Source organism: Cricetulus griseus, chromosome 4 (assembly GCF_003668045.3).
Source record: "Cricetulus griseus strain 17A/GY chromosome 4, alternate assembly CriGri-PICRH-1.0, whole genome shotgun sequence".
Classification (NCBI taxonomy): domain Eukaryota; kingdom Metazoa; phylum Chordata; class Mammalia; order Rodentia; family Cricetidae; genus Cricetulus; species Cricetulus griseus.
The window spans coordinates 151910126-152053514 of record NC_048597.1 but is presented as its reverse complement, the minus strand read 5'-3'; the positions used below and the strand labels follow the sequence as shown (position 1 = coordinate 152053514).

At 46.2% G+C, this 143389-nt stretch overlaps 1 protein-coding gene across 3 annotated transcripts; it reads left to right on the top strand.

The window, feature by feature from the left end:
* Positions 1–57102: 57102 nt before the first annotated feature.
* LOC100760809 (protein Aster-B) lies at positions 57103–135250 on the top strand. Of its 3 annotated transcripts, none has more exons than XM_035443589.1 (19): positions 57103–57132; positions 100376–100586; positions 106014–106034; positions 116341–116425; positions 116990–117093; positions 118028–118123; positions 118773–118853; positions 121535–121650; positions 123540–123696; positions 124775–124964; positions 125264–125407; positions 126376–126494; positions 126760–126902; positions 128160–128263; positions 128979–129182; positions 129916–130006; positions 133349–133456; positions 133736–133853; positions 135077–135250. In XM_035443589.1, the coding sequence occupies exons 2-19, from the start codon at positions 100473–100475 to the stop codon at positions 135164–135166; spliced, it is 2085 nt and encodes a 694-aa protein (XP_035299480.1). In that variant the 5' UTR covers positions 57103–57132; positions 100376–100472; the 3' UTR covers positions 135167–135250. The 3 variants fall into 3 exon arrangements, with proteins under 3 accessions (XP_035299480.1, XP_027267666.1, XP_027267667.1); XM_027411865.2 differs by lacking the exon at positions 57103–57132 and adding an exon at positions 57142–57676; XM_027411866.2 differs by lacking the exons at positions 57103–57132; positions 100376–100586; positions 106014–106034 and adding an exon at positions 112543–113461.
* Positions 135251–143389: the final 8139 nt, after the last annotated feature.

Sequence of the window (143389 nt, the reverse complement as noted above, 5' to 3'; positions counted from 1 at the left end):
AACATGGAGTATTTAGACAGTACTGCAGGATGGGCTTGAGTACCCATCCATGGTGCTATGGCCTACCTTAGGTGTGGAAAGACCTGAGCAGGAGATGCTGGATGGGGAAGATGGGGAATTTACATTCATCAAAGATCATTTGCATTAAGGAAGACTGGAATATCTGGTTATAGGATTCCTGGTACAAAGAAATCAAGGAGAAGAGAATAGAAGTTGAATTTGAATAAGAGAATTACTTTTCTCAAATAATGACTTTAAGCCCGGTGTGGTGGCACAAGCCTAGAATTTCAACACTTGAGGGGTGTAGCCAGGAGGACCAGGCTAAACAACATGAAACTTCATCTCAAAAACCAAAACAACAACAAAAGCAACCTACCTCCCTAACCCCTGACTTTTCAATAAAATTCTATAGGAAAAATTATTATGGGAGGCACTCAGTATATGTTACTTTCTCCTTCCTGTGGGACATGAGCTTTTTGTTTTTTTCATAGTTATCTTCTAGATTTGAATTCTCTTTTTGAAGATCATGGTTATTTTTCGAGACAGCATCTCACTTTGTAGCCTGGGCTAGCCTAATTACACAACAGTCCTTTCCTCTTCTCCTTCTGTGCTGACACTGCAAGTTTGAGCCACCATAGCCAATCTTGAATGTTCAGATTTAGATTCTGGAGGCAGACTCTTCAGACTGTGTAGAGGGCAGGGAAAGAGCAGCAATCACCGAACTTGTGGGCAGAGGCAGGGCAGGATTTGAAACCTAGTTTACCAAGTGGGTCCCAGGTTAGCCTGGGCTACAGTGAGAACAGTCTCAGAAATGCAAAGGAGGAGAAAGGGTTGGTTGGATGTGTGGTAGGAGTGTGTTGTTCTATATGTGTATGTTTCACTAAATTATTCAAACCCTAAATAAAAGATTTGTGGGTGATTCAACCTGTGTTTGCTTTGTTCCATGTTCCAAATTACTCAATACCTGCCACCTCCATGTTAGTAACATGGGTGATATAAATGGCTTATCAGAAAGTTGTCACAGTGGGGCCTTCAAGATAGATGCAGCATGAGCACACACCCTACACACACACACACACACACACACACACACACACACACATTAAAAATGTAGGTTTATTGAGAGGGAGGGAGGAGGGAGGGAGGAAGAGAGAGAGAGGGAGAGAAAGAGAGAGAGAGAGAGAGAGAGAGAGAGAGAGAGAGAGAGAGAGAGAGAGAGAGAGGAGAGAGAGAGGAGAGGAGAGGAGAGGAGAGGAGAGGAGAGGAGAGGAGAAGAGAGGAGAGGAGAGGAGAGGAGAGGAGAGGAAAGAGTTTTCAAAGTGACCCAAGCATGGTGTTGCCTTTGAGAGGTGGAGGCAAGAGGATTAGGAACTCAGAGACAGTATGATCTACATAGTAAGTTTAAGTCCAGCTTGTGGTACATATGGAGACCCTTTTTCAAGACAAAACAAAAAAGTAAGTAAAAACACAATAAAACAAAAGTTTCAAAATGCTTGACTAGAGCAGGATATGGTAGGGCAAGACTGTAGCCCCACACTGAGACTCTTAGACATGGAGCTCATTAGTTCTAGACCAGCCAAGGCTGAAAATTGAGACACTGTCTCAAAAACTACCACAGTTACCACCACAAAACTCCCAAATGCTCCACAGGGCATATATGCTATCAAGTCTGGTGTGGAAAGTGGCAAAGGGGACATGTCAGTCATGACTCTGTTCCTTCTGCCTTCAGGTCCAGTCCAGGGTGCTATTTCCTTCCATGCCTTCGAGGGCCCCATGTCAGTTAGAATATGATCAGCATTCTTGGTTAGGACCATTTTTTATTTCTTCCAATTGAAAACCAAGGTAAATATTTTCCTTATAAGCCAGCTTTGTTCTGGTGCAGAGGACAAACGCAGTTGGGCTGAGTCGGGAGAAGTGGTTCAGAAAGGGAAGCAGACAACCGAGGGTGAATATAGAAAAGCTTGCAAGCCATTTGTCCTTGAGGCCAGTGGTCCCTGGAACAATTAGTCTGTGTGGTGTCACCCTTCCACTTTCTTGTCCCCTAGGTCCCAAGAACTGATCCTTCTTTGTGGATGCATCAGCTGAGCCCTCTTTTGGTTTCCTCTGTGCTTGACTTTCTATGGCAGGGTTCAGAGCTTTAAAATCTTTCAGACCTTGTGACCTTTCATGATTTACATACATTCAGCTTTGGTGTGTGTGTGTATTGCATGTGCATGTATGTCTTCTGGTGTGCAAATGCTGGTGCACATGTATGTGTGTGTAGAGGCCACAGGCTAATGCTAGATATCTTCCTTGATGACATTTCATCTTTTTCCCCCTTCAGATAGTCTGTCATTGAATCTGAAACTCATTGATTAGACTAGACTGAGTAGCCAACAAGCCCTAGGGATCCTCATGACTCTGCCTCTTTGGTGCAGGGATTCCCCGGCTTTTCTGTGGGTGCTGGGGACCTGAACTTGGGTCCTCATGCTTGCCCTGCAAGCACTTGACTGACTGAATCATCTCCCCAGCCCCATATTGTCAACCTTTTCTGAAGTTAAACAAGAGCGACACCTGCAGTGGGTAACACCGCTAATGCTGAGAAGTAATAGCAACAAAGGTGAAAACATGTATTGTTAATAGAGGGTGTTCTGTTGAGAGTGTGCTGAAGGCTCGGTTTCAGCTAAAATGTTCTTGCAGTAGTTTAGTGTTGTTCCGGGGGAATCAGCTGCCAATCTACTTCAGGCTGGCTCCTAAATTGCTGGTGGTGAATGAAGTTGGCACTCGGCTGGGACTGTTTCCTATGCTTGTTTTTGTGAAGAGGTCAGCCAGCAGGGCACAAGAATTCTGCAGCTGGCCTGGCTCTTGGGAGTCATGCCTTCATGCCTCACTGGAATGATACTGGCCTCTGTGGTCTCCAGACTTCTTTTGGGGCTGTAGGCCAACCCTTCACTGGCCTCCTAGAAGCCACTGAAGCTCTGGATCTAGAGCAAGGAACTCCTGTTCTGCTTCCTGGCTCATTGTTCTTCCTTATTTGGTTTGTCTGTAGACTGTGTCCATCTGTCTCCAGCTGGTTGTCAAGATACATCTGTTCTTAAGTGTAAGTTTTTTTTTTTTCACCTGTCATCTAGTGACCTTAGTGGTAATGTCACATAGCAAACTGTCTCACAATGGTCACAGAGGTTCTTGTTACTTCTGTGTCAAGGCTTCTGCTGTTTTGGACTCCTAGACATTCTTGCTTCTGCTGTCTCAGCCAACACAGTGGAATGAATGTCCAAGCCCTTTGGAGCTCCCTGTCCTTAACCAGAGATCAGATCTGTGCCCAGCTTAATCAGTGAGGTCATTTCTGAGGTCCACTTCTTGAGGTTCCATGTGAATACTGAGGCCCAAAAAGGACAGAGAATTAAGGGGCAGAAGCCTCGGATTGAAACCCTTATTTCTAGCTCATTCATCTTTTAATCTTAGACATATTCTGCATCCCCCAAAGTCTTTTCTTTCCTTAAGATGATGTCAGCATATATATTTCCTTCTTTTTTAAAAATTAACGTTGGGCCAAGCTTGATAGCACATAGTTGTAACCCCAGCACTTGGGAGGCAGAGGTAGTGGGATCAAAAGTCTAAGGATACCCTTGGCTACATAGAACCTTTAAGGTATTGTGTCTCAAGAAACAAGGTAGGGAGGGAGTCTGGAGAGATTGCTTAGTGGTTAAGCACAATTACTGTTCTTGCAGAGGACCTGAGTTTAGTTCCCAGAACTTTCATTAGGGGGCTCCAAACTGCCTAGAACTCCAGTTTCAGGGGAATGCAATGCCTCCAGCTTCCAAGGGCCCCTGAACTCACATAAGCAGCTCCCCACAGCATACATATAATTAAAACTAAAACAAATCTACCCTCCCCAAAGAAAGACAGAAAAGGAAAAACACTACATATTGTTTTTAAAATATAACAAGTTTATACATATAAATATTTCCACACATGCAAGCAGTATGCATTAATCACACACCCACCTTTGGGCTGCTGAGTTGGCCTAGACACTTGCTGCCATGCTTGATGACCTGAGTTCTGTCCCTGAGGCTCACTCCTGCAAGTCAGTCCTCTGACCTCCACTTGTCTGACACATAAAAGTATTGTGTGACATATACAAACTAAATAAAAATATAATTTAAAAGATGATATGAGCTTGGAAAGAGAAATGTCTAAAATTGTCTTATTGTTTGATTGTTTGGGGGTTTTCTTTTGTTTTTCTGAGACAAAGAAGGTCTCACTATGTAGCGCTGGCTGTCCTGAAACTCATTATGCACACCAGGCTGGCCTCAAGCTCAGAGTCAAGATCTGCTTGACTGCCTCCCAAGCGCTAGGATTAAAGGCATGCACCACTATGCCTGGCTTGTTTGTTTTTAAAAGCTGCTTTGGAAGGCTATGGGAAATAGTCTGGGTATATTCATATTTTGTGGTGGGCTAATGTCAGTTAGCAAGAGCTGATTATGTTCGTCATCTCTCAATGCTGATTTCAGTGACTTAAGAAACCAACCACGGTGAAAGTGTTTACACCACAGACATTAGCAGATGATTCAAATCAGCAAATCCTGTCTGGTTTGCAAACATTTATCAGTAGACTTAAAGAGTTAATGGTCCATTTCAACAGAATGAGACTCGGTCATTTGCAAACCCAAGATTTGCAAAACCTTTCCCTGCAAAAAATCAAAACCAAACAGCCCTAACCAAAACAGCATAAAACACCCCAATTCAGGCTAACTTGGGATCCCATGGGTCAGAATTCAGGATAAGCAAGGAGATAGGAACCCATTTCTAAAAGTCTTGAAGTGATGCAGCCAGTGTGGCTAGTCCTTGGGCTGGAGTGTTAGGGATAGAGAAGAGAGGATGGGTGTGAAGATAGATAAGACGTAGGAGCAATTTAAAAGTGACAGATTTTCTGAGTTTCCTCATTTGGACCACTGAGCAGAGAGAAGATGATGAGGGTAACTGGCCTCAAGCAGGCAGCTATGAGCTGCTTGGGAGAAGTGAAGGTGAAGGCCATTCTTTTGTACATGTTGTTGGAGGAGCCAAGGAAAGCAGGTTTTGGTGATAAAAAACATCTGGATACCGGGAACCAGAGTTTGGGAAACAGGTTAGGGAGTGAGCTGTTGTATGTTTGGGAGGAAGGGTTAGACTGGATGTGTGATGTGGGAGGAGGAAGAGAATGGGAAGAACTCAGCTATTCACAAAGAGATCAAGCCAATAGCAATTTGTATATTGATTACGAAGTTGTTGGTTTCTGGAGTGGGGGAGGAGGGCTTTCCAGTCATCTTTATATTTCCAGAGCCTAACAGCAACCACACAAATGTTCTTGTTTGAAGAGATGTGTTCATTACTTTGGGTATCACAGCAAAGAAACATCTGTCAAAACTCAAGGGACTACCCTGGGATGGCTCAGTAGGCGAAGGTGCTTACCACACAAGACTGGAGACTTGAATTCGATTGTTGGAGCCCATGTAAAGAACAGAGGAGAATCAACTTCACACTTTGTCATTTGATCTGAACAAGGATGTCATGCATGCATGCCCTCACATATGTTGTACTGGTGCCAAGCATACACATTAAAATAAAATCTTTACAAATTAAAGATTTATTTAAAACCATGGTTCCAGAGGATTCAGTGACAGTAAATTGACTCTATATTTCTGACCCAGAGTGAGACGGAACACTTTGGCAGCAGGAGCGCATGGCGTACACTGTCCACATTATGGTAGATCTGCCACAGAGAAGACAATAGAAAGTGATCAGGAACATACAGCCTCTGGGTACTGTCTCTAGTAACCTGCTTCCTCTACCTAAGTCTCTTGTCCTAAAGAATCCAAAGCACCCCCCCATAGTACTAATGGCCTAGACCAAGTGTTCAAAACATGAGGAATATCTCATATGTTAACTACACACGTGACCACCCATGTTAGGTTTCTGTTCCAGGCTTTTTCTTTTGGCCACCAACCAGCTCCCAAATCATGACATGGAGACTTATTATTAGTTTTGAATGTTCAGCCTAGCTTAGGCTTGTTTCTGGCTAGCTCTTTTAAATTAACCTGTTTCTCTTTATCTACCTTTGCCTCTGAGCTTATTACCTTTCTTACTTTTTTTTTTCTTGATCTGCTGCTGTGAGCATTTCTTTCTTTTTTTTTTTTAATTACAAACAAGATTGAATTACATGACAATCCCAGTTCCATTCCCCCTCCCTTCCTCCCCTACCACCCCCACAACTAAAACCCTACCAATCACATATCCTTTCTTCTAATCTACACCTGACTCAAACTTTCTGCTCCCTCATGACCTCTGCATCCTTCCTTTTCTTCCCTTCTCATTCTCATAGCTCCCTTCCCCCTCTTCCCATGCTCTCAATTTGCTCAGGGGATGGTGACCCTTTCCCCTTCTCCAGGGGACCATGTATGTCTCTCTTAGGGTCCTCCTTGTTTCCTAGCTTCTCTGGCAGTGTGGATTGTAGGCTGGTAATCCCTTACTCTATGTCTAAAATCCACAGATGAGTGATCTTGCTTTCACTGCTTCTCTATTCCTGCTGGCTTGTGGCTGTCTAGCTTCTGTCCCCAGGCATCTATCTTGATCTTTCCTTCTTCTCTCATTCTTCCCTCCACCCCCACCCCAGCACTAGATTTCTCCTCCTATTTATTCTCTCTACCCACCAGCCTCACCGATCTTTCTCCTCCTAGCTATTGACCATTCAGCTCTTTATTAAACCAATCAGGTGCATTAGGCAGGCAAGGTGAAACAATGCAACACATCTTTACATAGTTAAACACACATCCTTACATCATTGAACAAATGCAGCAGAAACAAAATGTAACACATCTTTACATAGCTAAAATAATATTCGAACAGGTTTCTCTTGAGTGTTCTTAACCTATTGTGAGAAGGCATATTATTAGATACTGCCTTGAGATTCTGAATGGTAGTTAGGTATCTCTGACTAGAAACACATATGTAAAGTAATTAGAACCAAATAATATTTAGTTATGCTTGTCTTCCAGAACATAGCAGCTGGGGTTACAGTTTAAGGATTTGGGGGGGGGTTCAAAACAGGGTTTCTCTGTAGCTTTGTAGGCTGTCCTAGAACTATCTCTTGTAGACCAGACTGACCTTGAACTCACAGAGATCTGCCTGCCTCTGCCTCCCGAGTGCTGGGATTAAAGGCATGCGTCACCACCGCCCGGCTCAGTTTAAGGATTTTTGATGGGGAGAATGAAGGGTATTGCAAGAAACAGACACACAGTGCTTTCCTGTTTCGTCCTACTCTGGTGACAGGGAATGAATAGAAAAGTGACTGGAACTCCTTTTTTAGATTAGGGAGCCAGGCAATCAACGTGTCTGTCTCAAATGGAGATGGGGGGGGGGTGGCTGTGCATACCCTGGCTCCTGCTTGCTTTGGTTTTGAGCCATGCCTGCAGCTTTTCTGCACCATCTTTCTCCCCTGACAGGTCTGTCCAGGCTTAGGGGAGCAAGGGCTTCTCTGCAGCCAGGAAGGGAGCACAGGATGTTAAGAACAGGAAGGAGAGAGACATTTGTGGGGGCAAGGTTTATGAGGCCTGCTGTCCAGAGTCTTGACCAATCCTCACAGACTTCAAGTTCTGAGAAGCTGACCGCATTACTTCCTGAGTGAAAGATTTACCTCTGAGTGACCTGGTTAATTTGCATTTACTCTTTGGAGAGTTCATAAGACTTGCTTTGAAGCTAAGTAGTGATTGAGGCCAAAGCGGCAGCTAGGATGGTGCAAACAAGGGGAAAAACCATGTGATGTGCTACTTCAGCTAACAGCGGCTGAAGGGAGTTGGAGCTGAGACTAACTCACTTGCTCCTTTCTCAGAGCCCATTCCAGGAATGTAATGGGGTAAGTATAATTCTTTTAATTGTGCCAGGCCAGAGGTCTAGAATTTTATTGTGGCCGAGGAGTTCTTTACTCTTCCTTAAAAAATAACATAGAACGAGGCATTGGATAGACTATTTATTGTTTCCCCAGCCATGGTGTACTTGTGACGACCTAAGACTGGCATGGATATGTGAAATCCATAACACTCAGTAAGAGAAGCTAACAATAGGAGTCCCAGGCTACTGCCAACATTTTTGCTCATAGTATGGACGTGAAGAGCCTCAATCTTTCTTGCCTACCTTTTGATGAAAACTCTGTTAAGTATGTGACACCACTCCTGACCTTTAATGATCATATCTTTGGGATGTGGGTAGGATAGAAGAAGATTGGCATTAGGAGGTAGCCAGTGGTTTGCTATGTTGGCCTCTTTATTGGGGGGGGGGGCAATACAGCTATCTCATTCTATCTGGCATCTCCAGATCTCAGCATTAGAGCTTCCATTCTTGAAACAAAGGTCATGGATGACCCCTTCCACATCCTGGGATGTTGACTAGGGTCCTTCTAGCACTGGCATTTGGAAACTGTTGAGGACCAAGAAGGCAAGTACACAAACTGTGCTGATTTGAGGGCACTCCAAAAGGAGTCTTTTTGGACTGGCTAGTGGCATAAGTGACCTATATAAGTCCAAGAGAGAAAATTCACTCATTCACTTATTTGACATAGTTGTACACCTACTGTGTGTGAGGCACGTAGGATGGAAAGAAATTACAATGAAAATGGGGCCTTTGCTTTAAAATAATTTATAGTTACAGTAGAAGTTATAGTGAAGTGAACTTATTATTATTATTATATATTTTTGAGACAAGATCTTGCTATCCTCAAACTAGAGCTCCTACTGCCTTCCAAGTATTGGGATTACAGATATGCGACACCATGCTGGGCTGTGAATCAAATTGTTCATTAGAATCCATCTAAGTAGGACAAATACGAAAAAAAGGTCATTTCAGGCTGATGCATACTAGAGTGTGGATGGTGGCTATCAGAAAGACTTCCTTCCTGAAGATACTAATTTTGAAGAATAGTGGAGACATAATACCTCCATACACAGCATGTCTACTCAGTGCCAGCCTTTCTCATGAGTTGTAACTCCTATAACACCCCAATAATGCAGATGTTATTTTGTAATGTAGATGTCTTATAAGGGTTGGAATTGAGTGCTCTGAGTGGAAGAGTTAAGATCTGAATACCGGTTGCAATGGTGGCACAATCCTTTAATCTCAGTACTCAGGAGGCAAGGCAGATGGATCTCTGTGAGTTCAAGGCCAGCCTGGTCTACAGAGTGAGTTCTAAGACAGCCAGGGCTATGTAGAGAAACCTTGTCTTGAACCACACACACACCTCAAAAATATAGGCAGTAAAACACTAGAGCCTGAGTCTAAATCCTTAGGCCATTATTGCCTAAGGGCAGGGATTACTGGGTTTACTGGGTAAAGGAGAGAACTAGAAAGGATATGACAGCCCAGAGAAAGAGTAAATTCAAAGGCAGACAAGAAGCATGACTGGGGTGGAACTAACTGTAGGAGATGAGGAAGCTGGGAAGTGAGACAGCATCAGGCTAGGAGGCCTTTATTGTTAAGATAAGAGTGTGAACTTTGCTCCAAAATTATGGGAAATCCCAAGGATGCTTGCGTGTACATGTGTGTGTTTGTGTGTGTGTGTGTGTGCAAACATGCATGTGTGTGCACTCCCCCTGGGGTTCTTGGAATCAAATCCAGAGTCCTGAGCACACTAGGCAAGCTGTCTAACCTCTGAGCTATACCCCTGGGCTAGCCCCATGATTTTAAGCCAGGGAGTGATCCAAGCAATGGAATCACACTGTCGGGGAGATCCCTGTGTCATCTTGGAGAGTGGACTGGAGAGGGGCCAGGACTCGAAACAGGAAAGGCAGTTGGGAGCCCATTGAAGTAATCTGGGTGTCGAGTGATGAGAGAGGGATCTAAGTAGCTAGAGGAGTGAGGAGTGACGAGTGGGCAAGGGGGATTTGGGAGACAGGAAGTGGCATCTGCCAGCCTTGGTGTAGAGCAGTGGGAGTACTTCCAGTTTTTGTGAATCTCACAGGGAAGCACAAAGAGGTGGGAAAAGACACTGAAGTCAGAAATGGACTGCTCGCCTCGAGAGGCCTGTTGGATGTTGTTGAGAGAGCTCAGTACGCTATGATAATAAATACAAGGTTTGTGGCCATGTGTTGGATGTTTATTTACTGATTGCCAATCCTCTTGTTAGATGTTTATGTTCATCAGGGCACTCAGTCTTTGTAAGGAGTCTATTAACTTACATCTGAACAGACAGGGCGATGGGAATGTAGAGAGAACTTAGATTTGCTTCTCTGAGTTGATCAGTACGCAAGTGGCAGAGATAGAATTCCAGTCCTGGGTTTGATCTGGAAACTTCGTATACAAATACTGTCTAGTGAGGCTCCCTGGGAGAAGGCAAATGTTCTGGACTGCCCACTACAGAAGCCACTAGTCATGTGGATATTGAGTACCTAAAGTGCAGCCAAGGACTGTGTTTTCTAAGTAATTAAAAAATCGCACATCATATGTGCTTAGCAGCCACTGTGTGGGCTCACCCAGCTCTCTGCTCTTTGGGAGTTGTTTGTGTATCTATCATAAGTAGAGCCTTGGGGTGATGGTCACTCACCCCTGGAGATGGATTGTAGTTCATTTTTAACATTCACATTATATTCATTCATTTATTTATTTGGGTTTTATTTGTTTGTTTTTGGACAGGGTCTCACTTTTCAAAAAAAAAAAAGGCTTTATTTATTTTTATGTGTATGGGTGTTTTGCCTGCGCATAGACCTCTGCACCACATGGGTACCTCAAGCCTGTGGAGACCAGAAGAGGGTTTCAGATCCCCTAAAACTGGAGTTACAAGATGGTTGTGAGCACCCTGTGGATACTGGGAATCGAACCTTGGTCCCCTGGAAGAGCATCCAGTGCTCTTTACAGTATCTCTCCAGCCTGCTCAAGGCCTCACTATTTAGTCCAGGCTGACCTGGAACACACAGCAATTCTCCTGCCTTAGCTTCCTGGGACCAGGGATTACAAGTCTAATGGGAGTGGGGGTTGGGGGGTAGGGGTGTGTGTTACAAGTGTAAGTACCACAGCAGGCTCATTACAGATATTTGAACTTCTTACTAGTCACGGGCTTATATGAGAATCTGATGAGCATTATAACCTCTCTGGGGAATGTACACTGCTGTTGCACAAGTTAGTTGTAATGATGTCAGAGGTCCCTGAGGGGTAGGTTCCCTGGTTGGAAGCATGAAGAAGCAACCTGATAGTATGTTACCTCCTTGAGAACAGGGGTGTTGTGTTTACCATTTACACCAGTGTCTGGATTCAAGAATGATGTTTAGTACGTAGTTTATCTGTGATAGTTTATTGAAGGAGTGACTGAAAGAGTCCTGGATAATACTTCAAGATCAACCAGAAGAACTTAAGAAACACAAAAGAGCAGAAGTACAGCGGAGGGAAGGCCTGGGAGTCATAGAAGCCAGGAAGGAAGCCCTTCCAAACTCTGGATCACCCTCCATGCCATACTTGCTGGGGCAGTCCAAGAGGATTGGCTTCTCGTTTGCTTGGTTTGCTTTTTGAGATACGGTCTTTATAGCCTGGGCTGTAACTTGGTATATAGTCCAGCTGGCCTTGAACTCTTATGTCCCTCAGCCTCTCCAAGTGCTGGAACCACAGCAGTATGTCACCACTTCCAGTTTTGAAAGCAGGATTAACCATTGTCCCAGGGAACAAAACGAGAGTGGTGGGTGTGGGATCCAGACTCACAAATCCAGGGGTGGGTCCTCCATCCTGCCCCTCACTGTCAATGGGAACCTTTAAACAATACTCATCAGCTCAGCAGTAGAGTGCTTGCCTGGCATATGTGAGCTCTGGTTTGGATGCCTCAAAATGACTGCCTAGATCAACAGCTTCCCTTTGGCTTTGATGGGCTGCCTGATAAAATACTGGTTTATTATGGGTTGACAAAGATTTACCAGTCACTGGCCAGTGTGTTACTTCAATGGCCATAAAGAAAAGGAAAAACAACAGAGTTGGAGGAGACCTTCCCCCCACCCTTTAGAAATCAAACACGGAAGCCGAGCACAGAGGTGTTTATAATCTCAAACTACTCAGGATGCTGAGACTGAATGAGCAGGGGTTTGAGGCCACCCTGGGCTACACAGTGAGAATCTGTTCAAACAAAACAAGACACAGCTGTGTGGTGGTCCCCACCTGTAATCCCAGCATTGGAGAGGTGGAGACAAGAGGACCCCTGCAACTTTGAGGCCACCCTGGGCTACATAGTTAAATTCCAGACAGCCTAGATTATGGAACAACGCTGGGTCTCAAACAGAGCAAATCAAACCAAAACCAAAGGAAGCACAGACACAGGCATGTTTTCAAGGTGAAACTAAGTCTTCAACAGAAAAGAGTTTGTGGGTTTGGATAGGTGAAGGAAACACTGAGCTGCATTCTGAACCCCCAAATCTTTGTCCAGCTACTGCTCTTGATGTAGGTTCTCATGGGAGTCGTTAAGCAGAAGTGAGCCTCCAAACCCTGTAGGCAGATTGGCAGTTTTCTCCAGCCTGTGATTTTCTAAGTACTCTCTGAGACTATTAGGTATGTTGTGTAAGAGGTTGGCAGTCATTCACAGTGTCCCAATCACATCTGTGTACTTATTTCTATTATTAGACCTTCCCATACTTGCTTGCCAGGTGACAAACAGAAACCGGTTTTCTTTATTCACCACTTCTCTGCTACCTCTCTTCTCTTTCTGAATATGCCTTTCCTACTTAAACTGAAATTGTAAACACTAGAGTCCTTTTATCTTATTTTACTTTATTTTATCTTACCTTTTGGTTTTTTGAGACAGGGCTTCTCTGTGTAGCCCTGGCTGTCCTGGAACTCACTCTGTAGACCAGTGTGGCCTCAGACTCACAGAGATCTGCCTGCCTCTGCCTTCCGAGTGCTTGGACTAAGGGTACGCACCACCACCACTCAGATTAAAGTTATTTTATATGTGGAAATAATTCAGCATGGTAATGCAGTTTTCTCTTCCAGTTGTGATGATGTATCTATTTTCTAAGCCAGTGGCTCTTAACGTTTTTTTCTCATTGACCATTTCTCTTGGGGCCGAGTCAATGACTCGATGAGTAAATAAAGGTGCCTTCCACCAACCCCGAGGACCCGAGTTCAATCCTTGGGACCCACATGGTGGAAGGACGGAAGTGATTGCTGTAAGTTGTTCTCCGACTTCCATACATATGCCGTGACATGTATATGCCCTCCTTCTCATAAGAAAATCAAAAAGAATTTCCTCTGTGTGGATATTACAGCTCCACAATAGAGTGCTTGCCTAGCTTGCTGAGGCTCTCAAAGACACTGGCACATCAAAAACAAGAACAACAAAAGCCTTCAGAATCTCTTCTGTTACTACCCTGTGGTTCCATGGCAGTTTCAAAGTATCTATCAGGCAAGCTCCTGTGGCTATTCTGTGCAATTGGTATTCACCACCTGCCACGATTCTCTACCATTTCTAAACCTCATCAAACTCTTCTAGGCCATGTGTTGTTATGCACATCTGACCTTTCAAAAAAGTAAATCTCATCTCCTCCGCTAAGTGGTAGAGTCAAGACTAGAACTGGTGTCTCCGTGATTGGGGCATGATGATTGGATTCCTTGCAATTCAATCCCCGGCTCTATAAATTGAGGATTAAGTAGTGACTAAACACAGTAAGTCTCCATTTCTTGAGGAATTAGGCTAAGAGAGGATTAAGTGTGCCGGTCCCGGGGTTATAAGGCCAATAAGAAAGAAGCAAAGCCAGGGAAAAGCCAGTTCATCTGTTCCTACCACATCCACAGCCCTGGAGAATTTATTTCTCCTTGTTTATTAATCAAAGACAGCTGTAACTGTCACTTGCAGTGTTTTGAAACTCCCAATTAGCATGAGATAATTGTTGCCAATGCAGCAGTCGGCAGATTATTGCCAAAGGCAGAGAAATGGGCACTTTAGTCTCCACAGCTTGGTGTGGGTGGCTTCCCTCAAGCTTGGGAATACTGGATTTCATCTTGCAAGCCTCATGGCAGCTTGGGTCCACCTAAGTCTCCAAACTCCCTCCAGGCTTAGGAGAGCAGTGTATGGTTGCCTGGGAGAGGAAGAGCTGATTCTGCTCAGAAAACACCCTTTCAGAAAGGGGACTGGGCAGGATGTGATGGTACCCGCCTGGACTCTGAGCTACTGGGGAAACTGAAGCAGAAGGCTTGAAAGATCAAGCCTGGACTGCAGAGTGAGTTCAAGGTCAACCTGGCAAACAGTGAGACTGCCTCAAAATAAAAGCACGTTGATGTCTCCATGGTAGAGCATTTTTTTAAACACATGAAAAGCCCTGGACTATATCCCTAGTCCTGCAAAAATAAAATAAGATGCTAAACTAAATAAAATATCCTAAAGATGCCAGGTCCCATCTCCCCAGTTGTCAAGCTTTGCCTTCAGAGGCACAAGTGTATCTGCTTGTGGTTTGTGAGGTTAGCCTGTACTTTCTTTGGGGTGGGGAGGAGGACAGTCGTTCAGTGGAGCCAAGGAAATTTGTCCAGCATGCATTGTAAAGCTTCCCAAGTCGAGCCAGCCTTCTGGAGTATGCTTTGTGAATTTGCAGGGATTTCCCCTGGCCCTTCCCAGTTTTGAGAATATCAATGGGACCATTTGGGGTAAACTTCTGCAGTAGCAGGCATGTGGGGAACAAAACCAGGAGTCTGCTGGCTCCCTTAGGTGTATTCATGAATTCTCTCTCTCTCTCTCTCTCTCTCTCTCTCTCTCTCTTCTCTCTCTCTCTGTGTGTGTGTGTGTGTGTGTGTGTGTGTGTGTGTGTGTGTGTGTGTGTGTGGGTGGGTGGGTGTGGGTGTGTGGGTGTGTGTATAAGCCAGATGTCAACCTCAGGAGTCATTCCTCAGGTGCTGACTACTTTGCTTTTTGAAACAGTGTCTCTCACTGGCCAAGTCCTCCAGGCAAGCTGGCCGGTGAGCAGGAGAGATCTGCCTGGGTCTGCTTTCCCAGTACTGAGATCATGAGCATGAACCACCACAACTGGCTTTTTAAATGTGGATTCTGGGTATGGGACTCAGCTAGCTTTTAACTGTCCTGCCTCTATCCTGAGTGCTGGGGTGACAGGTATGTCCTGCCCTGCTTGTTCCCATCCGATTTTAAGTTTCAATGCAGAAAGCTTGTTGTTGAGACACTCTTCTTTAACGGACCCCAGAAAGAAGTGGCATTTTGTTTTCTGTTCTCGAAGCATCTCAGGCTTTGTGAGAGTCATCATTTTTTTTCTCTTGAAAACAGAGTCCATGTCTGATTCACACCTTCTACATTTGTGTTGTCCTCTATAAAACCATGCTATTCCCATGGTGTGCCACGTAGCATTACAAGCAGTTAATGTGTGCCAAACACTGGCATCTGCTCTTAACATGTATTTGTTCTCAAACCTTACAATTGCCTTATGAGGTATGACCTATCTATCAGTAATGTCTCTCTGGTAAAGGAGCAAAATGTTGTGAAATAAATCACTCAGTCATACAAGTAGGGAGTGGAGAAGTGTGAATTCAATCCATATCAGAGTATTACCACACCATAGACATATCTCCTTCCCACTACAGGGTCTTGCTGTGTGTCCTAGGCTTTGTGGTCTAGACTCAGCCATTACCTCAATGATGCTTCCTGTTGGCATATGTGCATATACGTACTTGTTGAGTGCGTGCAGGTTGGTTTTTTTTCTCTTCTTTTTAAAAAATATTTGTGTGTGTGTGTGTGTGTGTGTGTGTGTGTGTGTGTGTGAGAGAGAGAGAGAGAGAGAGAGAGAGAGAGAGAGAGAGAACTTTTGGTAGGTGGTTCTTTCCTTCCACAGTATAACTTATAGGGCTAGAACTTGGGTTGCAGGTCTCAGGGCCTGGAAGTAAGGGTCTTTGTCTACCGAACCATCATGTTGGCCTTCAGTTGGTATTTATTAGTTACGTGGAACCAATACACATTTTGAAGGTGACCAGTTGTCCTGTAAACTGAACTTTCCAAACATTGGGAAGACCAGAAGGGGGCGTCTAAAAATCAACTCATTCTAGTGACTGTGGCGCTGGTTTGGTTGCGATTTGGGAAACAACAGTGCCATCTAGTGGAATCTCTTGCTAATATCAGGTCAAAATTACTTTTCCTGAAACTGGTATATTGATTATCATTTTGGCATGGGTCTCTTTTAGTTAGCTTAATTTTAAGTTTTGGTTGCCAGAAGAAGGGTAGAGTGAGTGGGAAGTACCAACCTGATATGGCCAAACTAGATCAAAGGCAGCCTGTTTCTCAGAGAGGCCGTGATGTTCATCATGGTCTTTTGGGTTAGTTGAGCCCCTTGAGTATTATAAATGGTATAAACCCTGAACTTCAGACACCCCTCTTCCGCTTTTCCCGCCAAATGCTTTCCATGGGGTACACCAGTACACCTAATTTGAGGCTTGCCTCTGGAACTGTGCAACTTGGAATTTCTTCTCCAAATCCCATCCTGTGTGGTGCTTGGTAAGAATATGAAAATTGCATGGGCCAGCAACACCATAGCAAAATTCTATTAAAATAAGGCTTTTTTTTCAAGACAGGGTTTCTCTGTGTAGCTTTGGAGACTGTCCTGCATCTCTCTCTGTAGACCAGTCTGACCTCAAACTCACAAAGGTCTGCCTGCCTCTGCTTCCCAAGTGCTGGGATTGAAGGCGTGGACCACCACTCCCAACTTCAGAACTCTGCTTTTGAATTGAGCTCTGAATTCATTCAGACCACAGAATAGGAAGATCAGATATTTTGCCTTTTTCTTCCCTTACTGTCAGCCTTCCCTGGGGGCAGGGCAGTGAACCTAGTGGGTGGTGCAGAATCCTTCAAGTCCCTGCCTTCTGGCAATCTTCCTCTCAAAAACCTTACAAGCCCCTCCCTCTCCTATCTGCACCAGCTCCTTGGGGGCTTGGGCAGGTTGAGAAGAATGGATCACTATCCCATTACAGGGCTCAAACAACCAAGTTGGAAGCATTAGTGCTTGCCTACAGAGGCATACATACCTAAGGGCCTGGGTAGGAGTAGGTTAGACTCTTCCTTCTCCAGCCTGGGCAGCCGCAGAGATGCTTTGGATGTCATGGACATGACTTTCAGCTGCTTATTGTCTTCCCAGCTCAGCACCCCTGCTTCCACAGGAGCATTCTGCTTTTGCTTGATGTTGTAACCTGTGTAGCTGAGGTCTGGATGACCTCCATCAGGGTTGAGAAAGCAGAAGTTTTAACGGTTCACATCCTGTGTCTTCCCCAGCAGCCAGCAGAGCAGCCAACAGAGCAGCCATGATGATGATTCCAGCAGGTTCCTGAGTCCTCGAGTGCGCCAAGAAAGGTAAGTTCGAAGAAACCGGAGTGGTGTCGGGGGAGCGGAGAAAAATGGCTGAGAATAAGGTGAAGTGCCTATTACTTCCTCTGTGTGTGTGTGAGACAGCTCTGGGAAGTAGAGGGGTCAGCTGGCCTTTGTCCTTGGAGAATGATTGGAAAGACAAGCTGTTGCCCCAGAAACCAGAGGGTTCAACACTATTGAGGCTGCTGAAGGCAGGGGACTGCCTCTCCAAGGGAGGAAGCCAACTGCAGACCAAAGTCTCTGGGTAAATTTGGAGTTTAGGATTTGAGTCATGCTTTTTGCTTTGTTTTGTTCTGTATTGTGACAGAATTTCTCTGTATAGCAGCCCTGGCTGTCCAGAAACTCATTTTGTAGACCAGGCTGGTGCCTGAACTCAGAAATCCTCTTGCATCTGCCTTCCAAGTGTTGGGATTAAAGCCATGCGTACGCCACTATGTTGAGTGTAGGATTTGAGTGGGTTTAGAATTTGAGTCAAACTTCAAAGGTAGAGTATAGCCAGGCTCCTGTAAGGAAAAGGAATTTTTTTCGTTTTTGTTTGGGGTAAGGTTTTTGTACCTGAGAAATTTGTGTGGCCTGGAAAGGGCACCTGTGGTTACTGAAGGCTCCAATCTTTGGAGTGGTGAGGGTTATCGGAGAAGAGGTTGATCGAGGGGCCGCCAGGGAAATGAATGTGGTGGCTTCTAAATTTGGGATCTATAGGATTTGAGAGTCAGTTCAGTTTCTTCAAATCCTAGTATTGAAGTATGCCACTGCACTTGACTCAAGATACGTATTTCAACTGAGGAAATCAACTGTATACTTGGAAAGATTCATTTACTTAAAAGTTCAAAAATATATTATATTTTTCTCTCTCTCAGTGTGTGTGTGTGTGTGTGTGTGTGTGTGTGTGTGTGTGTGTGTGTGTGTGTGTGTGTGGCCACATATGGAGACCAGAGGATCATTTTCATGAGTCCCTTCTGCCTTTCTGTTGTGTGGGTTCTGGGGATTGTACTTGGGTTCTCAGGTTTGACGGCAAGCCCCTTTACCTGCTGAGCCGTCTTGCCTACTCAACATACATTTCTTTTGTACTTGGTAGTTTATGCCTATTACCCAGCACTTGATCCCTGAAAGCACAAAGATAGCCTGGTCTACATAACTGCAGGTTTGACTGGGTTACATATGGATCCTCTGTTTCAAAAAGACAACAAAACCAAAACTATTTGTAAGTCTACTATTGACTAACTTGAATGGATTTCCTATGAAAAAGAACACGGTGATTCTACTTTTCAGCTACGTAAAGGCCAAAACATAACACTGTCACGTGACTTTCCCATCTCTTGAGACACGATCTCCTGTGGCTCAGCCTGATCTTGAACTTCTGACCCTTCTGCCCGAATCTCAAGTGCCAAGAATACAGGACTGCCCCACCATACCCTTCTTCAGACAGTCTTTGAAAGGGTGTGCATAATTGATATCTGTATGAATTTGAGCAGGTCTAGTGTATTATCACCAGTCTCTTTCAAAGAGACTTTAGAATCAAGAGAATGGTTTTGAGCAGAAGTTGGGAGTGGTAGTAGAGAAAGGCACATCTCTGTGTTCAAGGCCAGCGTGGTCTACATAGTGAGGTCCAGGATAGCCATGGCTATACAAAGTAACCCTGTCTCAAAAACAAAAGCAAACAGAAAATAAGAGCTGGTTGACAGGAAGGAGGGAAAAGGAGAAAAGAGAGTGTCTAGAGTAGTATAATAGCACTCAGTTTTGAGGCAATGTCTTACTATAGCTCTGGCTGGCATTTGTGCTTCTGGATTGCTGGGTAAAGTCACTGCTGCCATTCCCAGTTTGACAGAACTCTTTATATACAAAATCTCACAAAATGGAATTAAATAGAATTGGAGGAAAGTAAATTAATTATAAATGAAAAGGGTTCGTTCAGTCAGGTTAGGAAGAACTTAGTCCGTTTTTTGGTTTTTTGAAACAGGGTTTCTCTGTGTAGACCTGGCTGTCCTAGAACTTGCTTTGTAAAGCAGACTGGCCTCAAACTCCACCTGCCACTGCCTCCCGGTGTTGGGATTAAAGGTGTGCACCACCACCCCTCAGTTTAGGATGAATTTTTGTATGGCAAAACAGGTTTCACAAAGTAATAAACTTCCTCCCTCCCAAGAGAAGTTAAGTAGTGTGTTAAAAGAGAGCCTGTCCTGGGCCTGAGTGGCAGGGTCTCTCTAAATGTTATGTTTGCTTTTTTATGAAGTCTTTTGAATTCTGTCCCATGACTCAGTTTTATCCCCAACACTAGCCTAACTGAATGATTCAATTCAATCTAGATGGAATCAGTATGCCCCCCAAAAGACTAATTAGTCAAAGCACTAAATCAGTTTTAATCTGAGGGTAACTCTTTTGGTCCTCAGAGTAGCCTACACATCTCTCTATGGATGCCCAGATTTTTAGCATGTATACCCTTTTTTTCTTTTTGAGACAGGGTTTCCCTGTGGCTTTGGAGGCTGTCCTGGAACTAGCTCTTGTAGACCAGGCTGGTCTCGAACTCACAGAGATCCACCTGCCTCTGCCTCCCAAGTGCTGGGATTAAAGGCGTGCACCACCACCGCCCGGCCGCAGGTATACCCTTAAAATAAATGGCAAAGAGGTCCCTGAGTCAGCTGACTTCTGAACCTGTGCACTGAGTATCTCAGAATGAATACTGTCTGGTTTTCATCGTGGTTCCTCAGCTGTGCTTCACCTTTTGGATCCTATTGCCAGCTCCTCTCTTCCCTCCATGTTATCTCTGTTGCTAGGCCATTCCAGGGGGGAGAGAATTAAGTACTGAATTACATGTAACCCCGACAACACCCTCCCCAGGATACTCTGTCTCTTGGATGCTGCTACCTAAACATGCTTTTGGCCCGCTGCTTAGGAATGGACACTGATAAAAACTACATTCAGCCTCCTTGTCTGACCATGTGTACCTCCATAAAGGCTTCTCTTCCAGACTTGTAGCTTCTAGAAAAACAACAACAACAACAACAACAACAACAACAACAACAAAAACCCAAAAAACAAAAAAACCTAAATTTCTTTCCTATCTGGAACCTGCTGTGGTGGTTTGAAAGAAAATGGTCCCCAAAGGGAGAGGCACTATCAGGAGGCATAGCCTTATTGGAGGAAGTATGTCGTTGTGGGAATGGGCTTTGAGGTCTCTTTTGCTCAAGCTTCCCTCAGTGTGACTGCAGTTGACTTCCTGTTGCCTGCAAGAGGTAGACCTCTCAGCTCCAGCACCATGTCTGCCTGCACACAGCCCTGCTCCCCCTCAGGATGATAATGGACTGAGCCTCTGACACTGTAATCGAGCCACCCCAATTAAATGTTTTCTTTATAAGAGTTGTTATGGTCATGGTTTCTCTTCACAGCAATAGAAAACCCTAACTAAGACACCTGCTCAGTTTTCTAAGCTCTTCATGGTGGTTGTGGACATCATTTGCCTATGCTGGCTTGGCATCTGTGGTATGGCATATGTCAGAAGTGTGCTCTGGGTGGCTATCCTGTGTGTACCCCAATCTGAGATGCCCAGAGCCACCCTGTGTTTGCCATGGTCACTCTCAGTGAAGTCTTCCCTTCTTGGGTTCCTTCTACGGGTGAGAACGATTTTCCAGGGTCACATCCTGTATGTGATTCTTCCTTTAATACATTTTCATCTGTTTTAGAGTCTTCTGCTTTGGGAACACTTGGCTGTGATGGACTTAGATTTGAATGTAAAAGGTTTTCGGTAGTGGTTCAGATGTAGCCCGTGTGCCTTACTCTGAGCTGTGTGTGTGTGTGTGTGTGTGTGTGTGTGTGTGTGTGTGTGTGTGTGTGTGTCTGTGTCTGTGTCTGTGTGTGTCTGTGTAGAGTGTGAGGTGGTACTGGTAGAGGTCAGAGGTCAATTTCTATTTCTTCAGGTGCTGTCCTGTCTCTGTCCCTTCCTCCCTCCCTCCCTTCTTTCTTTTTTCTTCCTTGGAAGTGGAGGAGAGGCAAGGCCTCTCATTGGCTTGAAACTCATTAATTAAACTAGGATTGAGCCCCAGGGATCTATTTGTCTTTGCCTCCCCCATGCTGGCTGTGATTATAAGCTCAGGGCTTCTGGAGATGGAACTCCTGCTTATGTCAGCAAGCATTATACTGGCTGAGCTGTGCTCCCAGCGCTTCACTCTGGGCCTTTGGAAGACTGTACACTGTCTCATTAAAGGCCACGTTTCCTACACTGGCAGTCTCTCCTGTAATCCTGCCATTTACTCTGTGCCATTCCTCTGGGGCAGGGGTGGGGGGTTGGTGGTGGAGGTGGGAGTGGCAAAGGCAGCAGGGACTTCACATACTGAGTGAGAGTGGCCAAGAGTGAGTCATTCTATGACTGCTTCTAACAATCCAGATCATGAAAGCTTGCTTCACAGAACACTCGAAATAAACATTGATTTCTTTAAAATTCCTGAAGTTCTTTTAAATGACAGGTTTATTGTATAAGATGTGCTTTTGGCTGGTTTAATAAAACTTTGATTCTTTTCAGCTCTGCCTTAAGTTCAGGACGGACATAAGGAGGACAATAGGAGGGTCATCACCAAGTGATTGTCTCATTGTGTAGACGTCATGGGATACCTCACATAACTGAGATGGCTGTGAGCATCTCTAGGAATCTAATCTCACTGGACTACTTCCATTGTTGACCGGAGTGTGCTTATATATCCTGTGGCTGTCTTAACAGTCGTAAATGAAAAGTCTCTATCTGGTCAAACAGGGAAGCTGTGACCTTGGGGAGAAAGGTTGATTAAGAATCCATTTACTAGGAAATGGGGGAGGGGTTGGAGGGAGGACTGTCCCAGAGGTAAGACGTGTCTACAGTCCTGCCAGGTTTCCAGTAAAAAGGAAGAGATAATTTCCTCGGTTTTTGTGTTGGGTGTGTGTACTCACTCGTGTGTATGTGTGTGTGTGTGTGTGTATGTTTGTGTGTGTGTGTGTGTGTCTGTGTGTGTGTGTGTGTGTGTGTGTGTGTGTGTGTGTGTGTGTATTAATCCACTTTTCCTGAATCTAGCTGAAGCCAGTGGTAAGATGAAACATTAGTTTCCAGGTTCACCCTAAACTAGACCAATTATTAAAGTTTCTCAGGTACTCAGAACTTTATTCAGTACATCTCCCCCAGTGGCAGGGACTTGTAAACAAAGGATGGATTGTAGGAAAAGGAGCTGTTTTACTGAGGACCCTTTGTGTACAGCAGGTGAGTTCTAGTAGAATGTGCTCTTAGCTAACCCTGATGCCTTTCAGCAGCAGGGAAGTTGAGACCTGGAATGAGGGTGTATGTATGTGAGTGCCAGGGTAGGGCTGCAGCAAGGACCAGAGTGTTCATGCATGTAGACACTCCTGCATGCAGGCATGCATGCCTCGAGCCTTTCTGAAACATCCATAGGATACAGGAAAACTGCTAGAGCCCAGCTGCAAGATGGGTGGAGGTGCACTGGCTGTTGATGGGGCCTGCTGTATTGGTGAGAGCAAATACCTTACAGTTAAGAACATTGTGTTTACAATACTTTCTTTTCTCTGTTTTTGTTTTGCTTTTGAAGCAGCCCTGTGTGGCCTTAAACTAGTTGTATAACTGAGAATCACACTGAAGTCTTGTTCCTCTTACAGCTTGCAAGTGCTGGGATTAAAGGTCTGTACCATACCTGACGTTATTTCTTTTTAATGTACACCCCCCCCCGCCCCCCGCAGGTGCTGGAAATCAAATCCAGGACTTTTTCACATGACAGGCAAGCTCTCTCCCACTGAGCTACAAACCCTTGCTCTAACTGCTTTTCTCATTGTCATTCTTTTGAGATATTGTCTCACTATGTGTAACTATGTAGCCCTGGTTGGCCTAGAACTCACAAAGTAGACCACACTATCTTTGATCTTGTGACAGTTCTGCCTGGGCCTCATGAGGACTGGCATTACAGGCGTGTATCCTTATGTGTGGTGGTAACTGTGCATTTTATTATGTATTTATTTGTTTCCTTGTGTTTTGTTTATTTGAGGCACAGTCTCTTTGTGTAGCCCTAGCTGGCCTGACACTTGGTATATATAGAACAGTCTGGCTTTGAACTCAGAGATCTTCCTCCCAAATGCTGGCATTAAAGGCATGCCACCATGTCCAGCTATAACTGCATTTGAAAAAGTAATGTACTTGGCTTGTCTCAAATTTAGTCTTTTCATTTTTAAAGGTCTATTGTTTATCACATCTAGTGAAGAATAGCTAAAATATTGTATGTAAAGTGCTAGATATTTAGTAGGTGTTAAATAACCTAGATACTTAGTAGCTAATAAATGCTAGGTATTCATACTCTCATTTTGACTCCTAGTGAGGATTGATTCTTCCTGAGGGGAGCTAAGCTCCTCTGACCTAAAGATGGGGAAGAGACTCACGAGGCCTCACCCAGCTGAGAATGATTGGCAGTTGATAACTGCTGGGGGAGGGAGAGTTGCCCATGCTCCAGTGGGTGGTGCCACACACCCTTGGGCCTAGGGCAGCACTAATTTTGACTCAGTGGGCTATAAAATAACAACAAAGAGGAGTGGACATGAAGTTGGGAGGGGGTTTTGGGAGGAGGGCTCATGGAAGAGTGGGTGGTAGACAGGATCAAAATATGTTCTATGCATATATGAAATTCTCAAAGAATAAAAAAAATACTATATGTCTAGGAGATCACCTAGATAGAGATCGTGGGTGGAATTTGGAGCTCCTGCAAATGCAAAGTACAGACACTGGTGGATAAACAGAGTAAGGTGTGACTTCACCCCTCAAGAGTTTTGTTGTTAATGGTGAGTTACACTTGCAAATGCATGTACGATGCCATTATGGACATGGAGTTAGGCATTCACTAATAAAATCCCTGCTTGGTGCCAAACTGTGTAGTGAATCCTCCACATATTATCTTAACTTAAGCCTCTACATATTATCTTGACGTAAGCCTCTTTCTGTGGCCCTATCAAGCTGATGCTGTTTTCTCCAGAGTTTAGGAGACTTGAGGCCCAGTGACGTTAAGAACCTGCCCAGGAGTGGCACACTGTTGGAGTGGTGGCTATGGGGTACATCTGCAGAGACTCTGGAGGGTGATGCTTTTGCTGAGAGCTTCCGGATGAGTGGGAGTGTCACATGGACAGCACTCCCAGGAAAGGAACAGGGTGTACACCAGCACGGGGGTGTGATAGAGCAGGGAGAGCTCAGGAAGCACAGACACTTAAGTCCGCTGCAGCATTGTGTCCTAGGAGTGGGCTTCTAGCAAGGGGCCAGAAAAGATTATTTGAGCAGGTGGACCTGTCTTTGGTGTCACATACGAGTGTTTTGTTTTATTTCCTCAAGGAAGGGTTTCCTCTCTGTGTGTGTAACTCTGGCTATCCTGGAACTTGCTCTGGAGACCAGGCTGACCTCAATCTCAGAGATCTGCCTGCCTCTACCTCCCAAGTGCTGCCAGCCTGACAGTAACTACCTTTACCCACTGAGCCAGCCCCACTCACAGCTATTCTTGTGAGAAAAATAACAGTGGAGGAACATGGATTTAAAAAGCAAACACTTGGAGGGCAAACAAATGAAGTGAAAACAGATAGCACTACACCAATTCAGTCTCTGAAATAGTTACTGAGTACATGCAATATGCCATCCACTCGAGGCATTATATTCAGCTATGATCAAGACATCCTCTTTGGTGCTTGCTGTTCAGTGAGAGGAAATAGACACCAAGCAAAGAAACTACCAAGTAGTAAGAAATGCTCTGGAGAAAATGAAAGAGGGCAATGAAGACTGAGGTGGGCAGGCAGGAATTTCTGCCATGGCAACATTGGGACTGAGACCAGATGGTATATTTCTGAACGATGGTAGTTGAGGACAAAAAAAGAGGAACCAATTAAAAATGTGAGAAATAGAGATGACAGGAGTGACATCCAAGTTGGGGCGGCGGCAGGGGGGTGGGGGGGGCTTCCAAGATGAATCTGAGTTTTATGGCTTGTGCAGCAGAAAAAGGCAGTATAATCTAGAGGCTAAGTGTCTCCTTCTCTGTAATCATGACTCTAGCACATGCCGTGTGATGTTGGGGGAAGTCGGTAGACATTTCTAATAGGTTTTCTCCCCCACCCCATAATAGGTTTCTCCACTGACACAGTAAGCCAGATCAAGCCAAATTGAAAAAGTATAACAGGTTTACTTGAGCAAAGCTACTCCCAGGTGAGTCCCAGAGATCAAGGGCAGAGAAGCTGGGCCCACAAACAAAAGCAGAGAGACTTTATAGGTTGTAGGCAAGGGGTGATGATGAGGTGTCTACCACAAGCTGGTTTTATCAAAAGCTGAGCACTATATGTGGGGACTCAGGCACCTGACAACTTCAGGGAGGAAGCTGTAATAACCACCCAAAAGGCAGAACTGGGCTTTTTGGTGCCTATTCTTTGGAGAGTCTGAGTGGGCAGGGTTTGGAGAGAAAGAGAGCAAGAGTGAGCAATGGGGGGGGGGGAGACAGAGAGAAAGGGAGAGGATGGGACTTTCCAATCATGCAGGGGAGAGCTGGAGGTCCCAACCTAACAATTTGTGTGCGCCATTCTTCTCCTTTGTAAAATGGGTGCGTGAGTGATTTATAAGGGTATGCCTGGTCCATAGCTAATGTTTTGAATGTGCTTGCATTAAGTATTAGTAATATACCATGTATGTTTGGAAGAATTTGAAGCACAGCCATGATTAGTGAGTTTTAATTTCAGCATACATTGTGAACTCCTCATGGTATGTGTAAATGGAAAGGCAGACTACTCAGGGGCTGTGAAGTTCAGGTCAAAAAGGACCTGTTTGGAGCTGTGGGGGTAGCTTAGTGGAGAGGCACTTGCCCTTGTGTACTAGAGGTCCCAGGTCCCAGCCCAGCACTGCAAACAAATATACAAAGATCTAGTTTAAGCCACAAGGAATTGGATGTTCAGCTTGTGGGTGTGGGAGGAGGAAGGGTTCTTGCCTGCTCTATTGAAATGTAAGGAAGCCAGGTATCAGGGCGATAAGGAGGAGAGACCCAGAGTGTAGGAAAAGGAGCCCTCCCTGGTGAGTAACAAGAATGGATCCATGCAAGTGGGCTTCAGTCACAGGTGATGGAGGAGGAAGGAAGATGGCCACATAAGGAGTAAGATCCCAAAGGTGAGATATAAGCAGTCTAGAATGGTTATTCATTTTACATTATTGTTACTATTTAACCTTTAAAATCAAATTTATTTATCGTTAAATAGGCACCTCAACCATTTGTCTCAGGGTTTGACTCTAGAGTCTGGAACCAAATATGCTGGGTGGCAGAAGCCAGCACAGGCAAGTGATCTGCACCCAAGAGGGCAACATTGGCAGTTTGGTTCAACTAGAAGAGGCCACGGTCTAGGAAGGAGAGCTCATTTATGCTCCACCTGGGTTTCAAGCACCAGATAATGAAAAGAAAGAAATAAAAAGGAGAGGACAAGACTACTCCTAGGTATGGCGGAGGAGAAAGTTTATTGTAGATAAAAGGAAGTGTAGCCAGAGGAGACACATCTGGGAGAGTCCAGAGTGGTCATGATCCTGAGCCATGGGAGGAGAGGGGGAGGGGAAGAGAGGGAAACCCAGTGCAAGAGTCAGGAGGGCAAAGGTATAAAAAAAGGATGGGGTGACAAAATGGCTGGATAACAGGGAAGGGCAGCCCAGCCCCTGGGCTGGAGAGTTCAGGATGGGGGGGGTGGGGTTGTCAACTATACCGGTAACAGGTAGGTACTGAGGGAGAACCTGTCCGCCAGGTCTGCTTTGATATGTTAAATAGGCAGCTCAGCCTTTTGTCCCAGGGTTTGAGACTTAACGTTAGGAGTCACTTCTTTCCTTCCACATGAGTTTCGGGGGTGGAACACAGGTTCTCAGTCTTAGAGGCAAGCACTTTGCCTGCTCAGGGTCCAAAACTGTAAAATTGTGTGTGTTCCTGGGCACGAATACCACAGCATGTTCCAGGTTTTGAACTTCTCTCTGGTTCCAGGGTTTGAACTTTTCGCTCCAAGTTTGTTTAGTGAGAGCCTTCACTTCAGCCAGCTGAGCCATTTTGCTGACCCAATAGAGGTTTAGGGAATAAATCTGCTGGGCAAGCCTTTAATCCCAGCAAAGCAAGCGAATCTCTGAGTTCCAGGCCAGCCTGGTCTACAGAGCCAGTTCCAGGACAGCTAGGGCTGTTACACAGAGAAAGCAAAGCACCCATTGGAGATGGATAAAGTGCTCAGCTTGCAAGCTGGAGTTTGTATTCCCAGCATCCACACAAAAACTGGGAGGTGTCCCATCTACAATCCCAGTACTTGGGAAGAGGAGTTTATTTTTGGTGTTGTTGGTTTTTGTTTTTGTTTTTTTTTTCCTTTTGAGACAGGGTTTCTCTATGTAACAGTTCTGGCTGTCCTGTGTCCTGTCCTGGAACTTGTTTTTTTTTTTTTTTTTTTTTTTTTTGTAGATCAGGCTGGCCTCAAACTCAGAGATCTGCCTGCCTCTGCCTCCTGAGTGGTGGGATTAAGGGCACGTGCTACCACTGCCTGTCAAGACAGTGGTATTCTTGTGGACAGACAAGTTAGATGGACAAGTTGAGTCATTTTCAGGTTCATGAGACTTTGCTTCAAGTAAAAAGTACAGAGAGAGCAAGGAAGCTCCCTGAAATCAACCTCTCACCTCTATAGACATGTATATATCCATTCAGGCACCCACGTCAGCTCTTCCCTTGAGTTCCTGCCTTAGCGTTACTCAATGGTGGAATCTAACCCTTTCCCCTTCAAGTTGCTTTTGGTCATGGTGTTTTCTCACAGCTACAGAAGGCAAGCAAATCTAGCTGCCATGTCCTGCTAGGAGAGGTTTCTTCAGTTCTGCTGCTTCTGGCATGGAACTTGTCCCCTACAGAAGATTTCTGCAGCACTCTAGCTCCATCTACCTGTCCCATCACTGAATTCTCCGTGGCCCTGGTTTATTCAGGTGATCTTTACCTTAAGGAAGGAACCCAGAAGCAACCCCTCTGGGAGCAGTGCCCGCTGCCCCTCCCTTCCCTCCAGCGCCAGCAGCTGACATCACATGCAGGTATACTTCCATCCTCCCTGTCTGAGGACAGAGGGAGCAGAAGCTTGCCAAGCACCACAGCACTGCCAGATGTGGAAGGATGGAGGCCCGTTCTTCATGGAAGGGTGGCTCAAACGGAAGGCAAGGGAGACTGCGATAGCATAGAACACCAGGCTCTCTCTGATAGACATCACACTGGGCGCTTCCCCTTCCTGTGTTTTGAATGGGACAGCAGAGCATGGAGACTGTGTGTGTAGGAGCTCATTGCTGACTGTTGGGGTAGCGCATCTGTGTGCCTCCGACGTGAGCCTTCAGCCCTCGAGGTCCTGGCTGCCATGTGGTCCGCCCTCCCCTGAGGCAGGCATGGTGCAGAATCTGCACCCAGAGACTGTTTCATGCAGCACAGCTGTCAGGCAGACTTGCTACTACCATGTCTCCTGTCTGAGGAAGAAGTTGGCCTTTCTGAGAGTCAAGTAAGTTGAAGGGGCCCCAGAGGTTAGGATTGCCTGGGACTCTTCGTGGAGGCAGAAATGAGACTTTGGGGCTGGCTTTCCATGTTTGCTCCCTGCTGAGTGACAGATCTGTTAGAGGGAGACAGATGCCCTGCAGAAGGCTGGAGGGAAAAGCTAAGGTTAGCAGCTGGTGGGGTGTGTCGGCTGGGAGATTTAGTCTCTGCCTCACTGAGTGATTCCTAAATGGTGACCTGCCTCCTGGTGCTCTCCATAAATATCTAGCTAGGTGGCAGCTTTTGTATCTTTCCTGGAACATCAGTCAGTAAAGAATTTGGAGGTGCTGTTGAGAGCTGAGTATTCTATGTGGCTTGGCCTTTGTGGGTGCTGAGAATTGTTTTTAACTGAGAGGGATTTAAGATTGAGGTGTCTGGGGATGTTGGGTTCATGTGGTCACCTATTGTGCCCCTTTGCTCTGGGACTGGCCTTTGACACCAGAACTGCCTGTGCAGTTTGACGTGGAGCTATAAGTACAATCTAGATGTGGGACACTTATCTTAAGATGTGGGACACAGGCCCCTAATCTGGCAGACCTATGCTGCAGTAGCTCCATGAGACCATGTTGTACCTTGGCTGCTGTGACAGGCAGAGAGGAGGCGCTGGCTGGGAGGAAGAAGTTTAAGGGCTGAATCAGAGTTCAATTCAAAGCCTTCTCAGTGGCTCAAGGGGTATATAGACTTGTGCAAGTTGCAGGGGCGTGAGGGGGAGCATCTCTTTTCTTTCATGTGAAAACAGAGGTTAATGTTAGAGAAAGGGAAGATGGGACAAAAAGCAAGAGGAGAGAAAAGGAGTAAGAGGCCAAATGGATTTCACAGTAGTAGGGATCAGAGGATGACCGACTTGTCTCTGTCTGTCTATCTGTCTGTCTGTCTGCCTGTGCCCTCCCCAACCCCCACTACACACACAGGAGGCCCAGTTCCCTTCCCAGGGTTTCTCATGGCCAGAGGTTTAGTGGTTGGTGTGCTGGGCCGAGTCTCCTCCTGAGATCTTCCCCCGGGTGCTGCCCGTACAGGCTGTGCTATGTACACAGTAGGTCTTCAGCAGACAATGTCAGACCGAGAATTCTTTACACAATACAATGCTGGTGGCCAAGGATGATTCTTCCTTTGGTGAATTTCTCCCCCTCACTTTCTTCTCTTTTGTTTGTTTGCCTGAGACAGGGTGTTGCTCTGTAGTCCAGGCTGATAGACATCTCAAAGTGGTCCTTTTGTGTCAGCTTCCCAAGTCTGGAATTACAAGTGTATGACACTACACCTGGCCTTATTTTATGTCTTAGTACTAAGTGTGAACCCCAAGTTACAGTTGTATGTGTTTGTTGTTTTAGTTGTTCTCTCCACCATTAGTCCTTAAACTTTATGAGAGTAGAGGTTGGTTCTCTCTGATTTAGTATATTGCCAATGTTTAGCTTAGAGCCTAGCTCCTGATAGGTACTCAAAAATATCTGTGGAGTGAATCTGAACCAGTGAATGACTAAGGTCTTTTTTTTTTTTTTTTTTTTTTTTTTTTTTTTTTTTTAAGCTGAGACAAGGTCTTCTGCTATAATTTCCAACGTTTTGTGATCACAAGATTCAGTGATGCTGCCCTAAAGAGAAGAGTGTTATTGCTCTTTGGGCTTTTCATGATAATGGAAATCATGTGAACACCCACCATGTTTTCCCCTTCATCTCACCCACAAGCTTCTGGGGAGCACTTGGTCTTGTGGCAGATAGCACTATGGGCTGTGGATAATAGAGAACAGGATTTTTTAGGTCTGTAGGCATAGCACGGACACTCATGGAAGCCCCTGGCATCCCTCTCAGTATTTCCTGCTTATTGCTGTCCTCGCTGGCAGCTCTGGATGCTTCTGTAGCTGTCAGCAGAACTGTCTGCAGGTGTAACCATCACCTGCTCCGAGTTTCTCCTATTCTAGCACTTCTCCTCTGCCTGAGAAAGGGGCTGTTAATTATAGCTCAGCCAAGTGCCCGCTCTCTGCTGACACCATAATTGGGATTTAGCTTTGGACAACTGGCAGGCTGGATGGTAAGTTTCATTCCCCAGCTTTCCTACTTCCTGCTGGGAGAGTTGCATCCTCCTACCAGTTACAAAGAAGGCATGGGAGTGGGAGATGACCTGGGCTCTCAATGCAGAGAACCCAACCTCAGGCTTGTCCTACTCTGTGCTCCAGTCTTTGCTTCCTTCTTACACCAAGGTTGAGAGGGGGAATTGAAGGCCAGAGTCCTCTTCTCAATCACTAATTAACACCCCAGTTATTTGGATTAGAGGGTGATAACATCAGCATGGCTGGAAGGCCATACCCAATATATATATTACCCGTGCATTTGTGGATGTGTACATCTGTATAAAATCCCAGTGTGTGTGATGATGTAGAGATTTTTAAGTAGGAGATAAAGATATACTTACAAATCCAAGTTGTAACATTTCCCATACACACCTGGGTTAGTATCCATGCCCTCTGGATAATAAGTGATCAGTTATATCTCTGAGGCTGTGGTTCTCAGCCCTGCATGTGTTTGAAACTTATACGAAGAGCTTGTTCAGTATGTAGACCCCCAGGCTTCGATCTTAACTTCATGGATACTCGGGCAGGCTCAGGAATTTTCCAGTAAATTGCTACCATAGGACCTTCTGATTCAGATTATCACAGATCTTGCTTAGAGGAACATATCCTTAGCCTGAAGCCTCCTGTAACCCTGATCTAAGTATTAATTTCATAATTGTATCCGACTAGCCTAGGTACACAGCTTCTGGTTTCTCAATGTCTGGTGCATAACTCAGGAACTGCTATCATCTCCAACAAAGAGAAGGGTGGTGGGCTGTGTGCTGAAGCCAGTCATTCCATCTTATCTGTCACCAACTTTCTAGGTGACTTGGTGTTTCTTTTTGTGTTATCCTTAGGCACATGATCCATATGCAATAAAGTGTCTGGCTCCCTCCTTCTCTCCATTCCTTCTTAGTCTGAAGGCCAATGTCTTCCTTGGAGATGGAGAGAGCCCATTGTGATCCTGCTTCAGAATGGTCTGGGGAGCCCAGTGGCACACGCCTTTAATCCCAGCACTGGGGAGGCAGAAGCAGGTGGATCTCTGTGAGATCAAGACTAGCCTGGTTGGTCTACAGCCTGGTCTACAGAGCTAGTTCCAGGATAGCTAGGGCTGTTACATAGAGAAACCCTGTCTGGGGAGCTGGGGAGAGAGTGGGAGGAATGGAGGATGTTTGTATGCACCTACTCTCACTCCCAGAAGTGCACTAACACAGTAGCTCTTTTGTGTCCTCCTTTGTGATGGATGAATTAGTAAATGGGATTCAGGTTGAACTTTTGAGACTCCTAGATAATTGGTTGACATCTGAAATTCCATGACACAGGTGCTGAAGGTTCTACCATGGGAGTGACTTTACTTGCTTGGTTCCTGTTCTATAAATGAAATAGGCCTGTTACCCGAGCTTCCTCTTCTAGGCATCCTAAATCACAGGTGGGTCCTCACCTGTCAGAGTGCTATCCTGGTGAGTAAGGTATAGAACACGTGCCAACAGACGGGGCTTTTAATTAAGCAGGGATTTGAGGGACTGTATGCTCTGTATTCTTTCCTGGTCCATGATTTCTTTCAAGCCCCACTCAAGTGGCTCTGTGAAAACCTTCCAGAATGGGAAGTTTGCAAAGAAAATTGAGAACTTTCCAGCAAAGTAACTCAGAAGTATAGCAAAATCTCACTAATGTGGGCATGGAAACAGCACATCGAAGGTGACAACACAGTGTCTGTGCTGCTGTCCTGAGGTGTTCCTTGTTAATAAGACTCACTGCTTTGTTTTGGGGTCAGGTGGGACTATGCTCAGTGCTGTGCTTTCCCTTTGTCATCTGATGTATTTGTAACAGTGAATTCAGAAGGGAAATGACTGGGACATATTTTACTAGATGTGGGTTAGATTGATCCCCATCAGAGATCATTAATGAGAGCTGGGATCAGACTCCGGAGCTCAAATTCATATGTGTAACATGGTGTCTTCTGTAGGAACAGAGCAGTGATTCCAAGGGCATGGGGGTGCCTGTGCAAACCTGCTTTTCCTTGGATCCCATGGACCTTGAAATCTTTCCCACTTTCCTGGGATTCAGATATGGAGTTTGTGAGAAAGTCTGTTCTTGAAGACTATCATCTCTTGGAAAACTTCAGAATCAGACCGAACAAGAAAATACACATTGACAAACACAGAATAGGTCACGGTGATACTCAATGGTCCATTTAAACATTCCTTAGGACCAAGGGCTCTTGGTTCATCGTCATCACCATCAACAGCATCTTTATTTTAGTCTTTTCGAGATATTTGTTTCTGGAGTCTAGTTGGTTCTAGCAGTGCCTGTGGACTCTTCCAAGTATTGTGTAGGAGCTGCAGGGCATCTCTCTCTGACAGCCTCTTTTGACGCTCGCTCTGGGTTTCACTACTGTCTGTAGTGGAACAAAGCTTACTGTCTTCACCTCTCTGCAGGTACAGGCTGAAGCCTCTATAGGGATTTGTGTGGGCTCTCCCTTCTTCTCAGGGTTTGCCAGCACTCCCAGAACCTCATCAACACCTCTCCAATAGGAGCCCTGAGGCTGCTCTTCATCCAGGACTGTCTGGAATCTGGGACCATGATATGTCTGCTGTCTTTCCATGCTTCCTCTTAGTTTGAGCAGGAGTCACAGAGTGTCTTCCAGCGGCCTGTACCCAGTGCACTGAAGGCTTCCTTCCTCCATCTCAACTCATATTGACCCAGCTACTTCCTCATGTGTCAGCAGGGGAGCAGTTTGTCAGGACACCAGAAGTGCACAGTGTTCATTGACCATGCACCAAGAGAAGGTCAGGCAACATTGCTGAGCCCTATGTTCACCCCTTACCAGGCTCAGTTGATCCTATACTTCCCTGTACTTACTCACACCTGGAACCAAAGTGTGATCAGCTGTATTTTCTGCAGCCCGAGAGAGGACTTGTGTGAAATTTGGGCCAGGCACAGGAGTAAACTTTCAAGGCAGGGAAAGCCAGCTGCCATATGCATCTATGAGCTTTTCTCTTTTTCTTTCTTGTGTGTGTGCACATGGGTATGAAATTTGCACATCTTTGCCATCTGAAAGCCTAAAGCTGATGTGTGTGCTGTAATGCTGGGACCCTGTCTAGAGATGTGTAGATGAATAGAGAAGTTGCATCAGCAGTGCTGGCTTTGCATGGGCACCACGTCAGGATGGCTTGGAGGAATGGGGGAGCTCATGGAACACCCATGGGTGCCCCCAAGTTAGGAATTATAAAGAAATTACTTTAGTTAACATTTACTAAGTATGCCTGCTGATGGTCCGTTGGGATCATTTCCGTTTCACCTTTTTTCGCCTCCTCAATGAAATGCACAGTTTAACATCTCTATGCTGAACATCTGAAATCCAAAATGCTTGCTGAAGCTTAACTTTTAGAGTACTAATAGACACTGCAAGTGGAAAATTCCACACCTGGTATCATGTGATAGGTCGAAGGCAAACTGCAGGCGTACCAAAAAATAGTGCATAAAGTTGGTTTTCAGCTAGTATACACGGTATATATGAAATGCAAACGGACTTTGTGTTTCAGCTTGGGTCCCATCTTCAAGATGTTGCATCATGCTTATGCAAATATTCCAAAATCCAAAACAAAACCTAAACCCAAAACACTTGGACCCAATGCATTTTGTATAAGGGACACTCATGTTTTTCATTTTGTACATAAGGTAGCTGGGGTGTAGAAAGGTCTTGCAATTATATATAAGATTGCATCGCTATTAAATAATGGGATAGAATTTGAACCAGGCAACTGGACTTTAGATTTTAAGCACTATGCTAGTCTCTATTAACGTATAGAGACCAAGGTGAGGTCGTATCATTTATATTCATTCATATTGCCCATGAGATCTCAGGAATTGCTAGCAGCTAAGGAAGTTGGGTCTCTCCTTTTGCTAGTTTTATTATTTTCCCAGGGATAGTTCGTGTCCAAGGTATGTCTGAGAACAACAGCACAGGCTCACAGGCCTCCCAAAGCAAGGTGCTCTGGGAGACCCGAGATGGGTGACAGGTGACTGGCTTCCCCTTCTCCTGGCTAGCAGCACCTGCACTGAGATATTAATATTGTTTTCCTTGGCTGCCTCCCGCACAGGGTACAGAGGGTGCACTGATCCAGGTGAATAGTTTCTAGGGCAATGCCAGCTCCTTATCGCCTAACATGTTCCTTCCCACTACCCCTGTTCTTCTTTCTCTAAATTTCTTCAGAAACTCCTCTATTGCCAGACCACCAACAACCCCACTTATTCAGAGAGCAGCTCAGTTTTGCAAGACTGATTTCTACCTGACCTGTGCATGGGTGGCTCCCAACTCTCTGGCTTTCCCCATGCTGGACAGCTTGTCTCCCCCCACAGCTGTCTGGTGCCCAGTCTTATCCTCTCAAGGCCATTCCCGCCCTGATTCTAATCACTTAGTTTTCTTTTCCCTCCGTGCTCAACTAGGTCTACTTCTCTTGATTGTCTTGTAGATTGTGGTGTTTTGTTCTGAGGTGGGGGGAGGGTCTCATGTAGCCCAGGCTTGCCTCATGCTCCTTATGTAGCCAAGGATGACCCTTAACTTCTGATCCTTCTGCCCCTATCTCCCAAGTGTGTTATTACAAGCAACTGCTGCCATGCAGGGTTTCGTGCCGAGCTGAGCTTCATGCATTCTAGGCAGGCATTCTCCCAACTGGGCCACATCTCTAATCTTTGGACTTTTTTGGGGGGGGGGCGGGTAACTCTGGCTGGCCTTTAACTCTCAGCAATCCCATGACAGCCTCCTGAGTGATGGGATTGCAGACCTGTGTTGTCATGCCCACCTTATGGGCCTCCTTCTGTTTGATTCCAGGTCTGCCTTCCCCCTTAATGTCTAGCACCATTGGTAGTGCCCTGTTGTAGCATCCTTGGTACAAATTCTCCTTCCTGGCCTTATTCTAGTGACTGTTTTGTTTGCTCTGCTGCCTCAAACAGCAGGTGCCCAAGTATCCCTACCATCAACTCCAGGAAAGACATAAAATGGGAACCCTGGAGAAGGCAGTCTATCACTGAATAACAAGCAGACACATAGCTAACTCTGATAGTATTTGTTATATGCCCAAGCCCTTTACAGTGTTTTCTGGCTTCCATAAATGCTTTTGGGTTTTGCAATATCCATGTCTTAATAGATAAGGAAATGGGGACACAGCCAGGCCAAGTAACTTGCCTAAGGTTACACAGAGGTGAGTGGTTGAGTCAGAATTCAGGTCTCAATGCTTCCTTATGCTCAGTGCTTTGCTGAAGGTCGATAGTTAACAAGCACAAGATGAGAAAGTCATTCATGCAGACATACACCTGCAAGGGAACACCCGGGGTCCTTTCTCTCTTCCTGTTTCCTCTTCCAAAGAACCTGTCTTCTAGAAGCAGAGATAGTCTACAAGAGACTTCTTAGCTCTCCATTTTTTCCAAGTTCCCTCCAGTTCTGTGAGTCTCTCCCATTCTCATTGCCTTCTTTTTAGTTTACTGTCAGCACCCAGACTCTAGAGAGAAAGGATTTCACCTTTTGGGAAAAGGCATCTGATTGTAGATGTGCAGTCTTGCTACAGGAAGAAACATACAGCTGGATACCCTCAAAGCAGTGCAAACATGGCTGCCAAATGCCTGCTACTCAGAACTACAACTCCCAAGATGCAGTGCCAGGAAAGTTGATCTGACTGTGGGTTTGAAACAACCACATTGGCTGCTGCTACAGAGGTTCTTCTAACAGCAGCAGGTGCAGTCTTCTGCCTCAGAGCTGTGCTCAGGGAGTTGGAGACTCTACTTCCCACATCCCCTGCCACTCTGCTGTCAAAAGTTGGCCTTCTCAAAGGCTTCTGGGTCTTTATCATTCCCTCTCCTTAACTTAGCGCCTAAGTGCAGTGGTTAAACAGACAGAGGGTATTACCTAGGGTACAGTAATTAGTAAGAATAATTGCTGAGACAGAGAATGTTATAAAGGAGTGTCTTATTCTCACCCTTCCACTAAGTATTAGGTGAGATGAAATGGGTTGAAGAGCAGGGAGCTTTGGGTTCCTCTAGCATAGGCTAGAGGGGTTTATTTCACAAGGAGTTATATGGAGTCCTTTCTGCTAAGCAGAAGGGGTATGGAACCAGTGACCTCTTACACACCCTGTATCCGTTTGTCCTCTTGTAAGTATAATTTTCAGTTTCTCTTTTTTTTTCCCCTCTGAATATTCTTTGTACTCTGAATTATATACCTCCCCACCACTGAAACCTGATACCATCTCCTCCCTTCCATGCTGAGGCCATGTCTTCCAGGTTGTCCGTTCAGTACTAGATAATAGTGTCCCTGATGCTTGCGGTTCAAGGCCTGAGCTGCCTTGTGAAATACAAAGGTGCTTTCTTCACACTGCCAACACACAGGGATATGTGCAAGGATTTGGTTGTTGCTGTTGCTATTTGCTGTATTGGGGAAGAGCTTACTAAATAGTCCCGATGAGTCTGGAACTCACTATGTAGACCAGCTGGCTTCAGACCTTGTGGGGTCCCCCTGCTTCTGCCCCTGGAATGGTGTGGGATCACAGGAGTGCACCACTGTACCTGGTAATAGTTTTTTAAGAACTGAGTAGGTAGATAGATGTCTTGGGTCATTGGAGAAAGTAGGCAGACTTCAATGATCATAGAATCGGTGTCTGTGTGGTTTTGATGAAACAGAATGTTCTCCTTTGTAGGTCCTGGCTTTCTGCCCTCCATCTACACATTTGATTGCCAGCCCAGGCATAGAGAGAGGACTGAAGGACACACAATAGCCAGAGGGAACTTGCCAGGCTTCTGACTAGAGAGGACGTTGTATGCTGAGTGGCACGGCCCCATGCTGTTGGATTTTTTTAAAAGGAGTTTAGTAAGCATACCCTTCACTGAGTAGGAGAAACGCCCCCCCCCCACACCAGTAGATTCAACCATGACCATAGAGGGAAGCTTATAAAAAATTAAGCAGAGTTACCGAAAAATATTCATTGACCTAAATTCTACTCCTGGGTGAGGATTTTGGTTTTAGGTATTTTGAATTAGGTTGATTCCGCTGAGAAAGCCTAATTAAGCAAATATCTAAAAAATGACACTCTTTTTGTATATGTAACAATTCTGGTCCCAACCACTTCAGATAAGAAACACAAAACATGTGCTTTCATCTCAGAGAATGCGTGCATTATGTGTTTGTGATGGCAGGAAAAATGGATCTCCAAGTTCCAAGAAATGTATCTCTTCCCTGCCTTACTTTTAACTTGTGCTTTGATTGAACCTTTGTAAGGTACCATGGTCTCCTTTTTCTGCCTAAAGTAAACGTAAATAAATCACTGATTCTTTTTATCTAAAAAGAAGTCTCCACTGGGAATTCTTCCCAGTCTGGATTCAAACTTTTCCTGAGTGCTGGATTAGTCACCATACCAGGCTCAGGAGACTTCTAGATTTGTTTGTTTGTTTGTTTGTTTGTTTGTTTTAAAGACAGGGTTTCTCTGTGTAGCCCTGGCTGTCCTGAAACTCACTCTGTAGACCAGGCTGGCTTTGAAGTCAGAGATCCACCTGCCTCTGCCTCCAGAGTGCTGGGATTAAAGGTGTGTGCCGCCACTGCCCAGCTAGAGGAGGCTTTTTCAAATGGTCATGCTAACTTTTTTGATAAGCTCCCCCCCCAAGTTTTTAATTATGTTTATCTCATACTTTGCCATCTTCAAAAAAATCTCAAAGGTAATTATGAATCAATTGACATTTTGTGTGTTTTTAAAATTAAAAAGTATGTTTCATTTATATCATCATTATTATGTATGTGTTTGTGTTTGTATACTAGTGCATACACATGTACATGCCACAGTGCACATGGAAATCAGAGGACAATTTTTGGGAGTCGGCTCCCTCCTTACACTATGGTTTCTGAGGACTGAACTTGACCCATCAGTTTTTTGTGGTAAGCACCTTTACCTGCAGAGCCATCTTGCTATTAATTTATTCATAGCTTCAGTCTCTCTTGGCTGTAAATTAGAGTTAGTTTTTATTGTTAGTTGGAGGAGGCAGGGTTATGTTGCTCAGGCTGGCTTTGAACCTGCTATGTAGCCAAAGATGGCCTTGAACTTCTGTTCCTCTTGTCTTCAGCTCCTAAATGCTTGGATTGCCGCAGGTATTTATTACCACATCCTATTTATGAGGTGCCAGGGATTGAACCTAGGCCTTCATGCATGAGACACAAGCACTCTACCAACTGAGCTATGTTCTCTGCCTCTCACTTGGCCTTAACTGATATTTTCTATTCTCCAAGTCTTCAGTAATTGGGAGCAGATGGAGGAGGTACAGAGAAGTAGTGGGAATTGGGATTAGGAGGTTTGTGGAGGAAGGTCCAAACTCAATTCATATGAGGTTGAGTCCAGTTCCCATTTGCTTACTGGGTAACCTCAGAGGAGTCACTTCACAGCTACTGGGTCTGATTAATCATCCCTGTACCATGTAACTATAGGATATACGAGGGGTGGTGGATTTGGAGACACAAATTATGGAGTCCTGTGAAAATGGAGGGTAGACAGCTTTATTGCTGTGGTCTTTAAGCCAGACTCATGAGCACTGATGAATACTGGCAATGGTGTTTGTGTGGTGATGTTCTGAGAAAGAAAATCATGTCATCTTCTCTTTGATAACATTAAAAAAAAGAGTTGTTCCCTTTAAGTGCTATGTCCACCATGGTTGATTCAAATAACCACAATCAAAGGCAGTGCTGAGATTAGAGTCCAAAATGGGCTGTGGAGTTAAGACTTCATGGCTCATAGATTGACTTGTTTTGTTACTGAGTCTTCTGAAGGGGAGTGGACAACAAAGTAGATGACCAGGGACCTGCAGGCCAGATTGCAGTTACAGGGTTATGAACACCTTGATGTGTTCCTTGATGTTGATTCGGTGTCAGGAGTACTTGTCATGAGGCAGAAGAGAGCAGGCTGAATTAAACAAGCCTGATGTCCTGTAGGGTCAGATTTTATTCCCACCATATAAATGTGATCTTCCTGCTCGTCCAGGTAGTATTGGGGAAACATGGCTTATCTTCAGGCAAAAGCATCAGATCTATGTGCAACCAGCAATGTTACCCTCAACTCCTGATGCTTTTTGTGCCCATTTGAACTCATGGCTGTGAAACTGGGCTTGAACTAAGGAAGGCAATAAAAAAGAACGAAGAGAAATTGGGGAGGGAGTGGACAAGTGATCATTCAATTCATGGTTCCCTGCTCACTCGAGGTTACTGTCTGATCTTTTACCTTCCTGTTTGTTTGTTTTTTTTTTTTAATTTTTTTTTTTATGCTCTGGGGTCTGGATTTTGAGCAAGGTCTAGGGAGAAAGGGAAGAGTTTGGGGGAAAAAAGACAGATCATTTCTCCAAGAACTGTAGCTTTTGGGGGATATAATTACATCTTAAAAATTACATTTGTTTATTTATTTGTGTATGTGCTTGCCCACACATGATATAGCACTCAGTATAGAGGTCAGAGGACAGTATGTAGACAGTATAGAGGTCAGAGGACAAAAGTAAGTTCACTCCATCATGTGTGTCCTGGGGACTGAACCCAGTCTTTCAGGGTTGGCAAAAAATGCCTTACCCACTGAGCCATCTCCTTGGCCCAAGAGGAGATTTCCTGAAGTAAAAGCCTATGTGGAGATGACCTCCAGAGTGCATTCTTGCATTGACTAACTTTTCTTTTTTCTGTAACTTGGACCCATAGTTTGTAAAGTGTATCTGTAAGCCTCCATTTTGGGGGGTAGCTCTCTATGGGCTTGAAATGCTAGACACAAGGGAATCCATGTCCTTACAGCTAGGTCGGGTGAGTCTTGCTCATGGGAGAAAATGACCACAACTGGGTACCGAAGCATGCTTGAGGACTTGGATCTGGTTTCTCCACATCTCATTTTCTGTGGTGAAGCACACCTTACAGCTTCCACAGGAAAGTCAGCGCCTCTAACCAAGTGTTCTCTTAGGGGTATGGCTAAGGAGCTGGCTTCGGCAGACAGGATGCATATGGTGAATATTGGCTTGGCGCTTTGAGTGCCCCGTTCTTTCTTAGCAGTGTGAGCAGCCTGCTTCGCTCTTCCCTCAGGCGGTACTCTGGCCGGTTCCCTTTGCGCAGTAGCCGCCTGACAGAGCCTATCCCAAGCCGCTTGCTCTAACGGCCAGAGAGGAAGCTGTAGTTGCTGCAAGCTGAGCTGACTGTCCCTGCTGGGCAGAAAACCTAGAGTGATGAATGGGGCTGGATGAAGTCATCCTGCTCCACCAATCAGGCTGCTCCAACGGAGCTAGGGGCCTCTGCAGATCCAGCCCGGCTGCCTGCTGCTCTCATGTACCTTTAGACAGAGGCTGTGAGTCTCTGGGAGTGGAGTTGGGGGTGTGTGAACCGCCCGCCCCTGGCTCTGTGTAGGCCTCAGTCAGTCTGAATGTTATTGCAAGGTGAGTGGCTTCACCGGGGGAGTTCCTTTCCCTTTGCCTTCTCCACTTTGCTGAGCCACTCAGCTCTGTGCCTCCAGCTCCTCCTTGCACAGCGCCTCCCCCCTGCTTCCATTTGAGTGCCCGCACCTGCACACCTGTCCCCACCAACCCAAGCCTTTGCCCTTCCTTCTACCCCAGTACTGGTTCAGCACCTTCCAGCAGCCTCTGCCCACATGTGCTCCTTGTCCTGATTTGTGGGTACCAGCTGGTAGTGATGGGGGGCAGGGCCTCTACTCTGTATCCTCTCCCCCAGCAGGGGGAGCCTGGGGAGACCCACCCTGGCCTTCTGAGACCAAGTACCAGGGGAGGGGAAATGGACTGACTGGGGCTCATGGGCATTTGAAGGGATACAGACTGCCTGCTTACCCAACTGGCTGGGGACCCAGGATGCTCTCCTCCATTACCAACAGAGGAGGTGTCAGGGGGGGCCTCTGGAGAATGGAAGTAGGTCTCATTCTCCTGGCCTTCCTTCCAGAGGGGTGGTGTCCTCTTTCTGGGTGGACATTTGTGACTCTGCCTTTTCTCCCTGGATGGTGCTGCTGCTCCCTAGGCCAAGCCGGGATCATGGATCCGGCCGACATGGCGACTGCAAAGGTAGGATGGAAATGCTGCCGGCCGCACTGTGCGTAAGTGGTTTCGCTCTGCGAGTTCCGCCTTTGGTTCACTTTCTCTCCCCTCCTTTCCCTCAGCTCAGCACTCAGGAGCAGTCAGGGCTGTGTCAGTAGAGGGAAATGACCTCAGGAGAGGGGAGGGTGTGCCTGGTGCTGCACAGCACACTGGTCACCTCCTGTGTCCACACAACAGAGCCTGTGGATGGAGGAGGTTAGGGGGTGGTGGTGCCTAGGGCACTTGCCTGGCCTCACTTTCCATGTCTGTCTTTTTCTTTAGCTGTTCCTCAGTGTTCTGTTTTTATCTTTGTCCTGTCTCCCTTTGGCTCCCCCGTCCTCTGTCTTCTTCCTCTGCTTCTTGCTCCATGGGATCATCCTGACCCTGTCAACCTCTGTGCTCCTCCCTCTCTTGTTGTTGTGTAAGGGCTGGGAGGAGTTGTGAGCCAAAACGCTCAGGAGCAGAGACACTTTATTCTGTAGCAGACATTGGCCTTGGGATTGGTGAGGCCTTGGTGCCTGAGTGGCAAGTGCTGTGCTGTCCCCTCCCCAAGCTCCTGGGAGTCCCAATGGCAGGCTGGTCTGAGCCTCCAAAGGGGAACCGTGGCTGGGTGCTGCTGCACCTGTGGTCCTGGACACACTAGAGGGCGTTGTTGAGTAGTGCTCTTATTCTCCTGGCTGCTGCTGGCAATTGGAAATTTGTTTTTCTGTGTATTTTTCCAAACACGGAGCCTGAGCCATTGGGAATGGATGGGGCATTGCAGGAGGCAAGTCTCAACAGCCCCTCCCCAACCCCTGTGTGTGAGGAGACACCTGTACTCTGGCCATTGCAGCTCTGGACAGATGGCAGGGTCTCCATTCTCACAGAGGTGGAAGACTCGGAGAGGCTCAGACTTCTGGAGCAGGTTGGGTCCCCTGTGATGTGGATGGAAGAGAGTATGAGAAATGAGGCCTGAGTAGCCAGAGTGCTGCAAGCAGAACTGTCTTCTTGGAATCATGCATCTTAGTGATCTTCCATTCCTATGTGCTATGTGATTGGAACCAAGTTACTTAACTTCTCTGAGCTTTCATCTTTTAGCCTATAGCAAGGAGAAAATGACATTTATCTGTTGTTGATATCAGATGGGATCTGTCACACACGGAAGAGGAACTAGGGAAAAGAACTGAATGAGAACCGATCTACCAGAACTTCTTCTCTCCTTCTCTACATTCATGGATATTTAATTTCCCAATCTGTGCATGGGATGGTACAAGGTGCTGTGCCCCCTTTCCCCCCTTGGCAGTATGTATTGGCAGTTGTGGGAGCAGGCATCTGTGCTGTGTATTTGATTTGCTGTTTGGTTGGAATGCTGCTGTCCCTGATGTGTGTGACGCTGAGGTCAGTGACCTAGCTCTTGAAGGTGTAAGTGGTTTGTCATCAACCTGCTGGCTCTTGGGCCATAATAGTCTGGGCAAGCTTGGCCTTGGGAGCCCTGCCTGGGGAGTTTTGGAGTTAGTTTGGAGAGATGTGGTTGTATTGTGTCCATATTTGCATGCAGACGTAGAAGCAGACACAGCTCTAGTTTTTGTAGGCCTTTCTACTCCTTAGTCTAGATCTCGGGTCATCTGGTGTAGAACCAGAACTCAGCTGGATCATTACCGAAGTTAGCATTTGCCCTCATGTTCTAGACAACAAAGTTGCCAGAACTGAGAAACTATTCAACCTGAGAACTTCTTTAACCTTCTCTGATTCAAGCTCTTTACAACAGTTATTTCAGGCATCTTGCATCTTGGCTTGTGAACCATTAAGCCATGAATGGTCTTTCTGTAGGGGGCCCATGAACCTCCTGCTCTCTTAGGCAGAACTTCATACAGTATAACTTGTGTGGTTTTATGAAGACACCTCCATGGTTTCCATCAGTTCTACACAAAGCTTATAACTCAATGTTAAACAATCTTGAACTGATCCATGATGCTACCATAAGGAGCTTGGTTGTCTAGGCCAGAGAGAAGGCCCCAAGCGCAGATGTTATGACTGGATTTCCTGGACCCATGAGACCATATAAAAGCCTGAAAGTAGCTGAATAAAATTTCAGATTATGACTCATGTCATAATTACATAAATACATGTAAATGCACCCTCTTACCTTAGCCTTCCCTGTTTTATTTCTGAGGTGCAGCTTTCAAAATTCCCCCCAGCACCAACACACTGGATGGAGTTGCTACAGAATGAAATAGCTTTTTGATGGGGGTGTGGCCAGTTCTGATGACAACATCCTTATTTGAGTCTGTTCATTTCCTGGAGGAGGGCTTGGAGGTGTGACTTCATTTCCGGGAGTCTGGATTCTGAGCCTGCCTTTTCATGACACTGCCTGTTTTGTTTCTTTAAGGTTTTGGTTTAAGATTGTGATATCTCATGGCTTGATCTGTTAAAATGTATATTGTGTTCAGACAGTTTTTAGTCTCTTGAGAAGAAAGACTAGGAGAATTGATGAATCCTTCAGTGATGGTGTAGTAAATGCCACTTTTATGGTAGCAGAGTCAGGTGTGGGGGCTTTAGAGAAGAATTGCTCATGGTTACTATGAGTGGGTGCTTACCAGTTTTGGAGGGAGGCAGACAGGTAAACAAGTATAAGATAATGAGGGTCAGCTGGGCATGGTGGCACACACGTTTAGTCCCAATACGCAGGAAGCAGAGGCAGGCAGATCTCTGTGTGTTTGAGGCTCGTCTGGAATACGTAGAGAACCAGAATAGCTAGAGATGCATAACAGAGAAACCCTGTCTTAAAAAGCCAAAACAACAACAATAAAGAAAAACAAAACAAAGTAAAACAAACAAACAACAGAGTCATGAGCAAAAGAGGAATGGCTGTCACTGGGGAAGCACAGAGGCGACTCTTGACCGGGCAGGCAAGGGGCTGTGGGGTAGATCCCTGAGGGAAGCAGAATAGCCATGACTGGAGGGGGATGTTTCTGAGTTCAGATTCTAGCATGTTCATCGTCTGTTTCTGTGAGTTTCAGTGAGTTACCTGGACCTTTGCTGGTCTGTTTCTTTGAGAGTAAGGGTATCCACACCAAAGAGCCACTATGGAGATTCAAGGGCATTGCTAAGTTGAGATGACTGTTCACCCAGTGTCAGCTGCTCATGTGGAGGCCCTCTAGACAGCAGAGGGAGCCAGCAAGCAGGTGTCCTCATGGTTGGGGCTTTGCATTGTGTAGATGACAAGATCCGAGCGCAGAACAGAAATATTCTGAAGCTTTATATCGTCCTGAGATAGATGACATAGGACAAGAACACTGGGCTATCATCAGATCTGCTTAGGAGGAAGACCCTCCAGCTCCCCAGTAGACAAATCCGATAATTTCCTCATTTTGCTCCAGCTTTGATATTCTATTTATTTATCAGTGAGCTGCTCTTTTGAGATAGGGTTTCAAAAGGATAGCTCAGGCTATCCTTAAATGTACTATGTCAGACTGGCCTTAAATTCAAAATAATCTCCCTTCCTTATCTACCCATTGCTAGGATTATAGGCATGAACTACCATGCCTGGCTCATTTTAGTTTATTTTTTGCATGTTGGTCTTTCTCTATTAAATCAGGAACTTCTTGAGGACTAAGCTTTATATTTTATTTTTGTTGTTGTTGTTTTGTTTTTGTCCACAGATGCTCTGGAATCTTCTACTTTCCCTGGCATAAGATATATTCAACAATGTTCATTGAATTAAAAAAACAAGTAGGAGTGCTGGGAAGTGATGGCACACACCTTTAGTCCCAGCACTCGGAAGGTAGAGGCAGTCAGATCTTAGTGAGTTTGAGGCCAGCCTGATGTACAAAGTGAGTTTCAGGACAACCAGAACTACTACTGTGTTGAAAGACTAAGTAGGAGAGAGTACAGCTGCAGACATATAAGGACAGATGCTGCCCCAAGATAACCTTTAGCCACAGTTTGGAGCTAAGATCAACTGGACTGGGAGGTGAGAGGGAAGGAATCTAAGGTGAGTTTTATGTCCCTGAATGGGTGACTTGATCACTGATGGTGCCATTCACTGAGGTGTTAAAGCAGGTCAGTTAGGAGGTGTAGATCTGGGGATAGGCCATTTGAATACTGTGAGGCATAAATTGTCCAGGAACAATGGGAATCTATGGCTGAGGTTAAGAAAGTGATTGTAGATGCCCATATAAACTTGGGTGTCACCATCATATTTTTAAGGCATTCACATCTCATTAGGAACCTCTGTGACCCAGAAGACATTTATCTTATTTAGGGTTTCTATCACTGTGAAGAGATACCATGACCATGGCAACTCTTTTAAGGAAAACGTTTAATTGGGGAGGCTCCTTACAGTTTAGAGGTCCAGTCTATCTCATTTACAGTTCAGAGGTCCAGTCCATTATCATGGCAGGGAGCATAGCAGCATGCAGGCACACATGGTGCTGGCTACATCTTGATCAGAGGGCAACAGGAAATGGACTGTGACCCTGAGCAAAGCTTAAGCAAAAAAAACCTTAAAGCCTACCCCCACAGTGATACACTTCCTTCAACAAGGCCACACCTCCTAACAGTGCCAGTCCCTATGAGTTTATGGGGCCAGTTAAATTCAAACTACCATAGCATTGAATGACAGAGGCTCTCAAAGGTCCTGTCTCAGTTCTTAGTCTCCAATTTGGATCACTCATAAACTCTTATAGTCACAATAGCCTTCTTTTAGAGGGAGAAATTTCCATTTTTTATTGAATCCATGAAAGGTAACCAAATTAGAGTATAAAACTAGCACTGCCCCTACTTACATTTAAGGAGTAGTTTAACGCAAAATTAAAAAGGAGGTACTATTGAAAATTAAATAATTGAATGTATTGATCCCTTTAAAACTCACTATGTTGCTCTAACTATTCCCAAGTTCACCATGGATCATGTCCAAGTCCAAGCTTTATCATAGGGCCAGGTGTGTGGTACAGGCCTTTAATCCCAGCACTCGGGAGGCAGAGGTAGGCAGATCTTTGTGAGTTCGAGGCCAGCCTGATCTACAAAGCAAGTTCCAGGACAGACCGGGCTGTTACAAAGAGAAACCTGTCTTGAAAAACAAAAACAAGCCGGGCGTTGGTGGCACACGCCTTTAATCCCAGCACCCGGGAGGCAGAGGCAGGCGGATCTCTGTGAGTTCGAGACTAGTCTGGTCTATAAGAGCTAGTTCCAGGACAGCCTCCAAAGCCACAGAGAAATCCTGTCTCGAAAAAAAAGAAAAAAAAAAAAACAAACAAAAAATTGTATCTGGGGGTTATAGTCCCCCATCCTCAACCCCACACCTGCTGCCTTCTCAATCCTGTGCAGAGAAAGAAAATATCCTGCTGGTGGAAGGTGAGAAATTTCAAAATCCTTGCTCATTCGATTCAGTCTGCTCTATCCCCCAAAGCCTGTATTCATCAGCAGTGATGGCAGCAGAACACTTAACAGCACTATTTCTGGACCTGCCATGCAAGTAGGAAGTTCCTATGTCAGTAAAGGATACATACTGGATACATTTTCTGGCCAGTGCTTTCACATAAAGAGCAGACTAATCAAGAAATATTTCTCATAAACTTACTTAATGTAGATGAGCTGAATATCCCACCTGTCAGCTGATAAATTTAGCATTATGGTTACAAACTGTGTTCATTTTGTAAGATAGAAGTAATAATACATCTTGGTTAGATATGCCTCACCCTGTGATCTGTAATTAATGCCATGTCTTATCCTTTTTAAAGTTAGAGGCCAAGGAGTTCATCGGGCCTATCTTTGCAATGCTGTTATGCTATACCTGAGTCATGAGCATAGTACCCTCTCAGTGAATACTGACCTGAAAACTATCACACACCCAAGAGACACAAAAATCTGTAGGTTATTTATAATACTTCATTCTGTGGGAATTCTATTTAAATTGTTGTTCTGCTGTATTGTGTAAATGGAGTTCTTAATTGGTCTAGATAATAAAAACCCGGAGTCAGATATAGAGGAAAATGCTGAGAGATCAGAGAGAAGGAGCAAGTCACTGCCATGCCTTACCTCCTTTGCATCTCAGCAGACAAGAGAGTGATTTCCTGTTTCTCCCTTCTTATATCCTGTTTCCACCCAGCTATTTCACTTCCTGTCTGTCTGTACAGACCTCCAGGCCTCTATGGTTAGCTAGTGGCACACTCCATTCTCTGACCCACAGACAGGCTTTATTTGTACCAGCAAGATATCACCACAGTATTGTTTAGGCAATATAGGTATAGGATCCTAACTAGCACAACAGGAAAAACTTGGAAAAGGTAGAGAAAACATTTGCCAAGGATGGTGGTGGATCTGTGGACACTGGTTGAGAAATCCCCATAGATGTAATACGTTCAGCGCTTGCTTACTCTATATGTGTAATGAACTCCTGACGACCTGATAGTGCTGGCAATATTGCCTTTTTTAGTAAGTGATGGAACTGGGACATAGAGAAATAAGTAAGCTTTCTTAAGGCCACATGCTGTGAATGATGGATTTGAATTGAAGTCTGATTCTAGAACCTGGGTGCTAAACCATAGTCTATTCCTCTAGGACCAATGTGAGGCTGGGGTCAGTAGAGGATGTGTCTCCTCTAGGCTCATTTTAGGAAAAGCCACTTCTTTATCAACAAGAGATTATTTTGCCATCTCCTGGGCCAGGAGACTTTGACTGTGAAAATGGGTAATACTCAATTCATCTGTCATTCTCTCCCCTACCCCCCCCACCTCCCCACCACCACCCATGGGAAGGAGAAATCCTCATGTTGGTAGATCAGGCAGCTGTTGGCTGTGGGTGATTAGGTGTTCCCTCCTCTGGAAATCAGAGTCTGTGAGGCCCTGCCTTGCTTCTCACACTGACTCACCTGGAGGTTCTCTGAGCCTAGAGGAGCAGCAGGCCACTAGAAATCTGCCCACCCTTTCCTTCTGGTAAGGCACAGGCGCATCTCTGCTGTGTGTGAAGTTAGGATGCTGAAGGGAGCCCAGCATCTCCTTTCTCTGGTGGTGGGGTAGGGTTTCTGTGGTGGGCGAGACTCTGGTGTCCTTGGAACTGCCCTTCTGTCTATGGGCAGAGGAGGTCTTATGAACCAGGACATGGGGATATGTTTGCCATGCAGTTAAACCAACCCCGAAGCAAGCAGGTGGGCCTTTGGGAAGTAGGAGTGATTTTTGAAGGGGATGAGAAAGTGGGATGGAGGCCTGAGTGTCCTCTTTGAGAGCTCCTCTGATAGAACCAAGGGCATTCTTGTGTTCACCCAGACAGTTTCCTTGGAAGGGGAATGCCAAGTTTGGTGTCATGGCATAAATACTCAGGAGGCAGGGGGAGGATGATCACTTTCAGTCCAAGGCCAGCCTAGACTACAGAGTGAGACATTCCTTGCCCCCCCCCCCAAAATAAAGGCATGTCAAGAGCAGGGAAAAGAAAGAGAATCTCAGCTGGGTTCTCTGCCAGCATGAGTGTAGCAGATCATCTATGTGTTATCTGGCCATAGAGGTTCCCGGGCTAGAGAGGAAGGGGTCTTGTGGTCCTAGGTATCCTTTACCTTTTAGCTTTTCCCATTTTTACCAATGACTTGTGTCTTAGTTACTTTTCTCCTGCTATGAAGAGACACCATGACCAAAGCAACTTATAAATAAAGAGTTTATTGGCAACCTGCTCACATTTTCCAAGGGCTAAAGTCTGTGATCATCATGGAGGGGAGCATGACAGCAGGCAGGCATGGCGCTGAGCAGTAACTGAGATCTTTTTTTTTTTTTTTTAATTTTTATTATTAGTTCTAGTTAGGGAACAAGCTTATTTCAAGTCCCTTCTCCCTCTCCCTCCCCTCACCCCCAGCCCTCCTCCCCCACCCCCAGTCTACCCCCCACCCCATCCACCCACCACTCCCCAGGCAGGGTAGGGCCCTCAACTGGGGCTCTGCAAAGTCCACCAAGTCTTCCTATGCTGGTCCTGGGCCCTTCCCCATGTGTCCAGGGCCAGAGTGTAACCCTTCATATGGGATGGGCTCTCAAAGTCCCTTCTTGCACCAGGGAAAAATACTAATCCACCACCAGAGGCTCCCTGGAGTGCAGAGGCCTCCTTATTGACATCCATGTTCAGGGGTCTGGATCAGTCTTGTACAGGCCTCCTGGACAGCATGTGGGGTCGATGTACTCTTCCTTGTTCAGGCCAGTTGTTCCTGTGGGTTTCTCCAACCTGGTACAGACCCCTTCGTTCTTGTTTCCTCCCTCTCTTCAACTAAATTCCCGATTTCGGCTCATTGTATATCTGTGGATGTCTGTCTCTGTTTCCATCAGCCACTAGATAGTAACTGAGATCTTTACGTTTGACCCATAAGCAGGAGGCAGAGCAAGAGAGCTAGCTAGGAATGGTGTAGGCTTTTGAAACCTCAAAGCTCACCCTCAAATGACACACCTCTTCTAACAAGGCCTCCTAATCCTTCCCAAACAGCCAACTGGGGACCAAGTATTCAAATATATGAGCTTACAGAGGTGATTCTCATTTAGACCTTTGCAACAGCATTCCCTGGACTTACTCAGGGTCTTGGTCTCATGATGCTCTGCTTCTCAAAGCTACCAATGTCCAAGTATTTTATGTGGTGGCATGTTTGTATGTAATATGTATTCATATTAAATCATCTCTAGGCTACTTATAGGACCTAGCGCAACATGAACACTATGTAATTGGTTGTTATAATTTATTGTCTGAGGAACAATAGAAAATGAACTCTGAGCATATTCTGGAAACATGCAGCTTTTCCTAGGAATATGATGTATCCAAGGTTGGAATCCTGTATGCAGGACCTGCGAAGGCAGAGGGCCTACTCTACTACTCACCCAGGAACTAGTAGTCTCTGGTAGTGTTGGGAGAAGAATTGGACAGCACCAAACCCTGGTTTCTTCCTTTAACCCATGTTGACTCTTTCCTGTGTAATTGTTGAGTGTTCAACTTTGTGCTGGGTCACTTTGTGTAAGGTTCATCAGACACCATGTATGCACCCCCACTTAACATTCTGGAGTGGTGTGTTGTCTGTCCTTGGCAGCCCTGGTCCTGCTTTCCCTTTCCTGGGGGCAGGATGGAAGCTAGAGTTGATTGGAGTCTGGTTTTGGCTTTGCTCCTGCTGTTGTTGCCTGAAGGAGCATTCTGGATTAACAGATTGTGAAGGGGGAGCAGAGAAGGCTCGGGAAGAGGAAGTGATTTTGTCTTTCTTTCTTTCTTTCTTTCTTTCTTTCTTTCTTTCTTTCTTTCTTTCTTTCTTTCTTCCCTTCTTTCTTTCTTTCTTTTTTTTTTTTTTTTTAATTTCAACTTCAAGACCTTAAGTGAATCCCTGGCAGAAGGAAATGCTCTAGACACAAAAATCCTGCCTTACTTTGCCTATAGATCTGTCAACCTCTACCAGCCTTCTGCACAGCACTGGCTCTCTGGGATGTGTGGCTAGAGGACTGGGGTGTGCACCAAGGGTATTAAGGACAAGGGGGGTGCTCAGGAGGCTCCAGGCTGGGAACTGACACAGATGAACAGACCAGAAGGCAAGGCCAATGCCTACAGCCTACACTGTCACCCCAGCGCCTGTGACTAATAGTGGCAGAGGGTGGGGAGTGGTGAGTGAGGAGGCAGGGAGGAGGAGGGAGGGGGAGGAACAGGGAAGTGGTAGGGAGCACCTGATCAGTGCAGCCCTGGCCATCTGCCGGCCCCTCACACAGCCTCTATTGACTGCAATTTGGAGTTTGGAAGAGGATTCTGGCTAGTGGGTGATGAGGAGGCTTGTTGTTGAAGTGGTGTGTTTGGGAGGCTATGCCCTCCCCCACGGCTCGATCCTCTCTTGCTTGCTTCCTGACCTCCAAAATGCTCCTTAAATATAACACTCTCAGCGCCTGATGACTCTCCTGCCGGAGATTGGAGCTTTGATTCCCCAGCGTGACTGCAGCACCGCTCTGCCCCAGTTTTGCCAGCAACTAGAAGCAAGCTGCTCTACTGCAGTTAGCTCTGCTGCCCTGGAGAAGGAATGGGCAGAGGACTGTGGCCAGAGTCTGAGAACTTGAGATACAAGGAGAGCCTCAGGGATCTCGCCATTCATTTTCTGCTCCAGATACAGAACTATTTGCTTAGAGTGACTTAGCAAGGTCCGGAGGCAGCCTAACCCTCTGCTGTTGGGGAAGAACTCTCATGGGGAGTTGAAGTCAGAAGCCTTGGATTCACCCTTGATTTCTTCTAGTTGTTCAAATCCTTCCATGGACCCTGACTCTTGATATATACATCTCTGGACTTGACTTTGGCCAAGAGTGTTGGGTGTGTGGAGGGGCATGCTCCAGCTGAATGGTGACCTGTTACCTTTCCAGTTCCTATCTATAGATGAGGCAAGGACCACCAGTCATTGCTATTGTTGGTTTAAGACAGGGAACAGCATCAGGGTGTTGGAAACCTTAAGGCTTGGAGGAGGCCAAGACAAAAACAAACAAACAAACAAATAAATAAATAAATAGAGACAAAATAAAAATGAACTTTTTTCTACCTTTAACTCAGTAAATTTTAGAAGAGCCACCTAAGAGGCTTAGAATAGCACAATCCAACTTTATGTTAACCAAATGGGTATGTATGAGCTACAGCCCCAAACAAGTTTTGAAGCATGAATAATGTAAAACACTGTCATGGTCAGGCCATATCAAAGAAGATAGATATGGGAATGATTTCAGATCTCTCTGTTATCCTCAAAAGTGTTTTCATAAGCATTGAGCAGATACAAAAGGGTATTTCCAAAGATATATAAAATATTCTGACGTACTGGGAAACACTTATTTGTCATATTCTGATTCGAGAAGAAAAATGAAATAAACATAAAGCATAAAGAAGAGAAAATGGACTTCTCTCAGCTAACACTGTTCTCCTGACCAGCTTTCTGAAGGACTTGTTATTCTCTTTGTTGCTTGTTCCTTTGCTTAGTGTCAAGGTTTAGGGTTGGTTTTTTCATTCTACGGATATAGAATATATGTTTTACTTGTTCTTTGTATGCTCACAGAAGAATATATAAAATCCACATTGACTCCTGATTTTGGTTCAGTTTATGTTTCTGAGATTCATCCACTCTGTTGTGTATTGCAGTACTGTGCATGTTCAATGCTGTATAATATTCTTCTTGAAAATACTGCAGATACCTTTGTTATTCATGAAGGTCTTCTTTAATGCATGGTGTACTGTATTGAGTTTCTTGTGTGTGCACCCTCATGTCATTTACTTTCTTCAGTGTAGTAGAATGGCCCCATAGTATTGATGGGGTAGGGATGGACTTGTTCAGCTCTTCCATAATTCAGCAGTTGAGTCAATATGACCTTCTATTAGCTCTTTCTCACTGCTTGATATTGCTTGATTTAAAAATTTTGATTGCTGGGCATTGGTGGAACACACCTTTAATCCCAGCACTTGGGAGGCAGAGGCAGGCAGATCTCTGTGAGTTCCAGACCAGCCTGGTCTACAAGAGCTAGTTCCAGGACAGCCTCCAAAGTCACAGAGAAACCCTATCTTGAAAAAAAAAATTGGACAATCAGATGGATCTGAAATAGCATCATATTTGTTTTCTGAATTTGTATTTTCCTGAGTCCTCATAAAGGTGTGGACCTGTCTGTATGTTTATTTCCCCTTCTGAAAGCCCTTATTCTAATTTGCCTATTGTGCTTATTTTTCGTGGATTTGTAGGAAATTTTAATAAACATCCAACCAGTCCTTTTCTCAATTTATGGTGTGTATTTCCTCCCAGCAAAACCTTTGTGCCCTCTGTGCACTGGCTTTCCTTTGAATGACAGGAAGATGGTCATTTAAAATTTATCCCTCTTTTGCAGGTGTGTGTGTGTGTGTGTGTGTGTGTGTGAGAGAGAGAGAGAGAGAGAGAGAGAGAGAGAGAGAGAGAGAGAGAGAAATTGATTGGGTTAGGAAACTCTTGCACTATAATCACTGAGGTGAATGGAAGATCAGTTTGAGGACCATTTGTTTTGCAGATCAAGGTTTAGGACTGGCCTGAATCCTTTCAAGTTCATCATTAGGGTGAGATGTGGCCAAACAAGGGCCTGGGGGGACCTGCAGGAGCCCATCTAGGCAATACCGCTATTACAAAATCTCCTTTTAAACCCCACCACTAGAGAACTTTGAGAGTTTCTCTCTGTGCTTGGAGGCCATGAAAACTGAAACCCAGGCTCATTCATTTCTGCCATCACTAAATATTTGAACTTTACATATTCTTAACTTTTTGGATTTTGCCAGTACCCCAGGCATTTTAAAAATAATTTCCTTTTGGCTTTCTGTTTTGTAGTCCATGTGGTCATCTTGCCAGATAAGGAATTCTTCAGAGTCTAGTTTTCTCTAAAATAATTTGTGCCCTTCCTGAAACTTGAATGCTATGGAACAGCCAGTCCATGCAGAGGCAGGCAGTATCAGGAAAAGGCACACACTCATTCTTAGAGCTTATGCCAATGTGCTCCATTTCCCAGGGAGGGAACTGCTCTGGCTGTATAGAATTCTGTCCACAAGAAGGTAAGGCAGGAGAAGTCCATGAGATGAGCATTGGTGTATCTCTCATGGTCTCCATCACCAATTTATATCACTGTATGGAGTGTTCTGTGTCTGATCAGCCATGTTTGGGTCCAATTACAGGCTAAAAAACATGGCATTGGTGTCCAGAGCCCTAGGGAAAGTTCTTGATCTACAGCCAAAGGGAATCTGTGGGGGTGATTGTCACCCATCCCACCAGGCCTCCTTGTCACACACACTGGCACTCAGCACTCATCAGTAATGAAGAGGCTACCTTGTTTAGTCTCTTTTCCTTATTGGTTATATTCTTTGTCTTGGGCTAAATGAGCTCTTTTAAACCAGTATGTCTGAGAGAAAAGGTGTGTGTGTGTGTGTGTGTGTGTGTGTGTGTGTGTGTGTGTGTGTGTGTGTGTGTGTTCATGCATGCTCACCTGTCCATTCATATGTGACGCCAAAGGTTGATGTTGAGTGTCTTCTTCTGTCATTTTCTACTTTAGTTTTGAGACACACTCTCATGGGTCCCGGAGCTCCCTAATTGACTTTTTTTTTTTTGGTTAGCAAATTCAGGGATCTGCTTGTCACCATTTTCCCAGCACTGGGATTCCTACTACTACTGTTCCACTGGTGCTGGGGATTGGAACTCTGGTCCTTCTGCTTGGTCCAGAAGCCATCCTTGGAGCCAAGAGCCATCTCCTTGCCTTGAGACTTTAAAAAAAAAAAGTTTGAAGTTTGATATGACTGTATTCATATTCCAAACTTGCATCTCCCTTGCTGCTCAGCATTAGGCATATCAAGACACTGCCCTTGTCATTGCTCAGTTGTGTGTGAGACACAGCCCTAGAAAATACCTCGGCATGTTCATGTAGGATCACAAGTGCATACCTACTGCGCCTAGCTCAATAGCTGGCTCCACAGTCCCTCCATGTACTCTTGTTAGCAGTGGCAAAAGTGGGTTTCTATGGAGTTTCCAAAAATAGTTGATGGATGGCCAATGACCAAAGATTTTCACTTTCCCTGAAATGTGTTTTAGAGTAATGTTTGGGGTGCTCTGGACTGATACTGAAGTGTTCCTCATGATCACAGCAATGGGACCAAAGAGAACATTGACATTTATGTAGATGAATATCAGTGATGTTAACCTAGGGGGTGGATCATATAATTTGGGAGTTCCAATGATCAAATTACCCAGTCATGGTATACCTCATCAATTCCAGTGCTAAATGTATGGCCCCGATACAGGCCCAAGGAGCCTTAAAAACACAACTGGGGGTGTGTTCAGAAGTCCTGGAAGCATCGAACATCATCATCTTACATGGTGTTATGGATGCAGAGGAATTCTGCTAGTCACGGCTGTTTGACTAGCATATCCCTGAAAGTTCAAGGTCCTAGAGAGTGTTTCTTCTGTCTGGTCAAATGCTGGAGGGAGTCAGCAATGATTTGGTTGTTTGCTTAGCATCATATCAAGGAAACAGTAACAGGACCCTTCCTACCCCAAAGCCTCCTATCCAGGGTGATGTTACACCAAATGGGAGGAGATGCCCATTCCCTGCCTTCCTGGGGGTACCCAATAGAAAGAAGGATGCAGGTGACAAGCAGGACATGCCCTAAACACTGTTCCCAGTGCTATCTGTCTGTCTGTCTGTGTTTAAGAGCATTAACTTAGAAAGTCAAGCTTGGGTGATGTGTAGTTAGCCCAGGCATGGCTATAGAGTGTTTCAGGCCAGTTTTAGGGAAAAGGCTTATTATGGTTCAGCTGGAGGTTGCTATTTCATAATTAATCTCCTCTTTGTTCTTTTTCACCCATCCGCATTACTGACCCAGATAATGGATAATATGGGGGAGGCCAGAGACGAACAAGTGGTACAACCAGAGAAGTGGTTGGTGAGGGAACTTCCAACCTAGAATTGGTTTAGGGAGTGCTGGGCATTTCCCCCACTTTAAGAAGTTCAAAGTCCACATTTTTCCTCCACTTAGTGTTCCTAGTGTAAGTCTGCTTGCCTCTTGTGTTGCTGATGTGTTGACTGAGTCTTAAGCCAGGCCAGACTGTTGGGGCCACCTTGGAAGGATTCCTGACTTGAGGTGATCCAAAGGCTGCTTTACCACTCAGAGCTGCTCACCACATGCCCTGTTAATCTGGGCCATGTCCCCAGCAGGAGAAGGGAACTATGCTTTTCCTGTGCTCAGAACTAACTGCTTGGGAACTCAGAGCCTGCTGGCTAGCCCAGCTTGCTTCACTGGGAACTGACAGTTCTGCTTAAGGTGGTCTTGGGCAGCCAGCCTTGGGATGATAGGTACTAGCCAGATTTTCAGATCTGCTCAGTTAAGAAAGCCTGAGGTTGTCCAAGACTCCTTCCATGCCAAGGGTGTGACCTGTAAACTCACCTGGTTAATATTGTCCGGTGCCTGTGACTATATCCCTCTTAAGAGCTTTTTTTGCTTGTTCCCTCTTCCTTCCTGGTACCACATTCCTCCCTGCAGCACACTGATCCTGGGCATCCTAAGTGATCTGTCCCATTCTGGGACAAAACATGTGCTGTGTCTTTAAATGGGCGGAAGTGACTGGCGGTGCTTTGCTTGGGTACTGCATTGATTAGGAGATTACATGGAGCTGCCGCCTGGGGGAGGAGAGTGCAGGTTCTGCTAGGTCGGTGCTCTGATCCTCCAGGCCCTCCTTGCTTTTTCTCCCTGAGGCTGCTCATGGCCGGTAGGAGGTGAGGGTGGGTGGCTGGCGGCCAGCCTGACTGTAGATGCAACTCCAGGGCTCGGCTTAGCTCAGGCTTGCCAGAGTACCCATCCTCATCCGAGACAGGCAGTGGCAGCAACAGCCAGGGCAGCCGGCTCCAGCCTGGGGCTGGATTTGCCCAAGCTGCCCTTGGCCTCTGAGCCCAGCTGAGAGCTGGGAGTGCGGCAGTAGGAACAGAAGCAGCAGTACTTTCTCTCTCTCTCTCTCTCTCTCTCTCTCTCTCTCTCTCTCTCTCTCTCTCTCTCTCTTTCTCTCTCTCTGTTCTCTCTCCCTCTCCTTCTCTCCTATCTCTGTGTTTAAGTCACATTATATGGGATTCTGTTCTTTTGGGACTTCGTCATCTTTTCCACTATGTCCTGGGACCTCCGGAGCGGTGACAGGGATGTTAAGGACACAGTCAGTGGATTCTCGTGACTGTACTAATGAAAGGATTCAAGCTCTCCTGGTAAGTGGAGGATGGACAAGGTGCGTCCTCTTTCATCTTTCTTCACTTGTGTGTTCTGTCAGCATCCTTGCCCCTCTTCAGAGGTCTCCTTGAGACAGGTCTGTCTCACTGGGTAGGTGTCAAGATAAGAGTGACGAACCCTAAAAAAAGTTGGAGTACTCTCCCTGGTTCAGCTAGCACCCACAGTGCTGTGGCATTTTATTCCAGCATGTTCTCTGTGTCAGGGGTTTGTAGGAGTTGGGAAGCTGTAGAATCTAATAGAAACTGAAAAGAGCCTCCAACTTTGAGGGTTGTGGTGGTTGTACACAGAGGGAACTTTATACAGAGGTATCCTGTCCTGTGTATTACAGTTGTTCTGAACTGGGGTCCTGACTGGCTCCCCTGGGGAGCGTTTTCCTTGGCATTTAGGATTAGCCACAGCTGAGGCAGCCTTTGACCTCTCTTGGAGGTGTCTCCCTAAGCAGTGTGTTAGGGATCAGGCTCCATCTTCTACCCCTCAAAGGGAGCGTGGGCATGCGCCTTGGGGCTCTGCAAGTGTTGACTCTTCCTGGGCTTAATATTGGGACATGAAAAGAACTTCTTTCTGGTTCTGAGTGTGTAGGGATAGTTGTATTCTAGCTGCAGCGGTAGGCAGAGTATTTTATAACCTTCTATTTTAAAAATAAAACCCTAACTGTTCCTTCTTCTCCTTTGATCCATTGCGGACCAGATGGGTGGGGGAACTGGCTTTTTGTCTGCTTGAGAAACTGCAGATTTTGCTTGGAAAACTTTGCCCTACCAGGAATCTGGTACCCCTGCAGGGCGGGCAGCCTGTGTGGCTGCCTAGGAGGAGAAAGGCTCCCTGGGTTAGGGAGGGGAGGGTGCTTTAACTCCTTGAAGAGGGTGGAGGTAGGAGGAGAATAGCTTGAGGAAGCTCTCTGCAGAGATGCGGCCAGCCGGCCTACCTTCATTGTGGACCTGCTGTCCAAGCTGGGCCCTAGGGTAGGGGGAGGGCATTCCTGGGGGTAGCAGGGTGTTATTTAGAATCTAGGATGAGATCAAGCAGGTTAGGCAAGGAGTCTTACCCTGGCTGCAGGTTACCTCTGATTTCTAGAGGCCCCTACCCAAATCACCCCCAGCAAGTCAAGTGAGCGAGCATTTCTTTGGAGGGCCTTGAGAAGGGCAAAGAGTGAAGCTGAGTTCTGCAAGATTAGCTCATAATAACTGCAAGTTCCCAAGTGTGGTGAGAACTGGTGACTGCTTAGTCTTGAGCTGCTTCTCACTCCACGGGTTGCTGAGTCGTCATTTGAGACAACTGTGCCTCAATGAGTATCTCTGCCCTTGCTTTCTTGGGGGCTTGCCTGTCCCACTGTGCTGCAAACTGTCAACCTGGGTCTCTTCACATCAATAATTCCAGGCCCACATGGGTGACCAGAGCTGTTTTCATTTCCCAATGGAGCGAACCCAGGCATCAGAGAAAAGTGCAGGTGCTTCTGGAAGCACAAAAGACCCTGGGCTCTTCATCAGAATCACTCAGCATCCTTCTCCTGCTGTCAGCACACTTAGCTTGGGACCTAGGTAGACTGGCTGTCATTCAGATGAGACATCACTTTAACGGAGATGCTTCTTGGCTCAGCCTGGCTCGGGTCCCAAAGGGACATGTAGAGATGTTTGCCTTTGAAATCTGTCGTGAGTATCTCTTGATGCATTTCAACAAGGAGAGCAGTGCTCATCTGGGAGCTTTAATTGGCTAACCTTGTCTTCTTCAGATAAACAAAAGCAGGGAATATTTCTGTCAGTCTGGATGCTGTTAGATCTGTGACCCTCTGTCTCATGAACAGTAGATACACTAGTGTACTGTATCCCTTCTTTGCAGTTGTGTTGTGGCTGTTTTGCATGCAAAGTGGCTGGCTTTCTTTGGCATTCCATGGTAGGTGTGCCCTACTCCCAAGAAGCAAGATGGTGTTGGCCATCTTATCCTGGGTTATACTTTCTGACTTCATTCGGAAGGGAATGGGGTTAGCAAAGTTCCTAATGTTTGAAGTCATCTCTAGGAAGGCTTCTAGGATTCCTCCTTTGTAGAGGTGGCATAAAAATGGAGGTACTTCTGCTCATAGTAAAAGTAGGTAGTGGTCTACCCCTTTTTGAGATTTACTTTGTGTCAAGCTACATCAAGTACTATGCATGTATTAGCATGAGCCATGCAGTACTATAATTATGACCCCTCATTTTACAGACTGGGGAGTGGAGGCAGAGGTTAATGCGTACACAAAGAAATCAGGCTTTGGGTTTGCTGCAGGGTCATATTGCAGCACCCCACCTGTTTTTGGTTAGTCTTGCACCTCACTTTCCCTGTATGTATGAGGCAAACATGATTACTGTTACACTAAGGAACCAAACCTACTTTCCCTGCATGTAAGAGCATACTCTATACTGCCCCTTTTCCTGCTCTGGTGTCTCATTAGGTCACTGAACTAGACATTGAAAATCATAGCAAAGTTATCTCATTTGATTCTTACTATACCCCAATGAAGTATCTGTTCTGTGTGGACGACATGTCTGTTCTGTGATGGAGCTAGGGAACTGAGGCCTAGAGTCAGAAGCTGTTTAGGTTAAATTTATGTAGCAAATTCATGAAAAGGTGCAGTCTAGTTTACTTCACCATTATATGTACATGTGTTTGAGCATGTGCATGTGTGCATGTCTGTGTATATGTGTGCCTGTGGAGGCCAAAGGTGTCTTGGTGTCTTCTTCAAATGCTCTCTACCTTCTTCTTTGAGAACAGGTCTCTTTACTGAATCTGGAGCTAAAATTTAGGTTAGGCTGGCCAGCCAGTGACCTCTGGGAGAATTCTGTCTTTGTCTTACTGCACTGGGCCTACATACATGTGAGGACTACTTCTAATCATTTACATGGGTGCTGGGGACCCAGACTCAGGTTCTTATGCTTTTATGGCAAGGACTTTTACCCACTGAACCATTTCCCCAGCCCTTCATAACCAAAGGACGATCATAATAATAGCAAGATGTATCTATGTTTCACCAACATTTCCACAGAGAAGGTTCAGGGTCTGTAAGTTGGTATACTCATACATCCCTTCATTTTACAAATGTTGATCAAGCTTTCATTGTTTGTAGCCCTTTGCTTGGGAGCATGGTAGTTTAAAATATCCAACAGGTAATTCACCACCTTGGCCTTCTAGAGACCAGACCTCTCACAAGTAGACTGAGCCCCACCTTCTTTCCACACAGGGTACAAGTCAGTCCATGCTAAAGGCCAGATAAGTTCAGTGAACAACTCTAGAAACTGATTTCAGCTGGTGGAGCAACAGAGCATGTTCTTAGGGTAGATGACACAGGAGGACACTTTGATCTGGGTTGTTAGGAAAATAAAGTTTGACTTTATACAGCAACTTCACCATAACTCACAGAGTTCCAACCTTACAGGTGATGCTTTGGGACAGGCTGTAGATGTGTGTGACTGACAAGGGGGCTGCATTCTGAGAGAAATCCCTCACCTTGTTTCTGCTTTGTCAGGGAGGAGTTTAATTAAGTCTGCCACAAGCGTTTCTTCAGTTGTCCCATCTGCTGGTAATTTGGTGACTAAGGTAAGGGTTGCAGTGAAAGAAGCTGCAGGAGGTGTGGGGAACAAATGAACAGGGCTGTGGCCAAGCCGGGGAGGGAAGTATCACATTTTTACTTTGGAAGCCGATGTTCCTTTGTCTCTATGGCTGCTCTCCCCCACTCACTCTTTTTTTGTTTGTTTGTTTGTTTAAATAAAACTTTATTTACAAAACAGAAAACAGAGAGGTTTGGTCTACAGGCCAGTGTCTATAATTCTCCCTATAGACTGAGACACATTTTCTCCTGTAATCCAGCTAATAAAGTTTCCATTTATTCTGTCTCAAATACCATAGGGCATACTACTGTTGTCGGCTCATTTAGTTCAGATGAACACTTCCACTCACTCTTGTAGTGTTGTAAAGTTGTCTCTACTTCCTTCAGAGCTTCAGAAAGAACTTTGTGAGGCCACTCCCTCCAGATTGCTGTCCCCTCACACAGGCCTTGGCAGGCTGTGCAACATCTGTGTGTGTTCCCTCTGCTCCTTTTCCTGCTCTTCACATCTGCTGGGTTTGGTGGTACAGGTGACACAGAGCCTGGGGCTGGTGTAGACCTTCAGGAAAGTCAGTGTAGGGGAGAAGCTGATTCTGTGAAAAAAATTATAAAAAGCAGAGTAGAGAGCATCGTCTGACACAACAGGCAAGCACTTACGTGCTGAGAGCTCAGTCTTCCTCTGGGTGCTGCCAAATAGGTAGATATTAAGTCTCAAACCCTGGAAAAATGGCTAGCTGACGTGGCTATTTAACAGATGTCAGGGCTGCCTCCCCACTCCTGATGTAGGGATGAGAGTGTCCTCTCCAACCTACTCTCTTGATTTCTTCCCAGGTGACTGGCTTTTGTCTTCATTTCCCAGCCATTAATGGTCAGCCATGTTTCATTGACCCCCGAAGGTCAATAGTCCACTGTTTTCTTTCTTTTTAGATCTGTTCATGAATGATGCCTTGTCCCTTCCCCTCTTCTTGTGCTAGAGCACACATCTGTCTTTTGAGGTTCTTCTTGAGGGAGAGGTGCTACGAAAGATGAGCCAGCCCAGGGGGCTGCTACATGCTTCCCATAGAGCCTGACCTCACAGCCTGTATGAGAGGCTTCCCAGAGAGGAGGGAACGGGGAAGGCTGTGGTCTCTCAGTAGCTTGAGAGAGGACTCATGAATGGGAATCTTGTCACTACCTGTTAACCTGCTGTGGGCCTGGGCAGGGGACTTCTGTTTACCTTGGGTGGTGGTATTTTTGCTAGTGGGATTAAATGCCAGCCCTGGGTAGGTTTGTTATCTCTCAGCTTTCCTTTTTCACTAATGGTCTAGAAAAAGGCCACAGTCCTCATAGAGCGGTAGCATGTGCTGTAGACTGTTGGAGTGCATCTTTAGCCAGCAGGGGATATTGAAAAAGAAACCTTCATTTGAGAATATTAAATATTCATTTACAAACATCACACTGCAGGCATGCCCTCCCACAAACACTGAGATTTATTTTATCATTCAATGGTAGAGAGCTAAGTTTCTTCATTCATGTTCAAGGCCACAAGTACTGGTCATCTAAGATTAAAACTGAGAGCCAGACAGCCCAGGATGATGAGCCAGTGTGATGCTATGGATTTCTAAGGTGACATACTGTTCAAACTTATCACCCAGGTTTCTACAGTGGGCCAGCAATAAACATTACTGGCTCTTCTGTGTTATTGTGGCCACCATCATTCTTTTTAGAAGAAGACATTGCTGCCTTATGTGAATGTAGGGTGGGTGAGGCAGATCAGATGTTAAAGCTCTTGGCTTGGAATCTTTTCTCTGGTTATTGTAAGATCATGTCTAGAAAAGATGACTCCTGTTTCTGGTGAAGGAACTTGAAGACAAAGTACTAACGACATCACCTAATTGTCCATAAAAGGCTGGGCATTTTTCCTTCAGTGACTTCTGAAGCTCTATAATAAACCAGGCAATGCTTGATGACTTTGCACTCATTTAGAAAAAATTTTAATTATATTAATTTATTTACATGTGAGCACATGGAGGTCAGAGTCCAACCTGGAACTGTACTCTCTCAGCTCTCCTTTCCTTGAAGTTGGGGTTAGACTGTCAAGCTGCTTTAACTGCTGAGTCAACCTTCTAGCCCTGTTTATTCATATCTGTCTATCTATCTGTCTGTCTGTCTGTCTGTCTATCTATCTGTTATCTATCTATCTATCTATCCATCTGTCATCTGTCTATCTTCATCATCTATCTAATATGTGTGTTGGTTACACATTTGTAAGCTGGTGAACTCACCTGTGTAGGCACATATGGAGGCCAGAGGTCAACATCAGGTCTTTCCTCAATACCCCTTCCACCTTCCATGTGATAATGGGTCTGTCACTGTAACTGAAGCTCACTGTTTATGCTGGACTGGCTGGCCAGCAACCCCCAGGATCTACCCATGTCTGGCTTCTCAGAGTTAGGATTATAGGCAGTTGTGCCCATTTCTTACCAGGCAAGTTCTAGAGTTCAGGCCCTCATGCTTCTGGAGCAAGTATTTCACCTGTGGAGCCAAGTCCTGGCCCTGGTGATCCAATCTTAATACTGTTCTTTGGCTTATGCTTCCAGAAAGATATTGTGTTAAATTGAGGAGAGCAGATTGGGCCATGACAACCACCCCCAGTTATTTTATGGCTCCTAAATACATTTATGGTCACTCCAAGTTCTTCAGGTTCTGGATGACTCTCTCAGGGAACTGCTCTATGCATTGGTTTAACAGTACAGGCTGTTGACTCTCATGGTGTCTCCTGCATGGTCACCATGTCAGGGAGAACAGCTTGGGTCTTCTATACTCCCCACAGCACCTGTCACACAATGGCCAGAGCCAGTCACATGAGGCTGGCTGGCTGCAGGACAAAGAAGTTCAGTGCCTGCCATAACTGATTTCACTGGGAATGAGGAGCATACAGTAAGATATTGGGGAAGAGCCTGTGTGGGGAAGACATGAACTACTAGGGTACATTCAGTTTTCATACCATTGCTTTTTAATTTTGCAAGCCAAGATTGCCCCAGTGCATTTGTTTTTTGCTTTAAAAATACTTTATTTATTCTTTGACAAATTCATACTCTAGTACATTTTTCATTTTGTTGCTTTATGATACTAGAGGTTGAACCAGGGCCTCACAAATGCCAGACAAGCACTGGACCACTAAGTGATATCTACAACTCTCTTGTTAGTTTCCTTCCTTCCTTCCTTCCTTCCTTCCTTCCTTCCTTCCTTCCTTCCTTCCTTCTTTCCTTCCTTCTTTCCTGTTCAGACAAAGTCCTTTAGGTTGCCTGTTAGAATGGGGCTTGAAATTACTCAGTAGCCCAGGCTGGCTTTGAACTTATGATCTTCCTGCCTCAGCCTCATGAGTAGTTGGGATTATAGGCCTTCCCTATCCACTCCAGCTTCCTGTGCATTTTAAAATGTTTCATGAAATCCAAGAAGGGCAAAATGACATGTAAAAAAATCAGATAACATCCTATCTGGCCATAACACAAATTATTTGTTCATGGACTGCCTATAGCTACTTATGTATTACAATAGAGTATTGACAGAGACCCGTGTCCTGCAAACCTGGTCCCTTATAAAAAGGTTGTTGCTCCAAGATTGGGTAAATACAGTTCTCAAGAGCAACACAGTGCTATTCTTTGCTAGACTCATTTAGCTAGCAGTACTATTCCAGGGGCTTTGTACTGGTAGCAATGATGATAAGGACAATAATAACAATAGGTAATACTTGAAAATTTGCTGCATGACAGGTTTGTTTTCTTTTATATTTTGAGACCAAGCCTTGCTACATCTTCCTGGTCTTTCTATAGTGCTAGCTTTGAATTCTCAACCTTGTCTTGAACTCTTAATCTCCTGCCCCAGATCATAGAACCTAAAAACCCTTGAAGTGGCAGTCTGACCCAGAGCACATGCTCTTTTCTTCTCTTTTGTTCTGTTCTAACCTACAGGGTCTTACAAAACATATATACAAGGCTGGTCCAGAACTCAACTTCCTGAATGCTGTCTCACCTGGCCCCAGTTCCTGTACTTAGTAACTGCCGTTGCAAAGCCATTGGAGGACATGTATTTGCCTCTGAGGAAAAAAAATTGAGAAATATTGTGGAATGATTTATGAGGACAGTTTTTTATATGAATTACAGTTGCCAAAGATGTGATAGAGCAGAAAGGGGTATAGTAGCAACAGTCAGAATTGAGAAGGGGTGCAAGGGGCAGATGAGAGGTTAGCTGATTCTTGAAGAATGAAGACATTTCAAGAGAGCAGCAAACTTTTGCGGTAGGAAGAAAGCTAGAACAGTCACAAAAACCAGAGCAAGGGCCTGGTGGAAGGGAGAGAGCTCAGTAGCCCAGTAGAACAAAGGGGTGCTTGAGGGCACTAGGGTAGAAGTTTAAGTGACAAGACAGGGTTTAGGAAGAGATATCTTAGAAGATATGCACAGCCTCGAGGGCCTGCTACACTCAGCAGGAGAGCCCACAGGCTCAGGATGACCAAAAAGCACCCAGATGCACTTTCCATTTCAATGGGTATGATGCTTGAGGCGAGAGCTTGATGTTTGTAATCTGGTAGCAGCTGTGGAAAAAAAGCTTTGAAAAAGTATCAGGGTTGAGAGAGGTTTGTGTGCATGTGGGCATGTGGGGGTCAGCTCAGAAGGGGCTGCTTTCAGTTCTCAGAACTCTCTCTCTCTCTCTCTCTCTCTCTCTCTCTCTCTCTCTCTCTCTCTCTCTCTCTCTCTCTCTTTTCCTCTCCTCTCCTCTTCTTTCTTTTCCGTAGCCCTGTTAGAAGAGTGTTATTTAATTTGCCCCATATCATAGGTGACGAAGCAGTCGAAGGTCAACATGGTGAATGACAGAGTAAGAGAGAAGGTTAAAGAAGCTGGGCTCTAGAGTTTGAGCTCTCAGCAACATCTCCTTGCTTCCGCAGTGTGGATCTGCCTAAATCTGGAGCTCTCAACTTCACCTTAAGTTAGAGGGATGCTGCCCAGTCCACAACCTCCTGCTTGGTGGGGCTTTCTTCACCCATGGATGTGATGGGTGTAGCATATCCAGTGTGTTGAATCCCACACGAAACTGGGATCCTATTCACATCTGACTCACTAGCTGTCTCTTCAAATTTGGGCTATAAGGTATTTAAAATAGAGATGAGGGCTGGTGAGATGGCTCAGTCTATAAAGATCCTTACTGATGGCAGGAGGTGGTAGCCTTTAATCCCTGCACTCAGGAGGCAGAGGATCCCTGTGAATTCAAGGCCAGCCTGGTCTACAGAGCAAGTTCCAGGACAGTGAAAGCTACACAGAGAAACCCTGTCTCAAAAGATGCTTACTGACAACCATGAAGTCTTAAGTGTGAACCCTGGATCCTACATGGTAAAAGGAGAGAACCAACTCCCACAAAGTGCCCTCTGACCTCCACACACAGTGTCATGTGCACATACACATGAGAGAGAGAGAGAGAGAGAGAGAGAGAGAGAGAGAGAGAGAGAGAGAGAGAGAGAAAATTTTAAAGGTGAAATATCTCAAACACAGAAGAATTGTACCTAACATATCCACATAGCTTAGAGAAGAACATCGTATTTCTCTGTTAACCAGATCCAGTTGAGCCTTAGAATATGATGTGGAAAGCCATTCTTTAAGATTGATGACAACCTTCAAAGGCTCCAGAGTGCAAGCCTCAGACCATGCAAATATTGTCTGAACTGCACACTCACTGGGTTCCAGATATGGTCTTGTCTTTGATCTATAGGAGTAGATGATGCTTCTTCACCTTGCAGTAGTTGTAAAGCTGACCTAAGAGACCATATCATTAAGGTAGGGTTCCCTTCATGAGTTGTACCCTGGACATCTTGGGAAATATGCAAATGGTTCATTTCTTTACCAGTTGTATGATTATGAAAAGTTCCTTACTGTCCCAGATTCTTCATTCTCCCATGTAAAAAAATAGTAACAGCCACATTTGCCTTAGAGGGCTGCTGCAAGCATGGTGAGGTTTAAATGAGACATGACAGTTCCTGTAACATAGAGGACAACGCCAGACACTCACAACTACTTTGTGGCTGTTAGATACTCTTAGGATATTGTCTTATGCTTGACATTGTTTGAAGAACGTGGTCATGGTCCTTGCCTTCCACCCCATTCTAGATGGAGCTGGAGAGCTATAATCATTCTCTCTCCTGTCTTCACCTTTTTAGGACACAAGGTCACACAGTCAGTTTTTTCCTTCTTTCAAGTGAGCCACCTTTCAAGCTCTGTTGGAGTCTTGTTGCTGGAATATTTCCCGTCTTGTAACACATGGGCATAGTCACTTGACCACCTCACTGGAGACTGGAACTTGCTCTCGTGTTTAATCATGAGAAAGAGTTGTGACCTTAAGGCTCCTCCTTATCCCTAAGATGATAGGCAAGATGGCACCTGCAGAATTTATCTCCTTTGGGCCCTCTTTGGGCTGACAAGCCTCCAAGTATAATGTTCCTACTGTTCTTGCAAGTTCCCACTATATTCTGTTTAGTTCAATTGCTCATTCCTTCACTAAACTAAATTCTTTAGCATTCACCCAATTTAGTTTTAGGAAAAAAAAAAAAAAAAAAACATTAGAAACTGATCTTTGCCCAGGGCGGGTGGGAGAGGGTTCTTGTTGCAACAGGGGAATCAGAACCAGGCCCCTGTTCCAGGTAGCAAACGACAGGAAAATCCCACTGGAGGGATTGGATGCTGCCCCTGCAGTAGTGCAAATTAGATTAATCTTTCAGTTCGGATCTTTTTTTGGACCCTTTCTCCGGAGACTGGGAGCCTCTCTGTTTCGTAATAGCTTCCCTACAGTGACCTCAACTTTTATCCTTCCTGATGGTCATAGTTTTTACATAGGGGCCATTCGGACATGGCATGCAAAACTCCTTTGTTCTTCAGAGTCTTCATTTGACAGACATGAAAATGCAAAGATGTGACCATTTGGCTTTTGAAGGTGATTTGCTTTGCAGAGCACAACCCCTCTCCCTTCTGCATTTATTTTACATCTATTAACTCTGATGTGGCCAAAAGACTTTCTTTTTAAATTTCCAAATTCACTTCTGGAAGGTTTCTATTTCATGTTCTTGCATTCCTTGATATAATAAACAAAAATAATATTCTGATGAGGTTCATTGGTAATGGGAGCCAACCACAGCCCCCAGCTAGTGAGAAGTCTCAGGCTAACCCAAGACGTTTGTAGCAGCAATGCTAGTACCCCTTTTGATGACTGTATACTCGGACTGGTTAAACAAAAGCTCTGTAAATGCTGAGAGTCGAGTGTGTAGCCGGAGGGTTGGCTTTTCTTCCTTTCTACTGTCTTCTTCTGACTAATTCTCCTGAGAATATTCCTAGGCATATGTTAGAACCACTTTGGGCTGGTCCATAGCACCAAATGCAGTGAATAACCGTTTTTGGCATCAGTCACTAGACACCCATAGCCATCGTTGTCAGGAAAAGGATTCTAAATTAAAATCGCGCACTGCTTTCTCCTCTTTCTTGTCATCTCTGCTTGGAAAATGAATGCAAGTCTCCTGCCCAAATCTTTCCCATCTTCTCCCAGTCATTTCTGTTGTTTTTGTAACAGGGCCTCACTCTATAGTCTGGCTGTAGTCCCCTGGGTGCTGGGGTGATTAGGCATGAGTCACCATGCTTGTCTTCTCCCAGTCATTTTTACTGGAAACTTCTCTACCCGTTTTTATTTGTCCTTCCTAACTCTCTATGGTTACTTTTATCTTTTAACATTCCTCTGTCCATTCTTCCCCCCATTTTCATGACCTTTGCCATTGTCTTTTTTTTTTTTAACTTCTAGTTTTTGAGGGTGGGTAGTATTAGGTATACAACCTAGGCTGTTTACATGCTAGGTAAGCAATCCTCTCCCAAGCACTTATGCCCTGTGTCGCTAGCCCCATTGTCTTTTTTATTTTATAGTCTCCACAGTATTTTCGTTGGTGTGTTACAACAGCCACACGATTGATGTCTTTTTCAAAAACCACTTTACTGTGATATGATTCACTTGCTATAAAATTCATTCAAAGTGCACAAGCTTTCAGTGGTCACATATATTTGTAGCCTTCACTACAGCCAACTTCAGAACATTTTGTTGCCTCTAAAAGAAACCCTGCATCCTCAGCTAGCATTTCCATCTCCATCCCTACCCCAGTGTGGGCAACCCTTTCTGCCTCTTTAGATCCCCCTATTCTGGACTTGCATGTGAATGGAGTCATAGAGGCATTTGTGTCTGTTCTCTAAAAAGTACAGAGACACCTTGCTATATGTCTGATCTCCAGTCCGGCCATATCCTAAGTGTTGTGACTCATCACCCATTCCAACCTGCTATGATCCTTCAATCTCGGCCTGGCATGCCACCTTCCCAGAGTATGCTGGACACCATTTTTTATCACAGAAATCTTTGATTCCATTCCCTGCAGATCATCCTTGCCATTCATTACCACGTGCTTGAAAAGGATCATCTCAGTTTGCTCCCATCTCAAGTAGATGTTAGCCCTCTTCCACACTCCAGCCCGCTGCTGGGAATCCCATAATTTTTTTTGTTGTTGTTGTCATTCTATCTTCTTTACTGTATTCTTTCATCTTTGTTTTTCTTTTTCCAAACCAGAATTAAATGAATGTTTGAGGGAAGCTATCAGTAGTTGGAGTTTTTTTGCTAACACAAATTTTCTTCCCATTTGCATGGTTGAAAAATCAGAAAATATAAAGCATTGAAAGAAAGAGCTATCAATCATAATTTCACTCCTCAGAGATAATCACTTAGGATTTGGGCTAATATTCTTGAAGCTATTATATGTCTATTACAGCTAGACAGATGTATTTATAATTCTTTCAGTATAATTAGCAGTATATTCTTTTTTCTAAATACTAAGTACTGTTTGTATATGTGCAAATGTGTGCATGCAGAGGCAGAGTCAGACATCTGGTACCTCGTTCTATCACTCTCTACCTTATTTCTTTGAGACAGGAGACACAGGATCTCTCATTTAATCTGCAGCTACATTAGTGGCTAGCAAGCCCCACAGATCACCCTGTCTCTGGTCCCCTGGGCAACCTTCAAGAGCCCTGGAGTTACATGTGTATACAACCATTCCTGGTTTTTACATGGATTCTGGGGATTTGCATAGAAGCTTGCATACCAGCTGATCCATTGAGCCATCTCCCTAGCACCTTACAGTTTTTTTTTTTAAATCTATCTATCTATCTATCTATCTATCTATCTATCTATCTATCTATCTATCTTCGAGACAGGGTTTCTCAGTGTTTCTTTGGCTGTCCTGGTACTCACTCTAGATCAGGCTGGCCTTATAAAGATCTGCCAGCTTCTGCCTTCCAAGTGCTGGGATTAAAGGTGTGTACCACTATGGCCCGCCAATTTCTTTTAAAATTAATTAAACATTTGAGTGTTATGCATGTCTGACACAGGGTTACCTCCTGTCTCGAAGGCTGATATAAAATTTGCAATCCTCTTGCCTTAACCTTCCTAGTGTTCGAATATATAAGCATGGGCCTTCAGGCCTGGTGACTGTCATTTGTATTGATAGCAAGTATGTATCACTTATTGTCTGATCCATTTGCATTTAATGTTTAGGTTATTTTCATTACCAATCTGGTTTTCCAAAAATGGTATCTCAGAGTTGCATGGATTTGCATTTCTTTGACCATTGGTGACATTTTTAGTTTCCATTTTTTTTCTGCTTGTGTTTCTTCTGTGAACTACCTGTTTTGTCCTTTGCCAACTTTTATGTTGATGCATTTGTCTTTTCATTGCTAAGCATTCTTCACCACTATAGGCATTAACGCTTAGTCAGACATGTTGCCTGGATTTTTGCCATTTCTTCTGTGCTTAAACTTTGGGTTGATTTTGATTGGCTGGATTTTGTTTAATGCGACCACATCCACCAGCCTTCTCTTTGCGGTTTCTATGTTTAGGAGTAGTCATAAAAAGTTCTTCCTCAACCTTGAGTATATTCACCTATGCTTCTTCAACTGCCAGCTGTAATTTTTTTTTTTTACATTAATACATTAGGGCCAATGAGGTGACTTAGTGGGGAAAGGCTGTTGATGCAAGTTGTTCTCTGACCTCTATGAGTGTGTTGTGGCATACACACACACACACACACACACACACACACACACACACACACGTGTGTGTGTGTGTATAAATGTAACTAAAAAATAAATTAATGGGGCTGGAGAGATGGCTCAGTGGTTAAGAGCACTGACTGCTCTTCCAGAGGACCCAGGTACAATTCCCAGCATCTACATGGCAGCCCATAGCTGTCTGTAACTCCAGCTCCTGGATACCCTCATCCAGACGTACATGCAAGCAAAACACCAATGCACATAAAAATAAAATATAAAAATAAATTACTACATTAGTCTTTTGCAGAGGAGGGAGCATGGTGGTATTTTAACATGGGGTCAGGCCTTCAACTTGCTTTATGCCTCAGTTACCTTGGTCTTCCAATCCTCCTGTCATCATCACCCCAAATACTAGAATTAAAGGCATGTGTTTTCACACCCACCTTCATCCTGTTTTGATATAAAATAATATCTACCATCACAAAACTCAGCTAACATTTGGAATTATGTAGCCTATATGGACAAGGGACACTCTTCAATTGTGTGGTGAGAAGGGGTTGTGACAGTCATGCATTTTTTTCTAGCATAGGCTGTCTGATTGTGTATGAACTTCTCCTTTACAGAGTATTAGGACCCACCACTTTCCATCAGCTGCTCAGAGTCTACTTTCCATCGTCCTTTTTGAAGTTCTCTCTTTCCTTGTGGATGAGCTGTCTAGGAATGCCAGTCTCAGTAAGTTGGATGTAACATGCAAGAATTCCAAACAGATTTGGCTGAATGGATAAGCTAATGAGTGATAGCCAGGAGTTCAGATACTGGGAGATAGCATCAGCTTTTCCATCCGAGCAGTCTTTTATTCATGTAAAAGCCCATGGAGAGTGCTCACCTATCTTAGGATCCAAGGGGGGAATAGAAGAAGGAAAACACAGCTATGGGTTCTGAGAAGACAGCAGGCTGAGGGCTAGGACACAGGCAGTAAGTGCTCCCAGACCATATACATATAAAGGATGTTAGCAGGAGTGAACTGTACTGGAGAATTCCAAAGGATGCTAAAGTTGGGAATTGGTGGCAGGGAAATTTGTGTCAGAGAATTCTCCTTAGGCAAGAAGACTTGGAAGCACACTTTGAAGCAGAGCTGCGATATGAAGGGTAGGGTGGATTCATAGCTTGTGGTCATTCTGCGTAGAAAGAATGAAGTGAGCAAGTTTTAAAATTCTTGAAAATTGATTTTCCCCTTTCTTTTGCCTTATTTGCTTTATATATAAAAGTTGTTTGTACAATCAAGAAAGTCATTTTTAGTGCACCTGGGAGCTAGAAATAATAACCATGAGAGAGGAAAAAGAAAAGGTTCCATTCATCGCTGCCTGTCTTCCAACCTTCCAATTCTACTCATGGTGGAGGTCAAATGATTGTTTTCTAAGATTTAATGTAAGCATCATAGGCATCCTTACTATAATGACTCAGTGAGTTAACAATATGCATGGGTTCTCTACTGAAGAATAGACTGGTTGGGTCCAGCCTGTTGGGATGTGGATATTTAGGTAGAAGACAGATACTCTGCTATGAAGAATGTTGAGGTAGACATATTGAGAGGTGGTTTTTCAACCCTTAAGTCAGCTGAAGGGGAGTCTCTGCTTTCTGAGAACTCTCAGTGTCACAAAGGGAAATAACAAGTCCTTTGAGATAGAGAGAATGAGATAGGTGGATGGATGGATGGATGGATGGATGGATGGATGGATGGATGGGAGTGTGTTGCAGTAGAGAGAGCATGCATAAATGCTGAACATAATTGCAGAGAGAAATCACTGAAGCAATGGTGTAAACTCGCTTGTAATCTGTTTGGAGTCTGAGACAGGATGAGGAGAAGTTCAAGACTGGGCTGGCTATATTGTAAGCCAAGCTCTCAAATGAAAGAAGTCATTACAGTTGATTGGTATTGCCAGTAACTTGTCAATGTCATCTTTTCTTTCAGGAGTCAGACATCTTCCGCTTAATGTCTGTTTAATAAATTTGTACCATGACATGGCCACATCTTTCATTTAGATGTTTCCTATCCCCCCCCCCCCAGAACATTGGAGTTGATTAATTATGACAGAGTTTGTATAGTCTTCAAAGCCAGAAATATTCATCTATCCTTTTACAGAAAATACGTGTAATACTCTGCCATGTATAGACAATGGGTGGCTGATTATAAGCTAGCTGTTTGAACATGAAAATCATGGTATGTATCAGGCTGTGTGGTTTTCTTAATGAAGGTCCCCTCTCCCTTTGGGACTTATTTGTGGGATGATGGTGTGGGAATGGGCCTCCTGAAGACACACTCTGATCATCTGTCCTGCCCTAACAATATTAGTGCCAGAATAACATTAGTTTCTGATATTTTCTTTTTGCTCCCTGTGTGCCAGTATTAATTATAGAGAACCCGAGGCTTATGGGGAATCAAGAAAGGCATGTAAGGTCATACAAAGTGGTGAGGCATGAACTGTCTGTGTAGGATAAAGCCCTTGTCCTAACTCCTTTGCATGCCCTGCAGAGCCCTCCAACCACTCTTGGCTTCCAATGACCTTTTTTCCACTCTTCCTCCCTCATCTCTGTGACTTCTGGATCCATCATCAGCCACCTTTGCTCTTCTGATGGTAATTTTGTTTCTCTTGGAGCATTCATGCTCTGGCCAGTTTTCTTTTGGGCCACTACCCTCTCCTCCCAGCCCCTGTCCTCTTTCTCTTCTTGGAGGGAGGATTTTGAGAAGCACATGAGCTCCTGGGCTCTTGCTCTGTCACTGCCCCATGCCTGGGTAGAAGCTGCCTCCCAGGTGGTCTCTGCCTTGAGAAGATAAATACTGCCCCATGATCAGCAGGGAGGGGAAACAGAACACAGGGCCCTGAGTAGCTTGGGAGGCAGCCTCTGGGGCTGCCCAAGGAGGCATCTCTGACCTTTGTGGAGAGAGGGCGTTCTTAAAGGGACAGCAGACTCTTTTCTTTCCTGGTGGCTGATGGCCAGTTCAGATGCCAGGGATTTGAAGAGGCCATTGTTCTGGTGCTGAGAGACAGGCCCAGACCGCCTAGTCTCTTTCTTTTCCCATTTTCGTCCATGTGTTCCCCTCTGCTGTGCAGCATGTCAAGTGTGGAAGGCGGTGAGCTGTCCTGGGTCACACACACTCCCCTGCTCCACCCTACCCCTTCCAGTGACAGCCTTGTCTTCAGCATAGCCTGCAGGGGGCCACCAGCTTCCCTCCCCCAGGGTGGTTGTTCCTGTGAGGGAAATAAGAGTCTCTATAGACTCCAACTTGTCCCCAATGTGCTGTTTACTTGCCCCAGGTAGTGGGGTAGGTGCAGGACACAAGGGGCTTTGCTCCAGGTGTCTGAGAGCACCACCTGTGCTGAACACCTGAGATATTTATTAAACCACAGGTGTTGGGCTTCAGTTCTAGAACTTCTGGGTCCCCAGAACCTGAGTATCACTAGGCAAACCAGAGGTTGCAGATGACTGACCTGGCAAGGTATCGGAATCACGTGGAGACCTAAGGTCCCTAACTCTGAGCCCAGTAGCTGGTTATGAATGGGTACCCTGGAACCAGTCCACAGGGTTTTGACTCCCAACTCCACTGTTTGTCTCAATCAGTCTCTGCCTCTGTTTTTTCAACTGTAAAATGGGGATGAAGTCGATACTGATGACACATTGTTGAGGGTTGGCACTTGGGTAGAGAGCATTGTGTGCCTCTTGAGATCGCCATTTGAATAACCTTCCTGTGGCTAAGCAAGCTTTAGATGGGGAAGCCTTCCTTGCTTTGGTAATTCTCATGCTGAGTCAGTCAGTCAGGCCCCTTTCAGCCACTGGAGCTTGTTCCCTGGAGTGTGAGCCTACCTGCCTTTTGGCCTTCCAGACTCTTGGTTGGGAGAAATCCCTCTTGGATGTCCGCCTCCAGGCAATGTCAGCAGCATTGGAAAGGGTGTCACAGGAAGACTCCGAAAACCACATCTGTAACACTCTCTGACCTCGTGGGGGGTGGGGGGGGGAGATTGAAGGAAGGGAAAACAAGCTGCAGGCCCGAAATAGCTAGACATAAATACAAGGTATTATAATTACTACCCACACCCAGCTCAGTCCCCAGAGTTAAATTTAACCCTCTACAAAGTCTTCCTGACCCCAGAGAAGCAGGATGGGCAGGGGTGTCTGAGAGAGAAGTAGGGGTGCCTAGAGGAGGAAGTAGCTTCTAACTAAGGCTACATAGGAAGCATCACCCCACAGGGCCACTGAAGATCTCAAATGGCACTTTCTCTTAGCATGCACCCATTATAGCTATTTCTGTTACAGCGTCTTGGTTTTGCTCAGCCATTGCTTTTCTGAACACGAGCCTGTCAGATTTCCCCCACACTTGGCACCTAGCTCAAGGCTTCTTTTTTATCCTGTTCTCTATAATTTGATTTTACATCAATTACTCAGTAGTTACATCTGTGCCGACGCTTGCGGACATGCAAGTAAGCAGGGGAGGAGTTTGGAGACACAGGCTTGGCCTAGACTTGTTCAGTTCTGCTTTGTGTCTTCTCCCATCAAGGTATCCTGGGAAACCCTCAGGACTAGGACAAGGTTGTTGGTCAGATGAGAAATCTAATTCTGTTTGTGTAGTCGGGAGTATGGACCGAGAATCCATAATCTGAAACCCCAAAGTTTAAAACTTTGGGTGTTGACATGACAACACGGGTGAAAAATAGCACATCTGATGGATTACAGTAAAAATATAGGTGAACTGAAAAACACTTTAAAGGAAACAAACAAACAAAAAAGAACTGAGTATTTAGACTTGGGTCCTACCATCAAAATACCCACTCACAAAAACACTTCAAAATGTACAAAAACCTGAAGTGAAAACTGCTTCTGACCCCAAGAGTTTTTGGTTTTGTTCTTCCTTTTTGTTAGAGGACTGGGGATTTTACCCAGAGCCTCATGTGTATGAGGCAAGCGCTCTGAGGCACAGCAACTGCCTTCAAACATTTTGCACGAGACATACTTAAGCTGCTGCGTTTTATAGATCTTGATATCAAGGGTTTGGTGAGTCAAATGCAAAATTATTCAGAAGCAAACAAGCCAGTCCTCCAGAGCCTGTCTCATGGATATTTTCCATCTTGATTACAAATGTCAGCATGCAGAGACCCAGCAGTGGGCAGAGTTTGCTTAGCATCCCTTCCCTCCCACTTGAACATATTTTATAAGACTTCCAGGAAGCCGCACAGGGCCATTTCTGTTCTTGGTGGGGGTTTATACCACTGACTGCTCTGAGACCCAAAGTGATGGATAGGGCATCGTTGATAGACACCGTGTGTCCACCTGCTTTGGGAGAGGGATGTTGTCTCTGCTCCTCCCGTTTGTTAAGAATACTCTCTGTTCTTTGGAGATAATGAACCTTACACTGTTATTGTTGTTCCTTTCCTACTTCTATTAACTCCTCTTTAAAGGAAGCTTCATAGGAGATAACTAACTGCCTTGGGTAGGAATTGTATTGAGAGATCAAAAGGCTTTTCCATGATAGAGATTTGTGGATGTGTTTCTGGCTCCTGACAATGCAGGGAGGACCCCAAGTCTCAGTGTAGAGCAGAAACGTCTACAGAATAGAAGCGGGTAGTACTTTTCAATACAGGAATTGGAAGGTCCTGTGTTCATTGCTATTCTGTGGTCTCATTAGGTGCCATCCACTGCTGGGCACTATTCAACCACATGTGATGTCTGGGGGTTTTGTGGAAGTCATTTGGACCAAAATGAGGACTTGAAGCCTACTTTTGAACTAGGAGCTTCCACTGTCTCCCCTCCCCCCACCTGCAGGGTTTGGCTGCCTAAAGTCTTGTGACATTCCCGTTACTCAAATCCCTACATGCCATTTCCTCTTACCATTTCCTCTGAAGAATTAAAGAAGCTAGACTGTTTCCTCTAGGTGTTCTTTCTGCTTCCTGTCACACATTTGAAAACCAGTTTCCTTTAAAACATCAGTTCTCAACCTGTGGATCTCCACCCCTTTAGGGACGTCACATATCAGATATCCTGCATATCAGATAGTTATATTACAATTCATACAGTGGCAAAATTACAGTTATGAAGTAGCAATGAAATAATGTTATGGCGCGGGGGGGGGGCTCACCACAGTATGAGGAAATATATTAAAGGGTCCCAGCATTAGGAAGGTTGAGAACCACTGCCTTAAGGCATCCCCTTAGTCTAAAAATCTATAGTTTGCTGTTTTATGTAGAGCAGGGTTTCCAGACCCATGCTGTTTTGCCTATCTTCGGCAAAAAGTGTGGTATCGTCTAGGCATGCTCCTGGCAATGCTGGTGGTAGGATTATCACATTCCCTCACTTGCTTCAGGTAATGAGACTCAAGTTGTGAGTTATTGTCACATGTTACTCTTATGGTCCACGTGGACCTTATGATCTTGTCCATGAAAATTAGACTTTCATGTTCTTTTCAGAGTTGGAGAAGAAATGTGTTATCAAAGGTCCAGGTTTATTCTGTAGTAACCCTTATACCAGGCTGGCTCATGGGTCAATGTCCCTTGCTACCTTGCTACTGATCTCTTTACTTAGGTCCCTTCTTTCCCTACTTGTCCCTTTCCAGTCCCTGTTAGGTTGGACTAGAAAAGTCAAGCATTTAGAGGTAGACTGCTTCCCAGTTGCCCACCACAGCCATCGTGATGGCATTTCATCTATTCTTCCTGGAGACACAGGATGGGGAGAGACAGGTAGGAATGACATGTTCAGAGGAGAGGAATTAGGAGGAGCAGGGCTCAGCAGCACTGGCTGGATCTCTGTCAAGTCAGCTGTGGTCAGTGTGGCTACCTTCTGCCTCCCATTCCATGGCCACACAGCTCATATTTTAAGTGCTTATTATTACTTAAGAAGGTAAAAAGTGAAACATGAATATGAAACTTTAGAAGAAAAATGACCCAGAAAGAGGGGGGAGTCAGCTCTTCAACTCCCTTTAGTCCTTTCTTGTAATAGATACACTGAGGCCCAGAGTGAGGGCAGGTTATGCTATCTACACATTTACATCCTACAAGGGTTGAAGTTGTCTTACAAGGTGAATTCTGGGTTGTGATATGTATCTCCTCTTTCAGCCTGAATCATCCTCATTAGAGTCAAGTACATATTGTGTTCCTCACTGGGAAACCTACCTTGGGACACTAATCTGAGCATCCCAGGTGCCACCTTTAGGGAGAGTTACTGAGCAGACTAACAGCTGTAGGTGCACATGTGTGTGAAAGGTGCCTACTTAAGAAAATGCATCTGTAGATAGGGATGCTCTACAATGGTGGCCAACCCAGCCTGACAAACCCATGGACATGTGATGCATAGAAACACTTCCCAACTCTGTGCATTATATCAGGAGAACTCTCTCTGTATTGCAACATGACAGAGTCTACTAGCCTCTACTAGTAGGGTGACTCTACTAGCCCAGATACTCTACTAGACTAAATGGCAGCTGGGTAAGGATACTTGGCAGTGGTTTCTGCTTTGTTTTCCACCTGACTTTTCTGCTGGTTGACCCCATCGAACAAACTTCTGAGACATGTTGGCATGCCAGATGGCACACAGAAGCCCATAGCTGGGACCTGGGTTATGTCATTGATCAGAACTCCTTCCTCAGTCACCCTGAAACTACCTTTCCTACTTAAACATGCATGGGCACATCTACATGTGTGTACACGTAGTCTCCCCCAACCTAGTTGCCGAGACAATGCAAGGGCCTACCAATACTATGTCATGATGTATTTCCAGTAGCTCTGTTAGCTACTGAAGCTAATAGGGGTTTTTCCATCTAAAGTAGAAGTGAGGTTGGGGTAGAGGAAGATGGCAGGAATGGACCTATTGCTTAAGCCTTGGGCCAGCGGCAGGAGGGACTCAAGGTCTGTTCTCAGCGTCTGAACTGGGACACCCAGCAAGCGGCCTTCCCTGGCTAAGACCTTAATCTGGTATTAAGATGGTCAGTTACCTTGCAAAGAGGTGATTTGGACAGGGGCTTAGTATCTCCTAATATCCTGAAGTGGGCAGAGCAGTGGAAGCCACAGAATGGCCATCTGCCTATGTTAAGGAATTGGGACTTTAAAAATCGAAAAATGGAACCAAAAGCCTTTGGATTTGACCCTTTCCTTCTAAATTTTAAAGCTCTCCATTACTGTTCATAGCCACTGTACTGGTAGGTTCTTGGTTCATGGCTTTCTTGCTGGGACAATTGCAATCACCTGTACGGAAGACAACCTGCCTTAGGATGCTCCCTGAAGTGAAACTGAGCCCCGCCCTTGACCTCCCCAGCCCCACCTTCCCTCCTCCATACTTTTCAATTCTCTAAGTTGCTCTGCAGCTCCTGGGCTCCACAAGACATATGCCTTCTTGAGCGTCCCATAGAATCATGACCATAAGATCTTTCATCTTAGCTGTGTGTTCTTCAGTCTCATTTTCTTTTTTTCTCTCTGGGAATGACCTAATGCTTTTTCTGCTCCCTTCCTTATACTAGGCATAATGATAGGGACACAGGTAGGACCCTGTGCTTTCTGTCAGGATTAGAACACTTTTAGTGCCTGTCACTTGGTGTCAACGGATGACCAATTTCGGTGCTGGAGAAAAGGCCCTTCCTAATCATTTTCAAAGCATTTCTGAACATGACTAAACTTAGCCACAGAAAAATTTTAAACCCAAAGGAGCAAAGAGAATTGGATTGAAATAAAATCTGAAGGTCAGAGAATGGTAACACTAGGATTTGACCATCTTAAATTTAAGTCCTTGATAGTGACATCCTAATAAGCAAACAGAAGTGCTCTGGGTCCTGTTGACTCAATTTTCTCTGCTGTGAGATTGAAATAATAAGATTAAATGAGATATAACCCGGTGTGCACTTCATTAAGTTCCCAGATGGCCCATCACCTTCTTGTCTTACCTCTTATTCTGTGGAAAAATCATAAAAAAGTAGGGAAATGTCATAGATTTTTAATTTTTTTAATTTCAAAATACAGATTTGAAGAAATTTTTACAGTATTAGCAGATTAGGTTAGAATTGTTTAGCGCAATGATTCCTGAACCATGTCACATTGTGATCCCTTTGTTGACCTCGGAGAACACTGATGACTGTTTCCTCTCTCCCAGCATTCTGACTTAACTTGAGTGGGAAAAGACCCAGGCGGTGGAGTGGCTCAAAACTCCCAGCTGATTCTAATGTAGCAAATGGAAAATAAAGATTTACAGCCATCGATCCTGGCTGAAAATGTAGAATTAATGGTTATGAATATCTAGAAAATATAAAGCAGTTGTATAGGCACCATTAATTTTGTTTGGATAAGGCTCTAAAAAAAATTGTGGTGAATGTTTAATCATGGTGAATCAGGATTTAACTGATGTGTGTGTGTGTGTAAGCCCCTACTATGCAATCTCTGTCCCCAGACAGAGAAATAGGCAGGGATTCACTCCTCAGTATGTACTTTGGTTTATCTGGCTCTAGAGAGAGCTTCTATACTTCCATATCCCCATGTCCATGATGAAGTTTTTTCTACAGATAAATACCTGACTTAGTGGCAGTATTGATGTATAGTGGAGCGAGCACTGTAATAAAACCACATGTATCTCCAGCATCTTCTCCCTTCATCCTTTGAGACATTTCTTTCTTCATCTTTTTATTATGTAGACACATTTATGTGAAGGATGCAGTGTTAGCAAGAGGCTCTGGCTACAGTGAGGTCATGGTCCGTGAGTATACTCATCTGGATACTTCCAGTTCATCTCTTGTGGAATAGAGTCCATGTTGAGCTCATGGAATGGAGACTTACTGGTCATTAGTAGTTTAAAACCTGGAATATTCTTAATATAGGACCAGATGGCCAGAGCAGCCAATGCTTTTGCACCACAAAACAAACAAACAAAAACCAAAACAAAATGAACTTAAGATTAGTGGGGCCCAATCAGCAGACAGAAACCATGCCAATAACTTGAACAGTGGGGGCAGTTAGTTTAAGAATTATTAACAAGTATTTTTTTAAAGGCAAAGAGAAAAATAAGTCACAGGACTAAAAGTCACAGATACAGTGGGAGCACCTGCCCCCTCCAGTTAGAAGCAGATTACTAGCTGAATAGCCTTGTTAGAGGGCCCAAACCCTAGGCTTAGATTTAGAATTCCTCCAAGAGGGTGTATGTGGTTCAGCCTCAATGTATGTAGAAGATTCTTGAGATCTTGGAAGCCATTTAAATAGGAGACCACCCATTGGGTTCCTGTCAGGGACATTCTACTTGTAGCATCCCTCCAGCGCCCTCTGTTGGCAAGACCTAATGCTGTGTCTGCTTTCAAAGGAGAAATGCTTCTGGGAACAGTTGGCCATCATAAGGCAGGGCAAAGAAGGGTGAATTTAGAGCTAAGGGGCAAAGGCCTGATAACTGGCCAAAGTAGGAACAATGAGACAAATCTTTCAAGGTGTTTTGTGGTGTGGAACACTACAGCAAAGTACATCATCAAATGCCTTTTACCTGAGTAGGCATTTACGGAAGTGGAAAAGAATGGTGAGAAAACTGATTTGGGGTGAGGCCAGACTCAACTTTCTAACCAGTTTGAATAAAAGTTTTATAATTTGTAGCAAATTTTATAAAATTCTTATCCTTGTCTCTAGCATTTAAAAGATTCCTTGTAAATATCAAATCTTTCTTCTTCCTTCTTTGACATATCCCGCATACTTCAGGAATCCTCTTAGATGGCTGTCTACACTTTACAAATGCCCTCATGATTGCGATGATGATGCGATAAGACAATCGGGTTCATCATTGCCCATCATTCTACATCATTCCACAAAATCAGATCCAATTAACATGCCTGAGTGCTTCCTCTGGAAAGTCTTCATTGTGATGCAAATAAGATTCATAGATATAATAAGACTTACCCTGTGATCACAGCTTCCCATTCTTGTCAACCACAATTAACATTTGAGGTGAACAGTATACTGTGTGGACAGCGGCCTTCTTTACATAAACAGTAGAATATTGCTGAGTTTAGTGAGACTGCTATTTGGGTCAAGAGGATTTGCAGACACACTTTTTTTTTTCTTCTTTCTTTTTCCAGAGTGCAGTCTGTAATGTGCTTTCAGTATCGCACAGGACTCTGCAAAACCTCATTTTCACTGGGAACTTGAGGCTGTTGTTTGCCATTTCTCTGGGAAGGTTTAATTCAGAAAAGGCTACCAATTTCCCAAATTAATTTACAGAAGAGCAATTTGGGCACTTAGGTAACGATAGCTTAGTTGTTGATGTGTGTGTGGAGATTGGATCAGAGACCATCATTCATCTGTGGAAGTCTCTCTAGTTAGCCATGTGTTGACCCAGTGTGATTGACAGATGCTGCTAGTCGGTGGCCTGGGCCTTGGGACAGGTTAGCAGTGGCTGCTTTTCCTGTAGTGTGGTGAGAAGGAGTGAGCCCAGGTAAGGCAGGTTGGATGTGCTCAGAGGTATGTGCTGCTGTTCAGTTATCATATCTAGATCAAAGCCCCAGGCCTTTACATTTATCATCTGAAAAATGGGGATTGCGAGCACCCATCTTTGATGTTGCTGGTAGAATTGCATGCATTACACTTACCCCAAAAGAGGTGCTCCCATAAAGAAAGGAAAGCTTACATTCCATAACAGTAGAGCAGAGTCTTTGAATGACTTGCTGTGTAATTTTCTGAATGATGTCTAGGTTGTTTCCTTCTTGGGCAGAGCAGTCAAAGAACATGTTGGTGATTTATTGTTTTTTGGCGACTGTATTAAAGACCAAAAATTCTGAAGCTTCATGTGGTTAGCTTCATATAAGACATAAAGATGGTACTCAGCAAAACTTGTTTGAATTTATACTTGTCTTATCCTTGACCTTTTAACTGTTGTTATCAGTATAAACCATAAACATGTTAGTAGTTGGGACCATACAAGTGAAAGATGAATCTGTGTATTTATAATAGAGATGGGAGAATCCCTGAATGGTTGGCACAGTGTGTTCAGAGTCACATAGTGAGGGACTGGGGAAGGCAGGACAAGGACTTTAGTCATCTGACCCACCAGCATCTTGTTTACTAGCCTGATGGAGCTTTACCCAGTGTGAAAGTACTGACTAATTATTCGCAGTACTCCTATATGCTGGAGTGACAAGAAGGAAATAGCCCAGAACCTTCCTAGGGAAGGAAAAGCAGCAGAAAGAACACAGGACTTGCACCCAACTTACGGGTTCTATACTTCAGCTTGTAAGGGATGCAGTGGGAGATGTACCCAACTCTGTCTCTGTGGGTACTTTCACATGCCTTTCTTGCTTCATCATCTTTTCAGTGGTGTGTGTGTGTGTGTGTGTGTGTGTGTGTGTGTGTGTGTGTGTGTGTAATCCTAGATAGGGGTGGTATATTCACCTACTAACAATTGCAGATGTAAGATTCCAGATGTTAATTTTGGACTCAATTTGACCTAAGTTCAAGGCCATTTTGTGAAGTAAGAGCAGAGGCAGGTAGGAGGTAGAGCTCATGACAGAAGGAAGAATGAGTTGAGACATTGTGTGGGTTCCTCAGCATTGCTAGTCTGCCTTTCTTGGAACTGAGACTCCTCTAAGTAACTGAAGTAGAAGTAGACAGTCCAAACTCATCTGCTTCTTTGATCCCTGTTATTCTACCAACAGGGTGTAGAAGGAAAAGGTCTTGAAAAGACTTGTCGTGATGAGGCTGCAAGGCCAGGGACTTAAAGAATGAGCATCGCCCCCCCTCCCAACCAGATGCTCAAGAAGTATTAGTGCTCAGCATGAGTTTAATGAGCAGGACACAGGTGGCATCAGTGGGTTATGGTGATTATCCACTTTCCCCATGATCACCTATACACTGAGAGCAGAGGGACAAGTACCATCTCATAGAAGACCCTCACCATGATCACATAGACACTGAGAGCAGAGGGACCAGCACCATCTCATAGGAAGACCCAGAGAGTGAGAATGTACCTGTCAGGCCTTTGGCACTCACTTTTTCTAAGGGGCAAAGCATGGGCATTAGAAAGACTGACACAGTATTTTCATGGAACCACTAAGTCAGAATCTCAAGGGATTACAGTTTGGGATGTGGTTCTCATCATTCATGTTTTAACCCAGGGTTGGACTTTCCTTTCTACATCCCTCAAAAGATGATAGTTCTCCAAATATAACAAGCATGTATAGTGTTTTGGGCAGTGCTGTCGTAGTTTGGATCTACAATGTCCCCCCAAATGTCCTTCCATTGAAGGAATATCAAATTCATGGTGCTTTGGGGAAGGTGGAGAACCTAAGGGAGGTGAGGCCTTTTTGCAGAACTATGATTACTGAAGGCAGTTTCTGGACCTCAGCCACTTCCTTTGTCTTTGCTTCCCACCATCCATGAAGTGAACAGCTTTCTTACTCCTCATACTTTACCATGACATGCCATGATAGTACCAGCGACCATGAATTAAAACCTCCGAAACAGAGCCAAAGAAAACCTCTCTGAGGTTGCTCACCTCAGGTGTTTTATTGCAGCAATGGAACACTCACCCAGGTAGCTGATGGTCATAAGGTATGGTAGTTTGAATGTAATTGAAGTGGGTGTGGCCTTGTTGAAGGAAGTATGTCACTGTGGGGGTAGGCTAGGTCTCTCTTGCTTTAGCTTCACTCGATGTCACAGTCCACTTCCTGTTGCTTTCCGATCAAGATGTAGCCAACACCATGTCTGCCTGAACACTGCCATGCTCCTTACCATGATGATAATGGGCTGAACTTCTCAACTGAAAGTCACCATGCCAGGTAAATGTTTTCCTTTCTAAGAGTTGCCATGGTCATGGTGTCTCTTCACAGCAATAGAAACCCTAACTGAGGCATGAGAATAGAGTCAAGTGACCTGGATTCCCAATTCAGCTTATGCATTACTTACTTACCTTGTGCTGTGACATGAAGCAACTTGAGGATGGATTTTGTCTGGCCTATAGTTTGAAGGGATCCAGTCCATTTCGGCAAGGGGGCCACAGTGATAGGCAGCTCTATGGCAGTGAGAGCCTGCTTATATTTAGTGAACCAGGAAGCGAAGACCTCAAGCCAGAAGTAGAGCCAGCCTATAACTTTTAACCCTGTGGCCTATGTCTGCCAGTTAGGTTCCATGCCTAGACGGTTGGTTCTGTGTTCTTCTAAACCAGAACCAATAGCTGGGAATCAAGCATTCAAACACAAGAGCCCCTGGGGGACATAGAAAACAAGGCCTCCACTTTTTCTAGAACTCAGCATCCTCGTCTGTTAGATAGGCTGCATAAGCCTATTCAGGTGGCTGTACGTATGGAGAATGGAATGACTTCATGTGAGCATGTGCTTTGCAAATGATGAATGGTTTGAAAGGTATTTGCCAGCACAGTGGCTGAATAGGCCAGCAGACAGATGTTCTCCTGGGGGCATGTGTGAGGCCTGACTCTGAAACTCAGTGAGTGGATGAAGAGAATACAGTTTTAGACAGTGTACCTTTGAATGTGAAAACTCAGATGACCCCACTTTTTCATGAGGGCAGGTGCTTAGTATGGGTGTTGCTCTTCTGTCTGTGAGTCTCACCTGCTCGAGAAAGCCAGCATTGCTTTCTGTTGCCTCTCAAGTCAGGGAGGTGCTGTTCTGAACAGGTCCTCAGCCATTTTCTTGCGCAGATTCTGGTCTCAGTGCCATCTTCTTTCTCCCTGTTCCCAGGGCTCAGACAGGAAGAGCAGCTGTCATCTTGTGAAGGATGCAAGGGTCTATTTGGAGCTCAGCACCTGTGTTTTTATTTAGCGTCACCTCCTTGATACAAGTTGACCTAATAGGCAACACCTGGGAAATAATCGGTGACAGCAAAGGGAGCACAGGCTCCCAGGAGCATCATCTTGGGTTTTGTCAGATTTGGGGATGGAGAGGAAATAACGCCTGCAGCCTCAGTAGCTCTGCCCTGCAAGCTGGCATGAATAATTGAAAGCTGGCAAGCTGACTGCACCAAAGAGTTGCATTATGTAAACCGGCAGGCGGCGTGTGTGTGTGTGTGTGTGTGTGTGTGTGTGTGTGTGTGTGTGTGTGTGTGTGTGTGTGTGTGTTCCTGCTTGAGAGGGTATGTGTCTGCTGCTTGTGCGCCTGCGTGCCTGAGCTTAGAACAGCTGTCTGAGGGAGTCGGGAGCCAGAGAGGGAGGGAGAGAGAGAGAGAGGGAGAGAGGGAGAGAGAAAGAGAGAGAGAGAACACGAGAACGCAAAGGGACTTTTGTACCGCTGCATGGCCACACCAAATAACAGCCACTGAGGGAGGTGGGGGGGGGGAAGGAAAATAAAAGGGGGCCATGCTTAAAATTCCAGAGCAGTACGAAACAACAGAGCAGGAGAGCGCCCCCAGCCTATGTAAGCTGTGCCCCCAGTCCCCTCCCCAATAGACACAGGGCTTTTGGATGGGCATGGAGGTGAGTGCCCTCCAACCTCCTCAGGGCCCCTGCTCCCCACCCCCACCCTTACTGCCCAATGCATGAATGAATGAGTTCTCTGCACTGCACTCTGCTACGTTCCTAATGGCTTCCAGGTTAGTGCTACCTCGTGCTGATGCTTGTGTGTATGTGTGTGTGTGTGTGTGTGTGTGTGTGTGTGTGTGTGTGTGTGTGTGTGAGTCTATCTTTGTTTCCTTGTGGGAATTTTGGGATGTGGGCGGTTATGTCCTGGAGTGGGGTGGGGGCTCTGGGGGCCTGGAGCATGGACCTGTCTGTCTGGTTGTGTGCTTTCTCCAAGTGAGACGCTGGCTGCTCAGGGCTGCCAAGAACACAGACCATCTGAGGCAGAGTAAATCTGGAGTCCATGTTGTTTGCTTCTGTTCTCTGGTCGGGATGGAGAAAGCAGCCAGTGTGACATCATGCGGCAGAGATGCCACATTCTCTTCCCTCTTCCCCACCTCTCACCAGGAGCACTACCTGGGCTGACCTGAGTGGTCCAGCCCTGAGAGGTAGCCCTGGGGTAGATGGAACTGAGGGGGTCCCCTTTGCCAGCAAGACTTAATAGCAGCGCCCTGACTTGAGATAGGTGGTCAGGAGATGGAATTAATGATGCGTCATAGAGGTGGCCAGGAGCTGCTGGGGGAGGCTGGACAGGCCATGTGCTCTTGTTTCCCACCCACTGACTTCCTGTGGGTAGGAGGTGACAAGAGCAGTGACCAGGAAGATGGGGACAGATAATGCTTATCCCAAAGAGAGAGGACCAAGCAACATATGGATCTGGCTGATAGAAGGAAAAGATGACAGAGAAATGCCGGCAGCTTGCAGCCGGGAAATAAGGGAGTTTGCTTTTTCTGTGACTTAGCTGGTGGTACTTGGTTCAGAGCTTTGCCATATGTTTTGAGAAAAAAGAATCCAGTGTCTGCATCTTAAATCCTCCACACCTCCCTGCATTGTTAGTTATTTACTTGCTTTAGACAAGTGATGGTGGGGGGTTGAGGAACTCAACCATCTCCCTCTGGCCTCAGCCAAGAGTTCAGCCAGGGCTGGGGGAAGTGATCTCTGTTCCTCTGTCATTTGCTAGCAAACTGTTTTGGTCCCTGCCGCATCCCGCTCCTCCTGACAACTAGTCTTGAATGGTGGGTAGCACTACCCAGTTTAGAGAAGTCTGGGATCAGCATGAGAAAAGCTGGCCTTGGACTAGGAGACAGAGAAATGGGTGTTTGGTGGAGCTGCCTGGGGCAGGAGAGTGAGAGTGTCAAGGCCATGAATAGAAAGTAACACCTTGTCAGAGGGTGATGAGCAGAGAATCTGCTGGTGTGGTTAACTAGGTAGGCCACTAAGTGATTTGAAACTTGATGTCAAGTGAGGACAGATGGGAGGGTAGAAATTTTTGTCATCCTCCCTTCTTTCCCACTCTTCTGGCCCTAAAAATTTCTGCTGCCACGGAGAGTGAGCACTTAGCAGCTCTTCCCAGTGTTGTGTGGTATTCCTGTCAAGCACAGGTTCCTTATCTGAGGACACAGGAAAAACAGACTCCCAGAAAAGATCTTTACAAGTTGCACAGTGTTAGAGTAGGTTGTCTAACTCTTTTGTAAATATTTAGGCTTTGCGGGTCCCATGGTCTCTATCAGAGGTACCCAAGTCTGTCTTAGACATGGGAGCCACTCTGAGTAAAGGAACTTGGCTGTGTTCACAACAAAACACTTCTCCGGACCCCTGAAAGTTTAACATTGCTATAAATTCTTTTTTGATTTGCTAAAAAAAAAAAGAAAGAAAAAAAACAATTTAAAAGTATATAATCTGTAAATTTATTCAGGTAAGAATTTAAGGTCCATAGTTTTACATGTAGCTTAGAGATACAGCCCTATCAGCAATTGAGAACAAGAATTGGCTGATGTCATCATCACACCGGAACTTAGGACCAGCCTAGTGAGGGGAAGTGGTGAGTGGGCGTGCTCCTTGTAGGGATACACATCAGTATATAACACGTGTAGACACCCCTACCCTTAGCAAGGATGTGGTAAAAGCAAGAAACCGGAGGCCCAAAAGAGAAAATGACTAATCCTAGTTTTCCCTGCTTCAGAAGATGGCTCCAAAAATAGGTTTGCGCTCTGATTTCTAAAGTATACAGGGTTGTGGTGTGGTCATTCCTCTCTATCCTGAGTCTGCTGACCACTTCTGTGGTATTACAGCCATGTCTGGGCTTCCCAGTATATTGTGGCTGGGATCAATTAGATTCCAATTTAGAGGACAGTGATCCCAGTCAGGTCCTTGCTGAGGGATCCACTGCCATATTGCAGCATGAGAGCTATATGAAAATACCACTCAGGAAAGAAATTAGATTTATATTATGGTTCCTTGGGGGCAGAACTTTGATAGGAAGCTACAGAAAATAATTTGAGCTTTATCTGAGTTATTCAAAGAAGAAATGCTTTGCATGCCAAGTGAAGGCTTTCATCTTCATCGCTTGACTTGTAAGAGTGCCACATGAACAGAGATTGCCACTTAGAGATCCATCTCAGGGGGAAAGCGCCTGCTTCCAACATGCTGGGTCCTGAGTTCGGTCCCCAGCACAGCAAATACAAGACAGCACATAAACAGAGTTTGTATGAAATGTTGGAGAGAGAGGTGGTGGTTTTTAATTTCTGAGAATGGGTTAGAAAAAGTAAATTTCACTTTAATGAAGGAGGCGAGGAGGGAAAAAGTTACCAACCTAGGACCTGACCTCAAGTTTGGGGAAGCTATAAAGAAAAGGAAGCGGAATTAATTGCAATGTATTTTTAAAAATACTGGGTGTAGTGGTGCACACCTTTAATCCTAGTACTCAGGAAGCAGAAGCAGGCAGATCTCTGTGAGCTAGAGGCTAGCCTGGTCTACATAGTGAGTAGCCAAGCCTACATAGTGAGGCTCTGTCTCAAGCAAGCAAGCAAGCAAGCAAGCAAGCAAGCAAGCAAACACTTCCTGGAGGTGGGACGAAAGCTCTCAGGTTTTGTTCTTTGAATGTATTTTAAACTGGGCAGATAGACTCCCCCATCTAATAGTCCTCTTTATTCTAAATGTCCTTAGCATTATGGTTTTATATGAAGAATATATGTGCCTTGTGTGTGTGTGTGTGTGTGTGTGTGTGTGAATATGTATGAGAGACCAGAGGGAGATTTGGGGAGTCTTCCTGTATCATCTACCACTTTTTTTTTTTTTTTTTAAAGACAAATTCTCTCACAGAGCCAGAAGCTTGCCATTTTAAGCTACGTCAACTGACCGGCAAGCTCCAGAGTTCCACTGGTGTCCAGCCTCCAATAATGAGGTTACAAGCCTGTGACTCTACAGTTAGCTTTTTATGTGTAACTCAGATCTTCTTACTTTCACGCTCCAACTCATTGAGCCATCTCCCCTCTTGATGTAATTTTGTTTGGTCACTGATAAAAATAAGTAAGAGCTGGGTTTGGATTTGAAGGGTCTACAGAGGATTAGCAGGTGTCTACCAATGGGGTGAAAGCTGTGAGAGAAATGCCACATTATGCTGTCCTCTGCTGAACAACTGCTGGTGCAACTGTCCACGTAGGATCTTTCATCTGACTTAGTCCTGTGCTAATCTCCACTGTGCAGAGAGACAGAGAGAGCAATGACGATGAAACGAGCTGAGTGTGGACTCAGATGGCCTGCATCTTGTTTCTGTATGCTTTGCCCAATTTAGATCTGAGCCCGTCTGTCCCAGGGATGCTGAGGCACTCAGTGCTCTGCAATGTGTTCTTTCCTACCCTCCTCTCACATTTCTGTGGGGGTGAGGAGAATGTACACTCATTTTTCTCCAAGCTCAGAGTAGAGGGGTTTGCCCATGATATCATCCACAGGGAAGGGAAGGGCCACCCAATTTCTGAGGTGCAGTTCTATGGTCCTTCAGCTTGGCTGTCTTGACTTGTGGTGATGAGAGATGTTTCGATGAAATCCAAGTAGTTCCTGTTATAAGGTGTTCGTTAATCTCATCCTCCAGACTGGAAATCCTTAGTCAAAGAAGGTATTCCTCATGTCAAGACATGATCTGATATGGAACATGTTTCCACTAATGGATGGGACAGGATGTGATGGGTTGAACAGATGTATGTTTGCATGCATGTAGAGTCTAGAGGACATCATCTCTGGTGTCACCCTCAAGGATGCCATCTACCTCCTTGAGTGAAGGCCTTTCATGGGTCTGGAATTAACTCGTTAGGCTAGCCTAACTAGCTGTCTAACTCTAGGGATCCTCCTGCTTCTACCTCCTCTGGGGGAAAATCAAAATCTGATCCGTAAGCTCCTGAGACAAGCACTTTATTGATGTGAGCTACTCTCTACTCCTCGCTTTTACCCTGAACCACATTTATTTTGCTGAGGCTGGGGGAGGGGCCCTTGATGAGTCCACTCAGAAGGAGCCGGAAATTCTATTCAGTTGAACTCCTCTTTGCCTTGTTTGACTAGCTGGTGATCTCCCAGAGGACTGGAAATCTTTCCTAAGGGGCTTCCTGGGATAGCTTAGCACCCGCGTTTTACAAGGTCCCGTACTCCTGAGCATTGAAGATTCTGAAATGTTTTGGGTAGAGTTGTCCTTAGATTTGGCAGAGACTGCTAGAGCCAACTTTAAAAACTATTAAGTCCCCACTCTGTGCCCAGTGTCATGCTTGATGTGTATGGATACAAAGAACCATGACCTACTCGCTGCCCAGTGGGGCCCTGAGAGTAAATTTGTGTTACACAGTTAGAGGTGCTTAGAAAGTCCTTGCTTGGTGATGTTAACTGAGTGAGATTAGCTTTATTTTAAAAGAAAAATTCAGAGGGGTGGGGGAGGGAGGGAGAGAAGGAGAGAAAACGATCATTGATATAGTCACTTTAAGACAGCCTACCTGCCTGCATCGGCCTATGAATGCTCTGTTATTAAAACTCGAATGCAGATTTGCCCAGGCTGTGGTCAGCACTGCTGAAGGCAGAATTCCTACACGGAGTGGCAGTGTGACCACCAAGGCCTCTTCCAAACTAGGCTGTTAGAGACCGTGCAGCCAGTCCAGCAGAACTGTACCCCCAGTCCTTCTGTACTTGATCTGTTGGGAACACTCATAGGGGGATGAGACTGTAACACACTAGCAAGTTCTGTCTGTGATTTCAGTGTTTTCTGCTTCGGTTTTTTTTTTTTTTTTTTTTTTTTTTTTTTTTAAGTCTTTGTCCCATGGAATTAGGGAATCAGTGTAGTGACTGTAATTCTCCCTTGCGCCTCTGCCACTCGGAGGGCACAGGATTTAGGAACAAGATCCAGTTTCTTCATTGGGAATTTGCATTAAACTTTAAACCCCTTTTCACTCCATGGGCAATTACAGGAACCCCTCTACGTTTGGGATGCCCTGTCCAAGTTATTTCCTTTTAAGACTCTCATTCAGGTAAGGCAGCTCCTAACCTTTAAAACAGCCAAGGAACACAGGTTCCCAGAAAGATTTCTCAGGGGTACCAAAGAACTCAGAATTTTAAACCCAGATACTCTGATGTCTAGACAAAATGACAAGGCCAGCCAGGAGTTTGGAAGTGATGTCATATTTCAGTTTTTATCGACTAAGAAGTCAGAATAAAGTCTAAGAGCTGGAGTTAGAAAGAAGGCAGACTTGGCCAGCTTCACAAAGGTATGTCTAAGAGAGTGCTTGTACCTGACAGAATGGATAGCCCTGTAGTCACTCAGCGCACGCCTGTGATCCCAGCCTGTGGCAGTTGTTCCCAGAGAGGCATTGGGGGACTTCTCTAGAGATGAGGCCCACCCCCAACAGTGTTCCTTATAGTGCTAAAAAAGTGAAAGGCCCAAAGTGTGACCATTGGGCTCCTCCTATAGGGTTAGGAAAGTAAAAGGAGTAATGGAGTGATGGTTCTGGGGGGACAACAAGGCCACTTCGGATGAGTGGTCCTGCAGGAAACTGTTCTGGAGAGGTAACACTTGAATTTTGATGCAGTGGTGGGAAAAGGAACCAATATGTAAAACTTCAGAAGAAACACAGATGCCAAGTTAGGAACCCTCAGAGAGGTAAACTTGGCTCAGGAGGCTGGAAAAATACAGGGATAAAGTGATACAAGATGAAGTAGGGAAGGCAACTTGAGGCCTTCGGGTACTTGCCATGGAGGACTTGAGTCTTTCTCTGCAGAAAACGGACAAGGAAGCGGTGGGGATTGCCTCTAGACTGTGACTTTGTGACCTGCAGTCTGGTCTCCGGCTCCTTCTGTAGCATGCTCAGTGTTATTCGTGGTGACTATAATTTGTTTCTCTTTGAACTATCCATGAAGATAACAGCAGCCTGGCTTCTCCCGTGCCCTGGAAGGACCCAAACAAACTTATTTTGTTTTTGCAGGAGGAGGGGAAAGTGGGTCAGGCTGTTTTGGCATTTCAGGCATGGAGCCCCGGTTCCATTGCAGGCTCTGGTCTCCATGGAAATGAAAAACAGCGTTTGTCATGTCTGTTCCTGGTTTGAATTCCAAACTCTGGGCTCAACAAGCTGCGGGAAGGCCAGGCAGTGGGGAGCGGGGTAGATGGAGGCTCCAACCATTGTGAAGAAGGGCCCTTCTCATTGGCTTAAGCACGGAAAGGCCTTTGCCCTGACCAGCCCTCTCTTTCCCCATCACTTCTCTGGACCATGAATGCCAGTGTCAGGGCAACTGAAGTTCTGCTTTTCTCTCTTTGGCCCAAGACTTCACATGGACTGTGCCCTTGTGTCAATTATTCAGTTAATTCATCAACAGCTGAAGTCATCGCTAAGACTTTTCCAGCAAGTATGTACCCATTGGGAATAGGGCTAGATGGTCTGGTAGCCACCTGGCGGCAAGTGTTTAATGGGTTGTGTCACCTAATTACTTCATAAGATTTTTTTTGGAAAACAATTTTAAACATTCCTTATTATTATATGGTTGTTTGCATGTATCTGTTTGTGTACACAGGTACACATGGAGTCCAGAGGTCAATATCAGAAATTCACCTTGACTATTTTCCACCTAATTTTTCTTTGAGATAAGGTCTCTCAAGGAACCAGGGATGCCCTCATTTAGCTGGACAGCTAGCCCGAGGGTCCTTTTTCTTTCTGCTTTCCCAGGGCTGGGATTACAGGAACATACTGCTGTATCCAGCTTGAGGATGGGTTCTAGAGGTGGGACGTAGGGTCCTCATGGCTGTGTGGTAAGCACTTGACCAATGGAAATAGCCCATGTTCCTTGGATTAGAATGGGGGGGACCAGTAAGTGAAGCAAGCTGACCACCAGAAGTACCCTGGATTATTGGCACTGAACCACAGAGATGTCATCAAGTTATTCTGAAAGGGTAGAGGGAGCAGGACGTGTCTCTCAGTCCCTATTTCTTGAAGCAGTTAGAGAGGCCCATTAGGTGGCAGGAGGAGCCAGCTTCTGTGTCCCAGCGGGGAAGTGTTCCTCCTGCAGGCTGCCTGTCTCCATCACCCACCTCCCCAGGTGATCACAACTGCCCCATCAGATGTAATCGGTCCTTCTTCCTGGAGGGAACTGGCTCCAGGGTGGCATCCTGCCAGGATGAGACTTCAGGTTATAGGTACACAGTGAGCAGGTTCTATCTGTGACCACAGGGAGCTCTTTGCATGAGGACATTTCCCGTCCTTTGACCTTTAGCCCCATCCAACATCCTAAAAAGTGTATGTTGGTGCTAAGTTCCTGAGATGGGTCTTTGTATTCACTGGGGAAGACCGGTTTCTAAAAGCAGTGATTGATTCCTCTCTAGGAGATGGCAGGGGAGCTAAAGACCCAGCTGGGATTTTGGGATTTATGCCTTTTACTCCCATCTATGAAAGTCCTAGTGGGTCTGCCCTTCCCACCTACTGTGCTGTGGTTTTTCGTGGGTGCAGATGTTAAATTCAGAGACTGTTAATGGACAAGCAAGAACAAAAGGAAGAATAAGTGTCGTCAGTAATCCTCCATAGACTCTGAATTTGGAACTGGTGTAGGTGGACAGGCTTACTAATGGCAGCATTTGCATGCAGCATGGAAATTCTTTGCAGAGTGTTACATACACGCACCTGTGGCCTAGGAAGGTGCGTGTCTCACACACATGAACACAGGCTATGGGGAAACTCAAAGGAGGGTGGCTGGTTCACGTGGATATTTGCAGTGGGGTTACGGAGAACTAAGGGGGATTATTGATGAGACTTCAGGATCAGCATTGAGATGGGTCATCTGTGGATCAATACAAGAATCAGCTTTTGTCTGAGGCTGTGAGTGGGAGGGAAGAGGGAGGAGCCTGTGAGTGCTAGTGATAATTAGCAGGGAATCAAAAACAAGGGATGTCCGTTAGGTCCCATTCTCCTCTACCACACACTCTTGCCTATGCTCCATCAGTTCTGCTTTAACTCTCTATACTAGCAGCTCATATAATGAGTTCAAAGTGACTTTTACCATTCCAGTGAGTCTACCTACTTGCGGCAGTATGAAGAAGGCTCTGTGACCAAGGACATACAGATATATCAGTTATTTCTCAACCCCTCAAAAACTGTTCCTTGCACATAGTGCGGCTTTAGAATGGTACTTATTTAGGATGAGGATTCTGAAATCTGGGATTTTGGGATTCTATACCTTTAGGAATCACATTTTGTGTTGCTGACACCCTCCTCTCTCTCTCTCTCTCTCTCCACACACACACACACACACACACACACACACACACACACACACACACCCTATGAGTAGTGTCTGGAAGCATTTATATCTTTTACACTTAACCCAAAGACCGAGGAAAGGGAGTTTAGAACCCGTTTTGGTGGCCCAACTCTTTATTAGGACTGGGTATGCATCAGGCATTGTGCTAGGTCTCTTCAAATAAGAAAGAATGAGACTCAAGAATCAAGGTAACACAGAAAGCAAATGGCTAAGTGGGCCTTCAAGCTGGACTTGCTCTCATGACACACATTGGTGATTTACCTTAATCTACTGCTTTGAGGTGCAATGCCCAGATCTCAAGGGTAGTGCTCTCCTGATGGCAGTGCCCTGGAATATAACAGAGAGTCATTTTAAAAGTTACCAGTGCTCCTTGGTAGTGAGAGGATTGTAGCATTTGGTCGTTAAGGGAACCTTAGGGCTGGGCTTGGGAATCTGATCAAGAATGAGCTACAGCTGTGGGGCTGGTGGGACCACAAGATCGCAAGGATAGAGGCTGTCATCCAAAAAGATGAAGGCACAGGGCATCCGGAGTGGCAGGTATATATTTTGCAGTATCTGGAGCAGAAACAATCTCTCATAAAGACAAACACATAAACTTGAATAAAGAACATCAGCTGACCATTGTGCTTGGCTCAGAGTTCTGAAAAATGCACGGGTGGCTGATCAGGGAGCTGGCGTGCTGACAAGGTCTGCCTGTGCCCACAGGACCTCACTAGGAATAAGGATGGGGGCAGAAAGCCAGGAAAAGAGGTACAGTTACTAGGGCGTGTGAGATGCAGGTTGAAGAACCTGTAAAGAGTGACCTGGTTGAAAGAAACCCTTTGTTCTCTTGCTGTATTTCCTTGTTGCTCAAGGACTGCAGCCAGACCAGAGTATAGGGAGTAGGCCATGATCATACATACATACTATGAGACGTGGTGGTGAGGCTTAAGGACATACTTTCTGTCACAAGGTAACTGGGACAGGAGTGAAAGTCTTTGTTGCCAGTCTTACACATAGGAGAGGTGGGGAATGGTGAGTGTCTTTCTGGGTTAGGGTCAGCCAGCAGGGTCTTAGTGGGCCTGTTGTTAGGGAGATGTGGTGATTATAGGATGCTCTTGAGCTTAGTTCAAAACTTTCAGGTGCAGCTTGTCACTCTCCCTGTGTTCCATTCTATTCAAGACTTTCATTCTCTTCATGCTGATTTTTCTTTTTCTCTTTTTTCTTTCTGCTCTGCCTTGACTTCTGTGTCTTTACCTGAATAACCCCAATGCATTTTCTGAACCCAGTTCTTCAAGGAAAGCTTTTCTTCCTTCCTTCCTTCCTTCCTTCCTTCCTTCCTTCCTTCCTTCTCCCCTTCCTTTCTTCTCCCCTTCCTTTCTTCTCCCCTTCCTTCCTTCCTTCCTTCCTTCCTTCCTTCCTTCCTTCCTTCCTTCCTTCCTTCCTTCTCCCTTTCTCTCTTCTCTCCTTTCCTCCCTCCCTTCCTCTCTTCCTCCTCCTGCTTTCTTGGATCACACCACCTGCAGCTTATGTTCCAATGAGAGGAGGTCATGTCTAGCTCCACCTCACTGTAAGTGACCTTAGCACAAAGAACTTTTCTTATTCACCTGTGTGAATTGGAATATTTAACATATACCAGGTGGCCAATAAATATTTGTGGCACTCTAGTGCTACACACACTGTCCTAACACCTTGACCAGGTACTTACTCTCCTGTTTCTCAGGTTTCTTAAAGGACTCTTCCTGAATTCAGGACTCTTCCTGAATTCAGGTCAGTGGTCTTGTCTATTGACCCAATACTGGTCTTCCTCCCTATAGTGCAAGTAAGGTCCTTTGGAGCCCCATCCCCAAGTGTAGTGTCAAGTCTATTAATTACTGCCCGTAGGATCAGGATAAGGGCACACAATAGAGTTGGAAAGATAGACTGCTGTACAAAATGAGTAGGAATTGGTTTTATTTGCTTAACAGCCTGTCCAAACCTACAGGACAATGGCTGGTCTTTTAATAGGTTTAGCAGTGACTCTGCTTACGTGCAGAACTACAGGGATTTCTTCTTGTATAGGGAAGGACTGGAGCCAGGGCCAAAGCATGGAAGGGTCGACGACCTCTTACTATTCTCAGTGTTTTCAGGAACCACTCAAATCTTAGCTAAAGCCGTTGGACAAGCCCAGACAAGACACACTGAGAACCTGAGGCAGGACCCCAGCACAGGGAAGGAAGGATGGGATAAAGAGCCTATGGCAACAGAATAGGATGCAGTGTGGTGGGATAGGAGAGGTGCCACTTCTGAGCCATGATGGTGTCTTTGGGAAAGGGCCAGAAATGGGCAGAGGTCTGGGAGGAAGATGGCCAGATATTTGGGAACTGAGGCACTCAGGAGACATCTATCTGGAAGAAATATTTACTGGGCACAATATTGTTGGGCCAGACTAGCAAGTGTGTGTGGGGCTGATGGCAGAGGGGACTTGCCCAAATGGCAGGTTGAAGTCAGAGAGTAGTAGCCACAGTGGTGAAGAACACAACTGGAGAAGAACTAAATTCTAGTTTGGGTAACATGAGAAGATGCAAGGGACCCAAGGGATGACTTAGAGGCAGAGGTGCTCGCCATCAAGCTTGAAGACCTGAGTTCAATTCCTGGGACCTACATGGTGGAAAGTGAGAACTAACTCCCTAACGTGTCCTCTAATCTCCACATGTACACTGTGGTACGTGCACACACATGTAACAGAGCTCGTGCAGAGGTCAGAATACCACTTGCAGGGGGTCAGTTCTCTCCTTCCACCCTGTGGGGCCTGGGGATTATATTTGGGTCATCAGCTTGGTAGCAAGAGTGGCACCGTTGCACTCACTTCATTCCTGTTATTCATTGGCATCCGTTTTTTGTTTTTATACTTTTGATATTGTTTGTTTTACCTGCCCTTTACTTGAATTTGCACCCAGCAGCCACTTATCAGCAGGTACTCATGGGCTAGAGTCAGACTATCTGAGAATGCAGTTTGTTTCAGAAAGCTGGGAAAGGTCTTTTGTGATTGTGATGGACAGGTGTTCCCTCTTGTTTTTCTTTTTCTTTTGTTGGGGGTGAGTAGGTAGGAAGATCGCTCTTGAATACTTGGACATATGCTGGAACTGTCCCAAGAGAAAGGAGGCTTTGTTGGATGGGTGTGCACCTGGGTCTCTCCCCACCGCTCCAAGCTCTCCCAGAGGACTAGGGTGTCTGCTTCCATTAGACACATGGCTCTGCTTCTGGAATTGAAGAAATGAATATAACTTCCTTTCCCCAGGGTTCATAGTACTGAATGGGTTTAGAGAGTCAGAGAAAAGGGATGAGGAGAGAGGTTGGACAGCCTCCTCTGAGAGACATTTTGGGCTTCTTCAAATCATTGGCAGACAAGATTTTAATTGAACTCTGTGTGTTCAGATGAAGCAAAACCTTGGGCTTTCTGGCTACATTTGTTTTCTCTTTTTCCCTGTTCTTTCTCTCTCTGTTTCTCTAATAAGGTCCAATCCTGGTTTCTACTCTACTTTCTCGCCTCCCCAGTGATACTGCTTGGGCATGTAGATCCTCTCTCCTCTATTGAGTTTATCCAGGTGGTAGGACATGGCAATCATTGCAAATGTCTGCAGTGGGGTCATCTGAGGTTACAGCCAGATCTTCATGCAAATGTCATTGTCCTCCACCCTGCCCTGTACTTCCTGAGGCAAGGCCAGCATGTGGTTTCCTGAGATGGTTGCCTGGCTTATCCAGTCTGGCTACTGAGCAGGTGGGCAGAGTCCTGCCCCCTCCTGCCACCGTGCTCTTTGGCTGTGTAATCTCACACATCATTCCCTCCAAACCCCACCCCTGCTTCTTTCTGAGTAGTCTTCGTTGTCCCCTTTTGTGCATCTGTTTGATTTTGTCCTTTCAAAACAAAGCAAAATTAATTCAGTTTTTCTCTTTACCTCTATTGAAAACACAGGACAAGTTTCAATTCTTATTATATTAACAGATGGTATGCCGAGGGGTAGCTGGATTTAGTGCTGTGGGAAGTACATGGAGCTTTTTAAGAGATGAATTTGGGGCAGGGTGGGGTATGAGAATAAGGCTTTGCCCCAGTGGAACAGCAGCATAACTTAATAGAGTAGCATCAATTGTGAGTCTGTCCTTTGATGGCTTGCTTCTGTCTGCCAGGTATTCGTCTTCATTTTTAAACTTAAGGATAGTGGCACTTGCCATTATAAGCTTGGTTCAATGTCTTAAGACATTGTGTGTGTGTGGGCTCATTAGATAAAAGAACTCACTGCCAATCAAGTGGCCTGAGTTGTTCCCCAGGACTCACACTGTGGAAGGTGGGGGACAGACTCAAGCAAGTTGCTTGCTCTCTGACCTCCACAGGCATGCCGTGGCACATTCATGCTCGCACACATAGGTGCACAAGAAAGTAACTTAATCAGTTTTTAAAAGACACGTCTGTGAAATGATATGCATATGAATGCTTTGAGAAGTGAGATTATCGTCATGAACAAAAGTGTTGAAACAGTGTTTATAAAATGAGCTGGTGGTACTGAGTGATTGCCAATGATTCTTTCAGGGTCTAAATTATTTCCCCTAGTAGCTTTCTGCCTATAGTAAAAGCTCAAACTGGATGGGATGGGGAGATTGCGGGCTGGGGTGGGTGAACGGTTTAAATACCTACTTGCTGGTTTCTAGTCCTGTTTCCCTTTTTACACTGGCACTACTGCCCCCTGCTGGCCAGTAGCAGCATTACAGTACAGCGAGTCCCTAGCTGGGCCCCTCTCTCCGGTTTTCTCCTCAGCCTGGGCTCCCTGAGCTGGCTGGGTCCTTTGCATGGGTCTCTGGCCTGCTATCATTGACAGCCTTCCCTCCTTCCTTCTCTTTCTCACCTCATTCCCTGTCTCCATCTGCCCCCGCAGCACTGCCAGTAACTCCAACCGCAGCACGCCGGCCTGCTCCCCCATCCTCCGGAAGCGGTCCCGCTCGCCAACACCACAGAACCAGGACGGAGAGACCATGGTGGAGAAGGGCTCAGACCACTCCTCCGACAAGTCCCCATCCACCCCGGAGCAGGGTGTGCAACGCAGTTGCTCTTCACAATCTGGTCGGAGTGGTGGTAAAAATTCCAAGGTGAGCAGACCATGATGGAGATCCAGTATCCCTTGTTAGCTAGCTGCAGGCAGGTACTGGGTACTCCGGTGACTGAACAGTCCCGGTGTCTATATGGTCAGATCAGGTCAGGGCGGGCAGGGGAGACCCTAGTCGAATAGATTCCCGTCTAAACACTGGGGTGTGTGTGTGTGTGTCCTGAGCCACGTGCCTCACGCCCCAACCCACTTCCCATCTCTCTGTAGGAATTAAGGAATTTTATGACCCCTGAGATACAGATGGGGGCTCTGGGGATAAGGAGGTGTCATCTGTTTAATGTTTTAAATTTGGCCCCTTGAACTGGTAAAGAGACATTATTTGGGACAACTGTGCTGTCAGAAAGCGAGGCTTCAGGGAGCCTCCCAGAGAGCTGTTTGCCCACACCCTGCTTACCTTCATACTAATCTACTCATCTTGCAGAGAGGACAGTCCCAGGGCTCCCCCCCACCCCCCAGCTGTACACCTGAGCCCGAAGGCTCCTGGTCCAAGGATTAGCACAGAGGCCTCATGGGGTTGTGGTTCCCCAGAGCTCTCCTACCATTCCCAGGTCTCTGGCACCTCTAGCCAGGTGCTCCTCAGCCGCCAGACTCACAGGGCATGAGAAAAGGGAGCCCCCCCACCCCCGACCCTGGGAGGCTTGGGAGCTGGTTTCCCACTTGGATTTGTCTTTTGATTTCTTGTTCTTCCTCTTCTCCCCACTGTTTCCCATATACCTTCTCTGCATGCATGGTCTTAGTCTCACAAGCGCCTCTCAAAAGTAAGCCATCTTTTGTCTCTGTCTTTTACTCTCCCCCTCTAGTATTGAATTGTCTGTAGTGCTCAGCTCAGCACCCCTCCCTCCACCCCTGCCAATTCTGCCCATATGTCCTGCTTGGTCCCTTTCCCAGAAGGGCCGACCCTACTGTGCCCCACCCCCATCCCTTGGCAGGCTGGCTTGGAAGTCACTGAGGGACTACTCCCACTGCACCTGATGTCAGAAAACAGACCCTGCCCCCCCCTCGTCCCTCCCCTCCCCTGTCTGCCTGCTTCTCAAACACCACCACTAGTGGGAATGTGTTTCCCTCCTCGGGTGGCACTTTCTAAAGCAGAGTCCTGCAGGGGGTAGTTCTATTCCTGTGTGTATGGGGCCTCTACTCAGTCAAACTGTTGTTTCTTGTGGCCCCTTGATGGGCAAACTTCTCTGGCAGTAGTGATGAGAGCCTGACAAGAACAATGACAGAGGGTCGGTGACATTGGCAAGACCTCACGGGATCTTCCCAGTTTATCTTTCCCTCCATCCCGAGAGCTACTTGGCCAGGGAACCCTTAACTGCTTGCTTGAACCACACTGGAATTCACTCATGGTTTGCTTAGAGCCCCGGGTTTTGATCAAAGAAGGTGTAGTGCCAGCATCTGGAGGTTGATGAATGTGGCAATACCCACCAGGTTCTGGATGGATCTATGCTTGCAGGAGGGAGTTGTGCCAGACTCTATCTACCAGGGCCCGAGTATCTCTGCGGTCCGAGGGGAAGTTGGAGTGAGTAAATGGTGAGCCATTGGTAGTAAGACGATAGTGCCCAGGAAATCAATTGCGGGGAAGCAGTGCATCTGGAAGAAGCCGAGGGAAGACTTAGAACAGCGTCTGTGAGTGTCCTCAGGGAGGAAGGCACAGCACTGTCCATTTCTGATGGAAGAACATGAAGCCCCACACCTAAGCCTGTCCTCTGTGCCCTTCACACTCAAAGCACTCTCAGGATTTAAGTGGCTGTTGCCAGTGGAGGATAGACTCGAGTGGGGAAGCCAGCAGGGGTCCTCTCTGGGTGCAGGAGGCTAGGCAGGTTCAGGCAGGCCCGATATCTGGGGACAGGAGTTATATAAGACCTTTAGTCTCTATGCCAGAGTGCTCACTCCTCTGCCTTAGCTGAAAAGTGTACTAGAGGGCCCTCTAGTTATTCCCTCTCTCCACCTCTTCTCCGAGTCTTTAGTGTTTCCAGTCCTAGGGTGAAGTGTACAGCTCTTATTCATTTGGTGAGCAGCATGATGCTTGCTGACCACTGACACGGGGAGGACCACAGGGAGCAATTATGCTCAACCCGTAATGGGCATGTGCAAGACACACCAACTGCAGAACATTAATACCAGAGGCATCATGGGAAGAGGGTTCAATGCAGGGCAAACTCTTGGACTGCAAGGAAGTGCTGCTAGGGTAAGGCCAAAGCTTTTAACACATCTTCCCCAGGCAGCGCCCTTTCAAGGTGGCCAGATGTGGCTGTGCAGAGGATATGTGAGCTAGAGCTGTTTTTGCTACAGTCTTAGCTACGCCACCTCGACCACCTCCTCCTGCAAAGAGGGCACCCTGTGTTGTGTTTTTCAAGCAGGCTGCAAGATGCCTCCTTCTTCACAGAGTGGGGACAGGTGGCAGATGCAGTGTCTCTCTCCCTTTCTAGCCTCTGTTTCTTCATTTGTTAGATACAGGATTGGGACAGGGGAATCATTAAGGCTTTAACTTCCCCATCGTTATCTCAGTGGTTGAGGCTGATTCTTGCTTCTGCTCAGGTCCCAGGGCTGACTTGCACTCTCAGGAACCCCTGTGTTTGGGCCACAATCGAGTTGCACTTGGTAGTGATGGCCTGTGGTCACTAGAGGGAGCCAGGGTATGCTTTCCTGCCCCCACTAGCTCGGGAGTGTTGCTCAGCACTTGCAGACCTGCCAAGTGGATAGGGCCATTCAATCCTTGGCTTCTGCCTTGCAGCTTAGCTCTCTGTTGGTGCTTGGCAATGCCCAGTGCTGTGACACTGGTACTACTGTGACCTTTCACATTTTTGTTTGTTTGTTTGTTTGAATTCTAATTTTTGTGGTTTTTCTTTTCAGTATGACAAACTTAATCTGATCAAAGTAAGACGTTGTTTTTTGCTTCCCCTTCCCAACTTATGCTTAATGTAGAGCTCCTGGTCCCACTCCCTTCACCCTCCACCTCAGCCCATCATCTAGATTCCTTGGGCTTTTGCTCTAGGTGATGCTTTTGGATGTGATGGCAGGAAACTGCTGTAAGGTAGTTTTGGCTATGTTTCCAGGAGCCTTGCATTCCATCTAGTCCTTGTTTGTCTGATTCCTTGTAGGAAGGTCCAAAGAGACACAGAACAAGTCCTCCACCTCCAGCTTTAACCCTGTCTCCAACAGCTGTCTTTGTCCTCACCCCCTTCCCCCTTTAATCATCTGTTACAAGCTATTTGAACCTGACCTCCTCTTAGTTCTGTGCCTTCTTGCCCTCTAGCCTTATCCCCCAGGTAGGGGCACAGCCTCGGATTTACAATGGTAGGCAGTCTCCCTTTCCTGCCTGTTGGTGCCCCGTCACCCTCCTGGGCCCTTCTTTCACAGGAGGTGCCTTCAGCCCTCTGCTTAGGAATATGGAACCATGAGGATGTAACTCTTTCCCAGGAACTCCTTCCTGCTGGACAGTCTTGAGGGCTAATGTGGATGTCCCTGAGGCACCCTCAGTCCTGGCAGACACTGTGTAGAGCTGTGGTCGGGGCACGGCCTCCAAAGCCCTTGCTTTAGAGAGAGCCTTGCTCATTTCTTTCAGTTCTTAGACTTCCTTCCTTGTTCTCACTTTCTAAGATAACACGTATTAGCTGTAAAGGTGTCAAAGAACTAGTTAGAGATGGGACAGATGTTTCTAACTGAAGCTCTTGGGACCTTGAAAGCTGTTTGTTTCAAGTAGTTTCTTAAGGGACTAACATCTTGATGTTACACGGGCAGAAGGCAGGTCCTCTCCCCATCATCCCCTTTCCTCCTTAGGTTGTATACAAAAGTTGCCAGGAATGAAGTGCTTAGGTGCAGTTGGGAGCATTTCCTCCTCTGTGATGCAGGTGACTAGCTTGGGTCAGGACTAGTGTATTACAGGGTAACTGTGGATAGTTTGGGTGGTGGCTGCAAGAGTATACTTGCTGTCATCATGGTGTACAGTTAGCCAACATCTACACAACCCCATTTCTTGTGGTCCTAGAGTCAGTTGTCACAGTGACCATTCAAAAAATCTATAGAAATGCAGGTCCCATTAGATACAACTTTCTTGCTCCACCCATCCCCCACCAGCCTTAGTGAACGATGGGAATGCTCAAGTCCAGAATTCCTTCCTACCAGCTAACCATTCCCACCCTGTGATGAAATAGTCTTGGATACATGGATTTGGCCTTCAACTTCTGGATTGGAGAAGGAGGTGTCACTATGGTAAAACCACCATGCCATCTAGATTAGACCCCGGTGACATCCATTTGAGGAATGACTACAGAGAGCCCCTAGCAGAGGGGAACTGAATGTCTGCCTTGTTACCTGTTGCCCTGGGCAAGCTAGTTGCCCTAGTCAGTGAAATCTGTGTGAGGGAGAAGCATATTCATGCCTGATCCCCTGCCGCTGCCTGTCTCCGGCCACCAAAGTAGAGGTCAAAGTGTCAGGCAGACAGTCCTTCACACCCTGGTTCATAGCCCCCCCCCATACACGTGTGTGCATGCACACACGCACAGCTTGCCCACTGACACAGTGGCTGTCCAGTTCTGCATTGATAACACAAACTCCAGGCTGCCGACTGTGCATCACATAGAGGCTTCAATCTGTTGGCAAAGTTCCCTACATCCCCACACAGAATGCTTACAAGTAGAGGTTGGAAACAGACACAGCACACTCTAGCCACTCATCTTCTTTCATTAGAACATTTCAGATCCATTGGGGAGATCAGAATGATAATTCCTTGACTGTGGAGCTGGGACAGAATATGGTGTGTGAATACTGAGTTGTCATGCCATGGGTTGGGAGAAGATTTCTGAGATGACAATTCTCCTTTCTTCCCCTGCCAAACCTCTGGCCTTACCTGTTAGGAGGTCAACCAGTTGTTGGGACAGGAAGAATTTACTCACCTGCCAGCTAGGAGCATAGTGTGACTTTAGGCTGCCTCTTCTTCCCCTGTCACCAAAATATTCCACCCTGCCTTTGCCAGAAATGACCTGGAGCAGAAGGCTGTATTGGGCTCCACCTAGACATTGCTTCTAGTCAAAACCCACTTGGGGACTAGGCTTTGGATGCCTACCACACATCCCACTCCCCCATCAGTAGAACATGGCGATGGATGGGGCTCCGATTCCCTTCTGGTTGAGCGATAGCTAGTGCTGCCACTGCCTGCATCTCCAACCGCCCCAGCCGTGGTGGGGCTTCCAGCATGGACTGCTCCCAGGGCCTTCTTTCTGGAACTGTCTTGCGAAAGGAGGACCCTCCTGAGCATCGACATGGGAAGCATTCAGCTGCATTTGGATTCCTTCTCCCTGGCCACCCTCTGCTGTTTGTGTTACCTTCACCCGAGGGGGAAGGAATACTCTAGCCACTCCCAAGATCTCTTCCCTAACTAACTTCGTTCTCTATTTTATTTTTGTCTTTTCAGAAAAGCCAGAGTTGGTACAATGTAAGTATTACTGTTTCTCTTCTTGTGGGTAATAGTAAATGTGTGTGTGTGTGTGTGTGTGTGTGTGTGTGTGTGTGTGTGTATGTATGTGTTGGGGGTGGGGGGTGGGTAGAGGTGGGCAGAGGAAGGGAAAAGGGTCAAGTTCAATTTGGGTTCTCTGTGAGTTTGGGCCCTTGTCAGCCTCTTCTTGTCCCAAGATAAATACTGTAGTTCCCATCTATAGCAGGATGGATAAGTCTTGGGGAGGCGGATGTGATTTGGGGACAGAAGAAATGACCGGCCTCTTTGCTTTCCTCATCTAGTGCCCTGTAGGATACAAGGGAGTAGCCATCGGGGAGTGACTATTTCAAGGCCAGACAGAATTCTGGAGTCAGGGGAGTCAGAAGGCCAAAGTTAGCATCCATTAGCCAAGACATCTTGGGGGAACTGGGGTAGAGAGACTTTGCTATGTGATGGGATGTGTTGCAGACATCCAGTGTCCCCCAGAGCATGTGCCTGATGAAGGGCTTGGTGGCTGCTGGACCGTGGAAAGGCTTTGTGGTGTGTGCAGTCTCTCTGAAGGCCCCTATTCCCCTTGTCACAGAGACCAGATCGCCTCACAGCTTGCCCTGGTCACGTGTTCTATGCCCCCAGGGGGGACTGCCCAGTGGAAGAGCTGATGGGCACTGTGGCCTGGCTTCAGACTTTTGTCTCCCCTTCTTTGAGCCTGTCTGTGCTGAGAATACCAAGCCTCCACCCCCACCTCTGCTCATCTCTTGTACCTCCTTCTGCTCCAATGGGAGCTGAGGCATGGAGAAGCTACCCCGGCGACGGTGTAATGACAGGGTAGGAGGGAGCAATGGAAGAGCCTAAGGAGAGGCTTGTGTTTAATGTGCAGCTATGGGTTCAAATCATCCCTATGGGCCATCTGTGTGTTCCAACATGGTAATGAGCAGTTCTTTAAGGTCAGACACATGTCAGCTAACACTCTGGCTTCCCACAGGCTGCTCTGGGCCTGCCTATCCTAGGTGCTTTTTATTGATCTACCATTCACAGTCCTACTGAGCAGCCCAAATGGCCCATGTTGATATGAGGAAGTTGAGGATTGAGATGACAGTGGGTGGAAGAGAAGCTGAACTCTGCCTCCCTTTGCCTGTTCCTTCTCCCTGACTCACCAAGGGTCTTCTGGCCTCTGGCCTCCTCAGGCTGATAGCAGCACATATCTTGGAGGGAGGAGCTCTCTCTGTGTGGGAGCTGTCCAGGCCCAGCTGTTGCAAATACCCCAATAATCTCCCTTTGAGGAGCATTGCATAAATTAGTGTCGCCTAAGGGAAACAGAAAACACATGGCCACGGTGCTATTGGGCAATAAAACATCCAAATTTGGACACGCAAATCCTGACCTTGTTGCCACTTACGCTTCTATTGCTCCCTTTCTCCTCGGGTGGCTTTTGGCACAGCTGCTGCTGCTGTTTGCCTTGCTTTCCCATCCCTTGTCCTGTTGTCCCCTCCGTGCTCTCTGCTCAGGACCCATTAGAAGAGTCCTTTTCCTCCCACTCCATGCTCCTCCCTTGCCTGCTTTGCAATCACGTGGCTGACTTTCTGTTTCTTCCTGATTGCCTCAAGTTTTCAGCTGCCCCACCCTTGCACCCCTTTCATCTCCCTGTCCTCAGTCCTCAGCCTGATCCCGAAGCTGTGACATCTGAGTACTCAGTGTGATGGCAGGCTGGGAGGCCATGCTTCTTGGCTGGAGCGCGGCAGGGGGGGCGGGGGGTGGTGGTGGGAGGGTTAGGCCATCTGTCTGCAGTTGAACTTGACAGACCTCCAGGATGACCACCAACACATCCCTTTCTGCCTGCTCTGGGCTGCTGCCTCTTGGTGCAGGAAGCAGAAAGGATCGAGACTGGAGGAGGAGACAGAAATGGCAGGCGGACAGCGGGACATGAGAAACAGTTTCCAATCGCCCTAGCTGCAGCTACTAAGAGATGTGCTTGGGAATCGCACAGTCCATAGCCTCTGCTTTCACATCTTCCTGCATTTCCTGTACAAGAGGTAGCTCCTGAAGAGGTTGATGAGTAACTGCAGTAGTGGAGAGGCAAGTTGGATATATCACCCAAACAGGCTAGTTGGATGGGATCCTTCCGCCCTTACTGATGAGACAGATCTGCCCTGGTTCAGTTTCCCAGAGCCACTTATTAGTGTGGTTAGCCTGTCTGTTTGACACTGCAGAAGTTTCCCTCGGGTGCTCTCTGGCCCTGCTAGGACATTTACCCTGGACATTGGCACAGTTGTCCTGGCTGGAACTGGAATCTATGACCTGGCTTCTCCGAGAGCCACCTGTTGGGTAGGGTTTTTTAGCACTTGTGGGACCCGGCTGGCTAAGTACCTTTTTCTGTCTGAGTGCTGTGGCTATGCCTTATACACTTGTGTTCAAATCCCATCATCAGGGGAACTTTGGCTGATCCCTCCCTCAGCACTACCCCCTCCTAGTCTATATGGGGGGCTCTTAGGCTACTCGTGTTGTTATGACCCACTTTCCCTTAAACCTACCTTTCACCACTATTGCTCCCTGCTAGCAGCCGGCTGGAATCTGACCTTCAGAGAGGATCCTGGTTCCTGCAGCTGTAGATGTTCTTTTCTTTCCCCCATCTAGAGTCATTTCACCAGCTGTGATGCCTCACGTTCTATCCCTGGCATTAGGATTCTTTTAGACAGATGAAAGCTTTATAATTCCCTGCCCTGGTGGCAGGCTAGGGTCAGGGTTCTGCATAGTACTGACTGACCACTATAGGAGTCCCCCGAGACCTGTTCAAGGGGCCTAGGTGTAATTTAAGAGGAAGCCACTCTATCCTCACCACCACCCGTCTGTAGAAGAGAAAAGCAACTAACTTATTGTCCCACAACTCACCAAGGGAAGCTGTCAGCAAAGTAACAGACTAACCCGACCTGAAGGGTGAGTCATAAGAAAGGAAGTGACTAGACCCCAGTGACATGGGAAAAAGGCCGAGGAGGGTGAATGTCACAGTCAGGGTGGAGTGAGAAGACCCTGTCTTGTGCAACTGCCCTGGGGCCCTTCTTGCCCTTCACCACCATGGGCTGACTAGCTCATTTTATTCAGTAGGGCCTCCAGCCTCGAGTACAAAGGTGCAGCCCCAGTGGTCAGGAGCTTAAGGGATCAGGTGACAGGGCTTTTGGAAAAGTGGTCAGAAATAAAGGTTGTCAGACTTAAGCCTGAGGGATATCTTGTGCCTTTTAAATATGATCCTTCCCTGTCCCAGTAGGCACTAGCTGAGCTCCTGGTGGGTAGATAGACCCTCCTGCCTTATGTCTCATTCCTGGGGTGTTAGTGTTTCCATAGCAACTTAGGGACAAAGCCTAGAATAGGGCAACTGCTGGAGACAGCACCCACATTGTCTGACACTGTCCTCTGTTAGGAAAGCTGACTTTAAGACGGGAAGGAGGATTGGTGCTGAACCCGGGGATGACACTGCAAGTCTAGCTGGCATCAGTTTGAGAACCATAGGACAACGCTTTGTAGGAGTGGATGCAGGTGTTGGGGGTAGCAGAGATGACACACCCAGTTGCCTTGTATTTCCTTCAAGGACTGTCCTTCCTCTTCGTCCCACCGACGATTGTTACCCATGACTTTGAAGAATCTCCCTGACTGTTACTCTCACGACAGTTGGCCCCATCCCCCACTCTCAGGTGGTGGTGTGACTTCTCCAGATGAGACCCCCATCCCATTCCTACCCTTTCCCCACCTTTCTGCATTGCACCCATGCCCACCCCGTGTTTAATCGCCTCCCCCTTGTCTCCTCGTCCCACCCACATCTGGCTTCTGCCTACCGGATTTGGCTGAAGCAACAGGATTTCCTTTGTGGCTCTTAACTGGTTTCTTCCTAGGTGAGGTCAATGCTGAACCAAAATCTATTTTTTATTTTTAACCTGGGCTCTCTTACCCCCTCCTTCCTGCTGAGGCTGGAGAAAGGGTACCAGTTGGTCCCAGCACCCAGTGTTTGCCATAGAGTTAATGTTTAGCTAAGAGCCAATTCTGGCTCCTGCAGTTCTGGCCCTGCCCGGCCTAGCCCTTGGTGAGGGGGTGGATTCAAGGGCTAACGCAGACTAAGACTCATCTCCTATGGCAATATCTCTCTAGTTGTAAACTGTCCCTGTCTTGTCCAGACTGTCACCATATCACCTGTCCTTTGTCTGTGGCCTAGATACCAGTGTTTCCAGGGAATTTCTGCTAAGTTACTGGAGCCTCCTGGGACTGTCTGTGTTGCCTATATCATGAGTGTGGTGTGGACCTGAAAAGAGGTGTTGTGATCACCCTGGAAAACAGAATTGCTGCAGTCAACAAAATTTGAGGACTGCTGACACATAGGCAGAGAGAACTTGACCTTAGGATAGAGTCAGGGCAGGGACTACACTCCAAGAAACCCGGTTTATGATCTAGGGATCTGCAGGTGTGTGTGTGTGTTGGGGGGGGGGATGGGATGGTGATAAGATGCTAGTAGAGAGATAGGGGATACATTCATGTGGTGATAATTTTTATACAATATATGACATACTAAGTGCTAGAGAAGAATAAACTGAAGGGTGGCTCATTCCTGGGGAAGATGGCATCCAATGGAGTTAGGTTGGATGAAGGCAGGTGTCCTTCAAAATGGAAAGAGAAGGGAATTAGAAGATGCCTTGGGCAAGGATTCTTTCCCCTCCCTCTATTTACCCTAACAATGACTGTCATGTTCCTCTTAACTGGAGTCTTTGAGTCTGAGACCCAAGAATCTGTATTCTTTGGCTTCACTGGAGTCATTTTTTTTTTCCTGCAGATTTTTTTTTATTTGAATTAGAAACAACATTGTTTTACATGATAATCCCAGTTCCCTCTCCCTCCCCTCCTCCCCTACCATCTCCGCCCAACTAAAACCCTACCTACCACATATCCTTTCTGCTCCCCTTGGATGGTGAGGCCTTCCATAGGGTGTCATCAGAGTCTATCATATCCTTTGGGATAGGGCCTTGGCCCACCCCCGTGTGTCTTGGCTCAGGGAGTATTCCTCTATGTGGAATGGGCTCCCAGAGTCCACACCTATGCTACGGATCAGTACTGAACTACTACAGGAGGTCCTGTAGATTTCCGAGGTTTCTTCACTGAAACCCATGTTCCTGGGGTCTGGATCAGTCCCATGCTGGTAGTGATCAGTCTGGGGACCAAGAGCTCCCCGATGTTCAGGTCAGCTGTTTCTATGGGTTTCACCAGCCTGGTCTGGACCCCTTTGCTCTTCACTCATCCTTCTCTGCAACTGGATTCCAGTTCAGTTCAGTGATTAGTTGTGGGTGTCTGCTTCTGCTTTCACCAGGTGCTGGATGAGGGCTATCCGGTGGCATATAATTCAGTCATCAATCTCGTTATCAGGGGAGGGCATTTAAGGTAGCCTCTCCTCTGTTGCCTAGATTGTTAACTGGTGTCATCTTTGCAGATCCACTGGAGTCATTTTTAAATATGCTAAGGTTCCAGCCTAAGAAATTACTAAGGTTTATAAGACAAAGGAACTTTACCCATGATGCAGCAGCCCAAGCCTAAGAGCAAGGGAGCTGCTTCATTTATTTCTAGGATCTTGCGGGAGTCCACGCCTTCCTATTCCCAGCTGTTTACTCCCTGTTTGTACCTCTCTGTCTAGGGCAGTGGTTCTCAACCTTCCTAATGCAGGGACCCTTTAATACAGTTCCTCATGTTGTGATGACTCCCAACTGTAAAATTATTTTCATTGCTTCTTTGTAACTGTTACTTTGCTGCTGTTATGAGTCTTCCAGTAAATAAATATGTGACATTCAGCCCCTGTGAAAGGGTCATTTAACCCCCAAAGGGGTCATGGCCCACAGGATGAGAACCACTTTAGAGCCCTTTCTGCCCCAGGGACTGGCTGCCATCTCTTTCTTTGACTTGTCTCCCTCCTTCTCACCAGGGTCTAGAAGCTCTGCTCTTACTATCGCTATTTTGCCCTCAAGGTCTGAGCAGCTTGTCTGGGAGTCTGCTTGGCTTTGATCCTATGCCTCCATGAAAGGAAGGTGGGGCCTAGTCCTCAGGAAAGCACCTCAGGCTGGCCTCATCTTCTCCAGGCTATCTGTTAGACTTCTTTGTGATCAGTCCATTTGGAGAATCTCATGTTTGCTGTTATTGCATCAGAGAAGCTGCTGAATAGACGGGGGTTCCTTAGAGGAGAGCTGTCTCTCAAGAAACCCCTGCTCTATTCAGTCTCAAATTTCCGATTTCACCAGAGCCGTGATGCCCTGGGCACCTCCCCTTCTCTTCCTCCACTGAGAGCCCTGGCCAGCAACTTTCCATTGCAGGAAACATCTGCTGGTTGAGGCCAGGCTAGGCCTGGGGTTACTGCAGGACATTGGCCAGGCCCATCACCCAGATCCTGTAACTTGAAGCATGTGCGGGGCTCTGGCCTTGCCCGCCCACCAGCCCTCCCTCCCTCCTCCCCTCCCTCAGGCCCCGGTGACTCTTAACAAAGAAGTCATTTGCTGGCCAGCTGAAAGGAGTGCCTTCTGGAGGCAAAAGGGGTGTGTGCAGGGGTGGGGATGAGAGCGCCCCATGCTGCAGCTAAGTGGTGACCCCTTCTGCCTGGGTGAGAGACATGAGTCACCGATGTCCTGGTCTGATGGGGGATATAAAGTACTAAACAGGCTAGTTGACTAAACAGGCCAGTCTGTGGGGCAGATCTGGACTAAGGATCTGGGCCATCATGGGCCTCTCTGGAGCTTCCGAAGAGGCACTTGTGAGTCACTCTTGAGTGTGAGTAGCTGGTGGAAAAAGACCTCTGGACCCAGCTGTGGGTTATCCTGCTCTGCAAAGTTTGCCTGTTCACGTGGGGCTGCCCTTCCGCAACTGGCAGCCTGTGTTGTGCGCCTGCTGTATCTATGTCTTCGGGCCTCACCTGGACTCTTGAGTGGCTGCATCCACCAGGGAGTATTGCCTGACCACACCTCCTCTGGGCTGTCCAAAGACTGAAGACAAGGGGAGGATGAAGTAGAGTCCAGCTGTGCGACACTGGCCAGCCAGCCGGTTCTGAGAACCGGGCTTATTATATCTTTTCATTTGTGAGAGTTTGCACTGGGAGCACAGCGCTAAGAGAGGAGAAGACACCAGCCAGGGTTCTATAGACCCTCTGTGCAGAAGCCAAAGATCACTTTGTGTTCAGTCCAGGCAAGCCTCACTGTTTTCATTCTGAGGGCACCTGAGACTCAGTATAAGGACCTGGGGACCCTTGCCTGGGACATTTATTGGGGGTGATGGAATCTCTGACAGAGTCTGGGGTCCTCTGGAGCCTCCTGCTGGAACTGGACAGCCAGTCTCTGCTGTGGTACTTGAAGAGGCTTGCTGATGCACCTGCTGGTGCGGAATGCTACTGCTGGCATGGATCTGAGAAAATCCCAGCCGTGAGTGTGTAACCTGAATTCTCTGTGTCCCTGTGACTATTCTATGCCCTCTCTCCTGCCACACTTGGCCTGGCTAAAGAGCCTGAGACTTGACAACCCTTGAGCCAGAATTCTTTGGCCATTTTACAGAGGTGAGCCTTGCCTCACCTTTGGAAGAGAATGTTTTACGAGTACATAGGGAGTGGGTGCAGGGGGCTAGGCTCTCCAGCATTGAGGGGCATGGGATGGAAAGCCAAGTATTCCCATCCAGTGTGTCTTTGTACTTTAGAACAGAGAGACTGGCCTACCATCTGCATCCACAGACAGTGAAATAAGGACAGCTAGGTACAAGTGCAGAGTAAGGATGCTTTCCCTTATCCTTCCCTACAGCTAATTGTCTTTTCCTCCTTGCTTTTGGGAGATTGTGCCTAGTCTTCTGTGCCACCATCTCTGTGGGTCCTGGATCTCTCTCATCAGATGATAGAAGTCTAGGGAAGAGGATGAAATACTGGAACTAGGAGGACTCTAGGCATCAGGTTACTGGATGCCTGATACTCAGTTGCCCCTGAAGTGGATTGGGGGGCCCCCTGGTAGTCTGCTCCTCATGCAGGAACTTTGTAAAGACTCACCCAGGGAAGTGGGAAGCTAGTGGGGGCCCCAAAGCAGGCAAGTGTCTCCTTCCATGAGTGTGCTGTTGCAGGGAAACCCCATGGTTTTCTTTTTATCAGTTGGATAACACTCATGTTCCGTTCCCAGTGCGTCTCCACATTCCTCAGGCAAACTGCTTAACCTCTGCCTCATTTCCCACAAGTAGAGTGGGGTAATGAAACCTACCCCGCGGTGAGGTGAGGCGATGTATGTGGTGGACGTGTGCTCGCTGTGGGGTGCTTGCAGTTGTCTAGAAAGTGAGATATAATGAGGACTAGAAGAGCAGTCAGGTCATCAACCATGGGTTTGTCCCGTGCGTGGGTTCTGTCCTAAGGGGCGGGGCATTTGCATTGTATTTAGTGATTCTTGGAGGACTGTTGTATCTGAGGTCTTCGTTTGTTTGGGTTTCATTTCGTTTTGTTTTGTTTTCGAGACAGGGTTTCTCTGTGTAGCCCTGGCTGTCCTGGAACTAGCTCTGTAATCCAGGCTGGCCTCACACTCAGAGATCCGCCTGTCTCTGCCTCCCAAGTGCTGCTGGGATTAAAGGTGTGTGCCGCAGCCGGCCTGCCTGAAGTCTTTTCTAGCCATAGAAATCGTAAGATAGATAAGCTTCTGCATAGCCTCCTCTGCTAGTGTGGAAACCTGGTTCAAGCTCATACAGGTGATTTGGGAAGTTTGACATCACACGATGATGGTAGTATACTTTGGGGGAAGGTAACTGGGCCTCTCATGTGACACATGTAAGTAAGTCAAGAACAAAAGCTTGAAATTCGTGTTATAGACAGATTGAGAAGTTCCTTTTCCTCAGCTCTTCTCTGGTTTCTCCCTCTTGGAGCATCGACCCAAACTGAACTCACACAGTTTGTTGTCCTTCTCTCTCTCTCTCTCTCTCTCTCTCTCTCTCTCTCTCTCTCTCTCTCTCTCTCTGTTCCTCTTTCTCTAGTCAGTGTTAGGTTGCAGCAGAGGTGGGCAGCACTGGGTTCAGACGTGATCTCTCCCAGACTTTGTTTCCATGTGGGCCTCTTCACTTCATAGAATGTTGAAACATGAACAGTCGAAGGGTCTGTCCCCTACCAGCTGTATGCCTGTGGATTCCCAGGGATGTTGGTGAAAGGGTAAGAGGCCAGGAACCACATGTCACTGCCAGCAGGACAATGTGTCCCTCAGGCCTGTGTCTCTGGCAGAGGGTCAGCAGCCTAGTGTGTGTGTAAGTAGGTCAGCACATGGCCGGGCGGGATGCAGATGTGCCTGTGTCCCCATGTATGGCTTTCCCCAAGTTGTATGCTCTTTGTATCATCCTTGAGTGTCCTTCATCTATGGGCACACATCCTTTTTATTTCCCTTTATTTGTTTTTAAAGCTTTTAAGACTGTCTGCTCTGAAAAGGCCGAGTTCCTAACTAGCGCCCTGGCTGGTGGGATTTCCAAGGAGGATTTGCTAAGTTAGTCTGTGGGAATGAGCAGGTACAGGATGCACAGCAGTTTTTAGGATCTGCTTCTCTACGCTGTACAAGTCCTTGGTTCTCTCCTGCCTTCTGTGGCTTATGGAGAATGGACTCTCATCTTGGGCTCTGCCACTATATAGTAGTTGGGTGCCCTTGGGCATGGGGCTTTTCTCTTGCCTCGGTTTCCTCATCGTACATTGGTTTGGTATATCATCTGGTGCGAATAGGGAGGGAAGTGCCATGCCTGTGCGCCTGATGTACTTTTAACCTCACAACTTGTGTTTCCCGTTTCTTTTCTTTCTGTTACTGGATTTTTAAATTTCACCTAGTGCCATGTTTTATGATTTAAAAAACATCATGTCTTTAGCTCACTGTGTTAGTCATAACAAATTTCAAGAGGTACACAGTGTCCAACCCTCTTCAAAGTCCCACTGAGAGCTAGCATGGCCATCAGATCCTTTTTACTTCCGAAGCAGAGCTGTCCGGAAGCAGGGCGGTGATAGCTGGCATCTTAGGTCCTGGGAAGACCCTTGAAGGTTTCCTTCCTTGCTTTCTCTTCTTGGGATGTATGTGGACTGTATTTCTAACTGACCAGTGCTGCATGGAGGGTTTTTCAGGGTCAGATCCTCTATGCTATTTCTCCACATCCAGGCCCCTTTCTTAACCAGGCCTCTCAGGGACTATGGGAAGAGAGCTTCCTATCTCTGCCTTTCTAATATATAAGCATTCCCTCTCTCTCCACCCCAGCATCCTTCTTTAATTCTGCAGCGTGTGGACACACCATGCTAATCTTGGCTGTTGTCTTGCAGGTGCTAAGCCCCACTTATAAGCAGAGAAATGAAGACTTCAGAAAGCTCTTTAAGCAACTTCCAGACACGGAGCGCCTCATTGTTGGTGAGCTAGTAACCTGGGAGGGGGCCAACAAGGAAGTCTGGGAGTTCCAGAGAGAGTACTCAGCCTGCCTCTGACCAGAGGCTGAGAGCCAACACAAGCAATCGGGTCGAGCTGGCACCAGGCGACATCTTAAGTCCCAGATCTTAGGATCAAGCACCATGCTTGTGGCATGCATCCTTGAGAACCTACCCAGGAGAGATTAAGAAGCATACTTCCTGCTGCAAATGGCTGCTCGATAGAGCCAATTGCTGCCATAGTAGTAAGAGGGTGAAAGCTAATTGAGCAGCATTGGCCTTTTTAATTGTTTTAAACCCAGTCTGTCATTGGCTATCATACTCATTCATTATCCTGCCACCAGGCAGTATTATACTCTATCTCCTCTGTGTTCTCATCATGAGATGTCAGTGACTTCCCTGGCTGATAGATCAAAGTGGCTCACACACCTAGTCAACAGCATATGGCTGGTCTCCCCCAATGCTGGAGGGATGGTGGCATGCTCACTGTACACTGGTTTGCTGAAAATGTCCCCTGCCTCTGAGCTTCCATATTCTGTTTCCTACACAGATTACTCATGTGCACTCCAAAGAGACATTCTTCTTCAGGGCCGACTCTACCTCTCAGAAAACTGGATCTGCTTCTACAGCAACATCTTCCGATGGGAAACTCTGGTAAAGAACTTGGGTTGGTGGGGAATGGTGGGGGAGGCATGCATTGTATCTCAGTGGTAGTATGCACACCTCTTACCCAGCATATACAGGCTTCTCTGGGCTTGGTCCCCAGCTTTGCAAAAAGAAAAGAAGAAAACACCCAGATTTGTCCCTTTGGGTATCATCTTGGCCATGACTGAGCAAGCTGCTTCCATTTTCTTCATTTACTGACTTTGTGTTCTTCCCAAGCCTTTATAGTGTGTGTCCCTACCCCTACCTCCTAGCTCCCAGACTGTCACCTTGGCCTGCCTTGAACTCAGAAATCCACCTGCCTCTGCCTCCCAAGTGCTGGGACTAACGGTGTGCATTGCCACCTCCAGCTCAGCCTTTATATTGTTATCACAAACCCGTGCCTGAGCATTGGAGGACACCCAATTCTGAGTCCCAGCCATGGCATCTCTTCTGCCATGCACATCTTTCCCATCTCTTGGGTGTGGAGGACAGTCTAAATTTTTTTTCCTTTGGCAAATGCAGATAGCTCTATCTGGTATGTTATAGCAGAGAGAGGCAGCAAAGTAGAAAGGACATTGACTGAAGGGCTCAGAAGAACTGACTTGCATACTTTCTGAGTTCTGCATTTTTTTCAGTTGTGATGGAGAAAGGCTACTTAGATGATTTTGTAAGTAGCAAAAATAGCAGGTCCTCTGCTCATGTACCAGGCTGTAGAATCTAGGTACCCATGACTGGAGATAAGACCCAGTTGTTCCTTCATACATGACCTCTGTGGCATAAGGTGTAAACTGTATGATCTCTAAATTGGTCCCTTCTGGGGCCAGAGGTATGACAACTGCGATTTTGATTTTGTCTGGCAACTACTAGTGCCAAATGAACACTCTTTGCCTTATTGTACTAATGCCCTCTTTTGCTTGCCACTCTGTCACCATGGGGATGCCAGCTGACAGTCCGTTTGAAAGATATCTGCTCCATGACTAAGGAGAAAACAGCTCGCCTCATTCCCAATGCCATACAAGTCTGTACTGATTCAGAAAAGGTGAGTGTTGTCAAGTTCTGACCTTTCTGCCCATGCACCCTACCCCATATCCCACTCCCCGTCTCTCCACTTCTATATTGCCACCCTTAAGTCACCTTAGTCTTTGGACTAATGGGTTTGAGAGTGGCGGGCAGTAAGCACGGTACAAGTTGTAGAAAATACTGCCTGGGTGAGCAGGGTGGTTGAAGACTGAGCAAGGGGTTAGGGTAAAATGTAGAACTTGGAACTTTGAGCTAGAAGAACACCTGATTTGAGTCTTGTGACTATAGACTATGTTGGATAGCCTTCATATGCATATTTAGATTTAGTTGAAGGTTGGTGGGTCAGTAGGCTTGTCTCATTCTATTTATGCTGTATCCCAGCTCACCTCTTGCCTAGTTCCAGTTGGTGTGCAAAGGACATTTATATTTTTGAAGACACAGGTTATAACTGGGGTAAAAAACACAGAGGAGAGTCTGGATAAAATACTGAAGGGCTTGGTTACAGTGGGGATTTAGAGATTTCAGGGCCCCAGTGTGCTGACAATTTTGGATAAGTGACAGTCGGTAGCATTTGGGACTGAGTATTTTGGATAAAAGAAAGAAGAACCGTGTTTCCATTCACTATAAGTTTTCACAGATGTTTCTCTGCATCTTCTGCTCCAATCTAGCACTTTTTTACTTCATTCGGGGCCCGGGATAGGACATACATGATGATGTTCCGACTCTGGCAGAATGCTCTCCTTGAAAAGGTAAGTACTAAAGGGGAAGTGGACATAAAGTTCCTCTGTCAGTGGATGGATAGACAGAGACAGATGATAGATTTATAGATATATAGGGATTGGCTCTGTCCTTCAACCTGGGGAAGCCACCCACCCACAGTGTTCTTGTTACTTGGATACTGTCCCAGTTAGGAAGTATAGTATGGCTGGCTCTTAAGGAGCCTATGTTCCTGGGAATCTCCCACTAGTAAGTAATCTTGACTTGAGTCCTGAACAGGGTCAGTTTTTTGTTTTTTTGTTTTTTTTTTTTCTGAGAATGTCCCAGCACTGCCAGAAGTAAGGCACCTATGACATCTTATTTTATTTTATTTTAGTTTAGTTTTGAGTTTCTTGAGACAGGTTTCTCTGTGGCTTTGGAGGCTGTCCTGGAACTAGCTCTTGAAGACCAGGCTGGTCTAGAACTCACAGAGATCTGCCTGCCTCTGCCTCCCGAGTGCTGGCAACTCTGTCTGCCACCACTGTCTGGCAACTTCAGGCACTTTAGTACTACTGTTTTTTACTGCTCCAGGACTTGGGTTAGCCAAGTAGAATGGAGTAGGTAGCCAGAGACATGACTGTTGTGAGGGAAGCAGGTTTCCTATCCACAGGTACTCCAGAAATTATGTATGCCTTGGCAGATCATGCCAGGCCACACAGAAAAGCACTGGAGCTGGTCAGGAGGCTGAGTGGGCAGAAGAATGGGCATGAGCCTTTACTGTGATCTCCTGGGATCAGCTGGGGCAGTCAGGATGAACAGCCCATGAAGGTATAGGATTAGCCACTAATATTCATTTCAGCAACCATCAGGGTCTAGAGACTATCTCAAGTTGCCTGGCATCCAGTTTTAGGGTACCTAGGCTTGAGAGAGGAAACTTGTCAAGCTAGTGAAGGGGAGATTGTTGCATACCTGTAAGCTGTTTCTAAGTCTAAGAACTTGCTATCCCTGGGAGGTTCTACCCTGGCCAACAAGACATTAGGTCCTAGAGAACCACCAACAAAGAAAATTCAGTTAAGATAGCCACCAACTGATGACTGGTGTGTTTGAGTGAGGTTAGAAGGAGACACCGATGGAATATTACAGCCCATGTCCATAGAGAGTTCCCATTTTGAAGCAGTCAGATGTTGGCCAGAGAAAGATACATAAGGGGGAAAAAATCCCTATATAAATAATATGTACCTCCAACTATGTTACCATTTGACTGACATGAATGAATTAAATATATGTATGTATGTGCCTTGACTCTAGTCTGAGCTAATTACTTTCTGGAGAAAACCAACTAAATCATTTTTTTTTTTTTATCTACAGTTTCTTCTAATTTGAACCTCTAGAGCCCTGGTATAAATTTTGGTAGCTTTTTGAGCTCTGATCTCCTGACCTTATTAGGCCTCAATAATGGTAGAGTGATAACAGGTCTGAATAATTACTTGCAGGTTTGATTTTTTCTTTCAGTTCACATCTGTTGTCATTTCTGAATAGGACACAGAGCCATTCACATCTGTCTTCCAAAATGACTCTTATTAATGACTTTTATTTAATGAGGGTCTGCTAACCATGCTTGTCCTGACTATGTGAACTCTAATTGAGCCAGGCAGAATTGGTCAGGGAAAGCGATACAGGGAAGGTGAATGGTAAAGCAGGCTAGGACAGAGTTTGGCAGAAAACAGGTGTGCCCCAGGCAGGGAGAAGGGCGTCCACATAGGCTAGAGATATGAAGGGAGTTCTAGATAAGAGATGAAGGAGTCATCACTGAAAGCTAGCACTCAACACCTGCTGGTAGAGAAGCAGGACCCAACTGTCATTCTAAATGGTTCTACAAAGTCAGAAAACTGGAAAGTTGACTTAAGCTATTTTTCCAGATGCCTGAACCATTCCTTCAAAGTGTGGAGGCCTCTCATATTATTTAGAAAGTCAGGTGTCAGGATTCTTGAATTCATAATTATTTATTTATTTTTAGTTATTGGCTGCATCTTTTTCTCTTATGCTCTCACCCTCTTTTTCCACATACTTGTCACTACTGCTTTCCTCCCTTTTATTCTAGTCTATGACTCAATAATGGCTTTCACCCATGATCTTAGTTTCTTTGACTTTGTTTCATAGTTCCTTTCCCTTGCTTCTCTCTGGAAACTGTACCATATGAAAACTAGCTTTTCTTAGGACAGTATTATTTAAAGAGGACAAATAGATGCCTCCGCAAAAGGCAAACACTGAAAACTGGACACAGGATTGTTCACAAATTGATTGCCCTTCAGAATGAAGAAGGAAATATTCAGGATGTCAGGAGAGGGCTGGGGTGTTACAAGACTGAATCAGTGCACCTGTGGGTGTTCAGAGATAACTGTGGCCCTAGATTAATATGAGTGCAGGATTGGGCTGCGTCCCATCTTCAGAAGGTCTGTTAATCCCATTCTGCAAAGCTCCATTGAAGGGACAGGCAAGAGTGGTCCACATCCTTGGTTTTGTTGGAATCTACATTTTCAGTCAGGAGACTGGCATCTGACAGGGACATCTGAGGTGGATGGTGTTGTCATAGAGATGTCCTCTCTATTCAGTTGGGAAGAGAGACTTTTGGTTTCTTTTCCCCCTAAAGGGGCCAGCCTGGCTTAGTGCTTCTGTGCTGAATGGCAGGGCCTGAGGGAAGGAAGATCAGGGTCACTGCTCTTATCTCTTGCAGCCCCTATGCCCCAAGGAGCTCTGGCACTTTGTCCACCAGTGCTATGGGAATGAGCTGGGTCTAACCAGTGATGATGAGGACTATGTGCCTCCAGACGATGACTTCAACACAATGGGGTGAGTGTGGCCTTGGGTGAGCTTCCTGGAGGATATGGGGATCAAAATGGCAATGAAGACATCATTTGGAAAATGGTGTCTTCGTATCACCCTACAGGAAACAATGGAGGAAACTAGTGTTTCAGGCAGAGGGAACAGTAACAGGGCTTTGTGGCTACTGAAGTAGTCAGAGATGAAGCCAGGAGGTGAAGAGAGCAGGGACTAGTAGTAGTCTTTTGGCCAGTGTGACACTTGGCAGAAAGGAATGGGCAGGTTTGCAATACACCATTGATTAGTTCTGAGTTAACATTTAAACAGTACCAGTATGGCTACTGTATTGGAAAGACACTCAGCTGGAGAACAAGGGGGACCTGTTGAAAGGTTGCTAGATGATAATTGAGAGGACAGACAGTGGTGGTGGTTGTAGTAGGTTTGGCAGTAATTAGCTCCTCAAAATATTTTGAAGGACTTGCTTATGGCTCAGAAACAAATCCCAGGTTTGATTTAAAATTTGTTGGTGTAACACTTTGGACGAATGGAGTGGTTCCAAACATGAGATGGGAAATATTGTTGGCAGAAGATTTTGAGATGAGAAGGTTGGTTTTAGGCAAAGGGGATGCCTACTAGCCAGGGGGACAGATCAAGTCAGCTTCTGAGGTTGGCTGTTGGGCTGGTGAGGAAGTTTGGGCCAGGGCTATAAAGCTGAGAGCTGAGAGTCACTTGTGGATAACCATGAGGCTAGCTCAGTCCTCCAAATGAGCAAGCATGAAGGACATTCAAGGACTAGTCTTGGAAGCTTTCAGCAAGAGAGGGAAGCAGAGAAAGAACATCCAAAAGGGAAGGAGAGTTTCACACTAGAAGCTAAGCTCAGGAAGTTAAGGATGGGGACTCTCACTGTATGACATGCTGCAGGTAGGTTAGAAAGATGGGGAGAGAGTCTGAAGAGATGGCTCAGAGGTTAAGTGTTCTTACAGAGGTCCTGAGTTCACTTCCCAGCAACCACATGGTGGCTCACAACCATCTATATTGAGATCTGATGCCCTCTTCTGGTGTGTAGACATACATGCAGACAGAATTCTGTATACATAATAAATAAATAAATCTTTAGAAAAAAAGAAAAGAAAGATGGGGAGAGCGAGTGACTGACATCAGTTAGGTGTATGGAGACTAAATGTTGTTGTGAGAAGCTAGTAAAAAACAAGGAAAGAGCATTGAGGGTACTTAGACCTTGGTTTGAAACAGCATTAATATTGCTTTCTTGTTAGCTCTGTCAAACCCTGTTTTCTGATGTCTAAAATGTACATAATGATTTATTGGGAGCTATAATATATCCAGAAGCCACTAAGTACAAGTCAGATGTTAATGCCAGCAACGACCGTGAGGTTAATGACAGTGGCGCTCTTGCAGTGTCTCTTGAACAACACCTACTTTCATCCCGGATGTACAATAAAGAGAAGTTTGTTCGTTATGATCTATGATTTGGGCAGTACTACTAAGGGAGTACTGGATTCAGAGTCCAGTCTTGGGAGTTGATGTTTGAGAAAGGAAATATGTGCTCAGAGCCCAGATGTTAGATTCAGATGGTTGGCATGGGATGGGATGCAAGAGAAAAGAGTAAGATGAGATGTGCTTTTGTTTAGGTAGACATACATCTAAGGAGGGGGGGGGTCTAGAAAAGGTGAGTTTTCAGATAGAAGTTTCAGGATAGGGAGAGGTAGAATAAGAAGGGAATGAGGTTTTGGAAGAGCAATGAGGGGGTAGCTTTTTGGATGGCACAAAACCACATACACAGAGAAGAAGCAGGAAAGCACATAGTTTCAGATTAATAGACAGGCCTAAGTTCTTAGACTAGCTGATGACTTCCTCCACAAGAACTAACCCAAGCTCATGGAGGTGGTGGTCTTCTCCAGCTACTGTGAAGAGATCCCTGTAGAAGAGAATGAAGTGAATGACAGCTCATCCAAAAGCAGCATAGAGACCAAGCCTGATGCCAGCCCACAGCTGCCCAAGAAGTCCATCACCAACAGCACACTGACCTCGACGGGAAGCAGTGAAGCACCTGTCTCGGTATGGGCGATAAACTCTGGGTAAATCCCTACCCTAATTAGTGGCCATTGTCGCCTAGTTTAATTAACCCCACATGAGCCCCACTAGGAGCAGGGAAGTAGAAAGGGTTCTGTGTGGTTACCATGACAAAGGGAGCATCCTAGAACTCATGAGCTCTTAGTGCTATGGTATATGCCAAAGGCCCAGAACTAGATTCTCAGCACCTTATTTACATGATTTAGTTTGACAAATGAGAAGATAAAAAGTATTCTAAGTCATCTCAGAGTGTAGCTCTTGGTGGAATACTCCAGACATCCTCTCTTTTTGGATACTTTTCCCCCCACCCCCCCACCCCGCTTCCCTGCCTTGATCCAAAGTCAAAATCACACATGAATACAGAACAGTTAATTGCTTATTCATGTATGTCATGAATGTTTGTTGATGAGTTCCTTTGCAGTTTATTTTCCTACTATGCTAGAGTTTATGAAAACTATATAAATGTCTGTGAGGACCTTTCTCCTTTGGAACACTGTTGCAAAGAAGCCAGAACTTTGCTGGAGGATTAGAGCATATGTCAGCAAGAAGGGGCTGGGTTCTTTGGGAAAGGACTCTCAGAAGAGGGAACCTTTTATTTCACATCTGGTGACCAGGCTAACCAGCCTTAGAATGAAAACATCATGGATGCCTAGCCTTCATTTTCTATTTCTGAGATTAGCTTTAAAATAGAATTGATTCCCTTCTGGTGCCAATGAGAGAATTAAGCCCCAAACTTGCCCATGAAGCCCTCTGAGATCCTGAGGAAAGGTGGGTTGTTTCTAGGCAGACTGGCATTATAGCAGCATGGTAGTAATAGAGCTCCAGAAAGGGCCTAGAATGGGAGTGCCACTCGTCAACCAGTGTGCCATTTGGATGGCAAGAAAAGGGCAGTGAGTGCTTGGTTCTGTGTTCCCTCTCAGTCTCAGCACCTGACCTCAGCCTGCTCCCGAGCAGCTATGCTGCTGGGAATGGGATGACTTCCAAGGCTGGGTTGCTGGTCTCCTTTTGAAGAGTTGATCCATAGAGAGGGACCCTGGTGGGTGATTCTTGATCTCCGCTGCAGTTTGATGGTTTGCCGCTGGAGGAAGAGGTGATGGAGGGTGATGGGTCCCTGGAGAAGGAGCTTGCCATTGACAACATCATAGGAGAGAAGATTGAGATCATTGCGCCAGTGACCTCCCCTTCACTGGACTTCAATGACAATGAGGATATCCCCACCGAGCTCAGTGACTCTTCAGATACCCACGATGAAGGTATGAATCCGTGGCTGGAGCATCCCTTCACCTCTCCATTATGTAGCATGAAAGGAACTTCCTGGCTTGGTTCTTGAGTCAGAATCTGGTTCTGAATCACAGAGCATGCCCCAGACCAGGCAGCCGAGGTCCCAGAGAAGGGAAGTGATGCTGGCAAAAGCACTGACAGCGAGCTCATGATCCTAGCCACCCTTCCCTTGGTGGTAGTGCCCACATTAGCTGCGGAGATATCAGCAGGATGTCACCACAGCTTTCTGTCCTCCTCAGTCACTGTGTACTTCATCCACTCTTGTGCACAGGAGAAGTCCAGGCCTTCTATGAGGACTTGAGTGGAAGACAGTATGTGAACGAGGTCTTCAACTTCAGCGTGGACAAACTCTATGACCTGCTGTTCACCAACTCACCCTTCCTCCGGGACTTCATGGAGCAGCGGCGCTTCTCTGGTCTGACCCTGGGGCTGGCCCTTCCCTGAATGTCCATGTTTTTCTCCATCGTACTTCTTTCTCTCCTCCTCCTTCTTGCCTACCTCTTTCCATGTACTGTTCTTTCCCCACTGTTACATGCTCCTCTTTCTGGCCTTATGTGCTGCCAGAGGTCCTTTAGGATACTCTGGCTCTCTCTGACACTAGTATTGCAGGTTTTCATATGCCCACTGTCCACCAGACTCCAAAGATTTCCTAGTGAGCAGGGCCTGCCAGCTCTTTGTCCCCACAGAGCTCTGTATCTACTATAGGACAGCCGTTCTGCTGTTCGGGAGACACCTACTCTGCTGGGTGTATCACATTGGCTCATTTAGTCCGCAGCTGGGCCATGTGTGGGCCTTGGGGTCCCTCATATTAGGGGTGTTAGGAATCTGAACCCCAGGCTGTTACTTGTCAGCATGTAGAAATTAGCCTAGAAGGGCTCAGTGAGGATCCATATCTGGTACCCTGGGGTCTCTGCTTCTGTTCTCACTCTCTCACTTAGTTTTTCCCACAGCACAGATGTAATATTGCCTCTCAGAGATGCCAATCATCCCCTCTGAGCAAAAGCTCTAGGCAACAAGGGCAACCTCTGCAAGGAGAGGCACCTGGAGGTCATGGGCTGGCCACACTCCCTGGGGATCTGATACCCTTGCCACAGTGACTCCAATGTTGCCCGCACCCCTGCAGACCTCCTGTCCCAGCTTTGAAACAATCAGCATTCTGGAGCTCTTTGTAGAATTTCGGCAATGCCACAATGGGCCCCTGTCTGCCCAACTCCACCTCCTCTTCACCACCTCCCCTAGCTTTCAAACTCCCATTGGTTTCCAGGGGAGAGGGTGGCTGTCAGTATTCAGCACAGGGCAAGGAGTTCATTGGAGGGGAGATTTAGGCGAGTGGAATTGTGCTGTTCCCCACCCCCTCATCCTAGGGCTCTTCTCTACCCTCAGATATCATCTTCCACCCATGGAAAAAGGAGGAGAATGGAAACCAGAGCCGTGTGATCCTCTACACCATTACCCTTACCAATCCCCTGGCTCCCAAAACCGCCACTGTCAGGGAGACACAGGTGAGCAGGGGAGGAAAGAACCAACTGAGAGTGTACTTGGAAGTGCTGTCACATCCCGAGGGATGAAAGCTGGACTTGGGAGGTGCCTCTGCATCCAGGCTCGGTTTAGTCTGGAGGCAGCAGCATCCAGCTAGCTCCGAGGCTGCCAAGTCAAGTGATATTCACACTTTCCATCCGGGACTCCAGGGGTGGAGACATGGGGAAAGGTGCAGTTTCCCACCTGGCTTCTCCTCAGTTTTGGTCAATGGTGCTTCCCTCCCCACAGACCATGTACAAAGCGAGTCAGGAGAGTGAATGCTACGTGATAGATGCTGAAGTCCTCACCCACGACGTGCCATACCATGATTACTTCTACACCATCAATCGCTACACGCTCACCCGCGTGGCTAGGAACAAGAGTCGGCTCAGGTGTGTGGTGTGAAGGCTCGTGTGGGTGTAGGTGGGGGAAGGCATCCAAAATATCCAGTGCCCATTTACTCCTTGGGGAGAAGGGGAGCTGGCATACTCTTACTTGTATGTCCTCCCTGGGTCCTTCTGAGACCCCTCGCCTTCCCATCCTGACTTCATTCTTCTCCACCCTAAGTTGCCTCGAGCTCTCTGCATCTTCTTTGGAAGATCTTCAGCATACCTACTGTTCATTTTGTATGCTTTAAATGAAACTATGTAGGGACTTAAACTACATCTGTTGGGCTTTTTAGAACAACCCAAGGAGATGTGTTACTCTCAGTTATCAGAAGAGTGACTTGGCCAAGAATTATACCCCAATTCATACTGAATTCATAGCAATAGGACCCTGTGCCCTTTGCTCCATGCCCTACACTATAGGATTTCCTGTTGTTTGCACTGTTGGCCAATGAGTTCCTACAAACCTAACCTAATCCTGACCTAACACAACCGGCTCTCTGAACTCAGCCCACTCATATCACAGTCAGAGGAAATTAGCTCTGGATACAGTGATGCCCGCTCTGAGGAAGGGAGAAATACAATCTGTGACACTGGAACAAGTGTGCAGTCTAATTATAAAATCAGCACACACACATTTGAAAATCATCATGATTGATGGCAGCTTGACATTCACCGGAGGAGCTAGCCTAGACTCCATGCGGAAAACAGATGTTAGGTGGGAATGTAAAAAGACTCCACACATGACCATGTTCCTGCTGGGTCCCAGAGAAATGTAGCACCCTGGTGAGGCAGAACATCAGGACAAACAGCCCTGGTGTGTGTAGGGGTTATGTTGGGGAAGATCTACTGACAGATGTTCATACACCTAAGGAAGAAGCAGAAAGCAAGGCTTTCTCGTGGGAGGGTAGAGTGCAATGCTACTGCTAGAGCAATGGGCAGTGGTTGGGAGAGAGAGAGCACTAAGAAGAAGGGCTTAGTGAGGCAGGCCAGTGAGAAGACACTCAAAGTTGCAAATGATGAGGCACTAGAGAATCCCTACATGGATTTAAAAAGGTCTTGACTTTCATTTCTAAACTTTCTCTTCATTGGCTGGGAGGCTACCGAGCATATGTTACCCCCCTCCCCGCAACTCCCTACACACACATACACTCCAGGCAGCCGCAGCATAGCAACATACTGCTAACCTCTGACCTTCTATGCTTCGAAACCTGTTTTCCCAATATGAATGGCTGATCTCGTTTCTACTGGCCTGCTCCTCAGGGTCTCCACAGAGCTCCGCTATCGAAAACAGCCCTGGGGGTTTGTAAAAACTTTCATTGAGAAGAACTTCTGGAGTGGATTGGAGGACTACTTTCGCCATTTAGGTGGGTGCCACAGTCCTCATGTCATCTAGCCTGGACCTTCCCCTGCTGGCCTGTGCAGGTGCTGCCTGCCATTCAGCCGAATGGGAAACCTGGAGAACACGGGGTTGGGGGGGGTCGGGGGTAGGCTCTGAGACCATAAATTGGTTTAATAGGGTCCCTAATTCTACCCTTGAAATGAGCAGCAAGTTTGGTATGTCTGGGAATGGGATCTTCCAAGAGACTGTGTCTGTAGCTTTGAGATCATTAAGGAGAGGGGCTGTGATTTTGCCTACCCTCAGATGTAGCGACACTGGCATTGAGTCAGCTTATTATAAGAAAGATCTGTGGTGGTGCATGCCTTAAATCCCAGCATTTGGGAGGCAGAGGCAGGAGGATCTCTGTGAGTTCGAGACCAGCCTGGTCTACAAGAACTAGTTCCAGGACAGCCTCCAAAGCTACAGATAAACCCTCTCTCTAGACCCTGCCCCCCCACCAAAAAAGAAAGATCTGAGGGCATCTATTTAGGAAATGTGTGATATGTTCTTGGAGGTGCAAAGTTGGAACATGGTCCTCTAAGCAAGATTGGCCTCCAAAGTCCTTGGCATGGGCATCTCTAAGGGTCATCTTCCCACTGGGCCAGCTTCCCAGGGTCTGGCCATATGAATGTGGTACTACTAGAGAGCTGCTTCTGGTGGACATCTGTTGGATTCAAGTGTGGACCTTTTGTGTCTGACAGAGTCTGAGCTAACCAAAACAGAGAGTACCTACCTGGCTGAAATGCACAGACAGTCACCCAAGGAGAAGGCCAATAAGTCTTCAGCAGTCCGGAGGAGGAAGCGTCCCCATGCCCACCTGCGGGTACCTCACCTGGAAGAGGTGATGAGCCCTGTCACCACACCCACTGATGAAGATGTGGGCCACAGGATCAAGCACGTGGCAGGTATGTTTGTTCCAGGTGGGAATGGTTGCGTAGATTGGGACTTTGGGATGATGCTGCATGCCTCTGTCATGACATATGTGCACACCCACGAGTAGAATATGTCACTTGTCCCTCACATACCCACCAAGTGCCTGCCTGTCTGCCTGTCTGGGCTGTGGACTCCTCTTACATTTCTTCCTCTCATCATCCATCCTTTTAGTCCTCATGTATATTCTCTGTCGTGGAAAACTGGAGCTCTCCAAGGGACTAGAGACCATGATTCCAGTGTTTTACACACCATGCTTTGTACATGCTTGGGAGTCTATCAGAGCTGTGTGGGGACTGGAGAGGACCACTATTTCCCATGCATTCCCCATTCCAGCCTCAACCAGAGCACTCCCTTGTTACGTGTTTTAGATATATGGTTGATGTCACATCTAAGTAGACCGATTGAAAGAAGTTACATGTCTTGCCCTGACATCATGTAGCTGATTATAAAGCCATGGCCAGGAACCTGCTGCCTGTAGCCTGTCTTCCTCAGCCAGTCACAGCTCTGTATCCTAGTTACATAGCTACATTTTCTCATTTGTTCAGTAATTATCTGACCCAAGCCTTGACTTTGCATGTTGTAGCGCTCGAGATGTGAGCCCAAGGTCACTGGAAGCATGATGCACAGTTCCCTGGCACCCTGTCAGCAGTGTGTGAACTATGTGTGGACTGTGAAGATAATGATGGCCTATTTCTTCTCCCACAGGTTCCACGCAGACGCGGCATATCCCCGAGGACACTCCCAGCGGTTTTCACCTACAGAGTGTGTCCAAGCTGCTGCTGGTTATCAGCTGTGTGTAAGAGACTCCAGGTTCTTCTTCCTCCCTGGCTCTGCCATCTTCCTTCTCCTGCCCGGTGCAGGCAGGAGAGTCATCCTCATCTCTCAAGCATACGCTCCCCCTTACTTTTACCCCTCTCTTCTCTTTGTTCCTTTGTCTTCTAGTCCTCACTGGATCAGTTGCTCAGTTGTTTGTTACCTTTTCTGTTTCTTTGCGCCTTCTCAGCACTTCTCGAGTGTTAGCCTTCTAGGGGGAAAATGGTGCATGCGGTGGGTGAGAAAGGCAGAATGCTCAGAATCCCTCCTCAAGATCAATGCTGACTGACACAGGGGTGCTTCAGGACATTTTAAGAGTCCATTAATTTATAAGAGGTCCTCTTGAGTGTCTGCTCTGTGCCCAGCATGAGAGCCTTACACAGAGTCCTCACTAGCAGGGTAGCCAGACAAAATCAATGGTTCCAGTCCAGGGAGAGCAGATGCTTATTTCAATGTAGATGACTTATAATTAGCACCACATTATAAAACCATAGGGTCGATGGCTTGCACAGTAAGTTGAGCTAGGCAATGAGAAGCCAAAAGAAATGAAGGCATGAGATAGGAGAACACAGCTGTCTGGTGTATGAGTCCTCTTTGTCATCAATGCTCAGGACTTGCTAAACCATTTGAACGAAAGGCATTTGGAGCAGCTAAGGACAGCCTTTCTGCTTGGCTCAGCCTGCAGCCTGGCATGCCATTCCTTTGGATTGGGGATGAGCCATTGAGTGTGGATGGCACAGGTGGATGAGAGGCAGGTTAAATGCCCACATGTGTGCTCTACCTTCTGTCCACCAGGCACCATACCACCTCTCGGTCAGTTTTGCCCTGTGACCCTTCTGTACTTCTCCCTGAAGCATCCTCAGAGGGATGTGAGGAGACATCCTTCCTCTCAGGACACTCTGGAGGAAGCTCACAAGTGGCACCATCAGTCCAGCACTGTGGTGATAACATGACTGGATTGACAAAGACTGGAAGCTGTGTGGGTGCTACCAAACTGACGGGGCTGAGTGGGTAGGAGAGGTCACAGATGGAAGAGCTCAGTAACCCTTCAGTTACGTCTCAAAGGAAGACCAGCTGCCTACAAGGGCTACAGGTGCTTATGTCCACAGAAATCTGGAGTTTAATGGAAAGTCGTCAGAGAAGACATGCCAGAGATCAACCCCAAAATGTATGGGTTGCAATGGGTTGTGTAGTTGAGGAGGACAGACCTTTGCTGATATGGGCTTGGCCCTTAGAAGACAGAGTAAAGCTATGGGTTTAAATGAGACCATGAGTACAGAATGTGACAGAAGTGGGGCCAGGGACTACCCTGTGACTCCTTATAGGAGAAAAGCCTGTGAAGAATCTAAGAAGGGTTCGTGCTACTCCTGACGGCATAGCTTGAAAATATATGTAAGTTCTTCCAATGATAGCATAAGATATGACCACAGTAAGGAAAGAGACAACCATAAAGCTCACCCTTCAAACACCAATGTAATGTGACTCATGTCACTGTTAAAACCATGCCAGGTATTGGATACTGATCAGTAAGAGTCTATAACTTTGCTTAGTCATATTTATACTTTCTCTGCATTTCAGTTTTACTTACACAGAGGAGGCCCACTCACGTGGGTCAATCCCATAGGCATCAGCTAACTCTGTGCCTTGGTAAATTTATGATAGTCGGGCCTTCTGACTCAACACAATGCTCTCCAAGCTGGGGTTCTAATAGCCTGCATTTAGGACACACCGACACAGCATGGCTTACCCGTGTCTGGCAGGCTCTTGCCATCATCCACCCTCAGTGTGGTGACTCAACCTCCCACCTCTTTGTCTCTGGTTGGCACACTGGGGAGTCTTCCCTCAGACAGCACATGACCTTCCCTTAAAACACCGGGGATTATGTACACAAACCCAAATGTGAGATGGTATGTGGCACACACTGAGGAGGTGGGCATTCAGATGATTCAGAGTGTGGTGACACAGTTAGATGACAGTGTTGACACGCAACACAAAAGCTGAGTGTTCTCATGGAGAATTTAGGCTAGCCCCAGGGACCTGTAGCTGACAGAGAAGGGACACTTCCATCCATAGTGTTGGGGAAACAAATTAGACGCCGGACATTACTTTGACACACAGGCTTTGTGTTCTAAGGCACAGTCTAAATCTCATATGATTTCTTTCCTGTGTTGGCCCCTTTTACACTTGCCTTCCCAATTTGTCTATCTTCTCTCTTCCTGTGTGTGTACCTGTCCTTGCCAAATCCTTTCGTATTAAGAACTAGCCCTTAAGGTGGGCCTACTGCTAAAGCTTATGGTCCTTTCCATCCATAGAGCATCCATGCCCCTCATGAGAAAACCATTTCAGGCTAGATGGGGAACATGTATGGAAGTTCAAAATGATTTGTAGGTGATACACTAAGATTTATTCCCAATTCTGCCTGTCTCGGTCTTCTCTGCATCCCTTCCTTTTGCTCTATCCCGTGAGCTTCTGTCACAGTGCCTAGTGGCCTAGGCAGCCACTGAGGTGGAGAGACGGTAATTTCCCAGCCTCCTCCCTGGTATCCTCCCATCTCCCACCCTTCTCATCCTTGCTCCCTTTTTCTTCTGGTCCCTGCCAGACAGTTGGTAAATAAAGGGAGAAGACACTGTAGCCTCAGGGAGGCACCAGTACCCACCCATAAGGCATAGCAGTTACACCTTCAGTCCTGCCCTTCAAATACGGCATGACTTTGGGTGGGTGGAAGAATCTCTTGATTTAGCGCCCCTGAAAATTAAGTCTGCAGCTGCTTTCCCTCCATCCTTCCTTGCCTGTCTGCCTTGTCCATTGCATCTTTGCTTCTCATGTTTTTTTGTTTTTTGTTTTTTGTTTTTTTTTTCTCTCATAGATGTTCACTTGCTCTCTGGCTCCATTGAAGTGCATCTCCTCCTTCCCCACACTCCTGTTTCTAACCTCTGCCTCCCCCTCATTTTTCTCCCTTGCTCCCATTAGGATCTGTTTCAGGTACCAAGCTCTATGATTGTTCCCTTTACCTCATGGCCTTTCCCTTCCATCTATGCCATTTTCCCCCAGGCACCCAGACGCAGGTGTCTGTGCCTTCCCTTCCAGTGCCTTCAATACCTGTGCTTATACCTCTCTCCATGGCTCTCGTGCTCTGTCACTGACCCGGTAGACTAGGATGCTTCTTTTTCTCCGACCATTGCTATGCCCCTTCAACTGCCTCACCCCTCTGTAATGCTTGGGTTGGTCCAGCAAGCAGGCTCATGGACTCATGGGTAGGTGGGGAGATCCCTGGCCCAGATTCCATCTCACGGCCCTTACTTTTCCCTGTGTCTCCCCCCCCCAGTCTGGTGCTGCTGGTCATCCTTAACATGATGCTCTTTTACAAGCTGTGGATGCTGGAGTACACCACACAGACCCTGACTGCCTGGCAGGGCCTTAGGCTACAGGAAAGGTAATATTGGCCTCACCTCTCTGTCCCCACCTTAACCCCACCCAGTGGTCTGGGACTGTCCCATTGCCTGTGCTCAGGGGGCACCCCTTTGATATGCATCTATAGTCCGGTTCTAGAAATCTCTTCGTGGAGTTTCCGCCTAAGTTTCAGGGCAGTGGGGACCCTGGGGCACTGAGCAGAAGAGAAAGCACTCTGGTGTGGCTTTCTGTCCTTTGGGAGCACAGACCAGCCCACCAAGTGTAACTCCAGCTGTTGGGTACTCCTTATTCTACCCCACAGGTTACCCCAGTCTCAGACAGAATGGGCCCAGCTATTAGAATCCCAACAAAAGTACCACGATACTGAGCTCCAGAAGTGGAGGGAGATCATCAAATCCTCAGTGATGCTCCTCGACCAGGTGAGATGTTCGTAGTCCTTCGTTGTCAGGAGAGTAGACTCCTTCCGTACCGAGAGATGTCACCATGTTCCCTCTCCACCATTCTGATGTCCGCTTCCTCTTTACTATTATTCTGGCCCATCCCTTGATTTCCTTGTAAAGCTTTTCCTCAGTAAAGCATTAGAAACACAAGCAACAATAACAAGAGATAGATTAATAGCCAGCGGGATGTAGGACAGACTTTTCTTATAGAGAAATCCTGTGTAGTAATTTGTCTTCCTAGAGGACATGTGTACCAGATTTCTTTGAGGGGCCAGTGAGATGGTTCAGCTGTTTAAAGGTGCTTGCCACCAAACCTGGCAACCTGAGTTTTATCTCTAGGTAGAAGGAGAGACTCCTGCAATTGTCGTCTGAACTCCACATGTCCACTCCTCTTGCACAGAACAGAAATTGGCCTCTTTTCCATCCAATAAGTTGATTTAGAACTGGAGAAATCAAAGCAGTAGATGATGCGGAGAAGCCAGGAGTTAGTTCTCAGTGCATCAAGATGGAATATCATCTTGTCATTATAACAGAATAGCTTACTCAGTATTTAAACAAGCTGCTATGTAATGGACTATTTGAAGACTCTCCAACCTGAGCTGCCCCTTTTGAAACTCATTCCATGACCCCAGAATATTAATTTCCTGCTATGGAGCTGATCAGGCACCTGCCTCCTCTCTGCTTGACACGGCTGTGTATGTCTGTGAAGGGCAGGATAGTTTTAGTTCTAAGAAACAGGAGGTGAAGCAGCTCCTGAGGAGGCAGCCAAGAGACTCTGTGTGTCTGACAGGCCAGGAGGCAAATGATGGCTGTGACCATAGAAAGTTTGTGCTGCTTCTGGTCTTTTCCAGCTGGGTGAAACTGGAGCAGAGAAATTGGAAAGCATTCCAGGCCAGGAGAAAGATAGGACAGAAGTATATTCAGGATCAGAGTTGAAGGTCAAGAAAGTGGTAGTTTAAGGTGACTCCCTTAGAGCGACTGGATACTTGTGACTCCTTGATGTAAAAGTCACAAATAACCAAGCCCAAGGAATTTCCAGTGCTGAACTGGCTGACCCTTTTCTGCCTCAGGCTGAGACTCCTGGGAGCCACCCTTGCTTTGGACTTGGTTTCTGTTGGCTCCGTGCCATGGTGAGGGGTGGGACACAGATGGGTGTGACAGCTGCTGCTTTGTGGCGACTTACTGGGAGCACTGTCTTACAGATGAAGGACTCACTCATCAATCTTCAGAATGGCATCAGGTCCCGAGACTACACGACCGAAAGTGACGAGAAGAGGAACCGCTATCATTGACAAGGCAGGACCAGGGGTGGCTGCCAGAGGCCTGTGCAATACATGTACATAGACCCTATAAATATATATAAATATATATATATATATATATATATATACAGAATATAAATATATATTATATACAGATTTTAAAAAAAGAGATAATGCCTATGTACCAGGGAGAAGGAGCGGGAACTCCCGCCCCCTGTGCCGGCCAGAGCAGCATTTTTCCCTCCACTGTGGAGGGACTGAGGAGGGCAGGAACCACCTCTCAGCACCGACCTCCCCTGATCCTCCTCTTCCCATCTTCTGTTCCTCATCCCTTCCCTTGCTGGCCATTCTTGGCCCTTAGAAGGGAAATGTGGCTGAGCCAAAGTTAATGCCCATGAAGACCCTTGGGTCTTAAAAGACGTTTAAGAAGGTATTGCTTACGGTGCTTCATTCCCTAACCCTCTTTTGATTTGTCTCTAGAATAAAAGAGAACCTGTTCTTCCCCCACCCAGTGCTTCCCCAGGCCTTCTCTTGGGAACAGGAAGAATGGAGAAGGCAGGAGCCCCATTCAATGTTCCCCAGGAGACCATTGGTTAGGACCACACTGAAAGCCAGGTGGCGAGGACTGTGACAGAGGCTGCGTCTGTGGGCCAGGGCTGTGGGGCTGCAGCTCCTGAGCTCTGGCATCTGAAGGGAATTCTCCTCAGCCACCCCCACACCTTCTGACCTGAGTAGGTTGTGGACCCCACAAGGGCTGGGAATCTCTAACTCTCCCACCTCCTTTCTCTCTGGTCTTCTCCCAGGCTGGATCTGGGGGAAGTGTCACTTTTTAGTGCCTAAAGTCCTATTGTTTCTCTGTGCCCTAAGAGCACATTGTTTCTTAGCCAGGGTGGAGCCTTTTTGACCTTGTTAAAAAACAAAAAACAAAAAAACAAAAAACCTCTTTTAGTGGTTATAAACCAGTTAGGTCTGTGGCTCTAATTCTTTCCCTTTGAGGTGTGAGTTTGATGTCCAGGGTAAGTCAGGGTATCCTAGTCCCTCCAGGCTTTAGGAGACAGAACAATTTAGAAACATGGATTGCAGGGCTTGCCCAAGAATCCTGTATGAGTAGTGAGCACAGTAGCCAAGCCTCTCTCAGAGGGCTAACAGCATCCTCTTAACTCTTGGTAAAGAACCAGGGTTAGCAATAGAGGCAGTTGTGTGCCACTGTGTGGGAAAATGTAAGAGCCGCTGGAGGGAGGATTTGTCACAGATGCATATGCTTGGTCAGGAAGAGGCCACCTCAGTTCTATGTTTCTCAGGTTTGGGAGTGGGAGTTCTGACAGGTGTGTGTGTGTGTGTGTGTGTGTGTGTGTGTGTGTGTGTGTGTGTGTAAATCTCTCTTTAGTCTCTGGCCCCAGTGAGGTACTAAGTCACCAAGAAATAAAGCCCCAGTGAGGTACTAAGTCACCAAGAAATAAAAGGAAGATGCTACATTAGGAACTTGAACTAGCCAGGGCCTTCTTAATGTTAGCCCATCAGGACTCAGGCTTTTATATGATCTCAAGGGGCCCTTCTGGGCAGATTCATCATCCTCCCTTACAGTATCTCCTGCTCTTCCATCTGATGACTCAAGGAATCCTGCCAGCCCCAGGCAGAGCTCATGGAGATCCACAGTAGTAAAGAGTTGCTGCCAGGTTGGCACAAAAGCTTCTCTAAGCTGGCCTTTTCTCCTGGACTTTTCAAGTTGAGAGGAAGAAGGAACTGCAGACTTCCTAGAGTATCCCTGTGAAGAGAGCAAGATGGTGCTGGCTATCTGCATCAAAGAGAAAGTTACTTTCTCCTCTCAGAATTGTCCGGACATTCCATTTAGGCAGCGAAAGGAAGGCATTGATGTCGCAGTGTCCTGGAGACAGAACAATTTATGTTCTGAAACATAACCCTAACCTCTGAACAATTTATGTTCAGAAACAATTGGTGTTTCCTGAAGGACAGAATCAGCAAATAGGATATATCCTTGGATCATCCTCTGATGAAGGGAGAAGGCTCAGTGCTTAGCTACCCTGATTAGCATTCTTCTGGGACAGCAGGGGTGAGGAAATGGATTCATTTTTCCTCTACAGTGGCCAAGGCCCAAAGACCAGTTTGTTGTCTCTTGGTTTTGGGGGTTTTTGAGGATTTGCTGGTGGCAGTCAAGATCTGAGACAAAGAAGGGCAAATAGCACCATTTGAAATGCTAGTCAGTTTCCCCTTGGAGTAGCCAAAAGCCAAAGGTATTCCCAGAAACTCTGAAAGCAAAGTTGGAAATTCTCAAATTTATTGCAAATGTAGTTATTTGCTTCAATTGAACTGTTAAAGTAGTAGTGGATCCTTTTGGATGATTTCAGAGGTATTCACTGGGGGTGAGTAAAGTAACAGAAGTAGCCCTGACCACAGAGAGCTGCTTTTCTTTGGCCTGCGGTATCATTTAGGGGAGGAGAACACCTCATTTGTTCTAGGGAGCGAGCCTCCTGCTTTCCGATGGCCCAGATAGTATACACAGAGAGGAACAGCACCCAGGAATCATGGCTTTCCTCTGAGTTGCTTTTGTCTTAACATTAACTTGGTCTTTTAAACCAGGAAGGAACCAACAACTTAGTCTGTTCCCAAACAAAATCCCCTCCCCACCCTTTTTCACTACCTTGTGAAAGAGAAGAGAACTCACCCTTGCAACCAAAACAAGTGCCCTGGACAATAGCCTGGCAAGTAGCAACAGTCTGCAGGAGGCTATGGAAGCTGGCATGCTTTGGGTGACATCTTCCAGCTGGCAGGTTTCACCTATTTATTTATTGTAGATATATATTGATCTTTCTTTAAGGATTTGGATATCAAAACAGTTGAGTGCATTCACTGGAGTAAGAGTGGAGAGATCTGGGCTTGAGTCCTGACTGTGCTGTTGAAAAGTTGTGTGGCCTTGGTTAAGTCCCCGTCACTGAGCTTCAGGATCCATTTGTAACAGGAGAGGGTCAGTAAGTGACCTCTCATGTGGGTTCTAGGTTTGGCCTTGACTCAGAGATTAGGCAAGAGGCTAGGGAGATGCTGAGTTTCCAGTTTTCGAAGATGTCCTGCCAGGGACATGTTCTTGGCCAGGAGGTCTAAGGTGCCCTAGTGGCAGGGATAGCCTTGCTCAGCATTAAGCCAGGAGACAGGTCCTTCCTCCTGTGGCCTAGTTTTGGTGTGGTTTACACTTAGCAGATAACGACAAGAAGAGTAGCATTTTGCACTGAGGCCATCTTCCACCTCCAGGCACTGTGAATCCTTTGTACTGTCCATACTCCTTCCTCACTGATGGAGGACACAATGGGAAGAAGCCATTCCCAGTTCTAGAACTTCTGCTTTGCTCAGCCAAAACCCTGTTGTGGTTTGGATACATTGGGAAACTTTTGCTGAAATCCTTGGTTTGCCTTAGGACATTGGCATCAAGGAGTGGGGAGCACCAGGGAACCTCAAGAGGAATTTACCACAAGTGGATTCTCTACTTGTCCATAGCCTCTCACCTATGCCGGGACTGGACTACTATGACAGACAGCATCTGTAAGATGAGGTGTTGGGGAAAGGACTGGCTAGGGGAAGACTCTTTCTGGACTATTTGCTCCTGGAAGGGTCCTTTCTGTGCCATACCATCCTGCTTCCTTGGCTCTGCAGGGCAGCCAAAGCCAGCCCCTCTCACTAGGGCTTGGGGAGAAATAGCACTCTTCTCTCTTCCCCCAGGTGGCAGGGCTATGGTGGCCCTTCCTACATGCCTGGACTCTGCCTGCCCTCTCCAGGACTCTCTCCCTTCCCCCAACCCCAGCCCTGTCTCTAAGCCATGGGGCAATCATTCCCATTTTCCCTTTGCCATTCTCAACCCTCGTCCCTCCACTCCCACCCCACTCCAGCAGGCTGGCCCCACTCCCTTCCATCTCCAAGTCCTCTTCCAGAAGATGCATTTGGGTCTCAGAGGAGTGTTTTCTGGAAGGCCATCTTTCAACATCCCTGCATTCCTGATGTGAGTCAGGAATTTGTACCTGGTGTAGAGAGCTCCCTCTCCCACCTCTCTGCCCAGCCTCGTTACCTCACTCCTGCTCCAGCCATTGCGATGGGCTCAGCCAGCTCCCTGTTCTGATGTGCCGCGCAACAGCTCAGGGTTCTTGTGACTTGGAGGTCCTCAGCAGGCCTGGGAGCCCGGATTGGAGCTTTGGCTGCTGGTGAGAAGCACTTACCTGCCAAGATTTGCCGAATGCCAGACGATCTCCCCAGCATGTGAATGCTTAATGGACATTGTCATCTCTGCCCTTTGGTCCTCCTTGCTTCTCTCTCAATTCAATAAGACACCTCAGAAGCAAAATGGAAATGGCGGCCCTTGCTCCAGGCAGGACATCAGGCTGTCTGGGGAGTTGGCCCTGGGCTTCTGTGTTGTGTGCATAGACTGCACAGTAAAACAGTCACTTTTGCCAACAAGAATGTGTGGCACCCCACATCTCCCTCCCTTGCACTCTAGGGCCAGACCACTCTCTGCATGGACCAGACCATCTTCCCAAACCCATGGTGCTTTTTTTCCCCCCCTCACTCAACCTAGACTCTGAGGTGGGGAGGGATGGATCAGAGGCCATAGTGGCCCATGGATAATCCTGAAAATGGAGAGGAGTAGGGTGAGGCAGAGGGAGCAGCACCCAACACCTGCACTGGGCCACAAGTGGGAAAGAACACAGGTTGGTTGCAGTTGAGTTGTCTGGCCGTCTGTATTTGGATCTATAACTGTACTTTGCCTGGCGCTGTGCGCAAGGTCTGAAAATACTGCTAGTACCTAGAAACATACAAGGCTACCCAGCCAAATCTTAATGTAAAGTAGCTAGAGCCATGAAAGTCCAGTATGAATTAAAGGAAAAAAGTATTGAATTACAAATAAGAAATGGTGTGTGTGTTTATTGCTTGGTCCATCGGTAGTCCCTCATCCCCAGTGTTTCTGATGTCCCTAGATATGCTCACAGCAAGTCATGAAGGCACGTGTGTACTGGCATGTCGCCCACATACACGCCTCCATGTCAGGAAGGGATGCAGCCTGATTAGATGGAATGGCTAGGGTTTTGAATTTTTATTTACTTCATGTTCGATATGTCTTATTTTTGACAAGTTCATACAGGCTTTTAAAGCGGGTTGTGATTTTCTCTATCACCATTACCCTCTCTCTTTTCCCCTCCTGTCTCTGCTTGTTCTCCCTCCTACCTTCATGCCTTTTTGTAACTCACTGGGTTCAATTAGGTTGCTTGTATAAGCATGGGCAGGGGGGCTACTTACTGAAGCCTGAGCAATTTATCAGTGGCTACACCTCAGAAGAAAACTCTCCCCCCCCAATAGATCCTCAGGGAGGGGTAAGGCCTCATGAGCTTCTACCCCATGCATGATGGAATAAAAGGCCCTGTCTCACTCAGGTTTTAAGCAGACACTGTGTAATCATGATCAGTGGACAGACAGCACTCATTTCTGTCCTGGATCCTACAATCTTTCCACTCCTTCTTCAATGTGTCAAGAGCCTTGAGGAGGGAAGAGTTTTAACTGTCACACCTGAGTACACTAATGTGTCACTATTAAGCAGTGGTGTGCCCATGGGTCCCATCTGTCATTTCAATCCTCAGTATTTAGGGATAATGCCTTTTATAAAGATGTGCATGTATATATCTTTTATGATGGTAGCTGGAATTGTACTAGAATAATTTTAATCTTCATATTTTTTTAAAGTTTTATTTTAAATTATGTGTGTATGTTCATGTCTGTATGTGCTTGTGAGTATAGTATAGGTTCCTTCAGAGGACAAGAGAGAGTGTCAGATTTCCTGGAGCTGGAGTTACAGGTGACCTGACATGGGTACTGGGAACTAAACTGGGGTCCTTCCGAAGTGCCACAAGCACCCTTAACCACTAAGCCATCTCACCAATCCCCTTTTTAGTCAGCATTGTTGTAAGAGTTGTGGTGAAGCTGGGTGTGGTGGCAAACATCTTTAATCCCAGCACTCAAGAGGCAGGCAGATCTCTGAATTTGAGGCTAGCCTGGTGTATAGGGCAAGTTCCAGGACAATCAGGGTTACACAGAGAAACCTTCGCCTCAAGGTCCCCCTCAAACAAAATAAAACAAAATCCCACAACCCATTGTGGTGGACTGAATCCTCAGTTCCCGTTATGCTTTTCCCTTTAGAGGATCTTGGCCCTTTTAGGAAGCTAGATACTGGAAGACAGAGTCACCTTTATGTTCCCTAAATTCGAAGCCACCTGAGCCTTCCCTACATTAGATCTTTCTTGCAGTTACCATCTTCACTCCTGATTAGGAAATGTGTGACGCTAGACAAGAGTGCACATTTCTCTCATGTTCTCTTGTATTTGTGTGCAGAATAGGGAATGAAAAGGCCAGATCCCACTCCTATCATGCTATCTCTAGACTTCTGGGTAGTTTTCACTCTCTAGTGTTAGTCTCCTCGGTTCAGGAAGTAGACTTGCTGGGTGGGAGGCAGAGCAGGCAGCAGCCGCATATTGTAAGCAGAGCAAACCCAGAGCATGTGGTCTTCAGAGACACTTTATTGACATGAACACAGACTTTACTGGAATTGTGGGCCTATGCACAAGTGAGTATACACACACACACACACACACTCACACACTCACACTCTTTTACAGACCTAAGATCCTGGGGTCTATTGAAAGCCTAACCTAGTATTTGACAAAGTGTGTTAATGTGAGCAGATGATGAGATTGATGAGCAAGTACCCCAAGGTCCTATTCAGACACATTTGCAGTGACTTGGTGAATTCACAGAACTAAGGCTTTCTCATTTATAAAACAGAAGTGAGAGGAAGGGGTGTGTGTGTGTGTGTGTGTGTGTGTGTGTGTGTGTGTGTGTGTGTGTGTGTGTGTGTTGTATGTGTGTACCACACTTTGTTTCCCTGTGAAAACTGGAAAAGACTGATGATACAATTGAGATATGTCTAGCTCTTGCCTCTTCCTTCAAAGGTGTCATCACAACCATTTCCCTGTGGTTTGTGCCCAGTATACTCACAGATTCTGAGAAAGGCATCCATCACTATGTTCATAGTTATGTTTTGATATGTAGTGGTAATGTAATGTGGAGAGGGTGGGCTACTGTTTCTTTCCTGTTTTGTTTTGTGTATGTATGTGTGTGCATGCGTGTTTTCTTTTCTTTTTTTTATTTTTTTTTTGAGACAGGGTCTCATGTAGCCCAAGTTAGCCTTTCACTTGTTATGTAGCTGAAACTGGCCTTGAGCTTCTGATCCTCCAGCTTCTAAGAGTGCACCACTGGATGTGTGTGTGTGTGTGTGTGTGTGTGTGTGTGTGTGTGTGTGTGTGTGTGTGTATCTTCATGTTTACAAATGTTTGCATATGGGCCATAACTTGTGTGCATGCACATGTGGAGGCCAGAAGTCAACCTTGGATATCATTCCTCGGGCACTGTCCATCTTGTTTGTTTTGGTTTTGGTTTTGGTTTTGGTTTTTGAGAAAGAATTTCTCACTCGCCTGAAGCTCACCAAGTAAGCTAAGCCAGTAACTTGGTGAGGCCCAAAGACCTTCCTGTTCTTCCTCCCTGGCACAGGGAGTACCAGAGTGTGCCATAATGCCTGGCTGTTTACATGGGTTCTGGAGATTGTGCTTGGGTGCTCCCATTTGTGTGGTGAGCACATTTCCTAGTGAGCCATCTCCTCAGCCTTGTCCCTTTCCTTAACCCCACTGCTGTCTTTCCTGGCACAATCATGCTCTGAAAACTTCCTCTTCTACTAATAATTCTAGTTTGATGTCTAGAGCGATTCCAGAAACTCTAAAGAAAGCTGGCATGTACAGTTATGTGAGGGTGGAGAAACCAAAGAATAATGCTGTCAAACGGACTGAGAGTGAAGCCTGAGATAGGAGCAAGCACTGGGTATTTCCACTCAGGGGTTGTGGTTTGATTCAAGACGTAACTGACAGTGTAAAAGTCATAGAGCAAGATTCTTTCCAGACCAACCAAGTTGAGTAGCTAAGTTCAAAGATGTTAAGTAGCATGAAAGGGAAAAAAAATCAGACCCAACCTTGTGTGACCTTCAGCAAATGATTGAGGATCAGTCACGGGAAATGCCCAGCACCAAGACAAACGTTGCAATTTCTAAGTGATTATAGCCCTTGAGAACTCTTCTAAGCCCTTTGGTAAGCAATAGCGCACCAGAAAACACTCCAGTGCTGCACACATCTAGTCTGGGATTCTAAGTCAAAATAT

What these genes read in the sequence shown, in the direction of transcription:
- LOC100760809 (XM_027411865.2), top strand. Translation starts at nt 57,654, where the DNA reads ATGAAAGGATTCAAGCTCTCCTG. An exon ending in AGAATGCTCTCCTTGAAAAG is followed by an intron (nt 118,854 to 121,534) that starts GTAAGTACTAAA and finishes TATCTCTTGCAG; the next exon opens with CCCCTATGCCCCAAGGAGCT. An exon ending in GGCCTTAGGCTACAGGAAAG is followed by an intron (nt 133,457 to 133,735) that starts GTAATATTGGCC and finishes TCTACCCCACAG; the next exon opens with GTTACCCCAGTCTCAGACAG.